A 121,896-nucleotide genomic window follows, 5' to 3' on the forward strand; every position below is an offset into this window, starting at 1 on the left:
TTTGTAATATAAACTAACCTTTTTATTTATCTAGACTGACATTTTATGAATAAGATGCATTCCAAGCGCGGATCCAGCTTCGTGCCCAGGGGGGGGTCACGTAGTAAAGGCCCAGGCCCCAGAGGGGGGGTCACGTGGTCTATTTGTATGGCCAACCTAGGCTCCAGGGGGGGGTCATGACCCCCATGACCCCCCCCCTGGATCCGCGCATGATGCATTCTGACATGTTACCTGTCACAATAATCAACACCTTCATAACTGATAAACACCAACGCGTACCCTATCTATTAAATTCCTTACCGGCGAACATTGTTCTTGAACGGAAAAAAACAGTGTTCAAGAATAAACTCAAAAAACATCTCTTGGATATCCTATAGGAATGGCGATGGCCATTACTTCCTACCGGATTGTCCAATAGATAATTTTGATTAATATAGCGATATTTTTGTTTTGTTGTATTAGCGAGCTCTGACTCCACAGTCAAACTATATAAATAGTTTTGTGGAGCAATATATTTAAAATAATGTTTTTGTATCCACATGTATATTAATTGAATAAATAAATAAAAATATAACTGATGTCTTGCCATGACGTCACAATGACTGACCACACTTCAAGATTTGTATTTTTTTTTTGTTAAATAATTAGCAAAATTTAATTACGTAGAATTTTAGTATCTGGATAGGTGTATTATATAAGTGCTGGATAGGTTCTTCGTAGTTAACAGAGCCGGAATCACTTATTACATTTTTTGTATTACGTTCATTGAAACACCCTGTATGAAGTGACCTGAAAATCCGGTATTGGAATTCCGAATAAAGTTTTAATACAAATGTAGCCCCGAGTTTATCTGATACGAGCTTTAAAGCGAATGAAAATAAAATAAACTAATTTATCAACAAATAAATCTCTTTGAATTTGGAACTGAAATTGATGAATACAATCTGTGAATAATTTACTACAAAAGCCTGTAAAAGCGATAAAAATAAACTAGAATATAGTTTATTCCGTTGATTAAAATTGAATATGGGGGGAGGAGGTTATCCAGGACCGGAATCAATGTAGGAATATTAAATTTGCAGAGCCTACACCACAGTATAATAAAGAGTACTATTGTACGTACAGTATGGCCAGTTGCCACTCCCGCTCCTCGCTGAAAGTGCCGCCCACCCGCTCACGGTTACCTCACAGTTACCGCCTGTCAAAAACGCGAACAGTCGACCTGCCATATCTCACTCATAACAAGCATGGTACGCGTTCACCTACACGAGCTTAGAATGTGTGCTAGAACGCGCTCTTTTATATACCTTAGCACTCTTAGCAGAGATGTTAACATGATTAGAAGGAGAAGCATGATACTTTATATAAATATATATTTATTTACTATATATATTGTTATATATTCTTTATATTTGATGTACCTTTTATTCCAATTTTACTTTATTATTTTTGTTTTCGTCTCTCTTATATGTTATGGGCTTTCCTATAAACTCTTGTACTAAGTGCTATATTTGTCTACCATTCTTCATCACATTTCACCTACTCAAAGGTTAGCTGGAAGAAATCCCTTAAAGGGATAAGTTCGCCTTTGTACTGTCTATCCTGTGTCATATTAGTGTTTTGTGTTTTGTACAATAAAGAGTTTATACATACATACATACTTTAAACTGAAATAAATGTCATATATACAGTAAAAATGACCGAGGCCTCTACAAAGTGACCAAAGCTGAATTCGAACCAGCGTCCTCCGTTTAAGTGACGGATGCCAGAACCGCTCGGCCATTCGGTCACGGTGGCAATGGTCGAAATTTTCAAGCCTAAAAAGTCAATTCTAGTCCAGTGGGAGGGTCATTTTTTTCAAAGTTGACCCCCCCCCCCCTTTTTTTTTGGACTCGGAATTTTTATGTGGTTTCCACTCAGAATCGCGAGCTCTATCAATCCTGATAGAAGAAAAAAGTGTTCGAAGGTTTTTTTCCATTCCGTTACCATTTTTCATACATTCTGTATGGCGGTAACGGAATGGAAGATTTGAAAAATGTATGGAAATCTTGGGACATTTTTCTTCTATCAGGACCGAAAGAGCTCGCGATTCTGAGTATGAATCGGGTAAAAAATACCCATGATACAAAAAAGTGGGGTGGACAACTTAAAAAAAAATGGCCGTTGGCAGACAAAACAAAAGAGTTTCATTGCGCACTGTTGAGGTTACAATGATTACATACAATGAGAGGAGGCACACTGACATTTTATCCCACCAGGCGGCGCCTGTGCAAGTGCATGGGCATGTCACTGTCATTCATATGTGAGAGAGAGAAAAAACTTATCATCTTCTCGCTCTCACGTATGAAATTCTTCACCTGTGCAATGGACTAATAGGGTGGCGCCATCTGTCATAACCTTTGAGTGTGCCTCCTCATTCAGTGCACCATCATATACTGCAATGTTACGAAACTAACTTACACTGAAACGCAACTTTGTAACAAAACTCCAATTTGTCTTAATTCCAACTACTAAGTAAGACTGTGTTAAACCGCTAATACAAGTGAAGTCCTAACAAGTTGTAAAATATTAATTGGGCTGAAAACGCAATACTTTGTTATAAGTGGCGACTGTTGTTATAGTACTGTCCCTGTCTATCGCACTGAGTCTCCATTAGCATGAACGAGATAGCAATATGACCGTCAGTATTGCGGTACAGGTTTTATGAAAGGATCCAGAAGTTATGGACGCCCGTAAACCGAGTACAGTCGAGTTCATAAGTATGTGTACATTTCTTCACCTTAACTCGTTGCAATAGGATGAAAAAAACCGGCCAAGAGCGTGTCGGGTCACGCTCAGTGTAGGGTTCCGTAGTTTTCCGTATTTTTCTCAAAAACTACTGAATCTATCAAGTTCAAAATAATTTTTCTAGAAAGTCTTTATAAAGTTCTACATTTGTGATTTTTTTCATATTTTTTAAACATTATGGTTCAAAAGTTAGACGGGGGACGCACTTTTTTTTCCTTTAGGAGCGATTATTTCCGAAAATATTAATATTATCAAAAAACAATCTTAATATACTCTTATTCATTTTTAAATACCTATCCAACAATATATCACACGTTGGGGTTGGAATGATAAAAAATATCAGCCCCCACTTTACATGTTGGGGGGTACCCTAATTTTTTTTTTTTGCACTTTGTTGGCGTGATTGATATACATATTGGTACCAAATTTCAGCTTTCTAGTGCTAACGGTTACTGAGATTATCCGCGGACGGACGGACGGACAGACATCAGACATGGCGAAACTATAAGGGTTCCTAGTTGACTACGGAACCCTAAAAATGCACATATATTTATGAACTCGACTGTACCTACACTACAAAGTTGATAAGCGACGTACAGAGACAAATAATGAGTGAGAACGTTGAAACTTGATGCATTTATTGCCAAAGTTACTGAGACGGGACTTAATAGTAATTAAGTTTTAAATTAATTTTGGAATTTTCTTGGCTGTAATAGTTTTGAATCATTCGTTGTTAGTTGTTGGGCTGAGCTTACTAGACTTATGCTGAGCGGGATGTAGACGATGATTACATATTTTATTGTTTTAGAGATGCTGATATTTTAATTCATAATTCATAATTTATTGCATAATAATCATGTGGTACAAGCAGGTGTTACAATAAGGTAAGTTCACACATGAACCCTGTTAGGGCACAGCAAGTATTCCTTAAAACTAAATTACAGCTAGGAAGTGCAGGTACATTCATAAAAATTATAATTATTATTCGTATTTTACCACTTATGTTTAAAGCATAAGGCTAAGCTGGTTTTATATGGTTTTAGTACATTTTATAATTGCATTTTATAATTTGATAATTATTTATTAAACGACTTCAAAAACCGGCCAAGAGCGTGTCGGGCCACGCTCAGTGTAGGGTTCCGTAGTTTTCCGTATTTTTCTCAAAAACTACTGAACCTATCAAGTTCAAAACAATTTTCCTAGAAAGTCTTTATAAAGTTCTACTTTTGTGATTTTTTTCATATTTTTTAAACATACGGTTCAAAAGTTAGAGGGGGGACGCACTTTTTTTCCTTTAGGAGCGATTATTTCCGAAAATACTAATATTATCAAAAAACCATCTTAGTAAACCCTTATTCATTTTTAAATACCTATCCAACAATATATCACACGTTGGGGTTGGAATGAAAAAAAATATCAGCCCCCACTTTACATGTAGGGGGGGTACCCTAATAAAACATTTTTTCCATTTTTTATTTTTGCACTTTGTCGGCGTGATTGAAATACATATTGGTACCAAATTTCAGCTTTCTAGTGCTTACGGTTACTGAGATTATCCGCGGACGGACGGACGGACAGACAGACATGGCGAAACTATAAGGGTTCCTAGTTGACTACGAAACCCTAAAAAGGAGGAGGTTCTCAATTCAACTGATTTTTTATTTTATTTTTATCTACATTTATTATTGGTAATATTTTAAACTATTTATATTTAATTTCTCATGTACAGAGCAACTTTAATAGATTCGCAAGCCTTAAGTAGGTATGTAATTATATTGAATATAAATTAAATTATTAATTATTTATTTGGGTAAAGATTCGTCCTCTAGATACTCGTCTATAGAGTAATAGCATTTTTTGATGAGTAAGTCCTTTAGTTTGCTTTTAAATACTTTGTCTTTTTTTTATTAATTATAATTTGGCGCAGTTTATTTGCTGCTATAAGTATACATCGGTAGTACGGGCCTTTTTTAAACATTTCTAATTTTGATGGGGGTAGTTCTAATTGTGGTTTATCATTTTTCCTTCGTTCTGAGTTAATCATTTTTGTAGTAAAGAGATGAGAGTTATTCCTAACAAAGAGTGCTGCTTCCAATATGTACGAGTATATCGAGGGCAAAGTGAGGATACGTAGTTCAGAAAAGTGAGGTCTACAACTATTTGGTATCTGGGTGTTGGTAAGTATACGAATGCACTTTTTTTGCATTAGGAATAGGTGATGAGCATCCGTGCTGGCCCCCCACAAAATAATACCGTACTGAAGTCTTGCATGTCCGAACACGAAATATGCTGACAGGGCGGTTTCCAGGTTAGTATTGATCTTTAGTACACTTAACGCAAATAAGCAAGGTACAGCGGGGCAAATCTCAACTGGTGGACAATTACACGCCTACCATATATAACCGGTGGTAGACACTTTATTTAATAATGCAAACGTTGTAAAACATGGAAAAAATGGACCAGTTACATTTGCCCACCAGTCGAGATTTGGCCCGCTGTACCTTATGTATTTAGTTACATACATCATGATCACGGCGTTCCGATGAAATTTTAATTATCTTTACTGTTCTTTCATAATAACGGCCTCATCCATATAAAACATTCGATAACCTTGTTTAGGCCTGATTTAGACGGCGTGCGAACTCGCATGCGATTTTAGTTACATTGCGGGCTGTTGAGGTTGCATACAATTTTGCACAGCCATCAAATACCGCAATGTAATAAAACTCGTATGCGAGTTCTCGTACCGTCTAAATAGGCCCTTATTCTCAAAGACATCCCAGTGAAACTCAAAGATCCAAAAAATCATAAGGAAAGGAAATACCTGATGATCAGATATGTAAAAACAAATTCGGAAAGAAGCCCTGAGGGCGCAGATAAGCCGGAATAAAGCATTCTGTACCCTGGAGCAGTACAGGTGGGCCATTTTATTTAAAGTTGTCCACCCCACTTTTTTGGATTTGGAATTTTTTATGTGGTTTCCACTCAGAATCGCGAGCTCTTTCAATTCTAATAGGAGAAAAAAAGTGTCCCAAGTTTTTTTCCCATTCCTTTTCCATTTTTTCATACATTTTGTATGGCGGTAACGGAATGTAAGGTTCGAAAAAATGTATGGAAATCTTGGAACATTTTTTTTTCCTAACAGGATCGAAAGACCTCACGATTCTGAGTATGAATCGCGTAAAAAATACCCATGTTACAAAAAAAGTGGGGTGGACAACTTTGAAAAAAATGGCCCAGGTATCACACAACTTGCGCTCTCGCGCGCGATTCCATACTTAGAAGTCGCACTAGATCGGCTAGATGTATGGATCACTGAGAGAAATTTGCATTGTGAATTTAACAAGTTCGACTTGTTGTGGTTTATCCGTTTGAATCAGCCAAACGTATGTTTAAAACAATATGTGTTAGGTTGTTTTTATAAAATCGACTTGTTGATTTAAATATATTGCCGATTCAAATGACAAGTAGCTTGTTGTTTGAACCAAAGAGCACGTAGGCGCTATTTTAACCAAAAAACTTGTTGAACGAACATGAAAACTGGTTGTATTTTCTTTCAGTGATACCGCCAGATATCAGATTCAAAAAAACTAAACCATGGAGACCGGCATCGCAGCGTTCTCTCCTCCACACTTTACTCAGTATATTATCCACCCCTCAAACTTACAGAAGGTCCTCTGTTTCCTGGTATATCTCACCGCTCCTAAACGCTTCAACGCCATACTTTGTAAACGAAATTAAACAAAGTTTTAAGTGTCTTCTTGTCATGAACGCGTTTATTGCATGTGGCTGAGACGAAATTGGATTTACCCGTCTAATTTTAATGTCAAGAATAGTATAAAAAAATATATAAATAAAAATATATTTAAGACACCTTATGACCTTACACATAACTACACTGAGGGTGCTGAGCGACGATATGCATACTTAAATAGATAAATACATACTTATTTACATGGAAAACATCCATGAATCAGGAAGCTGTGCTCATCACACAAATAAATGCCCTTTACCGGGATTCGAACAGGACCGCGGCTTAGCAGGGTCACTATGCGCTAGGCCAGACCAGTCGTCATTTGGCGTAGGCACTAGTTTTACGAGAGCGATTGCCATCTGACCTTCCAACCCGAAGGGTAACTAAGGCCTTATTGGAATTGTTATTTGTTATTTAATGCATGTTAATTACAAGATGTAATGTTTTGAAAAGGGTGGATACCCCCCTCCTAACCGAGGGGGGACTGACATCTTCTCGAGGCTGAGGCGTAGGGTTAGAGCCGGCGTAGCTTTATTTGACGTTCATATGCGCATTGTAATATGCCTACTTGAAAAATAAATATTTCATTTTCATTTTCAATCCTTGCTTGTTACATTTAACACTCCCCGTTTTTTTTTTTTTTTTTAATTTATTTAGATTTGTAATTTCATGTTCGTTCACGTATTTAGATGTGTAAGGTCATAAGGTGTTTTAGGTCGGTTAGGATAAAGATATTTGCTCTGCAAGTGTATAGAAATAATACCTCCATCTATAACCCGATTATACGAATATGCCGTCAGTACAACGACCTAGTATCAAAACATAGTCATATATATTGATATTTTCAACTCTAAGCTTGTAGTATTCCGGAAACAAGTTATGGAAATTCTCAGCCAAAAATCGCCATCACCATTATGTTAAGTTTGGTTTCTATTTTATTTTATTATATGTGTCTCATTTGTTCTCTAATGTTTTTTTTTAATTATTTATTAATTTATTGTGTTTTATTGTGTAATTCAGTGTAGCTTTAGTATAAGCTGTAAATAGTTATAGTTTTCGTTCCTTACATGTGTTTATTTCATGCTGCGCATACATGTTTTGGGTGGCATTCTAACTTAAAACCTATGTGTATACTATTTTATATCATGTTGTAAATGTCAGCTGTTTTGTGTGCCTAATAAATAAAATAAAATAAAATAAAATAATATCCGATTTCCTCACGATGTTTTCCAAAGTAATCTCACGTTATTACCGCTAGGCCACCAGGCCCCGTAGCCGAATAGCATTTCTCCGACGCCAAACGAAAGCGATACGCCGCTGGCTCTGTCGCGCCAATACGCAAGCGCGATAGAGATAGATATCTACTAGCGCTTCGTTTCGTGAGCGTTTCGTGAGCGATTGTGCCATTCGGCTAGCCACCCAGCGCTCTCAGAAAAGTTTCCCAGACTCAAAATTTCATAATTTTGTAAGTTCTAATGAGATTACATTACCTATGCGTTCGTTTACGTTAGTACCATGAACAATGCTTTAATTTTATATAAAAAATGAGAAATTAAAAATAAAATGGGCCATCTTAGGTACTTTAGGCGAGGCGGCATTTCGTCGTAGCTTTATATAAATAAATAAATAAAACAATTTTATTTCGGATAAAAATCCATATATAAGGTCCTAATTTATTAGATGCAGATATTTTTACAGCTGATAGTACTCGGTCTCTGGAGTATATTAAACCGTGAAACATTATAGCTTTTACGATGTTTTTTTGGAGAAAACGGAAAAACAAATTTGCTACGTAAAAACACCCTGTTTATGTGATTATTAAATGAAAACTCATTGAACAGATTCTAGTACCTCTTTTACGTACCACTTAACTGTAACTGGCCACTTCAATGACATGTGCAGTTTTCCCGCCGAACCTTTACGACATTTACAACAAACAATTGTTGACATGATAGACAGTGTTATTGTGACATGTGATAATGCACATGATGATTTTTTTTAGACGAAATTATAATTAATTTTTTTGTTAGGAAAATGAAATCAAAAAAATTACATGAAAAGATTTCTTAATTTATATTTAAAGTTAATTATTTTAATGTAAAGTATGTGTTAAAATATCTGCAACTAATAAATTAGGACCTTATATAGCTGTTAGTAACATGTACATTTAACTTATAAAATAGTGTTAGTGGAATTACCGACTAATTATTACACCTAGATATTTATTTATTTTTCTACAACGTGGAGTTTTGTCCAGTGCTGTAGCAGAGGGGAGTCCCACCTATCCAACAACGCCACCATGATGCTGTTAGTACTGCCTCGCCAGCGGCTTAGTAAAGAGGCAACCCTATATAAGTATGTAGTACCCAAGTAATGCTGATATGTTTAGTGAGGAAGTCGCCAGCTCTTCGGTCACCAGGCCCCGTAGCCGAATGTAATTTCTCCGACGCGAAACGTAACGCCGCGAAAGGTAGGGACCGGCTCTATCGTGCCAATACGCAAGAGCGATAGAGATAGACATCTACTTGCGTTTCGTTTCGTGAGCGTTTCGTGAGCGTTTGTGCCATTCGGCTACGCACCCATGACAGCCAGACGCTTCGAGATTTCCGTACAAAACTTGTGTGCGCTGGAACCTAGAGTTTCAAAGCCAAACTGTAAAATGAACTAAGATTTTCCTTTTTAAAATCTGTCAAATGTACGTAAAAGGACCCATCACATTACATTAGTGTCAGAAAGACCACGGACCGAACTAGAACCGTCTATAAAGTGACACTAAACTAATTGAAATCTGGTTTTACGAGCGACTGACGCTACTACGGGCTCGGACAAATGCTACCAGTGTCCCATTTCTCAAAGCGGAAGTCTCTTTCCAACTTGTCATATTATGATAATAATATTAGACATTGACAACCACTTGTAAATTGTCACTTGTAGCTTCGAGAAATGATCGACCTTTAAAAATCGGCCCCCGAGCGAATTTTTATTTTGTTTTCAATTTGACTACTTTTTTCTTTTGTTTTTTTTTTTACTTAGAATATGAGCTCTTTTGGTTTGATCCTGATAAGCGACGAAATATGTCCCAAAACATTCATTTAATGTTTCACCTGAGCTACGGCCCCATACAAGTTCTATGAAAAATTGTAACGATGGAAAAAATTTAGACTTTATACAGCAATTTTCGTGACCTAGTCAATATACCTATTTACTTACAATAGACGGCGATGTTTTAATTTTGAGGCCCATATCGGGCCTTATTACTTAGATTTATAACGCTCCTGCCTGTTATTCTGGGTTACATTAATTATTAGACGCATAATGAATTAAATTTGACTAACAATCAATTTCGAGTTAAGATAATTAATATTACGTTTATTACAGTGACTGCTTCGAGATCAATTGTTAAATAATATGCAAAGGTTTGATTCTTCCTATTTATTTCGAAAAAATATACATACAGTCAACCAATTGGAACCATAGGCCACTCTACAACCATGTCATAATTACAAGCAGTAAAATAAATAAATAAAATAAATATTAAATAAATATTTAAATATTATAGGACATTTTTTTACACAGATTGACTGAGGCCCACGGTAAGCTCAAGAAGGCTTGTGTTGTGTTGTAGGTACTCAGACAACGATATATATAATATAATAAATACTTATATACGTAGAAAACATCCATGACTCAGGAACAAATATCTGTGCTCATCACACAAATAAATGCCCTTACCGGGATTTGAACCCGGGACCGCGGCGTAGCAGGCAGGGTCAGGGGTAGTTCTACAGTGGCTTAAGGTTCCAATGGTTGACTGTACGTAGACAATTAGGAATATGTAAGTAACACTTTTCTCCCCAAATTGTAATTCAACAGGTTCGATAATAATTTATCAAACACACAATTTTTAGAAACAAAAAATCCAACTAATATTATAAATGAGAAAGTGGCAAAACGGAGCGACGAATTGACGTGATTTTTTAAGTGGAGATAGTTGAAGGTATGGAGAGTGACATAGGCTACTTTTTGTCTCTTTCTAACGCGAGCAAAGCCGCGGGCAAAAGCTAGTTAATAATACCACCACGTCGTTTTTATAGTAGTTTATTTTCATAGTAGTTTATTATTTTTAATATGACACAAATATTGATAATCTAACCCTACGAAATATGAAACTTCGTTCATCATTTTTAATTTTAAATTATGACTAAAAAACAGACGTTAAAAGCAAACTTGGTACGGGCGCACGTGGCCTATAAAGAGCTCTTCATCATAAAGTTGTGCATTTTTATGCACCGCTCACGCTCAGCGCGGACAAGATTTGTTAAATTTATGACCCAACTCTCTAGCTCAATATACATAGATACGTTTATTTTATAGGTTGAGGAAAGTGAATGAAATGGCGGAAAATGGTGGGCTTTATTTTGGTGTATCGATTTTGGGCCTTATATTTTACAGAATTTGTTCATCCACCAAAAATTGTCGAACACAAAAAGAGGCTATTTCAAACAACTAAGCCTGACTAGGTACTGATTTATGGAACTGGTGTCGGGAGCTTTGATAGTTTACTTCTGTACTAATAAATAGTTAAAGCTACGACCAAATTATTACTTGTTGCACTAAATTTATAATTTACCGTAGGGACGAAATACAAGTAATAAGTGTTCTTATGAGTAAGCGACAATGTGGCCTTTGCTTGAAAACTCCTCACATAAAGTTAACATAGTTCAAGTTGCCTTCAGTAATCCGTTTATCTATATTATACAATATAGCCAGTAACCGTAAGATCCAACCATTAAAAGAACGTCAACAAACTAAGTTACCGCCAATGGCGTCTTCAAAAGCAGACTTCTAAGCTAATTCTAACGAACGTCCATACTTACATTATATGTGTGTCGGAGACAGACCGGATATTGAACAAACTTCGTCAGCTGGACAGCTACGTCACAACCAACCAGTTGTCCACCCAACCAGCCACTTCGTGCGCTAGGCGTCTTCAAACCTGAGCAGACTTCTGGCGGACCACGCTAAGACAAGAAGTCTTAGAGCCTCTCGGAACGTACACGTTATTTGTTCTAAACTTGTTTACCTACATACCAAGATCCATGACTTCTGAAAATGGTGCATTATATGTGTGTGTTGTATGTGTCTGTTTGTCCGTCTTTTACGGCAAAACGGAGCGACAAATTAACGTAAAATTTTAAGTGGAGATAGTTGAAGGCATGAATAGTGAACAGTAGTTTTTGTCTAGGTATTTCTAACCCCCCACTTCCCTAAAATGGGGAGTGGAAGTTTATATGGAGCATTCCGCAATTATCGAATTTAACGCGAGCGAAGCCGCGGGAAAAACAAGTACAGACATGAAGACGAACCAAATATAGCTTAAAACGCTACAGTAGCGAAAATGCAAAAATGGAAAGGAGCCCCCCTTTCAATTTGGGAATTTTAGTTAAATATACTAGTGTTATAAACTAGACTTATTGAAAAAAAATGTCCATTCAGAACAACTCAGTTAATATATTCCTTTTTCTCCTTCAAAATTTAATCCTTCGAAATTTGAGAATCCGAATAACAATGAAATAATCTGTGTCGGACCAATTTTTTTGGCTAATTGTTACCAATTTTGAATACCACGCCTTTTTTTGGAAATTTTTGATGGGATCTAGAAAATAAAATAATAATAATAATCTGTGTTGGTAAGTAATAAGCTTGGGCCCTGCCCCGCTGCTGGCGGCACCCTAGGTTAGGTTTTTTTATAATGTGTTTATATATTTTGTATTGTTTTGTATGTGGTTTTGTATTTTACTTTTATAATCATATTATAAAATAGCCTAATCTAAGAGAAAAGATAAATAAAGGAAATAATCTGTGTTGAAAAAATCATTGCTCTATCTTCAAAAACCAGGGAGGAAATAGTCGAGAGCGTTTGTATGGAGAATTGACCCTTCCTGTATCGTCTTAACATAGGTACATTATGAATCTTTTATGGGGCTAGCGAAGAAGGCAACTTATTTTGTTTTTTTTTTTTTGTTAAAGGGAAGCCCGTTGCAAAGACGGGTGGCCTGAACGGTAATCAAATATAACATCAATGGTATTACGGTGAAGGTGAACATTCAATAGGTATATAAATGTAATTTAATAACATTGACGAGTCCTTTGCAACACGGAGTTCCATTCCGTTGCAGCAACCCAAGACGTCTAGACTTTCCTTTGACCAGAGACATGTCAATAATAAAGATAAATAAATACACATTTTGTGGGGGAATCTTATTGGTCTACTGGGAGTCACTGTCAACCGAAATTAAAATAGGTATCCTTTTTATTGCCTAATGGGACCCCCGGTTTTTTATCACATACCTCAGTATTCAGGCCATCACTTTCATACTCGTACAATAGCCCAGTTCATTTAAGATTCTATCATCTCCCTCCCAGTAGTGACAATTGTCGTCCGACAGTGACACTTCGCCGTTCCAAGACTCTGAGTAAAATACGTATGTTAGTTATCATTGATGAACCCCCCCCCCCCCCCTGGAGCCTAGGTTGGCCACACGAATAGACCACGTGACTCCCCCTCTAGGGCCTGGGCCTTTACCACGTGACCCCCCCTCTGGGGCCAGGGCCTTTACCACGTGACCCCCCCTCTGGGGCCAGGGCCTTTACTACGTGACCTCCCCCCCCCTGGGCACGAAGCTGGATCCGCGCTTGTGTCACTGTGGTGACATAGCCCACTGTAGGGTGTTGCCTCTGCGTGTGTGCGACGTGTGTTTTCCAGTATAATTACGCTATAATAAAACGTCAAAACTCATGGTATAATATCGGTTCTCCATAAGACAGAGAAGAGGAAAAATGCTGAGAAAGCCATCTCGAAACATAACATCTTCGAACGATTACATTTTTGTTAAAACAACTTTTCAAATCCTCCTCCTATTTTTTTAAATAACTTTATATGAAGATGATAGGTCTCTATTAGTTACACTTCTCTCCTTTGACCTACAAATAGGACAATTTCGAACCTTTGCTACACGAAGAGAAGCTGTGCGATTAGGGATTGCAATCCGGTCCGGAAAATCCGGGATTCAGCATTTGATATTACTGGATTCGGTTAGAATTATTGCCTCCGGACAGGATTCAGTTAAAATGGTGTTCATTATTTGAAAAATTGTGCCATGATGACGTCACAAATATTCGCTCTAGGAGTCTCTACAATTTATAGGCGAATTAAAGGTCAAAAGATACAAAGAACGATTAAAAAAGTTACCTATATTTCAGTTATTTATAATGCACATAACAAACGACTTTTTGTCACATATAACCATAATCAGTCGCCGTTCCTACGCAAATCCTCCTATTTTGTGTACACACAGGTCTTCGGGTCTCAATGCTTAGTCGCAGTACGGTCGACGTTTAGTCGCGGCGACCCAAATGGGGACGATTGGTAACAGGCACAAATGGTCACAGAAGTGACAGAAGTGTGCACTACGCGTGCACACATTGTTACCGTTTGGCGACTACTTTCCCAAAATCATTCGTTCATTTCATTCTAATTTGTTAAAGATAAATATTGTTTGCATTTGTCATATAATGTGGGCTAATTACCATGGCCAATTAAATTGCTCGAGTGATTTCATAAAATAAGTCTAAATTTATCAACGCGCCATCAATTTACCTCAGTTTAACCAGTAATAATATTATTGACTACTCGGTGTTTGCGTGTTATGTATATTGATTGGTGAAGTTTTAGTGCTCTGGTGCATATACTATACTGAAATAATAAAAATAATGCCTAGAAAACCAATAAAGTTGTTAAAATATGGATTAAGACGGTAATATTCCATGTAAAAAACAGTCGCCAAACGGTCACCAAACGGTCGCAAAATGGTCGCAGCGTACACGCGTGACCGAAAGCAGAATGGTTTCAGGTATCCTCAAACTTTATAAACAATTAAATATGCCGTCGTACTCAGTTGCCCTCACTAAAGAAGATTAAAAAAAAATTGTAACGTGCGTACCGAGCTGCTGGGTTGTAAAGGATCGGGGATCATATTATTATGGTCTTCTATAGAGCAACTAGTATTGTGCGGCATTTCACAATTGACACTTGTTGAAGTAGTCTTCATTAATATTACTATCAACATTCATTTCAGCGATCTGTACTTTTTTTGTCAAGATTTTTGTAGAGATAAGTGTCCACAAATTTGTAATGTTAAAGAGACATAAATAAAACGTAGTAGAGTAAATAATGTGTTTTTTTTGTAACCCAAACAAAATACTTGTAGATACGAGTGCGGAAAAGAGGAAAATCGATACGAGTAGCAATAAATTAATACACGAACGAAGGGAGTGTTTTAAATCGACACGAGTTGTGAATGTCCTTTTCGCACGTGTATCGTACGACGATTTTCAGTACCTAAATCTAAGCTAAGAGTTTCGACCAGACAAGAAATGAATCATTGCTTGATTTGCTCGCACTACTGCGTTAAAAAAAGCAGCATCTGTACTGAAAAAAACTATCATTGCGCAACAGAAATTCTATTAATATCACAGTAAATACTCTATTTCATTTGATTCCTACTTTTATTGTGTAAAGCAACACTACACTTCATTTTTATCAATAAGAATTAAAAATTATATATTTAATACATTAAGTAACTATAAAGTGCTTATCTATTTGTATTATCATTCAGCCGGCGTATCATGCTGCCAATGTTATCACTTATCCACGTGGATAAAGCATCCGTCACGCTTTAGCAAGTATGTCAGTGTGAGAGTGACAGATGTCTTATCCACGTGGATAAGTGATAAAATTGGCAGCATGATACGCCGACTGCACTTTTCTTAACTTTCCCACATTTCTATAAAATGTCGAAGAGTGCTTAAATGGTCGTCGTCGTTTATTATTATTTAATTCGCTCATATTTAAATGATTCAAAGCAACCAGTCCACAACTTCACAAGACAGTTTGAGAAACCTTCGTATTTCAGATTGTCATTTGCGGATACAGTGGTTTAGGAGCAGTTCGGTAATCAGTTACTGATTTGTTTTGCGACTGAAATGGTTGTATGGGGTAGGTATACAAGATTCAGTCAGATTGATCTCTGTTTAATAATCTTTAAAAATATGTCATTGATAATCCATACAGAAAACCGGATCCGGATATTGGCCGTAATCCGGACGGATCCGGCCGAGTTGAAAATGAATCCGGCTTTCAATCCCTACGTGCGATGCAACTCGATTTGTATTCTGACGTGCTATTGTACGTGTGTGTATGTGTCTATTGGTTACATGATATTTCATGTAACAACCGTGTCTGCAATAATATTGAGTATTATTATGACAAATAATATTTTTTTACATCGTTTTGTTAAACTCAGTGTAATATCATGTTGGGAGAATGTGGTGATCAGGGCTCGAACAAATCATGCGGATGACGTAAAAATGACGTAGTTTTCCACAGATAATGGTAACTAACCTGGTAAATAAAATGAGGTACAGGTAATAGGGCCTTTATTATAAATAAGGCCTACCTCAAAAATAATGTACTATTAACAAAGTATTAATAATATTAATTAACATTATTGTTGCAAGACTTGCAAGTTCTTGCACTATTTTTGGGTAGGCCTTATTATTCTATGGGCCTTATTATCTCCAAGTACCTTATTAGGTATATTTACTAGACCTGTGTGCAAAATGGCGTCATCCGCATTAAATATAGGAACACTTTGGTAATAAAGACGTGTTAGATTTGTGTACCCGATAGCGACTGTAACATCCAGTGCAATGAATAGGAAATTCGATGACGACTACGTATGGCATTTAGATCGTTCAAAAATACTGAACACATATTTTTCGCTTCATATATTTAATGAAAACATACTAAGATACAAAGCATCAAAATTCCGGAGTGGGGGCTTGTGACGTCAGTGTTAAGTAAAAACGGTACCTAGGGATGACGTCACTCGAAACTTCAACGCACTGTAACGTCGTATTTTTTCGTTTACGAGAAAAAAATACTAATATGTGTCCAAATTGTTTTGATAACTCGTAACTGACGGACTAAATTGTTTTTTCACCACACCAACTGGTATAGACTTACTTTGCTATTCCAAAACAGATAGCAAAATTGCATTTTATCCACAAGAGAGCAAAAGTACAAATACAAATACAAATTTTAACTTGATGTCTTAAGCTGGCGGGTAGAATTTAACTATAAATGTTGATTTTGAATCATAAATATTGAATAAATTGATGGATTTGATTTAATTTGATGTTTTATAGCCTAGTATTTTGTTCGTGTTGGTGTGGTGAAAAATTTTGTGTTTCACTATGTGGCATAGTTTGTAGAATAGAATCCTGAGCTTGCGAGTTTTTCAACACACGAGAAGTAAAATACATTTGCACTCGTGTGTAACACAACATATTTCCCCTCACTATAGCGAGGAGAGTAGGTACATCACTGCTTCTAGGTAGTTCTACAGGTGGTAAAACATCTTCATCACTAGACTATATTACCTAACCCACTTTTATCAATTTTAAAGCAGAAAATTTGCTATTCAAGGTCAAATTACTTAATTCACTAGTGAATAAAATACGTTTTTACTCGCTGGTATTAAAGGACAAAACACGTGTTTCCGCGCTGGTGAGAGGAAATAGTACATTGTGCAACAAGGGGAGGAAGTTGAATATTATATTACTAACAGAGTAAGTTAAATCGCAACGGCTTGCCGGAGCGATTTAAAGACTCGAGTTAGTAATATTCATACTCCCCGAGTTACACACAATGTTTTTCATCACACTTGCAATGTAAAAAATATGTAAATAGATGTAAAAAAGTTAAGTACGGTAGCAGAAATTTAACTATTCCCTTGGGAGAACCATTTTTCTATAACTCACGCTCCGCCTGCGTGCAATAGCATATTTAAAGTGCGGGTGTGATGAAAAATATAATTCAGGGCATTCATGGCAGGGCAGGGTGATGTTTCTATTATTAAACACGCCAAAAAGTAGCACTGTTTATGAAAAAGTAAAATAATACAAGAATGGCAAAATTTGCAAAACACGATATTGTACAACATACGCCAGAATATATTGAAAAAGGGCAGCGACTTCAAAAAGCATTTTCAATAAATATGAAGAAAGTTTTCTTCTCAATAAGATGTTTAAATTCCAAACAACAAACAAAATCATTTTCTATATTTTTGAACTGTGAGGACACAAGTCATTGTTTTGATTTTATTTATTTTATTAATCCATATTCATTCATTTATTTATTGATAAAATAATATATTTTACATGTCAATGTTCTTACTTAACTTAATTTTAATTAAGTTTAAATTAGGCACTTATTATTATTATTAGTGTTTTACATAAATAAGTAGGTAGATACATTGTAATATTCTAGTTTTAGGTCATCGACTGCTATCAACAAATTCATCTACGTCGTAGCACGCAAGGTTTGTTAAAAAAGATTTAAGTTTGTTTGCGAACAGTCTATCGCTCTGTATTTCTAATATTTCGGGTGGAATTGAGTCGTATAATTTGGCCCCAATCACACTGAAATACTTCCGAGACTTGGCGAGTTTACATTTTGGAATCAATAAACGATCACGCCTACGAGTACTTCTGGTGTGAGCGCGCGACGCGGTATAGTTATGTAAATTGGCGCGGACGTATTTACAAGCAGATAAGATGTATACTCCCGGCAGTGTAAGTATCTTTGAATCTCTAAACAAGTCTTTCGCGGGGTGGTCGTAGGGTTTTCGGGTAATTATTCTTATGGCACGTTTTTGCATTTTGAATGCTTTTTCACGGTCAGCCGCTGTTCCCCACAGATCAATCACTTGGATGAGCAAGGCATGAAAATAACCATAATATGCCTTTTCCAGGTTTTCAAATGATAATGTTTTTGCAAGTCTTCAAAGTGCAAAGCACGCAGATGCCAACTTATCACACAGTGACTGGATATGAGGGGTCCATGTTAAGCCAGAGTCTATTATACAACCCAAATACTGAACCTGATCTACTTGTGTAACGTTGATTCCGTTTGTTGATATATTCAGAGTATTTGTATTTGCTCTTAACTTGAAATGCATGATGTTTGTCTTGTCTATGTTTAATTTACTACTAATATTATAAATGGGAAAGTGTGTGTCTGTTTGTTTGTCCGTCTTTCACGGCCAAACGGAGCGACGAATTGACGTGATTTTTTAAGTGGAGATAGTTGAAGGGATGGAGAGTGACATAGGCTACTTTTTGTCTTTTTCTAACGCGTGCGAAGCCGCGGGCAAAAGCAAGTAAATAGTACATTACGATACAAGTGCGTAAAAAAGGAAGTTCCTTTTCGCACGTGTATCGTAGGACGTTTTTCAGTACAGGTGAGCCTCCGAAGTTTCGACCTGGCATATAATGAACCACTTCTCGAACTAGTGCGTAAAAAAATAATATATTTCAACTTCTGATACAGATGGTGCAATCGATGCCACTTTTGCCTTGAACTCACGCCTCCGGATAAATATTCCAGTGCCAACTGAGCCAAAACCTCAACCAAGTTCATTTCAAGAGACCGTGAGTTCAAGTCTCAGGTTGAAACCTCGCAAAGGGTTGAAACCTCAGAGGGCGATCTTTAATGAAAAACGTCGTAAGATACACGTACGAAAAGGAAATTCGTAACTTGTGCCGATTTACAACACTCCCTTCGATCGTGTTGTAATCTATCGCCCCTCCTTTCAAAAGTCTCAAAGTTCTTTCTTGCACTTTTATCGTAATGTATCTTATACTTTTAAACGAGCAATTCTTGTATATTTATTTATTTATTTATTTATTTATTTATATATACCGACGATCTCGTAAACCGCTCTAACGATTTCGCTGAAATTTGTTATGTGGGGGTTTTCGGGGGTGAAAAATCGATCTAGCGTAGCCTTAGATCCCGGTAAACGCGAATTTTCGAGTTTTTCTTTCGCGTTAGTAAACGTAAAATATGGTCATTAATTTCGCCGCGCGCGCATCGATTCCGCTTAGCTCAGTCGTACGAGGTCGGTCTAATGTACGCAGATAGATCGTAGCCATCGTAGGTGTCAGGGTTTCGAATCCCGGCCAGAAATTAAGTTTTTGTTTTTTGTCTTTTTTTTGTTTTTGTCTTTATAAGAGTTTTTTTTCATCTAAAAACGTGATATATTAAAATAGAACCGAGCGAAGCTCGGTCGCCCAGATATTTTACTAAAATGTGAAGTATTATCGTTCTAAATTCTATAGGTCTGTAGGTACCAAATTTAAATAAACATGAAGGAAATATAATTTAGCAAAAACATCAAATCATATTTATCTAGTTTTCATAAATGCACCATAAAATAGTCGATAAAGTACAATTTTCTTTTTTAATTAAGTCTTTTCATGTGAGATTTTTAATCCCTTTGACAAATTGGAAATAAGAGCGCCGTTAGTTCAGGCAAGGGAATGAAACATTTAATTTACTTTATCTCTGTACTGTATTTACAACGTTTGTAAACATTAATAACACAATAGTGTTTTAACACTTTCATCATCATCCTCCTTGCGTTACCCCGGCATTTGCCACGGCTCATGGGAGCCTGGGGTCCGCTTTGACAACTAACCCATAGTTTTACAAAAGCGACTGCCACCTGACCTTCCAACCCGAAGGGTAACTATACCTTATTGCAATTAGTCCGGTTTTCTCACGATGTTTTCCTTCGCCGAAAAGCGACTGGCAAATATCAAATGACATTTTCCACATAAGTTCCTACAAACTCATTGGTACGAGCCGGGGTTCGAACCCGCGACCTCGAAAGTCGCACGCTAATAAAACACTTACATTAAAACTTATAAATAAAAAATTTGCCCCAGGTCCTAATCATTGGCTAAGGTGTCCAGAAGGCTGACCGCGTTGCCTCGCTGGATAGCAATGCTGATTCGTTGAGCATAGTATTGGCCAGCCCTCGTGTCACCAGAAGCATCTATGGCCTCTATGAGTACTGTTAAACTTGAAAAAAACAACACTTTTTGATATAAATGTTGGACTCTTACACAAACCTTTGATAACTTAACTCAAGATTTAGCTTTTGCACTAGTTTTGACGAAACCCAGTGCCATCTGGCCTTCCACACTGAGAGAAATTTGCATTGTGAATTTAACAAGTTCGACTTGTTGCGGTTTATCCGTTTGAATCAGCCAAACGTATGTTTAAAACAATATGTGTCAGGTTGTTTTTATAAAATCGACTTGTTGATTCAAATATATTGCCGATTCAAATGACAAGTAGCTTGTTGTTTAAACCAAAGAGCACGTAGGCGCTATTTTAACCAAAAAACTTGTTGAACGAACATGAAAACTGGTTGTATTTTCTCTCAGTGCAACCCAAAGGATAACTAGGCCTTATCTTATATGTCTAGCCTGGTTTTATCACAATTTTTTCTTCACCAAAAAGCAACAGGAAAATATCAAACGACATTTCTGACATGACTTCCGAAAAACTTATTGATATGAGCTGAGGTTTGAACCAGCGACCTCCGGATTGAAAGTCGCATTTTCTCTCTTACTGCCAGGCCACCAGCGCTTCTTTATCGATATCGTTATTCGATCATCGTCCTTCTTGCGTTATTTTGGCATACGCCATGGCTAATCAGAGCCTGGGGTCCGCTTTAACAACGTATCCCAAGATTTGATATAGTATAGACATTCGTTTTACGAAAGTGATTGCCATCTGATCTGACCTTCCAAACCAAAGGGTAACTATAATCCTATCGTTATCGATATCATTTCAATATTATTATGAAAAAATATTTCTAGGTACCTTTTATTTGTAAGATTTTTCTTCCCTTCTCATTCAAGGATAGAAAGATAGATAACTTCATAAAACATTTCCATACAAAAGGAACTGCAGTCAAACTCGAGTCATAAATAAAAGTACAAAAAGCTGTCAGAAACATGGCCAAAACTCCCTCCCTTAGGTAAACTTATACTTGCAGATATGGCGCTTAATAAATAACATTTCTTATAATGCTATGCGGCGTCAGATCATTTTGCGTGTTCCGGAGGTATTTCAGCTACGTAGGCTGAGAGACGATAGGAAAAAAGGCTGCTGTGAAAGACTACTGATAATCTCCTCATAATATTATATTTGGGCATTTTCGCGAAAAAAGATTCAAAAACTTATTTTTATGTTTTTTCTACTCAGAATCACTAGCCCTGTCCATCCTACTAGACAGAAAAGGCGTCCCAAATTTAATTTTTCCATTTTGTTACTATTTTTCAAATTTGTACAGTGGTTACAAAGTGGAAAGTATGCAAAATAATACAAAATCTTTGGACCGTTTTTTGTCTCTTGATTTTTATCCTAGATCGATAGTGCTCGTAATTCTGAGTAGGAAAAACTTAAAATACATACTTTAGAAAAACACTGTGATTGTTCTCGCGAAAATGCCCATTTTCCTCTTAAAATATTTTCCGGGTGCCAACGTCATAGTGGTATTATTTGTATTTTTGGGATTATAATTTTTGATAAAACAAATATCTCCACTACTGGCGATTTAAATTCTACTATCAGAATCGAAAACTAGTAGTCATTGCCACTAAATATAAAATGACTAGCTGTCCTTTTTCAAAAATAGTGTTACGTCGTTTTCCACAGACTTTCAAACGGCGAATACGTGCGAAATACAATAATCAGTCCCCAGGACGCATAATACGCGTTACTACGCGACTTATTAGTCACTTATTTTTAAGTAGGTAACTACATTGACATTTTCATATCAATAGTGTTTTATGGTCAACTGACTAGAATGTCGTTTTGACCGAAAATTACACATATAAAAATATAATAGACGTCCTTTACTTTTTCTCACTGGCTCTCGTACTATTAGGCATTCCCAAGGCCGCCGGCAATGAGGATTTATGCTCGCCAGAGTTCCGACCGGCGACACGCTTTCAGCCACTGCCATATTTATGTCTGACGTTTTTATTCTCGTGTAATAGATAGCCTAGGAGCCGACGAGACTGCTGGGAAGTCATCTTCACCAATGGATGTCAAGAACAAATGAGCCACAGCGTTGTTGAACTTTAAATATATAAATAAATATTGGGGACACCTTACACAGATCAAATTAGCCCCAAACTAAGCAAAGCTTGTACTATGGTTGCTAAGCGACGAAATACATACTTAAATAGATAAATACATACTTATATACATAGAAAACATCCATTGACTCGGGAACAAATATCTATGCTCATCACACAAATAAATGCCCTTGCCAGGATTCGAACCCAGGACCGCGGCTCAGCAGGCAGGGTCACTACCGACTGAGCCAAAACCGGTCGTTAACTTGAATGACTTCTTACAAAATCTCACCTCAATCTTAGTTACCTACAATTTTATATACAGTCAACCAATTGGAACCCTAGGCCACTCTACAACTATGTCAAAATGACAAGCAGTAAGAGATTTCTTACAATTTGATTTATGACATAGTCCTACAGTGGTCCAAGAAATCAAGCAAAAAGAATTGGTATTACTCACGTAAATTTTATTCACTCTTACCTGAGATTCCTCATGGAAGTATTTTTATAATTAAATGCAAATCTCTTAAGAAATATTTTAGATAGGGAAATTTAAGGTGATGTTATGATACACCACATATTTACCTAGTTTTACACACTGATTTAAATATTCACGATTATTACACATAATTATTTTAAAATCGGGGCTTAATCGCGTTTAGTCTCCTATCGGGGTTTAGTCTCCTATCCAATAAAAAACTAACATTATAAACATATGTCTATTAACCAATTGTATGAGTCCATCGTTTAAAGAAATAAATATTTTCATTCATTCATAGCTTCAAGACAATATTTAATTTGAGAACCTGTCGCAAAACAATGTAGCCTTTTATCAACATAATTTTTGCTCAATTTGCTCCAATTTTTAATAATTAATTTCCACACTAATTATGCATGCTATATGATAATAATTCAAAGTGATCCATAATCACAATCGCGCACAAAGGCGCGACCTCGACAAAAATACCCATTCTCCAACAAAAAATAACCATTCTTCACCAAATAGCGCGATTGCGTGCACCTGATGAAGCGGTTTAGAACGATTTGGACCTTTGAGCAACAACAACGTGTGTGTGCGTGGAGGAGGGAACAGTGGCTAAGATTTTTTCAATAGGCTGTTTTATAAAAAAAAAAAAATTGGGGACACCTTACAGTCCTTACACAGATCAACTTAGCCCCAAACTAAGCAAAGCTTGTACTATGGGTGCTAAGCGACGATATACATACTTAAATAGATAAATACATATATACATAGAAAACATCCATGACTCTGGAACAAATATCTATGCTCATCACACAAATAAATGCCCTTACCGGGATTCGAACCCAGGACCGCGCCTTAGCAGGCAGGGTCACTACCGACAGCCAGACCAGTTGTCAAAAATATAAAATAAAAATATTCCTGAATTAGCTGTAGAAAGCGTAAAGCACAGTGCAATAGTGCTTTCCATACTTTTTTTATGAATTTTGAGCCACTGTGTACTGCGACTTGTACAATGTACACAGTGACCCCTAGAAAACAGTGGTTCTAATAGTACTCGTACACAGCGCTTCAGAAGGATTCGAGCCACTGTGTACCTGATACAAGTAGTTACGCCTGATTTTCAGTCAGATCTATTTCTTGTGTAGGTACGAACTTGTTTGGACATATTTATTGAATCTACAGTTGTACTCACGTTATTATATCGCTACTGCTGCGACATGTTTCGGGCCATGCTATCTTTGGACAAAGGGGATTTACGAATGCCGACTCCCTTCCCTGTGTTGCTCAAAGATTTGGGTGCGCGCATTATGAGCACTTTAGGTAAGTAACTCTTTCAAAGATAAATAGGCAGTATTACGCAAACTCTGTGTAGGGGGCGCCATTAGCAACAGTAACAAACAGTAAACAAGCCACGAGGTGTTATGTCACGTTAAAAGCTGTCAAAAACTTTTTATATTACAACATGGCACAGTAGCGTTCACTTATCCATACTAATATTATAAATAGGAAAGTGTGTGTTAAGATGTTTCATTTTTCCAAAATTTTGATTTATCTTTGACTTCGCTTTTCTTCTTGGTTCTTCACCTATACATAGTCCATATTATACCAAAGATCAGGGAAATCGGACAATATTTTATAGGTCACGCTCTGTGGCTTTTGTCTGAAGAAGTTAGTATGGGCGCAGGAGAGGCTAGGAACAAAACTTCTGTAACTTTTTGTAGTGGGTGATTTAAAAGTGATTTTAATGAGTAGTTTTTATATTGAAGCAAATTATTTTTTTGAAATGACTAGTAGACACGGCATACAGTTTCTAGTTAAGAGGCCTTATTCCTAAAGACGAGCGTTTTTTGCAAAATAGAACCTTTTTCATTCAAAATTATAAAGAAACTATAAATGATTATTAAAAAAATTATAATGTTCCTAAAAGTACATATCTTAAGCTAGAAAGTCAATTGGTACTACTTTAAAATATGTCTTTTTATACTTCCGAAAAATCAGTTTTTTCGGAAGGCGTTTTCAATTTTCATAGTGGGATAGCTCGTTTAGAATCGTGATTGTGCTGTTAAAAATGTTATTTGGGGTAATAAATGATCACAATCCTATTTGTTATATCCTGTACGAGTTAGCTAATACTTTGACATTTTAAGATTTACTTGAAATGGTGGATAAATAACCTTCCGTATCCTCCCCATTTTTTCGATAAAAAGAGGTTTACATTATGTATTTTTCCTGCGATTCCTGCATTTTTTGTAACTCTTAAATAATATTATCCTAAACTAGAACTTCTTATTGACCTATAAGAAAAAAATCATACATATAAGACATACCTTTCTGTCGATAGATATGTTTTTAAAACACCCAAAATTCGAATAAAAGACACTGTGCTAACGCGAGCCCGCTCAGTCTGCGCCGAGCGCTCGAAGACAACGGACCTGCGTTTGATCGTCCGGCGCACCTAGCTTTCGTAAGCAGCTCGATAGTTCCGAGAAGTGCCGTAAACTGCGACTAAACAAATCTTGATCCTTTTTACACCTTATGCAATTTTAGCATTCGACATGCTTTTCATATGATTTTGGATTTTAAGTTATACGTGAAGTTTGTTGAGAGTTTGAATTATTATTATATTTTGGGACCAGGATGAGGTTCTGGTTCTCATGATGATGGAGTCAGGCAGGAGATGTTCAACAGAACTGCTATTCTACTTATCATAACTCCACCATGTTTGGGCTCATTAGATTTGGGCTGATGAGCACCATCGATCTAGATGAGGTCCAAGGTCTCATGATGGAGTCAGGAGGTGGTCAACAGAACTGCTATTCTCCTCATCATAACCCCATCATGTTTGGGCTCATTAGATTTGGGCTGACGAGCACCATCGAACTAGATGAGGTCCAAGGTCTCATGACGGGGTCAGGAGGTGGCCAACAGAACTGCTATTCTCCTCATCATAACCCCATCATGTTCGGGCTCATTAGATTTGGGCTCACGAGCACCATCGAACTAGATGAGGTCCAAGGTCTCATGATGGAGTCAGGAGGTGGTCAACAGAACTGCTATTCTCCTCATCATAACCCCATCATGTTTGGGCTCATTAGATTTGGGCTGACGAGCACCACCGAACTAGATGAGGTCCAAGGTCTTATGACGGGGTCAGGAGGTGGCCAACAGAACTGCTATTCTCCTCATCATAACCCCATCATGTTCGGGCTCATTAGATTTGGGCTCACGAGCACCATCGAACTAGATGAGGTCCAAGGTCTCATGATGGAGTCAGGAGGTGGTCAACAGAACTGCTATTCTCCTCATCATAACCCCATCATGTTTGGGCTCATTAGATTTGGGCTGACGAGCACCATCGAACTAGATTAGGTCCAGGGTCTCATGATGGAGTCAGGAGGTGGCCAACAGAACTGCTAGTCTCCTCATCATAATCCCATCATGTTCGGGCTCATTAGATTTGGGCTGACGAGCACCATCGAACTAGACGAGGTCCAAGTTCTCATGATGGAGTCAGGAGGTGGTCAACAGAACTGCTATCTCCTCATCATAACCCCATCATGTTTGGGCTCATTATAAATATGTGGAAGGTCATTAATAATAATAAATGTTTTATTAGGGTACCCCTACATGTAAAGAGGGGGCAGATATTTTTTTTTCATTTCAACCCCAACGTGTGATATATTGTTAGATAGGTATTTAAAAATGAATTAGGTTTTACTAAGATCGATTTTTGATAATGTTCATATTTTCGGAAATAATCGCTATAACTTTTGAACGATATGTTTAAAAATATGAAAAAAATCACAAAAGTAGAACTTTACAAAGACTTTCTTTGAAAATTTGTTTTGAACTTTATAGGTTAGTTTTTGAGAAAAATACGGAAAACTACGGAACCCTACACTGAGCGTGGCCCGACACGCTTTTGGCCGGTTTTTATTTTATTTTAATACTTTTCTGTGCTATTCATACATAGCCACCCTAGGGGATTCAGTATTGACAGCTTCTTTTTTTTCTTTCTGCATATATTTGTTTCCGCTTTTAAGTTTATTGTAAATAAGACTGCTTGCACTTACATTGAGATTATAATTACATAATGCTATTAAATTAAATCTAATGAAGCGTTGTTTTATTTCCTAAATGTCAAAACCCTTTAAATCGAATATGTATAGTAATGACACAGTTTCGTTTTCTTTCAACCCCTTATTTGCCAAGAGTGGCACTGAAGCTTTAGTAGTTTCATGTGTTCTGCCTACCCCTTTATGGGATACAGGCGTGATTGTATGTATGTATGTATGTATAGTAATGAGCAAAAATTTTACAGCAGGCTTTCCAAACCGACGATGCTTGATCAGCTACTTTTAGAACGAACATCTACACCGTGTCCAATAAGTCCGAATACTCACATTTTACCTCAGTTCTAAAGGTATAGGGATCACATATGTTATTAGCAATTTAATTCAAAACTATCAAGATTATTCGTGTCTGCGTTGAAACGCGCGTTGAGTTGCCGGTGCTCGCGTACCGAGCGCCAACGCCATCTATCGATGGCCGTTTCGTGAAATTGATGAGCGCTCTAAGGAGTAAGGGGTCTTAAGGTTCCTTATGGTCATTTTTTGGACGCTTGACTTCCTTCTGAGGAACAAGTTTTGTTGGTTTTTTGTCACATTGGCTATCACCAGGTCGTCCATGGACCGGCTCAGGAAAATATGGAGAATCAGAAACATCACAAATGCCACTAAAATGCGTCTTGCGAATTGACGACAGATTTTTTAAGTGGAGATAGTTGAAGGGATGGAGAGTGACATAGGCTACTTTTTGTCTCTTTCTAACGCGAGCGAAGCCGCGGGCAAAAACTAGTGTAAATTAAACAACTATCGTTTTGACCCTAATAAATAAAGTTTTTTTTCTATCGTTTTTAACTCCCGACGAATAACGACGGGGTGTTCTAAATTTGACGTGTCTGTCTGTTTGTCTATTTGTCTGTCTGTCTGTGTGTGTGTGTGTGTGTGTGTATGTGTGTGTGTGGTCTTTTTTTCAAAATTTTAATTTTGAGGTTAAGTTATTAATGTAAAACTTAAGGTTATTTAAGTTTACGACAGATAAATGGAAAGTACTATCGTAATGTAAATTCGTTCGTCGAATTGATCGTCTTATATGTACATGCTACAAAGGAAACCCTTGCAAATATTGAAATATATCTCTTTTACAGCACGATATTAATTCAGAATCCCTACCAAATTGCCCGAATACGAATCTAAACTACCACTTACACTGTTCTCGAACTATTCGTATCAAAACATAACCTTAAAGAGTTTGTTCTTTACGTCCTTTTCGGTTTTTGACGCAAAAACGACGGGGTGTTATAAGTTTGACGTGTCTATCTGACTGTCTGTCTGTCTGTCTGTCTGTCTGCCTGTCTGTCTGTCTGTCTGTCTGTCTGTTTGTCTGTTTGTCTGTCTGTCTTTAAGTGTCTATCTGTGGCATCGTAGCTCCCGAACGGATGAACCGATTTAGATTTAGTTTTTTTCTGAAAGCTGAATTAGTCGGGAGTCTTCTTAGCCATGTTTCATGACAATCGGTCTACTATGTCGCGGTCGGGGTTTTTTTCAAAATTTTAATTTTAGTGGTTAGGTTATTGACGACGGGGTGTTATAAGTTTGACATGTTTGGCTATGAGAGGGCGTACTACGAACGATTAACATGTTCGTTCATATCACACTCAATGCTACAACTGGCAACATATTTGACGTAATTTCCATCAGATACATCTGTAGAGACAAACAGCTCAAATTATCTGCTTAAAATTGGTCAAAATTTCGGATTCAGATGGAGAATATATTAATTGTCCTTCTCCAATATAATCGTAAACTAGAACTTTCCTTTGCTAATCCGCGAATAGATAACGTGCAAGTCAATCAGTGCTAACCTGTTATAATTACTTGCGTATTTTTTACATGCAATTAATTTTCCCACCCTCCCACCGCAAATGTAAAAAATACGCAAGTAATTATAACATTAGCACTGATTGACTTGCACGTTATCTATTCGCGGATTAGACTTGCACGTTATCTATTCGCGGATTAGCAAAGGAAAGTTCTAGTTTACGATTAACATGGATTTCCGCAAAGTAACGCCTGATTCCATCGATTACTTCTCCAATATTGCAGATTTCGACCGTTCAGATACCCAAAGGTTGTAAGTGGCAAAAGCTTCAGTTCCAGAGCTGGAAGGTAATATTTTTGAAGGATAATATAATAAATTTCCATCAAGGTGGTTACTCTGACCGTCATTTATCATAACTCGGATTGCACGGCGAAATCGGATCTGAGACCGAGGTATTATAGGTGCTTTAATTTATGAAGGGTAGAATATGCTGGTGGCTTAGCGGTAAGAGCGTGCGGATTTCAATTCAGTGGTGGCAGATTCTAGTTTCGAATCGCGGCTCTACCAATGAGTTCTTGTGAAACGTTTTTGGCACAAGCTTTTATCGCCGACTGTACCTTTCTTTCAACAGTCATCTCCGAGACGTTTCTAAAAACCCCTTACTCGATGGGGATACGACGTTCCATAACAGAGTTCCTATGACCACCTTTCTGCTCCATCATCAGACCAGCTCCGTGATACCGTAATATTGCATAATCACGTGATTTACATATGTGTGTAAAATTTCAGCTCAATCGGAAACCGGGAAGTGGGTCAAATTTAGCTTCTACGTTTTGACGCACAAACTAACGGCAAGTTGAATAAAAGCTTGTAATTAATTGATGATTTCCAATCGACTTTTGATGAAAACATCGTTAGCGCCCAATATAATATTATAAGTGAAAAAAAAAATAACACTTTCTGTATGTATGGCGAAATACCGAAATTTAATAGAGCTGTATCTATTTAAGTATACAGTAGCGAAAAAAAATCTATCATACTGGTTATATCGAAAATAATAACTGTGCTCATCACACAAAATGCCCTTACCGGGATTCGAACCCGGGACCGCGGCTTAGCAGGCAGGGTCGCTACCCGCTAGGCCAGCCAGGTCCCTTAAGATGTAATGTTCCTATAAAAACTTATTCAAAGTATCGCGAAGGAATGAGAGGGATGTGGAAAGTTCCCGAAGACGTAATAAATAAGGGCCGTTAGACCCTTAACTGACTTCGGTTAAGGGTTCTTCAATTAACTGTCCTTTAATAGCCCTTTAAGGCGACTGGCGACGTGAAAGACCTTGAGTAATAGTACATTACGCTACAAGTGCGGAAAAGAACGAATTCGAAACGAGTGGCGATATTTTAAAACTCGACCGACGGGAGTGTTTTAAATAATCACACCAAATTTTTTTTTTAAAGTACTTTATTCTTTATTTTATTTTAATAATTCTATTCTAGTATTCTAGTGTATATAATAAATATAGTTTAAAGCTAAATCAGCTAAATGTTTACTAACAAAAATATGGGAATACCTGAAATAAAGAATTTCAATTTAAATCGACACGCGTTACGGATTTCCTCTTCGCACGTGTATCGTAAAGTAAGTTTTTCAGCACCTATAGGCCCTTTGAAGTTTCGATCTGAAGAAATGTACTAGTTTGCAAACTAGTGCGAAAAAAATACCATGTATTATGTACTGGAAACAATATTTTCATATGTAGGTACCTAGTTGGAAATCTAAACTAAAGTAGCCGTCAATGGAGTTTAAAACAACGTAAACAAATGGCACATTGTTTTGTCACTTTTAGTTAGAAAATTTGTCAGTAAATAATTTTTAAGAAAAAAAACCGCCTTCCTTTGGGGTTCTGGTGATAAATACTTTCAAATGTTGGATTATGTTATCAATTCGTCTGTATATTTTTTAATGTTTGTTATTCGATATCTCTGTCATTTCTGAACCAATTTTGAAATTTGGATGATTCTGAAGTACTTACAGGTGAGAATGATTATCAGAACGGAACTCTAACTAGGGGCGGCTCACTCTTCATCAGCAGTTCCACTGCACTTCTGGACGTAAGTGCATGCTGTTCTTATAAAAATACCAAAGTCACTATAAGTGTGCCGTTCAGATTTGAGGAATTCCATTCTGACCATCATCAGGAGTTCCACTGCACCAAATGTCACTGTTCCGTACGTAAATGCATGCTGTTCCTTTAAAAACACAAAAATCACCATATATATGCCTTTCAGATTTGAGGAGTTCCCTCGATTTCTCCAGGATCCCATCATCAGAACTGGGTTCTGAGAAAAATGGGACCAATCTGTATGCATATACATTCAATCAAAACAAAATTTTCAAAATTGGTCCAGTAACGACGGAGATATCGAGGAACAAACATTAAAAAAAAAATACGGACGAATTGAGAACCCCTTCCCTTGAGATTTGGAAGGCGGTTAAAAATACCGAGAGAATTTTTTTTTAGTACAGATGTTTTTGTAGTGTGGCAAAGTGGTACATTTCTTCGTCAGGTCGAAACTTCGGCGTCATCAATATATTTTAATCTCACCTGTATAACTAATTTTCTTAGATGTTTAGTCTAGATTTAAGTTTTTTACTTTATCACATCCATAATGTAACACTTCTTCATTGTTTGTAACATTTTCATGTGATGTTGAATAAAGATTTTCTATGTCTATGTCTATCAGCACCTCTAGCACATCTTATAACCGCGACTTAGACCGCGACTCGAGTCAACATTCCCGCGGCTGTCAAATCTGTCCTTTTTGGCAGCATAACTTGCACCCGCGACAGGGAAGATTGCGTAGAGAACTCAAAGTCGCGGCGAAACTTGACAGTGTTGCCCAATGTATTCAAAGTCTAAAAATTATTGCAATTTACATGTGACATCCCTGAATCGGAAACAGTGTTGTACTATTTCATTCGTTCTTTGATAGCAAAAAATCCATTTTTCGTCGATGGTTAAGTTTTTCCTGTCAAAGTGAAGGACATGTCAAGGAGATTTCAAATTTTGTCAACATTTCATTATAAGAAAATATAGGAGAAAATGTGAGTAAACGAGCTTTATAATACTGAATATATATAATATTTAAGACAACAAATAATCAATATTTATTAGTGTTTCATAGAACTTTTATCTACATAATCTTTATAGGACCTTAATTAATACCGGAATTGGTATTATTGATTTCGTTTTCATACTCATATCGTTAATTTTAATTGCATGTTTCAGATGATTCCAGCGCTTTCTCAAACATGACTGAAATGTGATCTATACACAGATGTCATATATACTCGTACCATAGATCAAGCAAACGTATCTACTTAGCGTGTCAAATGAACTCAGTGAAATCCACTGAGTTGTCCGTCTTTACTCGCAGCTTGCAGCTTTCGGGCGTCAATTTTTGTAAGTTGAAGTCAACCAAAACATAAAAAATGCCTCGTTACGTGATATTCAATTGCAACAACACAAAAATTATGAACAATTAAGAGCCTGAGACATATTTAAAATTACAGGCAAGAATCAACTTCAGTACAAAATTTGACACGCTCGGCCCCTATACAAATATATGAATTTGTTTCTTCTATCTAAATTAAGTTCTGTGGATCTATACCTACAATCCAAGAGGCATTCAAGTACCCGATAGGAATACCTATATTAAATTGCTCACACAAACGGCACAAACCTAAAGGCACAGTATAATAAAGAGTAGGTAACTATCATTTGCTAAAGGTAATGTGTCAAACGCTGAGTTGTCCCACCGCTTTATAGCTGTATGTTCTATTTCTTGACTGAATTATAAGGAAATATTATCGAATACGTACGATAATTGTAACCTCCTGCCTACGCGTATTTTTAGTTTGAACTATGTATCCCATACGTACCGCCGGTTTATGTCCTATGGGTAGGACAAATTTAGGCCCAAGATGATTTTTTCCTTAGATATTGTAATTTGTCACATCTTATTTAATTCAGTATACATCTTAAGGCTTTAAGAACTCTATATACATACTAATGCCGTGTTTATAGGCTTTGCCATTGAACTATTATAATACCTACCTAATTCACGTACTATGGCCTATCGTAGCTGTCTTAAAGTCAAAAATAATGATGATACCTATATAAATGAGACACAATTAAATCGAAACTTTTAGGTATAGGTATTTCGTAGTGTTTGATGAAGTCACTGTCATCATTTCTATGTTAACAAAGCGAATTTCTTTCCAGACTGATACCTAATCATCCTGCATTGCAGCTGAAGGAAAGGAACAAGAAAATAATTTTAAAGTGAATATAGAAGATTTGTTAACTAATATTGCTTCTTGATGTTATTAATATTATAGGGTTTTAAATGTAATAATAAGGAGACAAATGATGCAATAATATAATTATAATCTGAATTTAAAATATCGTTTCTTTGCTGAATAACTGTAGTTTTCCTTCCTTTTCTTTTTTTTTGTACATTAGAGAATAAGTAAAATATAAATAGAATAAAAAAATATTATTATTAAGTAAGTAATAATAATAAGTGTGTAATGTAGGTGTGAATTGGCACATAGAGGGTTGATACAGCACATTTACAAAATGTTAAATATAAAAATAAGTTATCATACACATAATATTGTTACATGTGGACTTCTTTGTGAGTGGTTTATGAAATTTTCCAAAATCCACAAGTAAAACACCCGCGACAGAGCTTGTCGCGCCTATAAAGCCGCGTAGACATCGTCTCGCAGGTTGACGTAAAGCCGCGAGTACATTTTGTATCAAATTTAGGCAGTTATGCTACGGATTCTAGTTCAAAGTCGCGATCGGTTGTCATTTATTGACAGTGATATTTCACCGCGACATTGTCGCGGCTCTCACGCGTAAGTTGTGCTGCAATCCCGCCACAAGGCATGAAATCACGCCGATCTGTCACTTCTCGCGGCTGTCGCGGCAAGTTATGCTAGAGGTGCTGTACTGAAAAAACTTCGTACGATACACGTACGAAAAGAAAATTCGTAACACGTGGTCGTGTTTCAGTTTATCGCCACTCGTTTCGAACGTTTTTCCGCACTTGCATCGTAATATACTAGGTATTTCATAATTTGCTACTGATATGTAAGTAAATAAGTACCAAATACATATATCTGATAAGTAAAAAATATTCTAAGCAACATAATCATACGAATGCTACATTCGTAGAATATATGGGACCGCGTTTGTTCTGCTGAATCCGAGTACCGTCGGTTATTTATTGAAGTTACCAGCTGTAGAATTGCTTTTCTTGGTTTATATAATGCTAGCTTTGTTCATCCAGCTTTGTTTACAATCATGTCAAATAGTACATTGTGCAACGCAGGGCGTAAGTTGAATATTTAAGCGGCTTACAGGGCGAATGCGATTAAATATCATTATTTTACCTTTTTTCCGCTATTCAAAAATGATTCTGGGGTCAATCAAAGAGGGAGATGGAACCTGCAGGCGTAGGAAAAATAGAGAGCTGGAAGAGCTAATGACGGTGCCTAAGGGACTATCCACACTCGGGCGGCGCGGCGCTGACGTCCGTTCCGCGTCTTACGACGTGTGGCCTGTCACCCACTAAATATAATTGGCGAGATCAAAGCCACACGACTCCTCTGGCTCGGCCACCTGGAAAGGATGGGAGATGGTGTGAGAAGAGCATATGTGGGACACCCGGGTGGAAAACGTCCGCTTGGGCGTCCTAGATATCGCTGGTGCGAGGAAGCCCTGAAAAACCTGTCGGTGTACCCAACTGGCATGAAGTGTGGCGATCTCTTGTGTCGGAGGCCAAGATCCTTATTGGGTCGCTGAGCCAGTGAAGTAAGTAAGTACGAGTAAGTACCTTTTTCCATCGTTTCGATTAGGTTGCACTGGCCATGGTCACGGATGAGATTTAATCGCGATAATGATATTTCTCGTTCTAACTGTTAGTAACTTTAAATATGTGTACAAAATGCGACCACTTAAAGTGTTGACTATTGCTAACGAGCGATTTAAAAGGGCCATTTTTTTTCAAAGTTTTCCACCCCATTTTTTAACATGGGTATTTTTTACTTCACACTGAGAATCGCGAGGTCTCTCGATCCTGATAGGAGAAAAAAAATGTCCCAACACATTTTTCAAATCTTCTATTCCGTTACCGCCATACAAAATGTAACGGAATACCTATGAAAAAATGGTAACGGAATGGGAAAAAAATGGGACGCTTTTTTTCTCCTATTAGGATTGAAAAATCTCGCGATTCTGAGTGGAAACATAAAAATTTCCAAATTTCGAATAAAAGTGTAGTGGACAATTTAAAAAAATGGCCCAATAACTCGAGAACTTTAAGTTATCGGCTACGACGTAATGCAACGACCGTAGCTCAACGGTGAATGAGCCAAACAAGCCAGCAAATTCTGTTGTAGGTAACTTGAGTACAACACAATACATCCATCTACATTCTACATACTAATAGATATAGCCTGTCAACCAAATTTTGGCAGTAGCAATGTACATCAAACTAAAGTATGGTATCCCTATGAAACGAACAAAAACCAGCAATGTACGTCGAACAGCCACAGATATTTTTTTTTCAAGGGGCTCGCTCCTTCCTTACGAATTAGATAATGTATTAAAAAGGGACGGATATGTGCTAGTTATTTCTCTTTTTGGTAGGGTGGAGATTTCCACAGATAAGATACAAATGACACGCGAATTTCCACCAATTTTCAAAACTAGTGTTGCTAGCCCGCGATTTTTCAAATTTGCCGCCTTTTTCTAGTGACAAGATTTGGTTGACGGTCTATATATACATATGTATAGTATACAGATATAGCCCCTTATTCATAAACGTACTCTAAAGCAGTAAAGCTATCTAGCCGATAAAGTTCATTTGTCCCTTTCTATCACACCAATACGTCGGAAAGGGACAAGCGAACTTTATCGGCTTGATAACTTTAGAGTACGTTTATGAATAAGGGGGATAGTATGTAGATATTATCAGGAACATGTTCACAATACGCAACCTTACCTCCCAACTCGCAAGGATCCCAGGCCCCGCAGCCGAATGGCATTTCTCCGACGCCAAACGAAAGCGATACGCCGCTGGCTCTGTCGCGCCAATACGCAAGCGCGATAGAGATAGATATCTACTAGCGCTTCGTTTCGTGAACGTTTCGTGAGCGATTGTGCCATTCGGCTAGCCACCCTGGATAAGATAGGACTAGACAATTACCGATAAACATCGATTGGCTCAATTATCGACGGCGACGTAATAGCCGCCGGTCCGTGAGATTTCATTACCGTGATGATGGGGGGCTATCAGGACAATAGAGAAGGGTTTAACGAGCGATTTGGGTTTTAGGGCTTTGAAAGGTGTTGACGTTTATACGAAGTGAAATCTGTACTGGTTTCAGACTGATCTTAATCAATTACTAACGGCCCGTCCCAGCTACGTACGGAGATTAATCCACAAAAAATGTTATTGTACGATATCCTTAAAAGATAGATATATTATTAAGTATGTATTTATATATTTAAGTATGTATATCGTCGCTTAGCACCCATAGTACAAGCTTTGCTTAGTTTGGGGCTAAGTTGATCTGTGTAAGGTGTCCCCAATATTTATATATTTATTACTAGCTTTTGCCCGCGGCTTCGCTCGCGTTAGAAAGAGACAAAAAGTAGCCTATGTCACTCTCCATCCCTTCAACTATCTCCATTTAAAAAATCGCGTCAATTAATCGCTCCGTTTTTTCGTGAAAGACGGACAAACAAACAGACACACTTTCCCATTTATAATATTAGTATGGATTATTTACTTATGCCATCGGACCATTTTGTAGGCCTACACTGTGTTACCAACAAGTGGGTTTTTTTAAAGGAACGTAATCTTACATAGTTGTTTAACTTAACCATGCCCTTAATTTAATTAATAATTAAAAATATTGATTTTATCAATTATATCTAACAAAAAAAATATTTCCAGCAATGCACACACACACACACTTGTCAAGTGAGGGCAATGACAGCTCGTTATGAGCGATGTGAGTGATGACAATTAAGAAGTACACGCGTTACATTAAATGTTGGGATTTCGGTTTTTTTTTAGTTAATTTGTACATACACTCACATGGACACAGGCAGACGGTACAACGTATAATGAAAATATTGGATATGTAACTTTTATCAATATCTAAAAAATGATAATGTAAATTTGTTTTTTTTTTAAATGTGACCAAACAATTTCAACGAATCGCACGAACGCTCAAAAAATATCTCATACCTACTCTAAGAATACACCCCGTTTTTTTTTACATACTTAGAAAAGTAGAAGCTAGAAATAGTGCCGGTAAGTCTATTTACCAAGGTTTCTATGTTCCCCGTCCGATATTAGATTATCTGGGTATTCTGGATCCAGGCATAACTGGATTTATCTGTGATCTAGGAATAAAAGTGTGAGTAGGTGTGACTGAGTTATTCAATTGTAGCCTTTAAATGTCGAGACAAAAATATTTCTCTGTAGTTTAGGCTACGTTCATATAGGGCATTTTATCCGTATATCGTGTACGAGATTTTATCACATATTAGCCTTTGCCCGCGGCTTCGCTCGCGTTAGAAAGAGACAAAAAGTAGCCTATGTCACTCTCCATCCCTTCAACTATCTCCACTTAAAAAATCACGTCAATTCGTGGCTCCGCTTTGCCGTCAAGGACGGACAATCAAACAGACACACACACTTTCCCATGTATAATATTAGTATGGAAGTATGGATTAGTATGGATTGTAGTTACAGTAAAACTTATACGGCAACTCTGTAAATCGATCACACGACGTCCATGCGAGAAAATCTCATATTCGAGACATATTTTTTTGATCAATGGCGCTCATGTTTTTTTTTTATGAAATAGGCAGCAAACGAGCAGACGAGCCGCCTGATGGGAAGCAGTCATCGCCGCCCATGGACGCCGACCTTTGAGAACCCTAAATACCTGCTTCTTGAAGAACCCCATGTGATGGCGCAAGGGGAACACCTCAGAAGGTAGCTCATTCCATAACTTGCATGTTCTGGGCAAAAACGAGCGAGAGGCCCGTTTGTTCTTGGTTTGCCACGTGTCCAGAAAGTGAGGATGAACTTTGTTTCTTTGGCGGGAGGTGAGGTGTTTACGTTGATTCGTTCACACGGACACACTGGTTTCTCGTATATGTTGTGTTTGTGACGTTGTTAGCGAAGGTCATGTTGGAGGATGGATTTGCCGATTGCATACGGGAAAAATCCGAATGGACCCAGCACTAGGGCTTCCAATACCGGTATCCCGCCTTTTTTGGGGCAGATTTCAATACCCGGTATTTAATTTATTAATACCGGGATCCCGGTATTTTTAGTAACTAATAAATTATGCCAAATTAAGGTACCTAAACTACTCATCAAAAACGTTAATTATCCGCGTAAATCTTGCATCTTGCTTTCGTTTTTCGATTCGACACATTCTCTGTTTGGTGTTTTTACAATATTTGTATGAAAATGATAGTTCTTTCTATGATTACTACGTGTCAAAAGCATTAATTGAGGAGGGTCTGCCGCGAACCTTTTTCGACACATTTGTCGCATTTGTGAATTCGCACGTTAAGGCCTGATTTAGACGGCGTGCGAATTTGTATGCGATTTTAGTTACATTGCGGGCTGTTGAGGTTACATACAATTTTGCACAGCCGTCAAATACCGAAATGTAATAAAACTCGTATGCGAGCTCTCGTACCATCTAAATGGACCCTAATGCCGTGTCTTGCGTGGGCGACGGTCGCGCGACCGTCGCGCGACCGTCGCCGTCGCGTCTCATACTTCCATATCGATAAGGTTTGATTTCGTATGCGTCGCATCGCCGTCGCGCGATCATCGCGCGATCGTCGCCCACGCAAGCCACGGCGTAAGTGTGGTGTGAGTGTGATAGGGAAGCATGTCCCAGCACCGTGTAAACGGTCATCACGTATAAGTACGGTAAAATCGTATACGAGAAAATATCGAATCGAACAGTCGCCGTGTGAACGTAGCCTTACAGTGATTTTTGTAGCGATTTTGAGAGTGCCATAAATACCACCTATGGCAACACTCAAAATCGCTACAAATGCGAATACATATCGTCACTACTTTTAAAAAAACTTGTATCTTCGTCTCTCAATGAAAAGAAAATTGTAGTAAGTATGTATGGAATGCATATAGACTTACTGCGTTTTAACTTTGAGGAACAGCGTGAGATACGAGATTTTTTAAAAGTAGTGACGATATATTTTGAATAAATGAATATGAATATGAATATTACATGGTGGTAACAAGAAAGATTTAATACTGGACTGGAATGTATGGGCCTTTTGGCTTAAAACTAGATGGCGCTGTTCGCAGCCTGGAAATGGCCAAAATCATACTTTCCCCAAATATTTTTGCGTGCTTTTATGGTTTATAAGAACAAATGACATGTTTCTTTATTTTAAAATCATGTTATCACCACAGAATATATAAAAGTACAAGTAATATCACGCCAATGGGCATTTTCAGAATTTGGGACCCCCCAATTAGCGTAAGTTGTTAACAAAAATTAACTCACTGTTTTGTGACGATAATTATCCTGGGGTCCGCTGTGACAACTAATCCCAAGATTTGGCGCAGGCACTAGTTTTACGAAAGCGATTGCCATCTGACCTTCCAACCCAAAGGGTCAGGGGTTCGAACCCGCGACCTCCGGATTGAAAGTCGCACGCTCTTACCGCTAGGCCACCAGCGCTTAGTATTTTTACATACATACATACATACAATCACGCCTGTTTCCCAGAGGGGTAGGCAGAGATCACGGATTTCCATTTACTACGATCCTGACAAACCACTTTCGCTTCACACACTTTCATAACGTTTCTCATACACGCTCGTCGGTTTCGAGTACTTCTGACCTGGCCTTTTTGCAATATTTCCCCGATTTGATCAAGAAAAGTTCGCCTAGGTCTATTAGTATTTTTATATTATGTATTTTTCTGTTCGACGGAGCCGGGAAGCGCTAATTTCGTTTACCGCAGCGTCCTGAAATTTGACGCTTTCCGGCCGGAAGACTGAAAATGTTATTTTAAACGTCAAAACCTCGATGAAAATGTGACGTTTAATTAACAGACAGTGTTTGAGTTGCAGGCGTCCATAGGTTACGGTGACCGCTTTACATCAGGCGGGCCGTATATTTGTTTGCCACCGACGTAGTATAAAAAAAAAAAATAAAAAAAAAACAGACGTTCACAGTGTGCGTAGCCGAATGGACAAACGCTCACGAAACGCTCACGATAATATCTCTTTCGTAGCTATCTATCTCTATCGCTCTTGCGTATTAGCGCGACATAGCCAGACTAGGTGAGCATTTCTTTTTTTTGGCATTTTTTTTATTTTGATTTTTTTAGGGAATTAGGTCAATTGTACTCAGAATCACGAGTACTTTCTGGGAGGCAAAAAGTATCCTAGAACTTCCATACATTTTTGTTACTTTCCTCTTTTGTTGCCCCACACAACATGTACGGAAAATGGTAACAAAATAAGAAAAAATCGTATGGGACAATTTTTTTAACTACTAGGATTGAAGAAGCTAGTGATTCTGAGTAGAAATACCATTTTTTTTTTTCAAAAATATCACGTTTCATAAAAGTGGCGAAAAAAAAAGAAATGCTCAGGTACCTTTCGCGGCATTTCGTCTTCGTTTCGCATCGCAGAAATGGCATTCGGCTACGGGACTTGGAGAGTGGAGGGGTATCAAAATCTGTTGGCGTTATACCTTTGGGGAACGCTCGGCTAGATATGTAGCTAAGAATATCGGTCAAATTATCAAAACTGAGGTTCAAAAGTTCTAAGCTTGTGTCGAGAGATGGCAGTCTATGCACTGTGATGCCACATTTTACTTTAACAGTAACTCTCTATAATACTCGATCCTCTTTGCTTTCATTAAAAAAAACCTTTTTCCAACAGAGTTCTAAATTGGATAGGTATCTGTTTCAACTTTCAACGGCAGGAAATTACACCGCCCGCTCACAGATGGCGCTAACCTCGTCACGGGAACTTTCACGGCCTTTGATAAAAATAAGTTACACTTCAAAGTGGAAAGTTTAATATAAATTATTTTTAACTGAGTTTAGTAGAGGCGCTGTAGCTTACAAAATGTACGCGTTTTTACATGCAGAATGCAACTTTTAGAGCAAAGGACAGCTTTTGCATACAAATTAAGTTCCATTTACCTGTATGTCGTAATAGTGTTCGTAATAGTAATATTATGTGATAACCGCCATGTGGGATGTTGATTCAACGATCATTGTTCCGATAGTCGTTTCAGCGAACGGTCTTATAGCGAAGAGTCTCGACCAACATCTTAAGAGACTCTCGCTAGGTGGATGGATCAAGGGCCAGATGCAGAAGGCGGTGATCTTGGACACGGCGCGGATAGTCCGACGGTTCCTCTCTCTGCAGCCCTAACCACCGGCAGCTTGGGACCTGCCCCGCTGCTGGCGGCACCCTAGGTTAGGTTTTTTATAATGTGTTTATATATTTTGTATTGTTTTGTATGTGGTTTTGTATTTTACTTTTATAATCATATTATAAAAAAGCCTAGCCTGAGAATTGAAATGAATAAAGAGAATATTATGTGATACAAAAAGGAAAACCTCTCAATATTGAGTATAATTAATTACAAATAAAGTTTATTCAACAGCACTTAACTCTAGTTTCCACTTAATTATTCGTTCTTTTATATTTTTAATCAATCGTTTCATTTGGACATTATTGTAGCTATTGCTGCTAATAAAGAATTTTTAATTTAAATTAATCTATTTATCGTATTGTCATACAGAAATATATCTTTATTGTCAAGAGGGCGCTGTTATTCTAATGTATGGGGTGACAGGTCAGTAAAAATATCCATGTGTGTGTCTGTTTGTTTGTCCGTCTTTCACGGCAAAACGGAGCGCCGAACTTACGTGATTTTTTTAAGTGGAGATAGTTGAAGGGATGGAGAGTGATATAGACTACTTTTTGTCTCTTTCTAACGCGAGCGAAGCCGCGGGCAAAAGCTAGTAATTATATAGTTCTGATGAAATTCCGCAAAAATAAATAAATAAATATGGCGGGTAGTCATATATTTCTGGTCAGGGGGCCGATTTTTGAGTTTCACGCGTTCGAATTCAGAAAATTGTCACTGAAAATAATTCACCGTTTTCAACCGGTATTTTGGTGACAGTGAGACTCAAAAATCGGCCCCCAGGATTTATGTACATTACACTACATTTAGGTACCTTGCCCTTAAGAGCGTTGAATTTCATTTTAATCCTTAGAAATATACAGTCAACTCCGGTAACGATGCTATAAATCTTAACGTCAGTCTGACGTGGTACAGTTGGCCAGCGGCCAGCGATGAAGTGATAAAATTCAGGAAACTTTATTGTAATTCCTAGGCTGTAAATGGTTAAAATTATATTATGAAGTAGGTAAGGAACGACGAAACACTAAGTGTTTAAATGTAGCTACCTCTTTAAAGTAACGGCTCAAATTTAACTTGAAGATCACGTCAAATCGATGACCGGTCTGGCTCAGTCGGTAGTGACCCTGCCTCGAATCCCGGTATGGCTCTAATGCCTGCCTGTTCGAATCCCGGTATGGGCATTTATTTGTGTGCTGAGCACAGATATTTGTTCCTGAGTCATAGATGTTTTCTATGTATGTATTTATCTGTTTAAGTATGTGCATCGATCGTCGCTTAGCACCCATGGTACAAGCTTTGCTTAGTTTGGGGCTAAGTTAATCTGTGTAAGGTGTCCCCAATAAAAAAATAAAATAAAAAAAAATACTTATTGGCTCTAGGTTCGATATGACAAAAGTGTGCAAGTAGTTTTTTTTAAAGAAACATTTTTTTCATTATAGCAAATTTTTTGGACGTTGGTATCTTTACGGTCCAATTTTTGATAGTATAAGGAATGCAATAAAATTTGCCTCTAGCCAAGAGTACCATTATTGAAGGTCCATGGCGTATACTCTAGCACAGGGGTTCCCAAACTTTAACCCCCCCCCCCCTCCACACCAATATTTAGGTACTGTGTGATTTGAGCACTTGTTCCACAGTCCAGTCCCGCGCCCCCTTTCTAATGTTAAAAACATATTATCCGCGACTACTACCTCTACAATTTGAAAAACGCACTAGTACGGAAGAGCAACAAAGATATAACTACGCCATAAGAAACCTTAACGATTATACTCTTGGCTAATAACAGTCCCATGGAACCCTGGGCCTTTACATCATATCAGAAGAGTCGATTTCAACCTACAGGTTTATTATAATAAATATATAATACTTAACCTAGGTTTATTAGTTTATTTTTTGAATTTTGAACCTTAGAGATTTGTTATTAACGCCATCTATATGTTAGACTCGGCATGTGTTATAAAAGCGCACTGCGGCAGTGAACTACAGTCTTGCCAAGTTTCGCTACTCGCCCTGAGATGGCGCTGTACACAAAAGCTCATAAATATCTTGTCTAATACATGTACGAGTACTTTTTCCTGCCCCGCTGCTGGCGGCACCCTAGGTTAGGTTTTTTATAATGTGTTTATATATTTTGTATTGTTTTGTATGTGGTTTTGTATTTTACTTTTATAATCATATTATAAAAAAAAAAAGGAAAACCTCTCAATATTGAGTATAATTAATTACAAATAAAGTTTATTCAACAGCACTTAACTCTAGTTTCCACTTAATTATTCGTTCTTTTATATTTTTAATCAATCGTTTCATTTGGACATTATTGTAGCTATTGCTGCTAATAAAGAATTTTTAATTTAAATTAATCTATTTATCGTATTGTCTTACAGAAATATATCGTCACTACGTTTAAAAAAACTTGTATCTTCGTCTGTCAATGAAAAGAAATTGTAGTAAGTATGTAATGAATGCATATAGACTTACTGCGTTTTAACTTTGAGGAACAGCGTGATATACGAGATTTTTTAAAAGTAGTGACGATATGATTATTGTCAAGAGGGCGCTGTTATTCTGATGTATGGGGTGACAGGTCAGTATAATATGAAGAATATCCATACTAATATTATAAATGGGAAAGAGTGTGTCTGTTAGTTTGTCCGTCTTTCACGGCAAAACGGAGCGACGAATTTACGTGTTTTTTTAAGTGGAGATAGTTGAAGGGATGGAGAGTGATATAGACTACTTTTTGTCTCTTTCTAACGCGAGCGAAGCCGCGGGCAAAAGCTAGTCATTATATAGTTCTGATGAAATTCCGCAATAAATAAATAAATAAATAAATATGGCGGGTAGTCATATATTTCTGGTCAGGGGGTCGATTTTTGAGTTTCACGCGTTCGAATTCAGAAAATTGTCACTGAAAATAATATAATTCACCGTTTTCAACCGGTATTTTAGTGACAGTGAGACTCAAAAATCGGCCCCCAGGATTTATGTACATTACACTACATTTAAGGTACCTTGCCCTTAAGAGCGTTGAATTTCATTTTAATCCTTAGAAATATACAGTCAACTCCGGTAACGATGCTATAAATCTTAACGTCAGTCTGACGTGGTACAGTTGGCCAGCGGCCAGCGATGAAGTGATAAAATTCAGGAAACTTTATTCTAATTCCTAGGGTGTAAACACTAAGGTTTTTTAAATGTTAAAAGTAACGGCTCAATTTTAACTTGAAGATCACGTCAAATCGACGACCGGTCTGGCTCAGTCGGTAGTGACACTGCCTCGAATCCCGGTATGGCTCTATTGCCTGCCTGTTCGAATCCCGGTATGGGCATTTATTTGTGTGCTGAGCACAGATATTTGTTCCTGAGTCATAGATGTTTTCTATGTATGTATTTATCTGTTTAAGTATGTGCATCGATCGTCGCTTAGCACCCATGGTACAAGCTTTGCTTAGTTTGGGGCTAAGTTAATCTGTGTAAGGTGTCCCCAATAAAAAAAAAAATTAAAAAAAAAAACTTATTGGCTCTAGGTTCGATATGAAAATGTGCAAAAAAAAGACATTTTTTTTCATTTTTTTTGGCTCTAGGTTCGATCTGACAAAAAGTGGCGTGCTCTTGTGTTTTTTGGGTCGTCGCGCCAAAAAGAAAAGTATTTTTTTTTTCATTATAGCTAATTTTTTCGACGTTGGTATCTTTACGGTCCAATTTTTGATAGTATAAGGAATGCAATAAAATTTGCCTCTAGCCAAGAGTACCATTATTGAAGGTCCATGGCGTATACTCTAGCACAGGGGTTCCCAAACTTTTACCCCCCACACCAATATTTAGGTACTGTGTGATTTGAGCACTTGTTCCACAGTCCAGTCCCGCGCCCCCTTTCTAATGTTAAAAACATATTATCCGCGACTACTACCTCTACAATTTGAAAAACGCACTAGTACGGAAGAGCAACAAAGATATAACTACGCCATAAGAAACCTTAACGATTATACTCTTGGCTAATAACAGTCCCATGGAACCCTGGGCCTTTACATCATATCAGAAGAGTCGATTTCAACCTACAGGTTTATTATAATAAATATATAATACTTAACCTAGGTTTATTAGTTTATTTTTTGAATTTTGAACCTTAGAGATTTGTTATTAACGCCATCTATATCATATAGATTGCGTTAATAACAGTCGGCATGTGTTATATAAGCGCACTGCGGCAGTGAACGACAGTCTTGCCAAGTTTCGCTACTCGCCCTGAGATGGCGCTGTACACGAAAGCTCATTATAAATATCTTGTACGAGTACTTTTACATTGAAATCCGTCATGTAACGCAAGTTTACATACACGTATACTTACGTATTTATGTTTATCGCGCATGTTCAATCGAATGTTTACAGTCTGGTGGAATATGGAATGAGTTTCTTTGTTCTTTATCAGTATTATACTTAGTGTTTCAAATATATGAATGTAGAATATTGGTGGTACACTAAACTAAACATCCCGAGTTAGTAGGTACCTGTGGTGTCTTGCGTGTGACATTATAGAATTCATTGATTTTTTTTAATATGGCATTGTAGAATTCATTGTAGTATTTCAATTGGTGGTAAATCGTGTCAATATTAATACGCAATCATTCGCGTATTAATATAAAATAATCCCAAACATACGATCAAATAATCGCAAAATTAAATTTAATCTAGCAAATTGATCATTACAAGGGTAGCGGGGGATTAAGTAAACTGTGCAACCGATTGAAACATAACATTTTAAATGTCGTGTAAAATAGAGGTTACGCAAAGTTAGCGAATATTGAAGTGTTGTCAACTATATTGAGCTTCTCTGGTCGCTTCGAACATATTACGCGGACGTCTGCCGTCGCGCGACCGCGGACGCGGATCTAGACAATGAATATACACTTAACCGTGCAAACTATCGGTCGTCGGTCGTGGAACTCGTGGACGTGGCCTTGAGAGCACGGACGACCGATCGAAATCTGGCTCGCTGGATGTTTTGGTCAGGCGAAACCACGCCCCAAAGACCGTGCACACTGATCGGTCGCGGTCCCGCGACCGCGGACGTCCGCGTATGTTCCTAGGTTTAGTTTTTCGATATATGAACTTGTTCTCGTATAAGATACCTACAGGTCAAGTATGGAATAAAACAACAATGTCCATGAACAGATTTATTCGTTGACCTTCCATCAGGCAAACTTGATTGGTCCACCTTTATTGCTTCTAACTAAAGGGTCATGCGCGGTGCGCCGGGGGGGACCACTTGTGACATGACGTATTCGTCATAGGGACGTCAAATCATGACGAATTATGTGGGTGACGACTTGACGTCGTGACGTCATACCGACTATCATGTGTTCCGTTCTCACGCGAGAATATACTCACTTGAAATTATGGTAGATGTGTAGGCCAAAACCGATGATAGCAAGTCATGACGTCATTAGGCAGTGTAGGTTTGTGATTGTTATGTTTGAGAAAATTTAAGGAACTTGACATGTTTTGCTACGTAGACGATGCTTAGAGCCTTTTGCACCTAAGCCATAAATATTTAATTCTAGCCAAGATTGTGTGCATTGACTCGTCAGTTACATAGACAAAAATTCATGACCAAATCGGGAACTTAATAGTTTTGCCTCGTCTGTCTGTTACTCTCAGAAAATTAAATGATCAAGGGTAGTTTTTTTTTGTAAACAGGTGACGAAATTACCCGCTACGTAAATAAAAAATCTTTTTAGTCATTGTTTGTGTGACAAGAAATACAATTTCATCCCAAATTGGTTGTATACTTATTTGTATGAAATGGATTTAAGATTATATTGAAATGACGCTAATGGAGATGTATTGTTTAAGATATACTATGATTATTATTGCTCTAACATATAAGGCCTAGGACTGCTAAACATTATGGTACCTATTAAAGGATCCATTTTGTACTTTAAGGTTATCTTTTGTGCATTACTAATGAGAATATGGAAGCCAGATTTTAATAATTAGAATATTCGGAATGTATAATGCGAGGGATGGTGATGACATGAATTAAATAAGGATATAATATTCACTCCATAAAGTATCTAGGAACCTACCTACATCAGTTGAATTACCAAAACACTTTTATTTTCATGGTCTACATTTAGAATCAAAAGTAACGCTCAAATACTTTCACAAAAGTTCCAGTTAATTCGTTTATAGTATTATCCGAAAATTGTTGATCATTACTTTTCGTGGGTCATGACATCTATTGTCAGATAGCAGTACTGTCTTAATTCGAGCTAGATATGTCAACGCGAAACCTTTGGTAATAAAATTGATGTATGAAGTGGGCACTCTCTTATTTGCTTCTCTATGGTAATGACTTAAATATGTCATGTTATACCCGCGTTCAAGTGTGTCATGTGTGTAGGGTCATTAATCATGACGTGCGTTGTAGTGACTGAGTGTAGTGACTACCGTCACAGTGACAGTTTGGAGAGCGGTGGACCAGTGAAGTTGCCACGGCGCACCTACTTACCTTAACCTAACTATATACAAAATTAGTACCCGTTTAAATTAGTTTAATATTATATTGAGACTATGTACAGGTAGGGTCGTTATTGCAACCCATTGGCGGTTTGATCCCGGCCTGGGCACGACTATACATCAAGACTGAAACATATAGCTAGCTGAGTCTATGCTGGCTCAATATAGTCATCGTCTTACACAGTTGGGAAACTGTGTTGTGACTAGATGCCCTTATAATGTACATATATTAAGTATGTGTAATTTACTAATTTAAAATATTAAGTAACAATGCTCAGATTTTATATTTTGTTACACTTTGTGAGAAATATATATTTAGGACGTGATACCTAAGTATTTTTTTCTTCAAGCAGTAGTAGGGGAGATCTAGGTCAGTTGTGACACACCTCGGTCTCCCCTATAGTTCGAGTTACTCACGAAAACTAGCCTCATTCTCTTGCTAATCGCTTATAGTACGGTCGAGGAAATTGATTCTTTAGCAGTTGACGGTTCATTTTACATTTGACGCCTCTTAGCATAAGTATGTGTCAACCAAATGTACTTCAACCGCAAATTGCTAAAGAATCAATTTCCTCCTATATACGTTCAAGTGTGCAATATTTTATCACTGTAAGTTAGCGCACATTGCTGTATGTTGTGTATAGATGATACTCTAAAAAGTTGCAGACTTGTAACATAAATGATTAGGATGAAAATCGAGGTGAGTTTTCCTGAATTATACGAACCCAAAAATGATACATGGTCACATTTTTTTACCATTACTTTGAATATAACTTTAAGAATATCTAAGCACTGTTAAACAATATGGATTATGTACAAGGGCTTCGACGAGACTTAGTACTTTGCTGTGTTAGACCCGATGTCAGTTGCATCTCGCCGTTACTTTACATAAAATGATTCATTTTACAATTAACACTTAAACTAAAATGCTTATAACTAAACAAATCAAAAAATGGCGTTGACTCCTGCCGGCCTAGCCGAATGACAACCGTCACCAATCGAAACGCAGTCTGTCTCTGTCACGCCAATACGGAAGAGCGATTGAAATAGATAGCTACGTTAACGATATTATCGTGAGCATTTGTTTATTCGAATACGGACCCTGACATGATCGGTGAGATAGCAATATAAATCGTGCGCGTACGACAGAGACAAGGAATGCGGGTCAACGTACGACATTCTCCGCGCTTAGCGTCCTTATTTTACCAGTTTGTGCACATCGTTTTTCTTTGTACTTTTTTACTTATGTCAAAGTTTTTAACAGGACATTAGTTTACACTTTCATGTTACTTCCCTATTCTTTGGTTTAGATTTGAACTATAAACTAGGTATAGTTTACTTACAATGACTAGATTACACATTTTGTGACATTGCAAATAACGGCGAGCCTTCAAGAGACATCTTATTTTAAGGTTACATTTCGTACCCATGAAAAACCTTACAGTCTTGAAAATAGTGCATTATAATTACATTACGTTAGGCCTATTACTATGTGCTATACTACCGAGGCCTAAATAGGATTGGCCGGAACCAGGATAAGTCTTAAAAAAAATTACATATAAAAGTACAAGATTACAACATTTAAAAAGGTTCACTAAAACTTGTGCACTATTCGTTTGTGCTGAAAAATTAAATCTCACCTGGTGCCGCAGAGATAACAGACATTGAGCCTTTTATGATTTGGATACCTGAGTCTAACACAGCCGCGGCAGGTAACTGAGCAGAGCACAGAGTGGTGGGTCGGGCGCAGTGGGTGTTTAGACCCAGTGGGCCAGACCCACCCCGTCCCGGACGATCCAAGACATCCGAAAAATTACTCTTAAATATCGAGCGATTTGAGCTAGGCGTCCACATTGCCCGCATCGTAAGCATCGAACTGTCCACTGAGATTGCTGTACGTTCAGCGATGATCGGTGGACGCACTTGTGTGACTATCTATACCATGATGAATAAACGCGATTAATTAACATTATTTTTACCTTTTTTCCCAACGTTGACGACTGTGTGTCGTGCAGTGGGAAATAAACATTAACTAAAAGCGGGTAGATTATATTTATTTGTCTACCCCGAACATTTATATAAATTAATATCGGGTAGTTTTGTGTTGTTTACATCTCCGGTGACACTTTGCTGGGACGTCAGTCTTCCGCGACCACGGCCAGTGCAACCTGGCCGAAACGTTGGAAAAAAAAGGTAAAAATAATGTTAATTAATCGCGTTTGACCTGTATGTAACTTTAAATATGTGTACAAAGCACGAGAACTTAAAGTGTAGTAAGGAAAGAGTTGTAATTCCATACATCAGTAAATGCGAGTTATTTGTAGTGACATCTAGCGTCAATCACGAGTCAAATAGCGTAAATTATCAGTACCACTACACGACACTAGGTGTCACAGTATCTCGTCTGTCAAAAATTGAATATTGTAACGGTTTACAACGTATACACACAACGCAACAACAACAACGGTTTACAAACAGAAGGAATTGAAAATAGAATACTGATTAATACTAGCTAATATTAAGCTAAAAAATTTGAGCATTAGACTTTTCATTTGCGCGACATCTATTGACAGGTAACAGTTCTGATAATTCACGCTATTTGACGCTAGATGTCACTTCAAATAACTCGCATAGACTGATGTATAGAGTTAAAACTCTTTCCTTCTTATTCCTGGATCTATACGAAGAATACGCAATGTGATGCGTCCAATGCGGGTCTGTGTACGCTTACCTTTATATACACTGACTGCTCGAAACGACGCGCTGTCAAGTGCCGGGAGTCCAACTGGTGACCTAAGACTGATAGACGAAAGGTGTAGGGGCGTGTACTTTTAGACCCTTGTTCCTCGTAGATAACCAAGTTTGATAACTGGTTTTGTATGAGGAAAAATAATTCTTCTTAGCTAACTGGGTTATGAAATTGGATTTTTGTTTTCTTCGTAGAAAACCATTATTTTCTTCTTACCCGTTATGAAATGGGATTTTTTTCCCATTATTATTTTTGCAGTTTTCATACGGGTTAAGAAGAAGAAAAAAGTCTTCATAGAAAACTGCATACAATAATGGTTTTCTTTGAGGAAAAAAAATTTAGGAAGAAGAAAAGTTCTTCATAGAAAACTGCATTTGGTTTTCTCAGGAAAGAAAATCCCATTTCATTTTATTCTGCAGTCAAAACTGCAAAAAAAGAAGGTTTTCTACGAAAAAAAAAATCCTATTTTATAACCCAGTTAAGTAGCTAAGAAAAATATTTTTCCTCATACAAAACCAGTTATCAAACTTGGTTATCCACGAGGAACAAGGGTTTTTAGCATTCCTAATTTGAATGAATAGTGACTAGAATAGGTTTTATTTGGTAAATATAAACACAGACCTCCATTATCTTTTTCAGAAAATAAATTAGTGACTGTGACTTTTATCAAGCCGTTTAGTTTTACTATTTATTTTGTGCTTATTTAGATGCTATAGTAAGTTTGAAGTTTAAGTACTAGAATAGTCGCAAAACAAAATCTATTTAGATTTAGAGGCCTTTCTGTACTTTGGTCGATTTGAAAGTAAACTAAGGTTATATACAAAAATCAGGTCCCATATTAAGCTCAATCACTGCAAGCCATGTCAGAGACTATGCTATGACGGCCCCTACACCCATTTCATTTGCATCTACTAATGTAACGGGTTTAAAAAGACTTTTTTTTAACGCTGTCCTGTGCTAATATCCTCTTTACCATACTTTACTATTGTATAATTTATTATTGCCGTTTATAATGGGGTCATAAAATAGGACTCTAATTGCAAAACGTATGACTTATTACAATATAAGTAAACCCGACACATTATGCTCAGTTGTGTCCAGTTGGACGCCAAATCTTATTGTAAATTGTTCGTTGAATCAGTCTGGGTGCCACAAATGTGACATCTCACTGGCCAAAGTCATGGGTTACAAGCAGAGGGCGGAATTACTCATGGCAAAAATCAAACGTCAATAGAGTTGGAACGTAAAATTTTATCGACTATCGATTAAACTGAAATTATCAGTATATATTGTTGAGTTGTTTTCGACGTAAGTAAGACGAGGATACTTCTTTATCCATTTGTTGACTGTTTTTCGTTTTGGATTAACCATTTTTTTCAAACGTGAATTAGTTGCAAAAGGACTAGTGACAGAAATGGTAATTTAATGTCATTCAATTTACTTTTAATCTAATCAAAGAGGTCAAAATCAAATGGTCGACTAGCTAATCAAAGAGGTTAATGTTAAAGTCAGAAATATAAAAGGTGACTGAATTTATCGATAGCTGAATATGTCGATAAAATTTAACATTCCAACTCTATTGTCGTTTGATTTTTGCCATGAGCAATTCCGCCCTCTGGTTACAAGTTAATGTCAAACCCGGTTTCGGAGCTGAAACCTAGTCAATAATGATACCCCTTTATTTATGTTCTGAAAGAAATATGCGACACATTAATATTCCTTAAATACAGGAATACACTAAGCGACAAATGTCATTACTCGTGTCGCTATTTTGTCTCATATGTATCCTCAGTGTGTGTCACACGTGTCACCCGTGTGTCGCCAGTCTGATCAAAAATAGTATAACCCGTTTCAAATCAATATGTGCGAGAAAACGGGACCACACTACAATGTTGCCACTTTTAAATTTTTACTCTATTTGGTCAGACTGTACATCAGGCGAAGTTTCGCGAATTTGTACAGTGAGCTGCAAAATTGCATGGAGACATTATGAATGAATTCAATCAATCAATCAATTATTTTGATTGATTGATTAAAAAATATGGGTCACATTAATATTCCTTAAATACAGGAATACACTAAGCGACAAATGTCATTACTCGTGTCGCTATTTTGTCTCATATGTATCCTCAGTGTGTGTCACACGTGTCACCCGTGTGTCGCCAGTCTGATCAAAAATAGTATAATCCGTTTCAAATCAATACGTGCGAGAAAACGGGACCACACTACAATGTTGCCACTTTTTAATTTTTACTCTTTTTGGTCAGACTGTACATCAGGCGAAGTTTCGCGAATTTGTACAGTGAGCTGCAAATGCATTGCATGGAGACATTATGAATGAATTTTGTAACTCACTGTACTTAGCTTAACATAATTATGGTCAACATCACAGGACATTTGTCACCTAGTGTAGCCCTTTATTAACACAAAAATATCAAAAAACAATAAAAAAGGAGATGTATCAGTTTGGCTAGCTTCAAAGTGGCCACCCATATACGAACTAGCAAAATTACAGATTAGCATAAATGTTTATCAATTATAATGTTTGTATTTATTATATGAGAGCCACTTTACAAAACATAGCTCCTTGTCCATATAATTTAAGACCATAAACTTCTTCGCTTTTTGTGCCTCACCCCACATACATACACGTTTACTTTAGTTTGTCTTTAGTTGCGAATGGAACCAGTTCTATGAAAGAACCTTGGGTAGATCAAGATTGAAAAGTTATCAGCTTGGGAATTTCACAATGAAGATGAAGAATGAAGATAGCAACCATGTAAGGCCTGAGTGGCCGCTCATATTGGGCGTACAGCGGGCGGAGCGTGTGGCGTGCATATCAAACAATTGAAGTTCATACAAGTGTCCTGAGTCGCCCAATCTAACGCTCCGCTCTAAGCGTTCACTCAAGCCCTACACTAATAGATCTCAATTCCTCCACATTTCTGTGACTGGTCCTAGCTAGAACTCATAAAGAAAGTTCAAGACTCGAATGGTTTAGGGACGGATAACCTAACCATGGTCTCAAAACCAAATGCTTTAACTGCGTAGACAAGAAGGCACTGTACAAGTTACGCTCCTTGGCAAATCTCTATCTCAACAAAGTGTAGCTATACACTACCTCTTGTCTACGTATCCTCACCAGAAAGGCCGGCTCAAGTAGGTCCAAAACAGAATCAAACCAAATACGGATACCCTAATCCAAATTGCCATTGTATTTATGATCCAAATTGTCCCCGAAAGTAAAAGAAGACTTGATATTCAGTTCTTTTTTACAAAACAGTGCCCATAACGCTCGCGGCATTACCGCGCTGGATCGCTATGGCCAACCTTTGCACCATTTTTTTTTTGGATTAATCAATTTACTATGTCTCGAGTTTTTAACAAAAAAAAGTACCTGACCCATTTAGAACTACGAGACGCGCGGCTTATTTTAACAGCTCTCCCGCTTAGAAAAATATGGAACATCACCTGCATCGCATTCTTTAATCACAGGGTTATTTTATTTGGCGTAAAATAAATCTTAAAATAGTAAAATCTGTTGAACCAGTTTTCCCTTCCAACGCTTTTCTTGCATGCTTGCTTCTACAAGGGATTACCTACGGAACTAGCTTACGGATCGTCTGAATTAAGTAATAAAATAAATAAATATTATGCTTATGAAATATTTCACTAAAGGTCTTACGTATGCACCACCGTCCTCCAATAACTCATACGTGATTTATATAATACGTGATTATTTGAGGTTTCAGATTTTTTTCTGGGCATAATTTCTAAAATAAATAATATTCATGACTTTTCCTGTTAAAAACATGAGCTACGAGTACCTATATCTCTGATGGTGTACGGGTATTTACTAAAACCTGCCATCGTCCATGTCACTAGAAAACACGGCTGTTGACGTTCGCAAATGTTTTCTCGTGTCTTTGAACGCATCTTAGACAAACGTATCCTCAATATGCCAAATGTGAGCAAGTCAGCATCATGCTCACATGTGTTTTCTTTTGTCCGCGCTCCACTGTTGAATGACGTCATACTAGTGCGACAAGTGATTTCAGTTTTTAAACGATGAATTTTTAAAATCCGATGGATATGTTCATGACCATGCCTGACTTCATCGTCGAAAAACTAGAAAATCCTAATGTCCAATCACAAACCAAAGTCCAGTCAATAACGCTTCACTGTGGCGATGCAGCCGGGGAGCTAGTCAAATGCGCAAGCGTCTTGTACAGCGGAGAGTTGACGAAGCGAGGGTAGGAGTCTCGGTGCATCAGCGTGTAGATCTGCAGTTGCGCTTCGTCGAACGTGTGGGGGGTGGGTTCCACCATGTTGCGGTTTACCACCTCGCGCACTCGAGAGTCCAGGGATACCTGGAATTTAAATTTGATTTTTAAGAAAAGGATGGTAGAGCAATGGTAGAAGAAAGCCGCTAAGGTCAGCATATCTTGTGGACTGTAGGTATTGGCTACACCTTCGCCAACTCATCCCAAATCCTTAGAATATCGATTACTACTCAATATTTGGAGAAGAATAACTGGGGTCTTCTCTACGATTGGACATGGCACCTGTTTTTTAACATTGAAAGGAGGAGGTAGGTTCAATTGATTTCAATATGGAGGAGAGTTGTCCTCATATCCAAACGCCAACTTGATTAGATAGATTGAATGAAAGTTTCTCTTGATACTGACCTCTTTAGGTGAAAGTATGGAGATGTACCTATTCCTCGTATATGAAGCGGGCCTTCTGTCTGTCTCCATCAACTCCTCACAGGTCAGCCAGAACAGAACCATTATGCTGAGTGGATCTCTCACTTTTGTCACCTAACCTTGAATTTCAGGGGAAGGGAGAAACGACCTCTTCTGGTGAAAGTATGGAGATGTAGTCCTTGTATATGAAGCGGGCCTTCTCCTCGACAGGATCAGGGGCTGTCTCCATCTTCAACTCCTCACGGGTCAGCCAGAACAAAACCATTATGCCCAGTGGATCTCTCGCTGTTGTCACCTAACCTCGAACTTCAGGGGAAAGGAGAAACTGACCTTTTTCGGTGAAAGTATGGAGATGTAGTCCTCGTATATCCTTGTATATGAAGCCGGCCTTCTCCTCCACAGCATTAGGGTAGGGTAGGGCATATTTTAGCTAGAAACTGGGTTCTCCTTCGAGCACCTCCTGAATGAGAGAATGGTCAGTGATGAGAAGTTTCTCGTGACACTGACCTCTTTTGGTGAAAGTATGGAGATGTAGTCCTCGTATATGAAGCGGGCCTTCTCCTCCACAGCATCAGGGTCCGTTTCTCGCTTCAGCTCCTCGCAGGCCAGCCAGAACATGATGTTCTCCTCCGAGTACTCGCCGCGCAGAAAGTCGCGGAACACCTTGCGCCCGGCTGGAATCCAGAAAATTTATAAATTTACGTGGTGACACTGTGAGATGGTTGGTCAGACCAACGAGTGTGGGTGGGCATTTTCAGAATTTGGGACAGGTTTTTGTTAATTACATAAACTTTAAGCGATAATCTACATTCAGAATGTGAAGAAAGTAAATTTTTAGACAGATTTAATGCTTAATTGTCGTCACAAAACTGAGAACGAGTTAAATAATTTTTGTTAACATCTTTTGCTAATTGGGGGGACCCAAATCCTGAAAATGCCCGGATACGATCAGTGGTAATGTTGAAAATGAACCCAGCGGACGCGCACGTGTTGTTTACACAACTTTGGCATCCACTCTCTGTCTTGAGCTTGAGCGGATACAAACCGTGGTGTTGACCACAGTCAACCTGTAAACTATATTTGAGTTATCTATTGTTTATGTAAGTAGACTACTAAAATGTGTCTTGTATAGTTTTATGAAACATAAACAAATCTTCATAGGTGATTTTATAGGAACGCAAATGACACAACAAATTTAATTACACTAGAAATGACGAATTATCGTGAACTGTATTTATCTACACCAAGAAGAATATTAGCCCATTTCCTTTTAATATTACTTGATATTACTAAGGACATGTGCCACTGATTTGAAATGACACGTATCAAAGACATATGTAACTCCGTATAGACAGCTAAAGTCTAAGAAAAAAACGTACCTCAAAACCATACAGAAAAATGTACGGTAACCTAGATGGCGATACACCTTTGGGGGACGCTCGGCTAGATGGTCCTAATATTAATATTTGACATTTTAACACATATCAAGCAAAGAATATGGGCCAAATACTTAGTCAAAACTTAGGTCCAAAAGTTTTAAGCTTGTGTCGAGAGATGGCTGTCTATGCACTGTGATTACACATTTTACTTTGACAGTATAGTCCATTTCAAATACGATGGCCCGATGGCACTCGAAACTTAACAATAGGGCTCATAATGTTTGCCTTTTGTTATCTAATTAGGCCCACTTCAAATTGGCACGCGTCGGTGCAATCTGCATGCAACTAAAGCGTGATTGAGACATTTTGAGACTTGAAAATAAAAATACATAATATTTGATATTTACAGTATTTTTAATTATAATTGTATGCCTTTTTTATATTAATTGAACAGGTAACATCTAATAATTTAAAACGAAAAATTTTATACAACATGTAACATCTAATAATTTAAAACTAAAATACTAAAATAAAATATCATGTTTAAGGTCATTCGCTTTCTTTAAATATTACAAACAAATATTACATATTTACACTAATAAAGACTACTAGGTTAAACGATCAAGATCATTAGGTTGCGAGAAAAACACCACGCCGCCAAAAGGGTCTGGCCAGGTATCTTTTGTTATCACTAATCCTATTGTTAACGCTAATTGACCGTCTCAAGTGCCATCGGGCCATCGTATTTGAAATGGACTATAACTCTCTATAATACTCGATCCTCTTTGCACGTATGGAGTGAACTATTTTATAACTGTGTACAGTAGTTTACAGCGATGTTGACAAAGATATTATTAGAACCAGCAGTTTACAGAACTTCCAAGAAACTTATTGGCGAGAGCAATGGTTTAGGACGCCTGACTTCCGTTTGAAAATAGCTATATTTTTTCAATTTAAAAAAAAACTTTATCATACAAAATGTTATTCACCATGGTGGTTAGATTTATCAAATGTAATCAAAATAAAAATAAATATTATAAATGGGAAAATGTAATCAAAGTCTTTCACGGCAAAACGGAGCGACGAATCGACGTGATTTTTTAGGTGGAGATAGTTGAAGGGATGGAGAGTGACATAGGCTACTTTATGTCTCTTTCTAACGCGAGCGAACCCGCGGGAAAAAGCTAGTAATAAGTAATATAAATTGCCCACCTGTCCGTTTAACCACCGTAGCCGCCCGTTTTATTAACCCCCGACGCAAAAACGACGGGGTGTTGTAAGTTTGACGTGTATGTCTGTCTGTCTGTCTGTCTCTTTGTGTGTGTCTCTGTTTGTGGCATCGTAGCTCCCGAACGGATGAACCGATTTAGATTTTGTTTTTTTGTTTGAAAGCTGAATTATTCGGGAGTGTTCTTAGACTTCTTAGCCATGTTTCATGAAAATCGGTCCACTATGTCGCGTTGCGGTCGGGGTTTTTTTTTTCAAAATTCTAATTTTGTGGTTAGGTGTTATTGATGCCGTAATTTTATTATTTACAAAACGGACGGTTGTTTTATACTTATACGATAGAACGATAGAGCGTTAATCGCATGCGATCACGGATTTTTTAAGCGCTAGGAGGCAAAGCAACATTGACCGTATAAAATAATGGCGCGCTCCGGTTCATAAGCAAGTTGCAAACAAGAGAATAGACGCTTCGGCAAAGTTCAAATTATGGAAGTTGTTAGTTACATGAGCTACTAAAGTTGAATAAAGGTTTTGGTCCTTCGAGCCGGATACAAACTAAAGCCTCCGCCACACATAAAGCGTTTTGATAGCGTAGCGTTAGCGGAGCGTCAGCGGAGCGCAATGATAGCGGTACGCCGGTGAAACGCTGGCAATCGCAATCCGCGCGCATTCCGCTCGCAAGCCGAGCTTTAAGTTAGTCGGCATCCTGGCGAACCACTCAGAAATGAAGGACCCCTGTATCCTGTAACTTCCTCAATATTTAGATCAACCGTCCAATTTCTCCACTTCGTGCACTTCACGAGGCCTTGGTTCGAACTCATATTGTCAGGCCATTTAAAGATGTACTTAACTCCAAAGATAACATACTTTGCTGACCCTTTTAAAACCTAAGAAAATACTAAAGTTGTTCCTAGTGCGCATGGGTATTGTAGCGGGAGTCCGGGAGAGTTCACCAGACCCTTTAACACAACTTGCCTTGTCGCGCGCGAGTCTATACTTGAAGTCGCGCCTGATGTATGGACTCGCGCGCGACAAGGCAAGTTGTGCTAAAGGGGCAGGTGGGAAAGATGGACATTGGAGAATTAGATTAGATTAAATTTGTTAAATTCGTGCGTCGATGACATAATCTAACATAAGTAGTAGTAAATAAGTATATTTGGATAGATATAACGACGTGAACAAATGGAGCTGGTGAGCGTTTTCCAAAATAAATCTCGAATATCGAATTTCACCAGATTCTTCTCAAAAGCACGAGCTGATTCGATCCTGACTATAAAAAACGTATCCTAATTTTTTTTTTCTTTTTACGTCACGATTTTAGTATGAACTTACTACGTTCGTGAAGTATTGGAAACGCGAATTTTGTGTGCAATATTTGGGACACATTTTTTATCGTCGGGATCGAAACAGCTCGTGATTCCGAGAAAAATGAGCCCAAACACGTCCAGATGTGGTGAAATTCGATATTCGAGATTTATTTTAGAAAATGCCCTGGTATATTTTATGGATAGTAACTATTTTAAAGTAATTTCGTGTAACCTACAAATTGAACCTTTACCATTTGACTTGTTAATAACAAAGTCCAACTGCACCTCAGACAATCGCGATCAAAATAAATATATATAATTTTTAAGAAAAAAAAAAACCGTCGCCTTTCGGGTTCTGGTGAAAGCTACTTGCGAATGTTGGATTATGTAGAAATGTGTAAGTATTTTTTAAAACTGCTTTTAATGCTTTAATTATTAGATGGCAACACAAATGAATATACGTATAACGTTAAGGTTTGAGGAGTTTCCTCAATTCCTCATGAATCCGATTATGTTATAAGAAATCGAAGCTTGACAAACTTTGACTTGAAAACTCAATAATATTATGCTTAACAAACATAACTAAATAAATGTCACTGTTCTGAACTTAAATGCATGCTTTTCTTACAAAAATACCAAAGTCACTATGAGTGTGCCGTTCAGATTTGAGGAGTTCGGTTCTGACTATCATCAGCAGTTCCACTGCACCAAATGTCACTGTTCTGGACGTAAGTGCATGCTGTTCTTATAAAAATACCAAAGTCACTATAAGCGTGCCGTTCAGATTTGAGGAGTTCGGTTCTGACCATCATCAGCAGTTCCACTGTACCAAATGTCACTGTTCTAGACGTAAGCGCATGCTGTTCTTATAAAAATGGCAAAGTCACTATAAGCGTGCTGTTCAGATTTGAGGAGTTTGGTTCTGGCCATCATCAGCAGTTCCACTGCACCAAATGTCACTGTTCTGGACGAAAGTGCAGGCTGTTCTTATAAAAATACCAAAGTCACTATAAGCGTGCCGTTCAGATTTGAGGAGTTCGGTTCTGACCATCATCAGCAATTCCACTGCAACAAATGTCACTGTTCTGGACGAAAGTGCATGCTGTTCTTATAAAAATACCAAAGTCACTATAAGCGTGCCGTTCAGATTTGAAGAGTTCCGTCCTGGCCATCATCACCAGTTCCACTGCACCAAATGTCACTGTTCCGTACCTAAATGCATGCTGTTCCTTTAAAAACACAAAAATCACCATATGTATGCCTTTCAGATTCGAGGAGTTCCCTCGATTTCTCTAGGATCCCATCATCGGAACTGGGTTCTGAGAAAAATGGGACCAATCTGTATGCATATACATTCAATCAAAAAAAAAAAATTCAAAATCGGTCCAGTAACGACGGAGATATCGAGGAACAAACATAAAAAATAAAAATAAAAACAAAACATACAGACGACTTGATAACCGTCCTTCTTGAGTATGAGGCGACGGTTAATAAAAAGAAACGCATTCCTGTCAGATGTGACAGGTCGACCGGTCGCGCGGCGTTCTTGACAGGCGACTGTTAGGCCGTTTTCACATTATCGGAAGGATGTCGGAAGGATTTCTACCGAAAAAATCGAAGAGGGCGCCTGTAATGTATGATATATCGGTCCTACATCCGATATCGGGTCGGATAATGTGAAAACGCACTTAGGTAACCGAGAGCGGGTGGGCGGCACTTTCAGCGGTGAGCGGGAGTGGCCATACTGTACGATAGTACTCTTTATTATACTGCGGTCTAACTAAATAAGTATACAAACCTGCGCTGCGCATGAGTCGGTCAAACGACTGCCCCCAGCTCTGGATCTCCTCCAGCGACGGCCTGAAATGAAAACATACACATAAGTGAAAAAAGAAGAATAAATAAATAAAGAAATAAATATTGGGGACACCTTACACAGATCAATTTAGCCCCAAACTAAGCAAAGCTTGTACTATGGGTGCTAGGCGACGATATACATACTTAAATAGATAAATACATACTTGTATACATAGAAAACATGCATGACTCAAGAACAAATATCTGTGCTCATCACACAAATAAATGCCCTTACCGGGATTCGAACCCAGGACCGCGGCTCAGCAGGCAGGGTCACTACAGACTGAGCCAGACCGGTCGTTGTCATAGAAGAGGAACATCATATTAAATTAAAATACGAAGTTATTTATGAAGATTTCCGATGGCTAATTTATCAATAAATTCATTCATAATTTCTCCAAACAGCTGCAAATCCCTGTGCCTAAAACATCATGTCTTAGTTTAATCAATTTCTCAAATATGTATAGTGTGACAAACCGTCTCTTTAAGGAAAAAAATAGGCGCAGTAAATTTGGCTCTCTTTTGAAGGTAACAAAAGTTTGAAGAGTATTTTCATCATTCTAATTTTACAGCGCATTTGTTAGCAATGTAAAGTAGGTAGGTTGTAAAGCTATATAGCTAAAATAAATGTTAACAATAATAACAATAGAGTGGCACTGAAACGTATAAGTAATGCCTGAAAAAATAAGAAATTCTCATGTAATTAAAGCCTCCGCCACACATAAAGTGTTTTGATAGCTTGGCGTTAGCGGAGCGCAACGATAGCGCCGGCGTCCGCTAGACGCAACGCCACCATTCGTCCGGCGCTGCTACCGTTGCGCTCCGCTGACGTTCCGCTACCGCTCCGCCTACGCTATCAAAACGCGCATGTGTGGCCGGACTTTGAGTGAATATTATGTACTCTTATGGGAAATAAAAATCTTTAAACATAAACATGAGTAGGTCATGTGCTCTGTTTACCCCTTTATGAGCGTGATTATACTCATACTCATACTTATACTCATATTCATTTATTCATAATATTCTTAAAATATTACATGTCAACAACAGGGAATAAATTATTTTGTATCATCAATTCAAAACATATTTGTAACATCTATAAAATTAAGAGTCAATATTACAATAAGATATATTATGTAGGTTACATTTAAATAAAATTACAATTCGAATAGAATATTTTGAGAATGAAATTGATATGATAGTACAAGGATTATTAATAAATTATTGCTTAGTGGATATGTCAATGTCGAATAATTGCGTTACAGTATAAAAACATTTTTTGGTTAGCCAATTTTTAAGTTTGTTTGAAAACATATTGTTACTTTCTAACATTTTATGTCATTAGGCAGCGCATTGTAAATTTTAGGTCTTGGCAGATTTGCTTAGTCTGTGGGAGGCTGGTAGCAGTCGTTCTCGGCTTCATATGTATAAAAATAACAAGAACTCACGGCGCATCGTCGTTGAGCAGCGGGTCCTGGGGGCCAGGCTCTCGGGGTTTCTTGCCGGGGCCTCCTTCCGACCCGCGCGCCGCCAGGCTGCAAAACAATAGTATATTAAGACGATACGATACAGGTCAATTCTCTATACAAACGCTCTCGACTATTTCCTCCCTGGTTTTTGAAGATAGAGCAATGATTTTTTCAACACAGATTATTATTATTTTAATCTGTGTCGGACCGTTTTGATTTTTTTTTGCTATTTTTATTTTAAAAGACGCTAGAGCCAATCAAAGATTTCTAAAAACGGCCTTTTTCAATATGTCTCAAAAATAGGTGTGATACTCAAGATCGGTAACAATTAGCCAAAAAATCTAAACGGTCCGACACAGATTATTTCATTGTTATTCAGATTCTCAAATTTCGTTCCGTTTAAATAAGTTTTGAAGGAGGAAACAGTCGAGAGCGGAACCTCGATTTTAAAGGTTTTTTCGCAATATCTTTTAACTGAGTTGTTCTTAATGGACATATTTTTGTCGATAAATCTAGTTAATAACACTAGTATATTTAACTGAAATTCCCAAATTGAAAGGGGGGGATTGTTCCTTTCCATTTTAGCATTTTCGCTCCCGTAGCGTCTTGAGGGCGGAAAGTGAAGTCGTGTCGAGTTTGTAATCCTTTAGCCGCCCGTGATATACACAATGTTTTTCATCACACTCATGAAGTATTCCAAATTTTAAACTAAATGTATTGAAATACCTACTACGCTGACATTTCGAACATTCGTCCGTTACCTATCTTATAATGTAATTTTTGACAGGTCATGGAAGGCCCCACTCAGGTATTCACTTCGTGGTTAAATAAATTTATTTTCTCAAAAAAAATACATTTCACTTATAAAGAGAAAATACAAGATAAAACAAAGTATGAGTGAGCATGCAAACAGTAATCTAACAGATTAAAATACTTAACGAATAAAAGAATACAAACTATAACATGCCATTTACGAGCATTACACGTAATAACAAAAATTGTACACTTAATACTTAACATAATGTAGGTTTTTCTTTGGCCCTGGGGCGGTAAAATAGCTCATTACGTATCAGTTTGCAGGCATGTAACAACACCGTTTACGAACGAGTGTGATAAAAAATATTAAAACCTTGGCGTTTCATTTAGGGTAACATGCGCCCACGGGTGACTTTGTCACCGCAACTTTTTTGTCTCTCATACCATCGGACTATGGGCTAGTATGAAAGTGCGCACACGCTGCGTCACAACTTTTCATGGAAACACACCCAAGAGACAAAAAAGCCGCTCATTAGGCTTGTGCCGTTTCGTTCGTTGGTCGGAGCGCTCCGATCTCTTTCAATCGCTCCCACGAACTAGTTCGCTCTTTTAGGTCTTTTGCTCATTTAGTTCAGCCAGACCAGCGACCACTGCGGTCGGAAAGATCAGAACGAATGGGACCGAATAGTGTCAAAATGATACGAATAGTCCACAGATAGTAACATTCTGGGCCCAAAGGTTGTAAGTAACCGAACTTTAATATGAAAACTTGACGTTTTTAGGGTTCCGTAGTCAACTAGGAACCCTTATAGTTTCGCCATGTCTGTCTGTCCGTCCGTCCGTCCGTCCGTCCGTCCGTCCGTCCGTCCGTCCGTCCGTCCGCGGATAATCTCAGTAACCGTTAGCACTAGAAAGCTGAAATTTGGTACCAATATGTATATCAATCACGCCAACAAAGTGCAAAAATAAAAAATGGAAAAAAATGTTTTATTAGGGTACCCCCCCTACATGTAAAGTGGGGGCTGTTTTTTTTTTTCATTCCAATCCCAACGTGTGATATATCATTGGATAGGTATTTAAAAATGAATAAGGGTTTACTAAGATCGTTTTATGATAATATTAATATTTTCGGAAATAATCGCTCCTAAATGAAAAAAAAGTGCGTCCCCCCCCCCCTAACTTTTGAACCATATGTTTAAAAAATATGAAAAAAATCACAAAAGTAGAACTTTATGAATACTTTCTAGGAAAATTGTTTTGAACTTGATAGGTTCAGTAGTTTTTGAGAAAAATACGGAAAACTACGGAACCCTACACTGAGCGTGGCCCGACACGCTCTTGGCCGGTTTTTTTTGTTGCTCTGCTAAGTAGCTCTCGCTCTCAGTCGGCGCAGTCACACATTCGTTCTCGATCCAAACCGCTCGCGCTCGCCGATCCTATACTGAACTAAATGAGCAAAGACCGAATCTTGGAGCCTGGAAAGATTCAGTTCATTTCGGTCATTGATGGGATTTTATTCCTAACAGTTCATAGTTCGTGAACGACACAAGCCTACCGCTCATACTCTTACTCCGCAGCATAATAAATTGACACGACTGACCGAATTTATTTCATGAGTTTATAAGGACGTCAGTTTATTGTGATTTATTTTAAAACAGGGACTTAAGACCAACCTTGTGAAAAGTGATTTAGACATCCCTGGTGGGCCGGGTGTGCCAAGTCCCAATGTCATCCTGAGAATGATAGCGGACAAGCCTGATTGTGCGGTATTTCTACACTGTGCGGGACTACATTCCTCTTTGACCACCATACAGTGGTAGCTCTTTAGGTTAAGTTTATATGTCAATTTTTAGATTTAGGCTCCTATTAACCCTTAGTTAATTGTCATTTTCAGCCATGTATGTACTAACAAAATTGTTCCGGGCCCAGGCAGTGCCAGTAACAGAGTGTGCACTGTGGTAGGTTATTCTACATTCTAATACATGCAAACTAACAAGTTTATTCTTTTTTTATTAGAAGCGTATTTTCAGTCCACTGTTTCCAAACCCTAATTTCTGTCGAAGATTTCTGCACTCACCACTTTGCCCTGTAACAAAAGAAATTGATGTCAAAATTTGATAATGGTATTTAATTTTTTTTTTATTCTTTAAGAAAAACATCCAACACGTAAAGGTTGAAAAGATCTTATTTTGTACCTGTTATTTTAGTAATACAATTATTCTCGACTGAAATTAGAGTTGGGATTTCAATTTTTTTCAAAAATTGTTTAAGAGGCTCATGAATAGGTACTGCCTTTTTTTTTTGTCGGAGTGGGGAATGCGTTACGCACCGTCCCCCCAGCCGCGGGAAGGCCTTAGAGGGGGGGGGGGGTTGTGTGGGACGTGGGACGTGGCGCAAGAATGCTCGTCGCCTTCGACCCTGCCGTCTTCGACGGAGAGGCAGCGCGTCAACCGCAGCTTCGCGCTCTCTCTCCGCCGCCTCCTTCTGTGACATGACGTCTTCACAGAAGGAGGCCACCGCATCCCATCTTCTTGAATAGGTACTGCCTAGTCTATGTTTAAGATGCTCATAAATACTGGCTAGTCTATCGCCACCGCTCGAAGCTGCCGCCTTACGGCTCAGCCACGACATTGGTCTAAGCGCAACAGCGGTGAGCGGCGGCCATACAGAGTGAGACACAGCGATGGGACTTTTCATTCGCACGTATGGCTGCCGCTCACCGCTGTCGCGCTTAGACCAATGGCGTGGCTGAGCCGTTAGTATATGGCCTGAGTGGACGCTCGGTTTCAGCGGGGCGTACTGCGGGGCGGGTGAGCGTGCGTACATTTTAAGCAGCGTCGACTTAGGACACTTGTATGAGCTTCAATTGTTTGACATGCACGCCGCACGCCCCGCCACGCTGCACGCCCAACATGAGCTTGCACTCAGCATTACACTGACTAACGATATAACTGCATAAGCTGTTCAGGTGCCGTAGCAGAATGGCATTTCTGCGACGCGAAACGAAAACGAAACGCCGCGAAAGGTAGTCTGGCTCGTCACGCCAATACGCAAGAGCGATAGAGATAGATATCTACGAGCGTTTCGTTTTGCCATTCGGCTACGCACACAGGAGATGGCAGCTAAGAAGAGCGGTATCTTCTGCCACGGCGTATCCGCAGTTGGTCAGATACTGAAGTTGAAAAGATCTACGTCTAATTCTTTCTCTTCTCCGAAAAACTTTTAGACAGTCCGTAAACTGATTTTTATTAATTGTGAAACCGGCCCGTAACTACAAAATTAATGAAACCCTGCGATAGAATATACAACAGTCTGAAGTACAGTTCGGCTGGAAACCACAAAATGCAAGACCCCGGGCGCCATATTCACTTATGGTACTTATTAGTGGTCCGTCAAGAATGAGCTACGACGACGAACGGCCGGGTTGAGATGAAGCGAGGCCAGCACGAGGATGACTGAAGATAGGAAGGCGTGACGCAAGCTCGTGAAGGCCCTTTGCATCTCTGGGGTGCATTAAGGGTACGACAAACAGTCTGAAGTGCTCACCAGGAACAAGAGCAGCAGCAGCACCAGCAGAGGCAGCACGGCTTGGCGGCGGGCCGGCAGCCGCGCGCAAGCGCTGCCAGGCTGCACATCTGAAACACACACAACACCTTATGCCACTTATTTACAGGGTTAAATAAAAACCGTTCGAACTCTGCAGTGACTTTTGAGGTCATAATGAACAACTGTTATTATGGCATTCATGGCGAAAACAAATTTTTGCTGTTCCATAGAATGAGCGGCATCGGCATCATAATTGAGCATTTCTTTTTTTTTTTTTTGCCAATAAAAAATTTTTGATTGTTTTAGGGAATTTTAGGTCAATTATACTCAGAATCACGAGTACTTTCAATCTCACTGGGAGGAAAAAAGTGTCCCAGAATTTCCATACATTTTTGTTACTTTCTTTTGTTACCCCATACAACATGTACGGAAAATGGTAACAAAATAAGGAATAATCGTATGGGGCCTTTTTTTAACTACTAGGATTGAAAAAGCTGGTAATCCTGAGTAGAAATTGCATATTTTTTTTCAAAAATATCACACTTCATAAAAGTGGCAAAAAAAAAGAATTGCTCAATTCATGACAGTCGAAATCTATGAAACAGACAAATTTTTTTGCGATTTTTGGTCTCAATATAAATATTTTTCATTATGACCTCAAAATCACTAGGTATGCAAACATTGAACGGTTTTTTTATTTATCCGTGTATAAGACAGATATCAACCAATATGTTTAATATACTTGATTCGCAAGTCTCAGGGGAACCCGAGGTAAGTTGACATAATAATTGATTCATTATTAGGATTCTACGTTTGTTGTAGGCACCCTTGCACCCTCTCGCTCGCCTTGGCTCAACAAGTCATCATCACTCACCAACATCACTGAGAGCGAGCGAGACAGCCGTTGCCGCCCAGCGGGCCGATTTTTGAGTCTCATGCGTTCGAATTCAGAAAATTGTCACTGAAAATAATAAGCAAGTCATCGTTTTCAACCGGTATTTTAGTAACAAAATCCCGTAAGCGAGATTCAAAAATCGCCCTCCAGGCGACAAAATACCGCAAACATTTAGCCCTCACTGACCAGCATATATTTGCGTAGAAGATCGTAACTTTAGGTTAAAATTTATTCTAAATTTTGTTTTGGACTATAAAAATTATAAATTCATTATAATGCGCTCAGCACTTAAAAATATTCTTAGACGATTACAGTAGTGAATATAATAGGCATTAACTACTGTTCGTACGTTTGTTGGTTACTTCACAAGTAATAGAAATAAACGAAACGATGACTTATTTAATTAAGTAGGTACCCTATGTGTGTTTTTTTGTTTTTAATAAATTAAATAAATTAAATAAATAAATATTATAGGACATTCTTACACAGATTGACTGAGGCCCACGGTAAGCTCTAGCAGTAGCAACTGATACATACATATCTTTACTAAATTCAGGACCTAGCCGAGCTACAAATCTGCTGCGCCGTAGTGAACGAAACAGTTGCCTCTTTTTATCACTTTTCCTTATTACTGCGACAGTGAGACAGAACAAGCTTAACGTTCACTACGACACAAACGATTTGCAACATAACACTTTAAGTTCTCGCGCTTTGTACACATATTTAAAGTCACACACAGGTCGAACGCGATTAATTACCATTATTTATGTGTCATCTCCGGTGACACTTTGCTGGGACGTCAGTCTTCCGCGACCACGGCCAGTGCAACCTGGCCGAAACGTTGGGAAAAAAGGTAAAAATAATGTTAATTAATCGCGTTCGACCTGTGTGTGACTTTAAATATGGTTTGCAACATGGCTAGAACCATCTGTACCAAAATTATCACACAGTGAAGGGCTAAAAAGTAGTCCTAAAAGATTTGAAGTAAGTCCACAATATAATCATCTTACCCCTTCTACAACTTACCTCGGCCTCCCCTCCCATGAGTATCTAGATAAACGTCAGCATTGACATTTAGGTCATTTCGGAACTAATTTACAAATCGATAGTCGACCGATTCCTGAAATAAAATACACTACTTATTTCAACACAAATCGCTTACACTGAGAATAATAAAATGCTCAGTCTGTGTTCATTAAAAATGTAAGAATCATTGAGTGTTCTGTTTTAAGAGGAAGTCAGGGTAAGGGTTAATATTTCGAAGCCTGAAAAGACTTTTCATACCATATCGGTTTCAATTTAGCATAGGTATGGTACGGCCCTCCTGGTGGTAAGTAATAGAGATGTTACGTGTGCGTTTGCCGACTTCTTCAAGTCACTTAATTTTTTTCTGAAGACGTTAAATATTTCAGCGAAAAAAATTGATTGCATTATTATTAGTTATTTAATTTAACAGTAATAACCGATGACATTGATTGGTTAGGTAATTTTCACACGAGAGCTTTAAATAATATCCAAGAGCTATCTAGTTGAGAATCAACTAAAGACCGTACAGTCAAACCAATCAGCTATGAATACCTACAGACAAATTGCCAAAAGTATCCATACAGAACTTTATTGCCTGTATATTAAGGTGTTCATACATATTTTTGGCAGTTTGTATACACAGCTGTGTTGTTGACTCAAAATCAAAATCAAAATAATTTATTCAGCAAATAGGCCACAGGGGCACTTTTACACGTCACATGTACATATTTAGAAAATATTTAAAATTGAGTTGAAATTACAATTGATACTATTATATAAGGTCCTAATTTATTAGATGCAGATATTTTTACAGCTGATAGTACTCGGTCTCTGGAGTATATTAAACCGTGAAACATTATAGCTTTTACGATGTTTTTTGGAGAAAACGGAAAAACAAATTTGCTACGTAAAAACACCCTGTTTATGTGATTATTAAATGAAAACTCATTGAACAGATTCAGTACCTCTTTTACGTACCACTTAACTGTAACTGGCCACTTCAATGACATGTGCAGTTTTCCCGCGAACCTTTACGACATTTACAACAAACAATTGTTGACATGACAGACAGTGTTATTGTGACATGTGATAATGCACATGATGATTTTTTTTAGACGAAATTATAATTAATTTTTTTTGTTAGGAAAATGAAATCAAAAAAGTTACATGAAAAGATTTCTTAATTTATATTTAAAGTTAATTATTTTAATGTAAAGTATCATGTGTTAAAATATCTGCAACTAATAAATTAGGACCTTATATACTAATTCTAAGTTCTAACTAAAGTTAACTCTATACACTGTACGTTTCTCTTGGTAGTTCCGATGTACGTGTTTTTATTCTAAGACATTATCTGTCTACACGGGGTTATTATGTATATCAAAGAGGATAGAGTATTATAGAGAGTTACTGTCGAAGTAAAATGTGTAATCACAGTGCATACACTGCCATCTCTTGGGCTTAAAACTTTTGAATTTCAGTTTTGACAATTTTGGTCTATATTCTTAGCTTGATATGTGTGAAAATGTCAAATATGAATATTAGCGCCATCTATTGTAGCAGAGCGTACCCCAGAGGTGTAATTACCATCTAGCCCACCGTACTTTTTCTGTATGGTAGTGAGGTACGTTTTTTTCTTAGACTTTATCTGTCAATACGGAGTTATATATATATCTTTGATGTACATATGTACGTCTTTGGCTACAGTTACAAAACCCATGCCAAAGAGATACAATAAAATCTATAAACATTTAAACCAAAACACAACCCATGACCCGACACACATCGGAGCCATTTGACCCACATCACGAGTTTCAACACCACGTTTGTATCTCACTGCCATAAGTACATATTCGCTTGAAACATGCCGATTCTGCCGGCGTGTTAATGCTCCCAAATTTAATATTTAATCACTTATCCACGTAGATAAGACATCTGTCACTCTCACACTGACATACTTGCTAGAACGTGACGGATACTATCCATATAGATAAATAAGTGATAAAAATAAATTTTGTAGCTTGACACGCCGGCTGCTTTCAAGATTTTGTAATGATTTTCGATTTTGATTACAGACTGGGACTCGCGAAATACCATAGCCGGTGCAGGCCGTATATGATCATCCTATAAGAGTAAAAGAGGCAGGCAGCGGCCGCTAGCGGCCTACTCCATTTAAGTTAACGGATTAATCGGACCTTTCAGTACAAATAGTTGTATTTAAAGGATACAGTGGGTGATTTCCGTTTCGATTAAACAGTAAGAAAAGCAAATTATTCATGTTATCATACATAGTTTCTGAATTTAATACGCACAGTGACACTTGACATTGGTCCAGTTTTGGTCTCACTTTTGATATTCGACAGTTCTTTGTCATCCTACTTCTATGATGGTACCTACGTGTTTCAGTATAGAATTTATTTGTTTGTCATCCTTTATGTCCCATGTAATTTATTTATTTATTAGTCGTATGGCATCAATTTAAAAAAACCGGCCAAGAGCGTGTCGGGCCACGCTCAGTGTAGGGTTCCGTAGTTTTCCGTATTTTTCTCAAAAACTACTGAACCTATCAAGTTCAAAACAATTTTCCTAGAAAGTATTTATAAAGTTCTACTTTTGTGATTTTTTCATATTTTTTAAACATATGGTTCAAAAGTTAGAGGGGAGGGGACACACTTTTTTTTCCTTTAGGAGCGATTATTTCCGAAAATATGAATATTATCAAAAAACGATTGTAGTAAACCCTTATTCATTTTTAAATACCTATCCAACAATATATCATCACACGTTGGGGTTGGAATGAAAAAAAAATCAACCCCCACTTTACATGTAGGGGGGGTGCCCCAATAAAACATTTTTTTATTTTTTATTTTTGCACTTTGTTGGCGTGATTGATATAAATATTGGTACCAAATTTCAGCTTTCTAGTGCTTACGGTTACTGAGATTATCCGCGGACGGACGGACGGACAGACAGACATGGCGAAACTATAAGGGTTCCTAGTTGACTACGGAACCCTAAAAACGATTATCAAAAATTGACTTCCTATTTATTTTAAAGCTTTTGCGGTTTTTGTTGTGTGGCCACTCATATTAGGCGAGCAGCGGGGCGGGGCGCGGGGCGTGCGGCGTGCGTATCAAACAATTGAAGCTCATGCAAGTGTCCTGAGTAGTTGTAAATATAAAAAAAACAAATGTTTTTTTTTAGAATTATGAAAAAAAAAACATGAAAAAAACCAAGCACCATGGTTTTTTTTTCTAAATATGATTTTTATTTTTAGATAAACAAATAATACGACAATAACGGTTTTTCGTGATTTGTAACGTTTCAATAACAATAAGGTACATTTTAATTCGATAAACACTCAGTATGCAAACGTTTATTGGGGAACCCCCGATGCGGCGTGGAGCGTGGAGAGGATGGTGTTGCCAACAGTAAATAGCGACAACTAACTACAGATTGTGTAAATGTTAGTTTTATAAAACCAGAAATTTAAGTTATTACATTAAAATAGTTAACATAAAGTCTAAAAAACCATATAAAAGTATTAACTGTTTTGCAAATTTTCAGATTTCGTCATTTGGAAAAAAAAAACATACTCAAAAAAAAATTTTTTTTTTCAAGGTTTTTTTTTTAATTTTTATGCCAGAAAAAACCGTTTTTGCAACCCTAGTCCTGAGTCGAAGCTGCATAAGGAGGACGCACGCTCGCCTGCCCCATTGCACGCCCCGCCGAAAGCTTCGCTCCAAGCGTCCACTCAGGCCTTAGACAAGTGAAATGAAAAGAATTAAAAGTTACCGTTAATAGCTGTAGTTACCTGGCTCCGTAGCCGAATGGCATTTCTCCGACGCCAAACGAAAGCGATACGCCGCTGGCTCTGTCGCGCCAATACGCAAGCGCGATAGAGATAGATATCTACTAGCGCTTCGTTTCGTGAGCGTTTCGTGAGCGATTGTGCCATTCGGCCAGCCACCCTGTACTTACACCAAAAAGAAAGAAAGAAAGAAGAAGGAAAATACATTTATTGCCACAACACCGAGTACAAGGAAAACATTAAACAAGTTACTTAACCTATAAACTTAATACCTAATACCTAATCTAAATCTTAGACTACTGTAACTTAACATTCTAAACATTAGTTGTTGTGACAAATGGTTTGAGCGTCAGCATGATGCTGAACAGCGTCGACACAACGTGAGTGACACTGCAGCGCTGTTTTTCAAACCATAATAAAAACAAACCATAATAAAACACTTCACATATTTCCGTGAGACGACAGACGTCGTCCCGTGAGACGAAAGATGTCGTCCCGTAAGACGATAGACGTTGTCCTGTGTGTGAGACGACAGACGTCGTCCTGTGAGACGACAGATGTCGTCCCGTGAGACAACAGACGTCGTCCCGTGAGACGAAAGACGTCGTCCCGTGAGACGACAGGCGTCGTCCCGTGAGACGACAGGCGTCGTCCCGTGAGACGACATGACGTCGTCCAGTGAGATGACATGGCGTAGTCCCGTGAGACGACAAGCGTCGTCAAGTGAGACGACAGGTGTCGTCCCGTTAGACGACATGGCGTCGTGCCGTGACACGACAGGCGTCGTCCAATGAGACGACATTGCATTGTCCCGCGAGACTACAGGGTTGTTCCTGTGTGGTGACATGGAGACGATGAAGAAAATTGACAGCGATGGGACGCAGTGTAATCCTATGCACCGTCATAAAGAATATTAGGGACAAATGCCACGCTCACGTAAGAGGAGACAGAGCGACGTCCCGTGAGACGACATAGGTTCGTCACAAGAGATGTCTTGAAACGACAGATGAGGTCCCATTAGATAACCTGGCCTATGAAAAGATAGGGTCCACGATCCGATAGAGCATCGCCTCGTGATATGACAAAGGAGATCATTCATTATGCTGACATGATTCGTCATTAGAGACAACATGAGTAAAGTTGTGCTGTGCGAAAAAGTACACTGTCATATAAATTGACAAGCGTCGCCCCGTAAAAGATTAAACTTTGCAGCGACTTGGAATTTGGATTTCGTTGCCCTATGCGATGATTTACGACATCCTGTGAGAACCCATTGGGTTATTACATGCTATGCACTAATTCACTTTTCCTGTCATGAGACGAGCGTTATGATCACGAGGCAAAATGTTGTATTTGTATTCGAATCTCAATGAGATTATGTCGCTTTAACATCTACTTTGCGGTAATTAGCACAACGCTTAACTAAACATACTTTGTATAAGGTATTTCTAAACATATGTACTTCGTAGAAGGTCTTTCGAATCAGAACCACAGCGTACGTGTTAACCTGAGACATACACAATTACACAGTTTAGTCATTGTCTTATTAGACAAAAATCATCACGTGATGGGTTCCCATAAATGGGTTCGTTTTAGACAGGTAAAGTGAATGACATCGGCGTCGTCTCAATTGCCTAATTAGCTAATACATAATCAGCGTGGTCACCTGACCAACAGATGAATGATTGTGAGGAATGTCCAAATTTCTCTCACTCGTGAATATCTGAACGGCCATAATGATGACGAATGTGTGATCCAATTACTGTAAAGCAACGCTCCGTTATTGCCAACCTAATTTGTCATGTCAACTTTTAGAATGCTCGTCATGATAGAGGTTTATTAGCAGGTTTGACGTTGTAAAAATCCACTTCCACATCTAAAAACGTGTGGGTGGAGCTTCGGTAGCAATTAACTAGCACTTTGTTGCCAGATACTAAGCGAATTAAGAAATATACATAATAGTGATGCTAAACAGAATGAAAAACCACTTTATATTACAAAGCCCTTCTTGCCCAATCAGAAAGGGAGAGGGGGCGGCGATGATACCAACGGGAAAAAAAAAAAAATCCATTAATTTATGCCACTGTTTTACGCTGTTCCTAGAGTGCAGATTCTTTTAAATGAACGATTAGAGCTCTAGTCTCATCAACTCACGGGCGTCAATAATTGACGCATGGTCTTGGGTCTTGATACGGCCTTTAGAAATGCAGAAGAACCACTCAGGTACTTAGCAAATGTTGACTATTAGCTACAAAATAACTTACCGTAAAGGAAAATTCTTGTACTAGGCTCATTACTCTGTGAAACCTGGATATTCGTCTGTATTTCAGCAAACTTATAGCTGTCCGGCTGAAACATCCAGTCGGATTAATGGCGGATAATGTTCCAGATCAAAATCAAAATCAAAAAATCAAAAACCAATTCATTTAGAAATAAAAAGCTACAGCTCGGAAAGTTTTCTAAGTACGATATATACATATATGTACTACAAATTGACCTCAAACTGCCGTTAATCGACCAACGGTTAGAATACTCAATCATGCATTATTACTAACGTTAGCTAGACCAGGGTTACAGACAATCCTTGAAGAGGTTAATTACAAAGACAACAAACTCGTACCGGAAATCGGACTCCCAAATATGTACGATATTTTGTGGATAGTTTGGCAAAATGACTTAAAGGATATGTTATTTAGTACAGTAGCATTTTAGTATGCCTTGTTGCATTGTTACTCAGGACGGACTCTCGTCGTAAAAGGATTTGTCGGTTGCCCAGTTCGATGGCGTAATGTTACGAATCCTATGTTTCTATAAATAACTAACGAATTAGATTAAAGAGACGACCGAACAATAATCTCAAACTATTTACAGCGAAGAACTATGGTTTACATCTCTTGACCGAAGTAAATGAAGTTGGTCCTAAACTTAAACAACTACACAAAACAAAGCAAGAAACCATGTAGGTAAATTGTATTCAAAGTGCTTATTTGTTGTATGTGTATGATATATCGAAAACACTTTAAGCTCATTAAAACCAATAGGGCAATACATTTTCCGAGAGAAGCCGATTTTCACAATTTGCTAAGGCACTCTTATGGATAAAATGTTGAAAAGTAGTCACTGAATGTGGAGGCCTGTTTCTGAAATAATAAATTAAACGGAAATTGAAGGATGAATCTCTTTCGATTTTAGACCACAGTTTCCTCTTACAAATAAAGAGGCGCTCGCATCCTAAAATGATCGCCCGCTACTGCGGTATTACTAACAGAAAATTCCCGTTTATTTCATTTGACAAATGTTTTGTGAATAGGTTTCTGGGGCCTAGAGAGATTAACAGAAGTTGTATATTTACAATTAACTTTTGGAACTCAATTAGCGCGTTGTAGGATCGATACACATTTCCGCAGTTGCTTACTAAGCGCCATTTATATATTTGTCAGTAACAGAGGAGACGCCACAACTTATTCAAAAACGGTTCGTAAGGTCAGAGTATAAGAGAGTATAAGGAACTAGAAATATGATGTTTATAACATTACTGTGCTTATGACTTAATTTAGAAGACTTCGGACTCCTAATATACCTGACATAGAAGAATGTTAGGACACTCATAAAAGGGAGCGCAGATTCTAGGCAAAATGGGTTTCTAGTGGTATTCAATTCAATTCAATTCAAAATATCTTTATTCATGTAGGCCTAGTTACAAGCTCTTATGAATAGTTCATTACATATATATTATGATCTTAATCTAACCTAATTATCAGAGCAATTTATTGTTGTAAATTATTGTTCATAATAATATTGAGTCTATAATATACAATTTCATATAAAAATAATCGTTAAACAAAAAATATATAATTAGGTATATGTATATATAAAAATACATGTCTAGAATATTTCTAGGAAAAATCCAATGTCCAATAAAATACAATATTAATTTCATCAACAATAATAATAATAATAAACGTAAAAATAAGAAACCATTTCGAATAACAATTAATCCCACGTTGTTTTATCATTCATGTAGTCTTGTGTTGTATAATAAGCTTTGGAAATGAGTACACGCTTTACATGATTCTTAAATTTATTAATTGACAAGTCAGTAATATGATTCGGAAGTTTATTATAAAATCGAACACAATTACCCATGAATGATTTTTTAATTTTACAGAGCCGTGTGAAGGGCACCGCGAGTTTATGTTTATTTCTAGTATTTATATTATGTACATCACAGTTTTTCTTAAAATTACAAATGTTTTTATGTACATACATAATATTCTCATAAATATATTGACAATGCACTGTCATTATATTAATGTCCTTAAATTTATCTCTAAGTGAGTCTCTATGGTTCATTTTATATATTGCTCGAATAGCCCTCTTCTGCAGAATAAATATGGTATTTATCTCTGAAGCACTGCCCCAAAGTAAAATACCATATGACATAATGCTGTGAAAGTAACTAAAATAAACTAATCGAGCTGTTTTCACGTCTGTTAACTGACGGATCTTGCTCACTGCAAAAGCTGCAGAACTAAGTCTATTCGAGAGGTTAACAATATGGGGACCCCACTGAAGTTTAGAATCTAAAGTTATACCAAGAAAAACTGTACTATCTACCAGTTCTAATTCCTCATCCTTCACAACGACACTTGTTTGCTCATTCCTTACGTTACTATTAGTGACAAACTTAATACATTTAGTCTTTTTTTCATTTAATAATAAATTATTAGCATTGAACCAGTTCACTACTTTAGAGATAGCATTGTTTACATCACTGTGAGCTTGTTGCTGTCGTTTGAGTTTGAAAATAAGTGAGGTGTCGTCTGCAAACAATACTATATCATGGTGGGTCTTTACAAGGAATGGCAAGTCATTTATGTAGATAAGGAACAGGAAAGGCCCCAATATTGATCCCTGTGGTACACCCATAGAGACCAATGATCCAGTTGATCTCTGTCCATTGACATCTACCCTTTGTATTCTACCATTTAAGTAGGACTTGAGTAAATCTAATGCTGATCCTCTGACTCCATAATAATGTAGTTTCCTGATCAATGTTTCATGACAAACACAGTCGAAGGCCTTAGATAAATCACAAAAGATACCTAAAGCATCTTGTGACTCCTCCCAGGCATCGAAAATATGCTTAATTAGCTCAACACCAGCATCGGTTGTCGAGCGACCCCGTGTGAAGCCAAATTGCTTATTATGCATTAAATTATTAACGTTAAAATGTCGTACTAATTGAGAAAGAACTAATTTTTCAAATATTTTACTGAAAGTTGGCAGCACAGATATTGGTCTAAAGTTAGTGGGGTCAGAGTGGCTGCCGGATTTAAATAAAGGAGTTATTTTGCTATGTTTCATTAGATCAGGAAACTCGCCGCAGTCAACACTGTTGTTGAATATAACTGCTAAGTCAGGCGCTACAACCTCAACTAAGGATTTTACGGCATGGACGGAGACCCCCAGAGGTCACTAGTTTTTTTGACATTAATTGATTTAAATGCCTTTACTATATCTGAGGTACAAACATGTTCAAAATAAAGGTCTCTACAACACTCAGGAACGTTTTCCTCTAATAATGTGACGGCAGATAAGGGTGATGAATTTAAATCCTTAGTTGTGAATGCTGGTATCTCGGTGAAAAATTTTTCGAACTCTGTTGCTACTTCAAAATTGGAATCTATAATTTTGTTATCAATATTCAGTTTAATATCTTTTACTGCGTGTTTCGAGCGACCAGTTTCCACATTAATTACTTTCCACGTTGCTTTAATAATGTCAGAGCTATTTTTTATTTTATTACTAAGATAATTTCGCTTAGCGATATGACAATCTATCTTGAACTTCTTCGAATATTGCTTAACATGTTCTTTAAATTCATCACTCGTATTAAACCGCCGTTCTTCATACAAGGCATACAATGCACGTCTTCGTTGATGTAACTCTGCAGTAGCCCACTCACTAAAAACTGATGCACCACTAACTACGACCGATTTTGAAGTAAATATTGCATTATAATGTTGCAGAAAAGTGTGAAAGAATGAATTATACATACTATTAGGACTCATATCGGAAGACAGGGAGGGTAGCGCCTGAACCAAACTTTGCTTCATTCGTTCCACGCGGTCGGAGGTTACTGGTACAAAAGTTATTTGTTTTCTCAAAGTATTTTTCCTTAATGTCTCAAATACTATCAATTGGCCTAAATGGTCTGATTCTAAGTTGCTAATTACATCTTTAGTAGTAGGAAAAATATCAGTGAAAATATTATCTATACAGGTGGCACTAGTGGCAGTCACTCTAGTAGGCTCCATAAAAATATGATTGAGATTACATGATTTGAAAAGATTCAACAATCTGATACTTATTGTTGAATTTTCCAAGATATTTACATTAAAGTCGCCGCATATAAGTATTTTTTTACTAGAAGATGATATTTTAAGTAGCACAGATTCCATAATTTTTTCAAAAGTTTCAAAATTACTTAATGGCGGCCTATACACACAGACAACAATAAATTGCTCCAATTCTACAGCACTTAGTTCTATAGTCCGTTCAACAGACATGGAAACAATATCCTTACGTTCCTTAAATTTTAACTGGCTATTTATTATAATTAACGACCCACCATGTATGGAACTATGTCTGGTGAACGAACTTGCCACCTGGTGATTATTAAATTGAGGCATTAATTCATTGTTTTTTAACCAGTGTTCAGTAATGCATAAAATGTCTACATAAAATTCGTTCATGAATAGTTCAATTTGTAAATCTTTTCCTCTAATATATTGAATATTTTGATGCACCAGGTGGATATACTTTCCTTGCTCACAGTATTGATTCTTATAGTTACTTAAAATTAAATTGCCAGAGACAGAATCTTTTGTCTTAGAAGCTAGTTTAAATCATTGGTTATGACTGGAACCAATTCCAAGTTCATACTTTGCTGCTCAATAGGAGCAGAGTTGTCTGCCAAATTCTTGGCAGAAATGTCAAATAAATAGGATAGCGATAAAGCTATTTGTCTTTTATAATAATTTGAAAGGTAACATTTACCTTTAGTCAAAAACACCATAGGTATATGGTATTTACTAACAAATTTGTTAGTGTCAATTATGCTAACCTTACTACTATATGTACAAAGATTATATAAAGCTACATTCAACTTATGTCTAGTGTTATTTTCTTTTTTTCTGCCTCTGACATCTGGTTACAATAGGGGAATGTAAAGAAAATAATTTCATGCACTGCCAATGAGTTTAATTGTTCATAATATTTTACTAAATTATTTTTGTTTACATTACCCCTATTCCCCATAAAGATAAGCAGTGTTGTCTTACTATTGATATTACTGTCGTTTAAAATTTGTTTAATGATATTTTCAAAGCTGCTATGAGGCAGACAGTTATTGATTGTACTAAGTCCCTTTAAGTAAAAATTTAAAAATGAGCTCATATTGCTCCCAATCTCATCACAGTACATAACAACATTAGGTTTAGGTGTGCTTTGTTGTGAAGTGTGGAAGGGGCCATTATCATTCATTTGCCCCTGCGGTAAACTGTCACACAGGCTTGGGTCAAGCGCACTGGTCGACAAATCTCCAGTCACTTGCTTACATGCACATGCCTGGGCATTTGTCAACGACTCAAACCGCTCTGAATTATGCTTAATCTGGGATATTAAATCATCCATGGCTAAAGAATATTCACTAATAACTTTTTTTGAACTCTCATTTATCACATCTAAAGATTTTATTGAATCCTCTAGGCTTTGAATTTTTAACTTTAATGCCTGTGTGTCAGTTTCATACTGTAATCTACTGTGTTCTAACTGAGCTGTATACAAATCTAACTTATCTACTAAACTTATATTAACTTTACAAAATCTCAATTTTTTAAAAAACAATTTATTAATTTTTGACATCTTTTGATTTTTTTGATCAGTTTATTTAATTTTATATACTTCTTTAGTTTGTTTCCGCTGCAATTTACTAACCTTGGTGTAGTGGCATCATTGGTTAAGTCTGTAGTTACTGAAGGGTTTTCAATTGCTGCGGTAACCAACTGAGATGCAGGCCGGACCAGTTCCTCGAACAAGGTCTGAGTGTGTGCCGCAGCTGCTTGGTTTTGGGCCTCCCGTAGCTCGTAGATGTGTTCGTGGGCGTCGTGCAGTGCTCTCTCCAATGAGTCGATGTCTTTCAGGGCCTGTTCATATGCAGCATTACACTCCATAAACCTGTCAACCGTCTCCTGAAGCCGGGCCCGCTCCGAGTTTACATTATTAAAATCACTCTCTAGTGTACACAGTTCCTTTTTTAACTTATCGTTTTTATCAATTATCAATAATAGCTCCTTCTCACTGTCTTCTCTTTCACTGAGCAATTGAGCACTAAACTCCTTGGATTGTTTTAATTCCAGCAAGGTAAGTTGGAGCTTATCACACTTCTCAGGCTCCTGCTGGAGAGCCGCTGCTGCAGCAGCGGCAGCTGCTCTGCGTGTTTGCATTGTAAATGGGTTTTTAAAAGAATTAAAAACAAAACAAAGCAAGGAATTGCCTACTCAAGCTCAGCGGTTACTTACATGAAATAGTGACGTTTCACTATGCCTACACTTGTTCTAGCCTTGTACAATGATTAACACTGAAAAAGAAACACAATCGGTACTAACTAGTGATAATAAGACTCAGAAAGTGTACAAAGGCGAACAGATATTTCAAATTTATAACCTATAACGGCTACAAACCTGAGACATCAAAGACACTTGTAAACGTCACTAAAGCACTTCACTACTTATATTTATACAAAACTTAATGTTAAATATACTAATTTCACGCTTTAAATACTAATTAATACTTAAAATATGCTTAAAAAATAATTATTTCAAAGGGACCTAGCAAAATCAGCTGCTTATCGTTTGACAGCCAGGGTTGCCATCAGTAACAGAAAACTTAAAATTATTGCCGTTTAAATAGATATTGATGAACTATATTTATCAGAAGTAAGGTCTTGAAACCTAAATGAAAAATAAAAGCTCAGCGCTTAAGGTACGCAGTACTTATAGCTACGATATTTTGACCTATTGGTCTCTAATGATAGGCAAGTGTAAATACCATCATCGTCCGTGGCGCTACATGCTTCAGCCGTGCGCACGTACGACTTTTAAGAAAATTCTAAATATATGCCATACGATAAATAAATAATTGTCATCTCGGTATAATTGTACAATCAGGTATTACCCTACATAACAGTTGCATCTTGTTTATGGGAAGTCCCGCTGCATATGGAGTTAGGGAAATAAGCAAGAATACAGTAAATATTAACCCGTATATTTATGTGTATACATCAGTTTATAAAGAACGTGAGACATTTATATTATTCGCACAAAAGAACAATATAGAGTATATTGATTTGCAATTTGGTGATAAATTACGAAAGTTCCGAAAAGAAAACTATTTACTATCTTAAGCTGATGACTGAATTTTAATTATAAATGGGTAATCGTACATCATTAACGACATTAACCCTTATTTGAAGATTTATCTGTCGTCTTACATTCTTATTAGAATATCGAAATGGACTAAAGAGCCATAAGTCGTAATGTTTTAGAATTACTAGCTCACGAATCGTACAATTTTGCCTTTATAAATTCGGCTAGTCAGCACATAAGTCATAAAAATGATAAGCCTAAAAATATATGCGTCACATATAATTATTCAAACACAAATTAAATATTTCAAATATCGAAAAAAGCATACTAGCTAGACATAGTAAAAGACTAAATAAAGTTGACGCGTACAGTGTAGAGAGGATTCCCGCATTAACATTCATGTATATTCATGGAAGTATCAAAGTCAATTTAATTAGAAATGATTGCCTTCATTTGATCTTCGCCTAAGTATGTGTGACTCATTAGATCATTGATTCGTTTCAATCGCTTGTATCCCAAAGCTTTTTGCTCAGTTGACCCATTTTAATTTAATAGGAAAAATTTGCATAGTTTCCGTTCTCGTTAAGACTTTGAGTAGGAGTTTACCTTTTATTATATGGATCGTTAGCTAATCATGGCCATGGTATTTTCAACTCAGTCAGAAGCCGAAAATGTATTATCATCTTATTTGCAGTTTTGCTACCAGTCCAGCAGTAACGCATACATTATCGTGATGTGGGTATACATTACAAATTAACATATGATAGCGTGCAATTTCTTCCAACTCAAGCGTCCATTTCAATTGTTTTGGCAAATGTATATTTCATATACAGAATTCATAATACATTATGCAATGGGAAATGTTGACATTTGGCAGTGGGCTATGTAAGACAATGTTTAAGCTATGTCAATATTGCTTATTACTCAGTATGCTAACAATAATATGTGCGTATTCGGAGATACATATAGGCGCATTACTTATGGTACAGTAATCAATTTACATTAAAAATAAAAATTTCAACATAATGTCATAATGCTCATGGCAGTGCTATGATATAATTGTGTATTATAGTTACATGATATAATTATAGTTATCTTAAGCAGAAGAAGACTAGTATCTTGGTGAATTTATAAGACAAAAAACATGTATATGAACTTGTTCTGACTAGGGACTGTTGTAAGGGAAACGTGAGACAAATTTTGCCGACGTTGATGTAACACCCATTGATGAAGGGGAAGTTCTTCAGAATTTGGGTTGCTACAGATATTTTCTCACAAAAATGTTATTGAAATAACAGGTTTTATTTCCGTAAGTATTGTAATACCGATCTATTAACTACTGGCTTCCTGTCGGTTTTATGTTATACATAAATTAAGTGATTCACCACCATCATAGAGTCATAATGGATAACTGTGCTGTGCTGTGTGGAGTTAGTTTCAACTCATGAAACCTTAGTGGCTAAATTTTGAAACATCCCTTTGTATACCTTCCTATTTCTTATTATGACATTTCTGTATATATTTTCGAGTTAAATGAAATTAAAAATTAGCTCCAAAAAAAAACATTTTAAGCACCAATGAAAAGAAATAAAAACGATTTATACAATAAAAACATAAAGTTCTGTGTTTAGCCATTTTTCATACCTCTAGGTACGTACATTTGCCATTTCCTTTTGTTTATTAAATATGAAATGCTTGCAGTGCTTTTAAACGTAATCAAAGACCACACTAATCACCACACCACCACACTAATTATTACCTAGAGGGCAGTTTGGTATGAACTGTCCAAAACTTGGAATTCATCGCGACAATCCTTCGGGTGAAGGTCACATATAAGTAAATCAATACTTATTTGAAGAAATTATACCTAATTTCGTTTTATAGTTGTATAAAAAGGACAACCGGTCTGGCCAAGCGGGTAGTGACCTTGTCTACATACACCGTGTTTTTTTTGTTTTCCGTTAAATTCTACATGTCGTTAGGTTAGTTATCAGGAACCACCCTGTATAACACTTTTAGAAAAATACGCAAAAAAACATTTTTCATAGTTTTCATACATAAAAAAATGAATTAATTTGTGTGAGAGACCCTTAAGAATAATATTCAAGTTAGTGTCAAGTAATTGACGGCACATGTTAAAACAAATAACATTGGGAAGTGGTAAAGGCTGTCACACACGTGTTCAGTAATTATTTTTATTTTTTTAATAACTCAATAACCGTAAGAGTTAAGACGAGTTTCTTAGAGAAACTAATTGTATTTGATCTAAAGAACCATCCCTCCTTAAAAACCGTTAACGTAGAATTCAATAAAACAATTTTCCTAGAAAGTCTTTATAAAGTTCTACTTTTGTGATTTTTTTCATATTTTTTAAACATATGGTTCAAAAGTTAGAGGGGGGGGACGCACTTTTTTTCCTTTAGGAGCGATTATTTCAAAACATTAATCTTATCAAAAAACGATCTTAGTAAACCCTTATTCATTTTTAAATACCTATCCAACAATATATCACACATTGGGGTTGGAATGAAAAAAAATATCAGCCCCCACTTTACATGTAGGGAGGGTACAAAAAACATGAAGGCAGCTTTCTAGTGCCTTACTGAGCGTAAACAGCCTAGTTAACTACGCCTAAAAACAGCCATACTTAGAAAATGAATGACAATCGTTGATGCCAGACGCCGATCGAAACGCATTCTGGCTCTGTCGCGCCAATACGGAGCGACAGAGATAGCTAGCTATGATAACAATATTATCGTAAGCGTTTGTACATTTGGCTAGCAGAAATAGAGTTATTACAAGCCATCGATATAGCTTTTTTTATTACGCCCCCACACATTAAACCAAACGTCCCTGAAAGACTCATTAGAACGGCGATGACGCATACTTGGTGCCTGTTCCATCATCGAAATTTAACGGGCTACATAATATTAGGACCTTAAAAGAAAAGAGGATGATCGAGTCTTCATACAAACGTAGTTCTTATTTTTTCTCAGATATTTGACATAGTAAACAAATACCCTACTCATAGTATTGTGTTCCTGCCGGTGAGTAAGGCTGCCAGAGCTCAACGAGGGTGCGGTGTGCTGATGACGGGAGGACTTACGGAACTAACTTGTTCCGTCTATTGTCCTTTGAGTCGTCGGCAACCCGAACCCTCCTTAGAACTTGTACATTCCTTTTTGCTGTGTACTTAACACAGCAAAAGGTAGTGTACAAGTTTCTAATAGAGTGGCAACGCTTGTGACACTGTTTGAGTTGCAGGCGTCCATAGGTTACGCCGTAACCGTAACCGTTACGGTGACCGCTTTACATCAGGCGGGCCGTATGCTTGTTTGCCACCGACGTAGTATAAAAAAATCCTTGATTATTTTTGAAATGGAAATTATTATAATACTCGTACCAGCATATTTGAGAAAATTGCTTACGAGTAAGTTCGTTTTCACATTATCTGATCCGCTATCCCATACATTAGAAACGCCATCTTGGATTTTTTCCATTGAAATCCTTCCGGTATCCGATATCGGATTAGATAATGTGTAAACGGACTTATACTGGCAGGCGTCCGGTTTTTTATCCATAGCCCAGTATTTAGTCCATCACTTTCATCAAAATAGACCAGTTCATTTTAGATTCCATTAACTCTCAAATAGTCCTTACACCCTGGCGGGTGTTGCCTCTGCGTGTGTCCCATGATACGGGCAAGAGCAACATCCGCTCGGTGTACCCCTTACATTTCATTAAAGTGTCGAAAGGGCCTCTACGTGTTGGCTTCGGTCCCGCGCACGCCTCCCAAAGGTCCGGAATACCATTGTTCCGTGATGGGAAAGACATACAAATAATAATAATAAATACTGCAAACATTAAAAAACAACTTGACCGGCTATTCTAGTTTCCCTCCTGATATTTTTTATTTATTTGTTTGGCATGAATACATGTAAGTAGTAATTGGTAGTAATAACTAAAATATGTATTACAAATCTTCTATGCCGCACTTACTGCAATCCATTTGTCTTTAAAAATATAACATATTTATTAATTTACGTAAAATGATATTATTCAACCTGCATGTAATAGAGTACCATGTTAAAATAGCACATTACGATACGAGTGTGAAAAAAGGAAGTTTGACACGAGTGGCAATAAATTGAAACACGACCGAAGGGAGGGAGTGTGTTACAAGTTACGAATTCCCTTTTCGCACGAGAATCGTACCGTACGACATTTTTCAGCACAGATGGCCGTCCGAAGTTTCGACCTGACATATAATGAACCACTTCTCGCACTTGTGCGTAAAAAAACACCATCTGTACTGTGCTAGGTGACGTATTTTTTTTGACATATGACCTATATGGAACACTGACTTACTAAACGTAAATTGTACACGAAGCTACTCATGTGTTGCACTTTCAAGGAACATGTAATAAGGTAAAAGACCTTTCACACCATTATTGGATCACCCACCCCACCTCTAGTGGCACGGGGTGGCAACCCCTTAGGTGGGTAGGTAGTCGTGTGACCCAGTGGGCCAATATGCCACGTTGGCTGTATTCAAATGACATCACAGACCACCTTAATTATTAGTAGACGGAGCATTCAAGCTAGAGATGGGCCGAATGTTCGGTAAATATTCGGTATTCGGCAAGTTTTTCAATGTTCGTATTCGGCTGAATAATTCGGTTGCTTTTTTTTTTAATACTACGTCGGTGGCAAACAAGTATACGGCCCGCCTGATGTAAAGCGGTCACCGTAACCTATGGACGCCTGCAACTCAAACAGTGTCACATGCGCGTTGCCACCCCATTAGAAACTTGTACATTCCCTTTTGCTTTTGCTTTTGCCGAATATTTATCAAATAAACAAAGTAAAAAAATAATGAAGATCTTACGTATTCCTTTGGATAATAAGCTCCTATTTTAGTAGCTTTCTAAGGAACTACTAGAAAGAGATAATTGCCTATGCGTCAAAATACAAATACAAAGTTGGAAAACCGTAGTTTAAGAGTTGAGAAGAGTTTAGAGTTGTTTTAACTAAGTTTTAGTTAAATTCACTAAATCGTAATAACATAATTATGTAGTTCGAGTAACATATGTAACCATTATCAATCATTTAATAGTTTTTTCTTAACATTCGCTTTCTAAGTAAATATGGCGTAACCGAATATTCGGCCGAATGTTCGGTTCCGTAAGAGCTGAACCGAATGTTCGGCCGAATATTCGTATTCGGCAAAGTCCATATTCGTCCCATCTCTAATTCAAGCCGACTCAAAGTCACCACAGATTTCGCCAAGTCACAACTCAAGTTGGTAAAGCCTGACCAAGTGACCAGAAATATATGACTACGCCCCATGCTGCGGAATTTCATTACAACTATTTTCTTCATACTAAACTGAACTGTTACCGCATACATGAAAATAACAGCGCCCTCTTGACAATAGTCAATATATAAAAATATAATATATATTGGGGACACCTTACACAGATCAACTTAGCCCCAAACTAAGCAAAGCTTGTACTATGGGTGCTAAGCGACGATATACATACTTAAACAGATAAATACATAGGCCCTCCGCTCACGAGGCTACTCTCAAGCGACGCGATTGCAATGCAATTCATGGTTGCATACTGGTATGCTACTCGTTTCCGCACACAGTGCTACGCAACTGAGACGATTTTTATCAAATTATCTTGCTAACTATCTAATAACCCCACATGCTTCACTTCCTTGGCAGTCAAATTATTGTGTATAAATGTAGTTTAGGGTTTATATAAAAATAAATAACGCTTCGATTCTCTCGCAGTTTAATTATTGTGCAACCTTCTATCACTAAAACCGAAAGTACCAAAAATCACTAATAACTTCTAAACCGATTACCTTAGTTACAAAAATTATATTGTTCCATTCGTTTTAGACCTAAACCTACCAAATTACACTAAAAACAGCAAAATATCTACACAAACAAAAAAACATGTTTTCAAGTTACGTAATATTTGGTTGGTATACCTACCTACTACTATTAGCTAGGTAGTACTATTTAGAAGGCGAAACACGATGAATTTTGAATCGTGACGTTATTTATCACTCACCCCTTCATAGTTTGTAGTAGGTTAATGTAATAATAGTAGGTAAATAAACCCTTCATTTCATAAAAACAAAATATAATACCTATACTGACCTGTCATATTCATTTTTTTGCCAATATCATTCCACGCCTTTTCCACCACATCTTTTCTCATATATTCTGGCAGCTTATAATTATACAAACACGGATAATTTTCCACTTCTTGGACAAATCGAATATTAAACTTTTGATCCACCGCCATTTTTGTTTGCAACGTGCATGCGACTCGAGTAGCGTGCGACCAGCAATGACAGTCGCGTGCGACTGGTAGCATACGGGTCGTAGACGCGTCTCGTCGTGTGCGGAGCGACGTTAATTTGTATGCAGGCTACTCACGAGCGACGCGTATCATACGCGTATGAGACGAAAGTCGCTTGAGAGTAGCCTCGTGAGCGGAGGGCCATACTTATGTACATAGAAAACATCCATGACTCAGAAACAAATATCTGTGCTCATGACACAAATAAATCGTCACTACTTTGAAAAAATCTCGTATCTCACACTGCTCCTCAAAGTTAAAACGCCGTAAGTCTTATATGCATTCCATACATACTTATTAAATTTTTCTTTTCATTGACAGAAGAAGATACAAGTTTTTTTTCAAAGTAGTGACGAATGCTCTTACCGGGATTCGAACCCAGGACCGCGGCTTAGCAGACAGGGTCACTACCGACTGAGCCAGACCGGTCGTCAATATAGACAAAAAATAATATCGTATAAATCTCTGATAGTTTTGTTCGGCTGTACCACTCAAACCAGTATAATAATCGGTGTGCACATTATAGGGCACCGGTCTCAAAAAAGAATACCGTGTAAGATTTTCCTGTTGTATTTTTTAGGGTTCCGTAGTCAACTAGGAACCCTTATAGTTTCGCCATGTCTGTCTGTCCGTCCGTCCGTCCGCGGATAATCTCAGTAACCGTTAGCACTAGAAAGCTGAAATTTGGTATCAATATGTATATCAATCACGCCGACAAAGTGCAAAAATAAAAAGTAGAAAAAAATGTTTTATTAGGGTACCCCCCCTACACGGAAAGTGGCAAGTGATTTTTTTTTTCATTGCAATCCTATTCATATTTATACTATTCTATTATCCTATTTATATGAATAAGGGTTTAATAATATCATTTTTTGATATATTTATTTTCGGAAATAATCGCTCCTAAAGGAAAAAAAGTGTGTCCCCCCCCCCCCCCCTCTAACTTTTGAACCATATGTTTAAAAAATATGAAAAAATCACAAATGTAGAACTTTATAAAGACTTTCTAGGAAAATTGTTTTGAACTTGATAGGTTCATTAGTTTTTTGAGAAAAATACGGAAAACTACGGAACCCTACACTGAGCGTGGCCCGACACGCTCTTGGCCGGTTTTTTTTTTTTATTGTTTTGGACTAAGTAGAGGATATGGAAATGAGCCTTGCATCAGTAGCGGGTAAAATCTATCATACTGGTTAAGTATCGAAAAAAATAGGTCCAAAATTCTTAAAATTAGACTTTTATATCAAGTAAACAACTATTGTATCCTCATGATACATATTTATTTGAATATTTACGAGTCTTACGGCCCACTGCCCGTGGGCAGCCACGAGAACCTGATGCGGATTAGAGACTACACACACCAATCGTGTATGTTACTAATATTGAAATTCTTATTATGAAAAACACAAAATAATAGCAAATCCTACTAACAATATAATATAGATGGATTGATTTATCAATCTCAGAAGTCGTTGGTTTGCAAATTACACCACATCATTATTTTACTATTTGAGGCCCACAGGGCTGCCCTGCCGGCGTATCATGCTTCCAATTTTATCACTTGTCCACGTGAATAAGACAACTGTCACTCTCACACTGACATACTTGCCAAAGCGTGACGGATGCTTTATCCACGTGGATAAATGATAAAATTGGAATCATAATACGCCGGCTGCATAACTCGGGCATACGAATTGTTTCAAAAATGAATCCTAAGTCACAGTATAATGCTTAAATGGGCCATTTTTTTTTTTCAAAGTTGTCAACCCCACTTTTTTTGTAACATGGGTATTTTTTTCGCGATTCATACTCAGAATCGCGAAACCTTTCGATCCTGATAGGGAAAAAAAATGTCCCAAGATTTTCATACATTTTTCAAACCTTCCATTCCGTTACCGCCATACTAAATGTATGAAAAATGGTAATGGAATTGGAAAAAACCCTGGGACACTTTTTTCTCCTATTAGGATTGAAAGTGCTCGCGATTCGAAGTGGAAACCACATTAAAAAATCCAAATCTAAAAAAAAGTGGGGTGGACAACTTTGAAAAAAAAATGGCCCAAGTGGCCCAAATTCTCATTTTCATACGCACATAATTATATTTTAAATTTCATCGACATCGCAATAGCTGTTTTCTAAAAATGTATGAAATTATGAATGCAAATGTGTCCGAAAAAATAATATGATAGATTTATTTTTAACAAGCAGAAACGTCTGCTAACGATTCTAAACATTTTTATATTAAAGGTAAAAATGGCAAAATGTAAAAGCGTAAATTTTTCCATTTTTACCTTTAATATAAAAATATGATAGATTATTTTCCGCAGCTGTATGTCGGTGATCAAGCGCTCTTTTCGGAAACGCTTCCTAATGCGGTATCTAATCTAGTCTGTGGATGACACTCTATGTGGTGGTTTGAGACCCTTGAGATCTTTTCAACTAGGTTCTATAGCGGCGTTCCAGATATGGAACAAACATCAAAGTTACTACCTGTAATGAATCTTTAGTGGTTGCGTTTGGATCTTTCTGTATGATTAGTATGATTACACGAATGAAAGGTATTTCGATATACGGTGAATTTTGAAAGGGCTTATCAGTATTAAGTAATTTGAACCCTCCAATGGACGAAAATGATATGAAATGGTCCGTTTCATATTAGCTACGCTATGGAAGTTATATACCATGAATTACATACAGGTTGTAATTTTTATAGCCAAATATTTAAGGAGATGTACAATGGCTGATACTAGAATAGAACACAGTACAATAAAAAAGTGTAAAATTCGCCCAAATCGCCCGATCAACTCGCGTGACGTCACACACTTTACAAACAATTTGAGAAATAATTAATAGAGACAAGTCTAACATTGTATGAAATGTGAATGATGATGATATATTGATGTTTTTTTTATTCTACCTAGCCCTCATAATCTATAAAATATTGACGATTATAAAAATTACATCCTGTATGTGACGTAAATGTAAACTAAAGTACATGTTTCGTGAGAATTCTGCCTAACCCTCTGGGAATCAGGCGTGAATATATGTAAAAGTACGAATGTATAAGCTAATTCCATGAAATATTTCTATAAAAAGCTCCAAAGTACAACAAATTCATCACAAAAAAGCGACAAGCAAGATTTTATTCCTAAACGTTTGAAATGCTCCAAAATACATCACGAAAAAACGGGACAAACAAGATTTTATTTCTACACGCTCCAGTAGTAAAATCTTCAACAGGATCTATTTATATACGTATCTATTTAATTACAATATCAAGGCCTCTACTATCAATCGAATTTATTGCCTCAAATCCCACTACTTATATCGATTTAACCCAGTTTATGTCTATCTGTCCCTTTCTACGTGGTTAGTCTCTCTCTCTTTCTCTCCAGTTTTCTCATCATCCTCCGTGCGTTATCCCGGCATTCGCCACGGCTCATGAGAGCCTGGGGTTGCGGACAACTAATCCAGAGATTTGGCGTAGACACTAGTACGACCTTCCAACCCGGAACCCGGTAACTAGGCATTATTGGACATAGTCCGGTTTCCTGACTATGTTTTCCTTCACCGGAAAGCGACTGGCAAATATCAAGCAACATTTCACATATAAGTTCCAAAAACTCATTGGTACGAACCCCCGACATGTCTCGGACAAAGGCGATCAAATATATAAAGAGGCGCGTTCCTACGCACACACACAAGCACACAAGCTCGTGTTGGTAAACGCGTACCATGCTAGCTTGTATGAGTGAGATATGACCGGTCGACGGATCGCGTTTTTGACAGGCGGTAACTGTAAGGCAACCGAGAGCATGTCGGCGGCACTTTCAGTGGGACTGGTTATACTGTACTATAGTACCTACTCTTTATACTGTACCCACGATCTCCTGATTGAAAGTCGCATACTCTTACCGCTAGGCCACCAGCACTCTCTCTCCGGCTCAGTGATTTTTCGTAATTAGATCTTGGTCGCATATAAAGGCGTCTTGAACATCAAAAGATGCATGCTTGAGCGTGTGTTCAGTGGTTTAGCTAGTAATCTGTGTGAAGGAGTTCAATAGTAATGTGTATAATGTAAAATGTCTGCTAATATTTTTGAGAGAATTTTTAAATTCCACGGATGAATAGAGTATCTATCATGTTTAAGTGCGTTTTCACATTATCCGATCCGATATCGGATGTAGGACGGTATCAAACACATCGTTAGTGTGGTAGTGCATGAGGGTCGGGTATTTTAGTGAAATACTTAGTTACCGTAACAAAATAGGCTACAAGTATCAGACTCGGTTTCTGCATTTACCGTTTTCGACTAAGAATTTGGCGTGTAACATTACTACAATATGTTCATGAGTCCATGACCAAACTGAAAGCATTTAAAACATTACATTATTTTGGTTATAAAACTTAAGTTTTATGTTAAAACGATGCATCGTGGCGATAGCGGAACATCAAACATCTAACTTAAAACTACCATAAAAAGTCCCCCAAGTGACTAAATTAGATCCCCACGAAAGAGTGACCTAATTGCAAGCAGTTATAACATTAGATATCTTTGTTTATATGTTTTGTTTATTCCATTAGTGTGGTACTAGGTGAGGCTGAGGAGGGTAAAATACTTAGTTACCAAAACGAAACAGGCTATAAGTATCAAACTTGGTTCCTATATTTACCGTTTTTGACTAAAAATTTGGCGTGTAAACATTCTTGCAATATATTCATGAGTCTACCGCAGAGTCTATAGAGTCTACAGAGACCAAACCGCAAGCACTTAAAACATTAGACTACATATAAGATTCTCTCTTCAAACGTTTATGACACCTTTAAACATTATATTGCATAGGTTATATTATAAGGTGTTGTTTATCTCCAAACGATGTACCGTGAAACATAGTTAGTGTGGTACTGGGTGAGGGTCGCTTATTTGGTAAAATCAAAAGGAAATAGGTACAAAACTGCAAAACGTACTTAAAACTATATCCGTTTTCATAGTTTTTAACTATCAATTCGACCTGTTAATCATTCATGCACCAAAATCTCGGAATATGCTGTATGAATTCATGGCCAAATTGTGAGCATTTAAAACATTGGACTTCAGTGTATGACACTTAGAAATCCTGACACATCTGGAATACACGGCAAGAGATGAATATATTTTTGTCATTTTAGTAAAATAAGACAAGATACATTTATAGATAAAAAAAATTACGACCGATCTGGACTAGCGTGTAGTGACCTGCTAAGCCGCGATCCCGGGTCCGAATCCCGATAAGGGCATTTATTTGTGTGATGAGCACAGAGATTTCGTTCCTGAGTCATGGATGTTTTCTATGTATATAAGTATTTGTATATTATATAAATCGTTGTCTGAGTACCCACAACAGAAGCCTTCTTGAGCTTACCGTGGGAGTCGGTCAATCTGTGTAAGAACGTCCTATTTTTTTTTTTTTTTACATGTCATATTCTATTATGATAATAGATTATTTAAGTGTATTTGAGGCATAGTTTTGTTTAACGCCAAACGATGCATCATGCACCGGTCGGCATCGTCATGGCGGAAGATCAAACATCGTTAGTGTGGTACTGGGTGAGGGTCGGGTATTTATAGGTTACATCTAAACAGCGACCGCCGCGTGTGATTATAACTCTACCAAATCTTATGGGCGGTCATTTAGTCGCAGAAATACCGTTTCAAAGGATTTGTACCGGTTGTCATTTTTTATTAATCCCCGACGCAAAAACGACGGGGTGTTATAAGTTTCACGTGTCTGTCTGTCTGTTTGTTTGTCTGTCTGTGTGTGTGTCTGTCTGTGGCATCGTAGCTCCCGAACGGATGAACCGATTTAGATTTAATTTTTTTGTTTGAAAGCTGAATTAGTCGGGAGTGTTCTTAGCCATGTTTCATGAAAATCGGTCCACTATGTCGCGGTCGGGGGTTTTTCAAATTTTTAATTTTGTGATTAGGTTATTAATTTGAAAACGTGAAAACAAACAGGACATTTTGGAAACACGGCTCATCTAAACAAAATATCGGCCTAACTTCGCATTTGACTTTAACAGTATGAAAAGTTATGGGACTTATAGGCGATCGATTGAAATTGAAATCTAAAGTAAACAAAAATTTCTAAAGATCTGATTTGTGTTGTGAATAAATTTAATACAGTCTAGTCTTTTTAACCCCCGACGCAAAAACGACGGGGTGTTATAAGTTTGACGTGTCTGTCTGTCTGTCTGTCTTGTCTGTTTGTCTGTGTGTGTCTGTCTGTGGCATCGTAGCTCCCGAACGGATGAACCGATTTCGATTTAGTTTTTTTATTTGAAAGCTGTGTTAGTCGGGAGTGTTCTTAGCCATGTTACATGAAAATCGGTCCACTAGGTCGCGGTCGGGGGTTTTTCAAAATTTTAATTTTTCTTGAAGAAATGTAGGAAAATCCAAAAATACTTGTTAGATAGTTAACTATTTGTCTTATTTATCTTTTAGAATTTTTCTAGTACTTATTTACAATTGAATGTTAATAATATACGAGTACCTAAACATACTCGTGTCTAGACTGTCAGAATTATGGGAGAAACTTAGTGCTTAACTACATAGCATGTCATGATCAATATACTATCAATTGCCGTCGAGTCTCATGCCGTATTCAAACAAATTTAATGTGACCAAAGCATAGACTGCCATCTCTTGCCTTGAAACTGAACCTCAGTTTTGACAATTTGGCCCATATTCAGCTTGATATGCTATTAATATTAGCGCCATCTAGCGTATAGGTGTACTACCACCGTACCTTTTTCAGTATGGTACTGTATTTTTTTCAATCTGTCTGTACAAATTATAATGTGACTAAGATATGATACCCGTCAGTGTCATATGTCAATATTTTTTTTTATCATCCGGGCCTCACAACAGAGAAACCAGAAACAAACAAAAATATGGCGCCAATTAAATAAGCAAAATATGTCTGTCACATTGGTAAATAGCTCGAAAACTACTTATTTTGTCTTGATGTTTCCTAGTTTAAATTATCTTATACGCATCATCCTCCTTGCGTTATCCCGGCATTTGCCACGGCTCATGGGAGCCTGGGGTCCGCTTTGACAACTAATCCCAAGATTTGGCGTAGGCACAAGTCTTACAAAAGCGACTGCCATCTGACCTTCCAACCCGAAGGGTGACTAAGGCCTTATTGGGATTAGTCCGGTTTCCTCACGATGTTTTCCTGCGCCGAAAAGTGACTGGCAAATATCAAATGATATTTCGCACATAAGTCCCGAAAAACTCATTGGTACGAACCGGGGATCGAACCCGCGACCTCCGGATTGAAAATCGCACGCTCTTACTGATAGGCGCTAGGCCACCAGCTATCTTATACGTATTATCATTGATAATATATAATAAATAAATAAAATAAGCTCTTTTTCCTGTGTGTTGTATTATTTTCTGGTACAATAAAGTGTTTTACTACTACTACTACTATAAATAAATAAAAATTGGGGACACCTTATACTGATCAACTTAGCCCTAAACTAAGCAAAGCTTGTACTATGGGTGCTAAGCGACGATATAACTACATACTTAAATAGATAAATACATATATAGAAAACATCTATGACTCAGGAACAAATACCTGTGCTCATCACATAAATAAATGTCCTTACCGGGATTCGAACCCAGGCCCGCGTCTTATCAATCAGGGTCACTACCGACTGAGCCAGACCGGTCGTCAATAATACGTTAGTGTCATGTCAGTGTCAATCTCATGGTAAGAGTACATTCCTAGCTACGATTACGAAATAAAGCCATGACTCCACGGGCTGTTCAAAACAAAGCGATGTTAACATGTTACGTTATGATACAGTGGCGTGGTACAGGGTTACAATTATACTATCATAGTATAGTATGCATTTCTGGGTACGTAGCCAAATACACAAACGCTTACTATAATAACGTTTTCAATACAGAGGGTGCTTTTTTACCCCCGACGCAAAAACGACGGGGTGTTATAAGTTTGACTTGTCTGTCTGTCTGTCTGTTTGTCTGTCTGTCTGTCTGTCTGTCTGTCTGTCAGCGACGCAAATCTCGACAGGGGGGCAATTGTAACTACTCCATTTTTTCCAGTATTACACTATTATGTTGAGTTCTACGTGTATCCACTGAACACGCCTACCAGCATATAACCGGTGGACACTCTATTTTAACAATGCAAACATTTTAAAACATGGAAAAAATGGACCAGTTAGATTTGCCCCCAGTTGAGATTTGCCCCGCTGTACCTTATACTATTTCCTTTAAAACACTAATGAAAAAAAAAACTAAACTAACAGTCATACTAAATCATAATACACAGAACTATGAACAGTAACTCACAGCAATGCGTTAATTACCCGACTCATTATTTATAGTATCTCTTATTTTCAGGCATCTAAATATAATCCTTCATTAATTGGGCCAACTCTTAGTGTGGTTACATAATTCATCGCCGTATGTCTGCTTAAGAGGATACGGTAGCGAAAATGCTAAAATGGAAAGGGCCCTTTCAACTTGGGAATTTTAGTTAAATATACAAGTGTTATTAACTAGATTTATCGAAAAAAAATTGTCCATTAAGAACAACTCAGTCAAAAGATATTTCAAAAAAATCTTTAATATCGAGGTTCCGCTCTCGACTCTTTCCTCCTTCAAAACTTAATCAATCGGAACGAAATTTGAGAATCTGAATAACAATGAAATAATCTATGTCGGACTGTTTAGCTTTTTTGGTTAATTGTTACGAATCTTGAGTATCACACCTTTTTTTGTGCCATTGAAAAAGGCCGTTTTTGGAAATTTTTGATTGGCTCTAGAGTCTTTAACAAGCAGAATATCAAAAAAATCAAAACGGTCGGACACAGATAAAAATAATAACAATCTGTGTTGAAAAAATCATTGCTCTATCTTCAAAAACCAGGGAGGAAATAGTCGAGAGCGTTTGTATGGAGAATTTACCCCTACAGTATCGTCTTAAGATTTACAGGGAACCTAGCCAACGTCACGAACGCTTACGTTTCGTAAGCAAATCGTAGATCATAGCTATAGACGCTCATATGTACGGTACACGTACAGATGTGATATAAAGGTACAAACGATTTTGATCGGCTTTTGTAAACTTTAGTGAACGTTTACAAGCCGATAGAATCGTTTGTCCCTTTCTATCACATCAGTACGTCGGAAAGAGACAAACGATTTTTATCGGTTTAATAACTTTAGTGAACGTTTGTGAATAAGGGAGTGAGAAAAAGCGCGAAGTTTATTTTTTCTATGGGAATTAAACCTTTGCCCGTCACGTTTTCAATCATTTTCTTAGTGTTATGGCTCGTCGATGATTCCGTCAACGCCAAGGTTTAGGAAGACACGCGATTTATACAGACAACTGGCCGGTGAAGCCTACATTTTTTTTGTGCCATGATTTGGTTGACCGGGTTCACTATTATCTGGCAGAAACTTTTTACGCATATATTTGATTAGTATAATAGTTCTTGGCAGAAGTCAAGTTTGGCAGAAACACCTTACGCAGAATATGCTTTGGCACAAATCATTTCGCAGATTTTTGTAATACCGAATCGTCTGTTGTCATAATGTTGATGAGCATAATAGTCTTCTAGTCGAACAATACATTTCCAGATAATATTTGTGCATAATTTTAGGCGGCATAAAGTTGTAATTTGCTATTTATTAGCGAGTTGGATGTGTTGGGGATGCAAGATACCTAACACTCCTCCTCGCTTCGCTCGTCGTCGTACCTAACGGTGACTCTGGGGCAGTTTTTCTTTTCTGATAGCGAGCAATAATTCTGCTAATGTAATATTATGCTATAAGATTATTATGGTACATACAATTATGCTAAACCAAAGTCGACCAAAGTAATGTTCTGTAAAACAATATTCTGCCAAATGTATCTTATGCGTGGTAGTAATAATGCCAACTAAGTTTTCTGCAAATTACCATTCGACTGAAAGTGTTTCTGCGAAACATGTTATGCGAAGTGTGTTTCGGACTAAAAATATTCTGCCAGATGAGGGTAACCCGGTTGACCGTCTATAAATGTCCCTAAGTGCGTTTTCACATTATCCGATCCGATATCGGATGTCGGACCGATATCCCATACATTACGGGCGCCATCTTGGATTTTTTCCATTGAAATCCTTCCGACATGCGATATCGGATCGGATAATGTGAAAAAGCTATAACGCTCTTCTGTACAGTCAACTAATTTGAATCATAGGCCACTGTAGAACCTTTGCACAGTAAACATCAATGTGTCTTCTTATGGCAAACAGAACGCGGTTTAAATAAGACAGGCAAACATGATTGAACGCGCGAGACAGATGACACGTCTTCTTCTAACTGTATAAGACAGGATTCTAGAGTGACCTAGGTCGCTTTAGATAGGCCGGTTAGGCGACTTGATCGGACCGCATTTCTCTGATAAAGGATTTTCAATTTATCCATTCTAGTACTAGTACTAGTTATATTATAAATGGGAAAGTATGTGTGTCTGTTTGTTTGTCCGTCTTTCACGGCAAAACGGAGAGACGCATTGACGTGATTTTTTAGGTGGAGATAGTTGAAGGGATGGAGAGTGACATAGGCTAATTTTACTTTTCCTAACGCGAGCGAAGCCGCGGGCAAAAGCTAGTACTACATGTAACTAACGCCATCTCTTGCGGGGCGACGGTCGCGCGACCGTCGCGCAACCGTCGCCGTCGCGTCTCATACTTCCATTAGGGTGGAGCGAAAAAACACTTTTCTGGAATTAGCAAACCTAATAGTTATCAATCAATGCCCCTTAGTCTATGAAGCCTTTGTGCAAATTTTCAGCTTTTTAAATCAACATCTTCTGCCTCCGCATTAGGTTTGAAATTTTGAAAATCTCATACAAACCTGAAAATTCAACTTTTAGATAAAAAATGTTTTTCGGCAGTATTATGTTCAGTATACATTATTGATACATATTATTACAAGAAACTACCAAAAATTGCGAAAATAGCGTTAAAAATCGCCAATTTTCAGTATTTTAGCGGCTATTTTGGCGAATGTACTGAAACTAGACAAACTTTGGCGATTCTTGACGCTATTTTCGCAACTTTTTGTAGTTTCTCATAATGATATGTATCAATAACATATACTAAACATAATACTGCCGAATTTTTTTTTTTATCGGAAAGTTGAATTTTTAGGTTTGTATGAGACTTTCAAAATTTCAACCCTAATGCGGAGGCAGAAGATGTTGATTTAAAAAGCTGAAAATTTGCACAAAGGCTTCATAGACTAAGGGTGATTGATAACTATTAGGTTTGCTAATTCCAGAAAAGTGTTTTTTCGCTCCACCCTAACTTCCATATCGATAAGGTTTGATTTCGTATGCGTCGCATCGCCGTCGCGCGACCATCGCGCGACCGTCGCCCACGCAAGCCACGGCGTGACATGATTGTCTCCATATTTAATTGGCCGCTGAAATGTCGCAGAGTGGAATCGCACTTTACCAGTTAAAATATTTTGTATTTTATATATAAACAGTTAAGTTCCATACTTGATTGGAGGCTTAAATCGTCGCGATCGAGCCCTAGTTTTGCATATCCCTTTAGATATGAAACATAAGTACTGTACAACAAGGTTGATTTTCCTTTGACTGCGGAAAATGCAAACTCGGTACTCTGTACTTTTAAAGGTTCTCACGGTCAATTTTTTTAGCGGATGGTTAATAAATTCTTGCGACATATTTTAGAGACGATTTCAGATTTGAATTATGAAGGAAGGTACAAATGAGATATAAATGAAAAAGTAAACTAAAATAGACACAGTTGTCAGTGTCAAGTATTAATGTCACTGTGAGTGAAACAGGCCACTACACTGTCACAGTATAATAAAGAGTACTATCGTAAATTATGGCCACTCCCGCTCCCCGCTGAAAGTGCCGCTCCCCCCTCCCCTCTCAGTTACCTCATAGTTACCGCCTGTCAAAAATGCGAACAGTCGACCTGTCATATTTCACTCTTGCAAGCATGGTACGCGTTCACCTGCACGAGCTTAGAATGTGTTTATTTATTTTCCCCTCACTAGCTCAGAAACACGTGTTTTGTCCTTTAATACCAGCGGGTAAAAACGCATTTTATCCACTAATGGGTAAAGTAATTTGACCTTGAATAAAGTCAAATTAACTGCTTTAAAATTGATAAAAGTAGGTGAATCTAGTAATAAAGATGATTTACCACCTGTGGAACTACTGGAAGCAGTGATAAAAGCATTTTTGCGTTGTACTTTCCTCGCTATAGTGAGGGGAAAAATTTTGTGTTATACTCGGGTGCAAATGTATTTTACTCCTCGTGTGTTAAAAAACTCGCAAGTTCAGGATTCTATTCTCGAACCACTCGCTTCGCTCGTGGTTCAACTATAGAATCCTTTCACTTGCTCGTTTTTCAATTCCACACTCGGCGTTAAAATACAACTTTGCCCCCTTGTATAACAAATAACTATTATTTCAGGGGTACGCATTTTTGTATGGGCTTTGTCAGTACAGTATTCGAATCGTTCTTGCTCAAAACGTACTGTCTCTACTGACAAAGCCAGTAATGGGAAGCCAATAACGTCCAAATCGGAAACCTGTTGCGGGCCCTAATTCCCCAATTTCCGGGCCTGTCCTCCCCTCGTTCCCTGAGGCAGAGCTATTCGAATTTAGAACAACTCGCTGACTATTTGACAATGCCGTAGCATGTTAGTTGATTTTGGCCAAAGTTAGTTACACATCGGGTACACGTGCAAAGTTACTTCTAAAAAACCGGCCAAGAGCGTGTCGGGCCACGCTCAGTGTAGGGTTCCGTAGTTTTCCGTATTTTTATAAAAAACTACTAAACCTATCAAGTTCAAAACAATTTTCCTAGAAAGTATTTATAAAGTTCTACTTTTGTGATTTTTTTCATATTTTTTAAACATATGGTTCAAAAGTTAGAGGGGGGGGACGCACTTTTTTTTCCTTTAGGAGCGATTATTTCCGAAAATATTAATATTATCAAAAAACGATCTTAGTAAACCCTTATTCATTTTTAAATACCTATCCAACAATATATCACACGTTGGGGTTGGATTGAAAAAAAATATCAGCCCCCACTTTACATGTAGGGGGGTACCCTAATAAAACATTTTTTTCCATTTTTTTATTTTTGCACTTTGTTGGCGTGATTGATTTACATATTGGTACCAAATTTCAGCTTTCTAGTGCTAACGGTTACTGAGATTATCCGCGGACGGACGGACGGACGGACAGACAGACATGGCGAAACTATAAGGGTTCCTAGTTGACTACGGAACCCTAAAAACGTTACTTTTAAAAGCATCTTACATGACTTCTTGACGTTTCAGAATACCAAAGACATATATAACTCCGTATAGACAGATAAACTCTAAGAAAAAAACGTAGGTACCTCAGTACCATACAGAAAAAGGTACGGTGACCTAGATGGCATTACACCTTTGGGGTATGCTCAGCTAGATGGCGCTAATATTAATATTTGACATTTTAAAACATATCAAGCTAAGAATATGGGCCAAATTGTCAAAACAGAGGTTCAAAAGTTTTAAGTCTGTGTCAAGAGATGGCAGTATATGCACTGTGATTACACATTTTACTTCGACAGTAACTCTCTGTAATACTTGATCCTCTTTGAGAATACGTAACTCGACAGAGTTCAGAGATGTCATGGAAAATGTATGGCATTTTTGGTTCAAGTAAACCTCATGGTGAAATAAAAAGTTCAAACTTTGCATAGCGACTTTTGAGGTCATAATTAACAACTTTTTCCCCTCACTATAGCTTGGAAATACGTGTTTTGTCCTTTAATGCCAGCGGGTAAAAACGCATTTTATCCACTAGTGGGTAAAGTAATTTGACTTTGAATGACGTCAAATTAACTGCTTTAAAATTGATAAAAGTAGGTGAATCTATAGTAATAATCATGATTTACCACCTGTGGAACTACTGGAAACAGTGATAAACGCATTTTTTGCGTTGTAGTTTCCTCGCTGTAGTGAGCGGAAAAGTTTTGTGTTACACTCGGGTGCAAATGTATTTTACTTCTCGTGTGTTAAAAAACTCGCAAGTTCAGTATTCTATTCTCAAACCACTCGCTTCGCTCGTGGTTCAACTATAAAATCCTTTTACTTGCTCGTTTTTCAATTCACACTCGGCGTTAAAATACAACTTTGCCCCCTTGTTTAACAAATAACTATTATTATGGAACCAATGCTGAAATCGCGAAAAAAAACTTGGCTGTTCCATAGTTGTTCATTATGACTTCAAAAGTCTCTATGAAAAGTTTCAACGGTCCTTTTTAAATCACCGTGTATAATAAAGAATATCGCCACTACTTTTAATAAAAAAACTTGTATCTTCGTCAGTCAATGAAAAGAAAATTGTAGTAAGTATGTATGAAATGCATATAGACTTACTGCGTTTTAACTTTGAGGAGCAGCGTGAGATACGAGATTTTTTCAAAGTAGTGACGATATGAATATTATACAGTGACAAGCAAAAGTCATTATAAGAAGGTAGTATATAACATAAGTTCAGAGCCGTTGTGATCGGAAGTCATAATGCTAGATTTCTCTTTGTAAAATCGGCGAATTGTGCTTGTCATTCGATGATATATTTTAGAGCGTTACGGCCCAGCCACGACATTGGTCTAAGCGCGACAGCGGTGAGCGGCAGCGTGCGAATGAAAAGTCCCATCGCTGTGTCTCGCTCCAATGTATGGCCGTCGCTCACCGCTGGCGCGCTTAGACCAATATCGTGGCTGAGCCGTTAAAGACTCATAGGCTCTGTGACCGTAAAATTGATGGGGATACTGACAGGGAAGTTAGATACTTCTAATGATAGAGGAATAAGTATGGGAAGATTTGTAACTCCATACATCAGTAAATGCTGGTTATTTGTATAGGCATAGTTAAGTGACATCTAGCGACAATCACGCATCAATCACACGTCAACTGCCGTAAATTATCAGTACTGATACTTGTCAATAGATGTCGCGTCGAACGAAGTCTAATGCTCACCAATTTTTAGCTAATATTACAATAGTATTAATAGATGATTAAACGAACTTTCCTAAAGTGAAGTTCGATCACTATTATATGAGTCGCTTCATTCTCGATATAATGTTTTAACAGGTAGTCCCTTAAACCTACAGGCAACTGGCACGCTTTTAGAGTACTTCATTTGATTGAAAACTGGTATTAGTACATCCGGCTGCCGCCACCTAAGGGTGGGGCGCTGCCGTAGACTTCATTTTTTAGAGTCACAACAAAACTTTCTTATTTGGGTCACCTAGGGATGGGTGGGTGATTATGCTTATATCTTCGAATGAAGCGACTCATATAATAGTGATCGAACTTCACTTTAGGAAAGTTCGTTTAATCATCTATTATATTTCATCGCTTCATTCTCGATATAATGTTTTAACAGGTAGATGTTTAGAGATGTTAGAAAGTTTTGTAAAAAAAAATAAAACTGCTTTTATTATTCATTGTTTTATTTTCTTCATTTAGTATTTAGCATGCCTAATCATCACAAAACAATATATTAAATCATATGAGGTCTACGGCAGCGCCCCACCCTTAGGTGGCGGCAGCCGGATGTACTAATACCAGTTTTCAATCAAATGAAGTACTCTAAAAGCGTGCCAGTTGCCTGTAGGTTTAAGGGACTACCTGTTAAAACATTATATCGAGAATGAAGCGATGAAATATAATCAGTATTCTGTTTTCAATTCCTTCTGCTTGTAATATAAGTTGTAAATTGTTATGAATTATCAGTACCACTACTCGATACTAGATGGCAGCAGTATCTCGTCTGCCAAAAAATAATATTAGAACAATTTGCATGCATAGTTAAGTGACATCTAGCGACAATCACGCGTCAAATTTCATGAATTATCAGTACCACTACTCGATACTAGATGGCAGCAGTATCTCGTCTGCCAAAAAATTAATATTAGGAAATTTGACGCGTGATTGTCGCTAGATGTCACTTAACTATGCATATACAAATAACCCGCATTTACTGATGTATGGGGTTACAACTCGGCCCTTACTCATTCCTCTATGCTTCTAATATAAACGTGACTTTTGAAATGGACAGATCTAATCCAAATTTTATTTGTGACCTTTTCCAAAATCAGAATACGGGTGTCTTTTACTAAACTTGAGTAGTGGAAATGACTTGTCTGTTACAAGTTTACCTTCAGCGGAAGGAAGTGATTCCTCTGAAGAAGGCCTAAATGTAACTGGGTTAAACTCGATGTAAGTGCGGATGGCGAATTACGTACAAACTGCTGCTGGCTGAATAGGATCTCCAAAATGGCCAGAATATTTTTATTTTTAATATTTATTGTTAAAAAATATACATTTACAAAATACTTTTGAAATTTATCGTAATTTAATATCAATTGAAATTTATTTTCAAAAAGTGGCATTTATAAATTCCCGCACAAATTCTCAAACCGCAATGTGACGATATTTTACGTAAGTTTGTCGAAAAAAACTAGAAATAGTATAACTGTAACCTTTGTTTTCAATAAATAAATAAATAAATAAAACTCTTTACGTCTGTAAATGGGAGCGAGAAAGAGTAATTCTTTTCTCACATACATACACAGTGTTTTTTATCACACTCGCGAAGTAATAACCTAATTTTAAACTAAATGTATTGAAATACCTACGCTGACATTTAGAACATTCGTCCACCATCTTGTAATTTTTGACAGGTCGTGGAAGACCCCACCCAGATATTCACTTTGCCGCCCTAGGGCGATAAAATATTACTAAAGATCGTTATCAGCGTGCTGTATTGGTGGCAGAGTATGGTTGGCAAAAAAACAAATACACAAGTATTTAAAACATTATATACTTAACAAATTATGAAATATATACATATTTATAATTACTTATCTAAATTACATTGAATAAATAACTAAAATTTGTTCAACAGATTTGGCTTCGTGCAGTACTTTTGACTTGAACTACTTGAGTAACAATTCTAGATATTCGTATCTAGAGTGCATTTGATTATTTGGATTAAAATAATATACACTTCGCGTAACAAATCGCGATGTTTGGGTTAACGAACTTGTAAAAAATAAGCGAAATAAATTACGCAGACTAAAAACTAATCTTGCACATAACCTTGATGATCACGAGTCACTTTCAGAACTTTTAAAAACAGAACCATTGTACTGGGCACTATTGAAAGAACTACGTAAGGATTATATAAATAGGCAAATTTCAAATAGTAGTGACAATATGTGTCGTAGTGTTTGGCGAGTAATTGCTGACGAAACATGCAGGAAAAACAAGACTGGGAACCGCGCAATAGACATACTGATAAGCCGGTCGGAGGGCGAGTGCGAGAGTGCGCGCGCATCTGCCGCTGCATCGCTACTGAACCAGTATTACGTTAACGCCAACGTAAACAATTTTAAACCATGCAGTGCAACTGCTTGCGAATATTTGAGTGATTATCTGGACAAAACACCTCCTACACTTGTTTTTACTGAATTCACCTTAAGTGAAATGATTGAGTCTATAAATAAAATAAAACGAAAATCTTCGAAAGACATTAACGATATGTCAACTCAAATTCTTGATTGTTTATCGCCTGTGGTTGTATCGCTCATTCTATCTTTGTTTAATGAGTGCGCAACCGCTGGTGTATACCCTGATGTTTTAAAGCTAATAAAAATACAACCGATTTACAAGGGGAAAGGTGAACAAGACGCACCCAAATCATATCGCCCGATATCCCTAGTGCCTATCATCTCAAAAGTTTTTGAACACCTAATTAGCGTGAGACTGATGAAACACATACATTCAAATAGCTTGTTAAATAGTCAACAATATGCATACCAGCCGGGAAGGTCAACGACGGACGCTGCGCGGGACGTCGTGTCGCGAGTGCTGCGTCACCTCGAGGACGCCCGACAGGTCGCTGCCATCTTCTGCGATCTGTCGCGCGCCTTCGAGATGATTGACCACTCTCTCCTCCTAACTAAATTATCTCGGTATGGTGTAAGCGGCGTTTTTCATCAGACAATTGCATCTTTTTTAAATAACCGACAACAATGCACGTTTGTCCACAATTCCAGGTCCAACCTAGAGTCAGTAGGTGATTGTGCGGTTCCACAGGGATCAATTGCTGGTAACAACCTATTTTTGATCCTTGTTAACGACATCACGAGCGCCTGCCCTGGCTCAGAATATATAATGTTCGCTGACGATACGTGCGTCATTGTCCATGCTGATGATTTCGAAACTTTAAAAATAAAACTTAATTATGTAATGAATCAACTAGTCAAATGGTTTAAAGCTAATGGAATGATATTAAATTTGGATAAAACGAACATCGTTCACTTTCAGTTAAGAAACACAATTAAAACAAAATTAAACATAGTTCTCAATGACACCCTTATTCCTCAGGTTGATACAGTTAAATATCTCGGTTTTGAAATCGATGCCGGGCTGACATGGGGCCCCCACATCCAGTCGACTTGCGATAGACTGGCCTCTGCCTGCTATGCGCTGTCCAGGTTAGCGCCCAGTCTGACTACTGAAAATCTCAAAATGGCGTATTACGGTTATTTCCATTCGATCCTTACACAGGGTGTTGATCTCTGGGGCACTGCTGCAGACCGGGATAGGGCGTTCAGGATGCAAAAACGCGCCCTCCGTATAATCGATGGTAAACCAACTGACCACCCTGCAAAATTGTTATTTAAAAAACATAACATACTAACTTTACCTAGTATATTTGTTTTGTCGGCTTGTATGTACGTCAGAACAAATATAAATATGTATAAAACTAGTGCACCTATACATACTCACGACCTGCCCCCCCGCAGACCTCCCCTTCTACTTGTTCCGATGCGCCGGCTTGCTAAATCACGACGGTCACTTGGTGTAATCGGACCAAGGCTTTATAATTCACTTCCGTCTAAATTAAAGGACTCGAAAAGTGACTCAATTTTTAAAAAAGACCTTAAACTATTACTCATTAGTCATGCTTGCTACTCGATTGAAGAATTTATGTGTATAATAACAACCAAGGATCGTTGACCCAAAATTGCACTAAAAAAAAAAGAGCAAATAATTGTGTTATATTAATGATATTTAAATTTTAATTGTGTAAATTATTGTAAATTTTGTATATTATTTTTGACTTGTAAAATGTACTTTTATTTTATCAATAAATTCTGTATTCTGTATTCTGTATTCTGTATTCTGTATTCTGTAAAGTTTTTTATGACATAATTAATGTCATTTGACGTATATTGTTTTAAAAATATATAGTTAGTTGGAAAAGGCTTTGTACCGTAGAGGTGTAATCCTAAGAAGGTAAGTATTTATTTTGTAGTTAAGAACAAAGTGAATATTTAAATGTAAGTATTTGTTTTTTTTTTTTTGCCAACCGTACCATTTGCCACGAAAAGTGCACCTTGATAACGATCTCTAAATATTACGTATCAGTAGATCAGTACGCCGGCATGTAATAACACTTTTTACGTGTAAATAATTAGTTAATAAATGATCATCATAACAACTCAAGACGATCAGCCCAAGTGCAATTATTATTTTCCATTCACAATTATAATCAGTAATTACTATCATCGCGAGCTGTCATGGCGATTACCAATACTTATTAAACCATTAAGGATGACACAATAATAGCAATAGACATTGTCTTGGTAATTGCGAAATTGTTACATTTTGCATTATGCCAATACATAAATAGTAACTGAGGCTTGAAGCCCGTGAGATTGTTTTTTTACATACATACAATCACGCCTGTATCCCACAAAGGGGTAGGCGGAGCACATGAAACTACTAAAACTTCAGGGCCACTCTTGGCAAATAAGGGGTTAAAAGAAAACGAAACTGTGGCATTGCAGTGACAGGTTGCCGGCCTCTCGCCTACACCACAATTTAACCCATATCCCATAGTCGCCTTCTACGACACCCACGGGAAGAAAGGGGGTGGTGAAATTCTTAACCCCTCATCACACAGGCAACACACAGGCAGGGTTGTTTTTTTATCGGATGATTTTACATGCAATGTAGGGTATAACTAGGCACACCTCTGACACTGGCGATCAAATATATGAAAGAGGTGCGTTCCTAGCACATACTCTAAACTCGTGTTGGTGAACGCGTACCATGCTTGTGTGAGTGAGATATGACAGGTCGACTGTTCACGTTTTTGATAGACGGTAACTGTGAGGTAACCGAGAGCGGGTGGGCGGCAGTTTCAGTGGGGAACGAGAGTGACCATACTGTACTGTACGATAGTACTCTTTTTAACCCCTGACGCAAAAACGACGGGGTGTTATAAGTTTGACGTGTCTGTCTGTCTGTCTGTCTGTCTGTTTGTCTGTCTCTGTGTTCTGTCTGTGGCATCGTAGCTCCCGAACGGATAAACTGATTTGGATTTAGTTTTTGTCTTGAAAGCTGAGTTAGTCGGGAGTGTTCTTAGCCATGTTTCATGAAAATCGGTCTACTATATCGCGGTCGGGGTTTTTTTCAAAATTTTAATTTTGCTGTTAGGTTATACTTAGGTTAGGTTATATTATACTAGGTAGGTTAGGTAGGTTATATTATACTAGGTAGGTTAGGTAGGTTATATTATACTAGGTAGGTTAGGTAGGTTATATTATACTAGGTAGGTTAGGTAGGTTATATTATACTAGGTAGGTTATATTATACTAGGTAGGTTAGGTAGGTTATATTATACTAGGTAGCTTAGGTAGGTTATATTATACTAGGTAGGTTAGGTAGGTTATATTATACTAGGTAGGTTAGGTAGACAGTTATATTACTAGGTAGGTTAGGTAGGTTATATTATACTAGGTAGGTTAGGTGGGCGGCATTATACTAGGTAGGTTAGGTAGGTTATGTTAGGTAGGTAGGTTAGGTTATATTATACTGTGGTCATACTGTGGTGTAGGCCTTATACGGGCGGTAAATCAAACCAGACGTCGAATTCATTAGATTTATCATTAATTAACACTATTAACAGATGTTTTACGACGAGCGTGTATGAGAAACGTTATGAAAGTGTGTGAAGCGAAAGTGGTTTGTCAGGATCGTAGTAAATGGAAATCCGTGATCTCTGCCTACCCCTCTGGGAAACAGGCGTGATTGTATGTATGTTGTATGTATGTGTAACAGATGTTTTAAGTTACGCTTAATTTCCAACTCATGATTTTTTTTTTAATGTTCTTAGCAGCAATGTAAACATGGTTGCGATGACAGTTAATGTCAACGAGCGTTGCGAGTGTGTTTACATTACATTGCGGGTCAAATTATTTTTTATGGATATTGTTTTTTATTTCAATAATTACATACATAAGTCCTATACTAACCACCGTTCAATGATTCACACGTTACAACGCTGAATACAAAGACAGACACTCGTTGTATTAAATATTTCTAATTTATATGACTGAAAAAAGTCATAAGGTCTTTCGTCATCAAGTTTAAGACGATACAGGAGCAATTCTCCATACAAACGATCTCGACTATTTCCTCCCTGGTTTTTGAAGATAGAGTTATCTGTATCGGACCGTTTTTAGGGTTCCGTAGTTAACTAGGAACCCTTATAGTTTCGCCATGTCTGTCTGTCCGTCCGTCCGTCCGTCCGTCCGTCCGTCCGTCCGTCCGTCCGTCCGTCCGTCCGCGGATAATCTCAGTAACCGTAATCACTAGAAAGCTGAAATTTGATACCAATATGTATATCAATCACGCCAACAAAGTGCAAAAATAAAAAATGGAAAAAAATGTTTTATTAGGGTACCCTCCCTACATGTAAAGTGGGGGCTGATATTTTTTTTCATTCCAACCCCAACGTGTGATATATTGTTGGATAGGTATTTAAAAATGAATAAGGGCTTACTAAGATCGTTTTTTGATAATATTAATATTTTCGGAAATAATCGCTCCTAAAGGAAAAAAAAAGTGCGTCCCCCCCCTCTAACTTTTGAACCATATGTTTAAAAAATATGAAAAAAATCACAAAAGTAGAACTTTATAAAGACTTTCTAGGAAAATTATTTTGAACTAGATAGGTTCAGTAGTTTTTGAGAAAAATACGAAAAACTACGGAACCCTACACTGAGCGTGGCCCGACACGCTCTTGGCCGGTTTTTTTTTAATTCTTAACTATTTTTAAAAACCTAGCGTCCCATCAAAAAATTCCAAAGACGGCCTTATTATTGACTACGGCGCAAAAAAGGGTGTGGTATTCAAAATTGGTAACAATTTGCCAAAAAACGAACACCAACACAGATAATTTCATTGTTATTCAGATTCTCAAATTTCATTACGATTGTTTATGTTTTGAAGGAGGAAATAGTCGAGAGCGGAACCTCGATTTTAAAGAATTTTTCGCGATAGGTATCTTTTAACTCAGTTGTTCTGAATGGACATGTTTTTCGATAAATCTACTTAATAACCTATATTTAACTAAAATTCCCAAATCCATTTTAGCATTTTCGCTCCGGTAGCGTCTCAATTAATTTCCCAGTCCAACTAAAATCAGTCTGGCCACAAGGAAGACTAACATCATGCTCACAGCGTCACAAACGCCACTGTGTTTATGAATGAGAGATTGTATCAAGTGCCAAATATATGACGTCAGCGAGTATCAATGAAACGCGGATCGGATGAGATGTTTAGATGTACTGAGTGTTTAATTTTTTGCCATTTTTTGTGTCCCTTTTTGGCACATTTTAGTTCACAAACAGAGGATCACAAAGTTAACGGAATTCAATAAAAACACTGTATAGGTATCCTATACACCGTTTTTTTTTTATTGAATTCCGTTAACTTTAAGGGTAGGTGACGGGTTAAGAATTTCACCACCCCCTTTCTTCCCGTGGGTGTCGTAGAAGTCGACTGTGGGATATGGGTTAAATTGTGGCGTAGGCGACAGGCTGGCAACCTGTCACTGCAATGTCACAATTTGTATTTCTTTCAACCTTTTTTTGCCAAAAGTGGCACTGAAACTTAGTAGTTCATGTGCTCTGCCTATCCCTTTGCGGGATACAGGCGTGATTATATGTATGTATGTGTTTAAGGGTAGGTTAAGGTCAAATACAATTAATTTCATTAAGAAACTAACGTCTTAAATCTTACGGTTATCGAATTATTAAAATAGTTATTTGTTTTACAAGGGGGCAAAGTTGTTGTTTAACCGCACGTGCCAATATTGATACCCGAGCAAGCGAAAGATTCCAATATTGAACCGTGAGCGTAGCGAGTGGTTCAAAAAGTGGAATCTTTCGCTTGCTCGGGTATCAAGGCACGAAGGTTAAACAAACTTTGCCACCGAGTGAAACACAAAATTTTTTACCACACCAACACTATGAAAATATGAACTGTAAAACATCAAAATAAATAAAATACTTCAATTTATTTAACGTTTATGATTCAAAATCATCATTTATACGTGAATTCCAACACCCAGGTTTAGACATCAAGTTAAAATTTGTATGAAATTACTTTGCACTCTTGTGAATAAAATGCAATTTTGCTATCTGTTTTCGAATAGCAAAGAAAGCATTTAACAGTTGGTGTGGTGAAAAAAAAATTAAGTACTGTAGCCTATGTAACCTCCATCCCTTCAACTGTGTCCACTTAAAAAATCACGTCAATTCGTCGCTCCGTTTTGCCGTTAAAATCGGACAAACAGACACATACACTTTCCCATTTGTAATGTTAGTATGGATTAGCGCCATCTAACTGAGAATCAAGAAAAAGTATCGTCATTATATGAACGTACTTTTTTCTTGATGGTCCCGTCCCCGAGGTCTGTTTTGTTTTTAGAATTCATCTGTCTAAACGGAGTTACATGTCTTTGGTTATAGTTAACACAAAATTAATGAAAATATACAAGAAAAATGGCTACACGGAGGGATTAGTATCAAGTGCCAAATAAATGACGTCAGAGAGTATCAATGAAAAGCGAATCGGCCGCAGACAGATGTTTAGATGTGCTAAGTATTCTGTCATAGCATAAGCTTAGTATAAGCTTAGTATAACCAATACCAAAGACATATGTAACTCCGTATAGACGGATAAAGTCTAAGAAGAAAACGAACCTCAAAACCATAATGAAAAAGGTACGGTGGCCAAGATGGCGTTACACCTTTGGGGAACACTCGGCTAGATGGCGCTAATAAAAATATTTGACGTTTTAACACATCAAGCTAAGAATATGGGTCAAATTGTCAAAACTGAGGTTCAAAAGTTTTAAGCCTATGTCGAGAGATTGTACTTAATAAGTAAGTACAAGGTCAGTTGTAAGTACCTAGGGGCTGGCAACAGCTTTGAGACGGTATTTCATCTCCTATTTGGGTTTATCGAGGCCAAATCCATACGAGAATGGAGAAGGGATCTAAGCACCACACCAGGAAAGTGTCATCGACTAGGCTTAAGGGTTTGCAATAGCTTTGAGACGGTATCCCATCTCCTAGGGCCTCAATTTGGGGCATAGTTTGCGCAGTTGAGACGGAGGAGGGGACTCTCTTAAGTACCATACCTAAGGGCTGTCAACAGGTTTGAGACGGTATGCCATCTCCTAGGGTCTAAACTTGGGGCACACTCCACGCGAGCAAGTCCCATCGCTTAGGGGCTAGCAATGCCTTTGAGGCGGTATCATATGATGTTATGAGGCCCTAGAACATCTCCTAGGGCCTCAATCTGGGGCATAGTCCGCACACATACATGAGATGAGATGGAGAATGGATCCAAGTAGGTACTATATCAAGCAAGTCCACCACTACACTAAATCCAGGACACAGCACATTGCTAAGTACCAAACCTAGGGGCTGGCAACAGCTTTGAGTCAGTATCCTAGGGACTATATCTAGGGGCACAATCCGCACGAAAATGGAGAAAGGATCTACATAAGTAGGTACCATATCAAGCAAGTCCCATCAGCTCTAGGCTGCGTACAAACTGCGTGTTTGTACCTGCGGACTTCTAAATTTTAAGTTTAAATGTAAATAATTTAATATTATGTGTGTATTGTATCGCCATACGATAAATAAATAGGCTTTGAGACGGTATCATACCATCTCCTAGGGCCTCAATCTGGGGCATAGTCCGCACACATACATGAGATGAGATTGAGAAGGGATCTGTACTATACAAGTCCTATCACCAAGGGTGAGCAATAGCTCTGCTTTGAGACGGTATTCCATCCATCTCCTAGGGTCTAAATCTTTGGACATAATCCGCACAAGAATGGAGAAGGGATCCAAGTACCATACCAAGCAAGTCCCATCGCCTCCGATACGAAATCCAGGGCACAAAATTTGGGGCAAAATCCGCTTGCTAATGGAGAGCTCTAAGTACCATACCAAGTAAGTCCCATCCTTTGACAATCCAGGGCACAACACAGACTGAGCACTTCACTTCACGGACCTACCTGCCCGCTAGGCGCCGGCGTGGGCCATGCCGACGCTAGCGGCGCGTCATTCGGAGCAGCGGACGGTTCGGGCGCGGCCACGGCTGGGGCGCGACTGAGCCCGCGATCGACCGAATACGACGCGCACGCGTCAGGGTTGGCAGTGGGATATTTGGTTTAAATGTTAGTTGTGTTATGATGATTATACTTATTTGTTACTAATGGATGTTTTCTATGTATATACGTATTTGTATATTCTATGTAAGAAATGTAATAGATATCTATCAAATTGTTTTATTCCTTACATAACTATTTGGCTCGAGACAGATACAACATATACATAAAGTATTTTCTGAAAGAGAAGAATCGTTAAATGGAATCTAATACTTTCTACGACTCTTCTATGTATTTTTGCAGACTACATCATTTATGTTATTGTACAAAGTACGTTCGGATTGAACATTCTTCGCTTTTCTTCACTGGCCCACTGGATGAGCTGTCGGCGATAGAAATAAACAAATAACCTAACCACAAAATTAAAATTTTGAAAACCCCCGACCGCGACATAGTAGACCGATTTTCATGAAACATGGCTAAGAACACTCCCGACTAACTCAGCTTTCAGACAAAAAAAATTAAATCGGTTCATCCGTTCGGGAGCTACTATGCCACAGACACACACAGACAGACAGACAAACAATCAGACAGACATGTCAAACTTACAACATCCCTTTGTTTTTGCGTCGGGACGCTCCAGTTTTTTTTTCCGACTTTTAAACGCTCCCGTGTACATAATAGAACGAGCGAGCGATTAGTTCATGACCATGACCATGACATAAACTTCATATAACCTCTCGCGCTATCATCGACCATCTTTTGTTTATTTCTATTTATTATTATTTATTTCTATTGCCGTATCTACTCGCTTTTGGTGGGACCAAAGCCTAATCATATTTTACATCTTCTTCTTTTCAATCCCCGACGCAAAAACGACGGGGTGTTATAAGTTTGACGTGTCTGTCTGTGTGTCTGTCTGTGGCATCGTAGCTCCTGAAGGGATGAACCGATTTCAATTTAGTTTTTTTTATTTGAAAGCTGTGTTAGTCGGGAGTGTTCTTAGCAATGTTTCATGAAAATCGGTCCACTAGGTCGCGGTCGGGGGTTTTTTCAATATTTTAATTTTGTGGTTAGGTTATGTTTATTTCTATTGCCGGTAGCTCATCGCTTAGAGACTCACCACGATAAGTTTGCAACGATTTTCACAGCCTCGCCAGTGCAGATGTTATTTTAAACGTCAAACTTTGATGAAATTATGACGTTTACTTAACCCTTGCAGAGGCGGGGCTATTAAAATCTATGCAGACTTATCGTGGGACGATTCTATGTAATATTTTTAAGTTTTAAGTAAGAATAATTATATTAATTAAATACGGAGCTTAGAATCGACATTATTTTATTGGTCACCATTACACACTGACCAACTCCGTACATAACAGCTTAGGTAACTACTCTTTTTGGCGGGACCAGTGACTAAATTATATTTTACATCTTCTTTTTCAACCTAGCGTTTTCCCGGCCTAACGCAATTTTATTATCTGAGAAAAAACCCTTCTATTTCTTTTTATCTAAGCAGTTTCGAAAATCAGAAATAAGTTACAAATACATAGCGGGAATAATTTTATCATTTATTAGTTTATCCGCATATTTCCATCCCATAACTACCCGTCAAAAGCACTAATCTCAAGAACCCGAGTTGGCAGCCCTACGGGCCGCGCAACGATCTTTGCCGAGGGCGCGCGAAGTTTCGCGCACGCGCGCTGGCGCCGAGGATCGCCGGCCGCTAGTGAATGGGCGAGCGGGGATATGCGACCTAGATTAGTGAAGTGGCGGATGAGGCTTAAAAAATAATAATTTAAATAAATATAAAGTGGTACAGAACTTTTTACAGATGCAATTTTTTAAGACTTTCTAATATTTTGTATTGTATGCAACTGTATAGCAAGAATACTGTACTAATGTTCAGTATTCTTGTTATAAAGTTGCATGATTTGTCTTAGGTTCAATAAGAAATGTTTTCCTGATGCAGAAAAAAATCAGGATAAAACAGTCACAAAACAAAAATAAAAGGGATATTTCCATAGAAAAATCACTGAAAGAGCCTTTATCTTAAATCCAAGGATTTAGCATCATAAAATACAATTTTCGAACACATCTTTAGCGCGCTCTAACTCGGAGGTGGCGCCATCTCTTGACGCTTTCGCCAATACCACCCCCTGAATGCCGGCGCAAGCCCTCTCTCTCACACAGTCACGCTATCTCGCTCTCGCCTAGCGATCCGATTGTAAACCGTGGCGGGGCATGAATGAAACGCCAGGCCCGTACCGATCGCGGTACGACGTCATCCTGCATTGCGTAGAACTGTCATACTTACAATTAATACAGTTCGAGGAATTTGGGGCTGGTGGCTTAGCGGTAGTGGGAGGTCACGGGTTCGAAGCTTGGCTAGGGTGCGTATCGATCGGTATAACTTTTTTTGATATATTTTTAGTCGTTATAACGATCATTTGATATAATTATTGAATCATATAACAACAAATAATATACTGACAAATTGTATAATTGTTATTTAATATAATGATCATTTTTTCGAATAACATTTATTATAACATACTTTGAATATAATGCTTATTTCCGATAATAAATAAATTGTATAACACAAATTCTTTCTAAAGCACAGTTAGAATTGCAATAGTGCAAATAATGTAATAGTGTAAATGATGGATCTAATTTATAGAAATTAGATCCATCATTTACCAGAAAAGTAGATTAGGTTAGAATTGTGACCCTTACACACAACGCGCTGCTACCAGACAAACAGGTTAGGTTAGGTTAGAACTGTGACCCTTAAACAAATGTACTGCTATCAGAAAAGTAGGTTAGGTTAGGTTAGAACTGTGATCCCTTCAAAAAAGAATAAAATTAATTCATGAAATGTTTTATACTGTTTGCTAGTTATATTATACTAGTCGTATATCAGTAGATAGTTATACCATACCAAGATTATTATAAATAAGTGTTATACGAAATAATGATTATACAAAATAAAAGTAGATATTTTGTGGTTATACCAAATGTTAATTATGTCAAATGAGTGATTATACCCTCTAAATATATACCAAATGTTGTTATATCAAATGTTACTATACCAAAAAAAGTTATACCAATCATTACACACCCGCTTGGCTATAGGTACCATTTTTTCTGAAACTGTACAAAATCGGTGCGACTTCATCCTGCATTGCGTAAGACTTATCATACATACAATAAAGTTCGGGGAATTTGGGGCTGGAGGCTTAGCGGTAGCGGGAGGTCACGGGTTCGAAGCTTGGCTCATGCCAATATTTTTGCAACTGTACAAAATCGGTGCGACGTTTCCTGCATTGAGAAAGACTATATCATACATACAATTAATACAGTTCGAGGGATTTGGGGCTGGTGGCTTAGCGGTAGCGGGAGGTCACGGGTTCGAAGCTTGGCTATACCATTTTTTCTGAAACTGTACAAAATCGGTGCGACGTTATCCTGCATACTGATGTGCCGACGGAAAGTTTCCAAAATTCTGAAATTTTCACACAGGAAAACTTCGGAAACTTGCCATACTTTTTATGGACAATTGTATGGATGGAAACTTTCCATTTCATAAATTTAAATTCCCTTTATTTTTCGTGAAAGTTTCGTGAATTTTTCAAGAAATTAAAGATTTTTTTGGAAAGTTTCCGCAACTTGCACATCACTAATCCTGCATTGCGCAGGATTATCAGACATACAATTAATACAGTTCGGGAAATTTGGGGCTGGTGGCTTAGCGGTAGCGGGAGGTCACGGGTTCGAAGCTTGGCTCATGCCAATATTTTTGCAACTGTACAAAATCGGTGCGACGTTATCCTGCCCTGCATTGCGCAGGATTATCAGACATACAATTAATACAATTCGAGGAATTTGGGGCTGATGGCTTAGCGGTAGTGGCTTTCCGGAGGTCACGGGTACGAAACTTGGCTCATACCATTTTTAACCCCAGACGCAAAAACGTGTCTGTCTGTCTGTATGTGTGTCTGTCTGTGGCATCGTAGCTCCCGTAAGGATGAACCGATTTAGATTTAGTATCTTTTGTTTGAAAGCTGAATTATTCGAGTTTTCTTAGCCATGTTTACATGTTATGACTACCGTGTCGGGGTTTTTTTTTTTTTTCAATTGGTTCACTATGTCGGAGTTTTTTTTTCCGTTTTCACTTTTTTTTCTCAAACATACTATGAAATTTAAAAAAAATGCAAAATTTTATTTTTTGCGCAACTGTAAAAAATATTACTATTTCATTCATACAGTGCCTTAACTGCAAAGTATTGAAAGATAATTTTTTTGCCCTTTTAGGAATACAGACTTGCGTTTATGTAGTTATGGTAGCATGATTTTTAAATAAAAAGTATAATTATAATTTACCTGTGTGGTGACGGGTTAAGAATTTCACCACCCCCTTTCTTCCCGTGGGTGTCGTAGAAGGCGACTATGGGATATAGGTTAAATTGTGGCGTAGGCGAGAGGCTGGCAACCTGTCACTGCAATGTCACAGTTTCGTTTTCTTTCAACCCCTTATTTGCCAAGAGTGGCACTGAAGCTTTAGTAGTTTCATGTGTTCTGCCTACCCCTTTATGGGATACAGGCGTGATTGTATGTATGTATGTATAATTTACTTGTAATGTATAATTGTAAGTTTAGTTAATTAAAAACTGTTAATTACTTTGTAAACAATTATAAACTGTAGTACTTACCAATAGTGGAAGATCGGTATACTCTTAATACAAGTATTTCAAATACTTAAAAATTAAAATTTTGAAAAAACCCCCGACCGCGACCTAGTGGACCGATTTTCATGAAACATGGCTAAGAACACTCCCGACTAACTCAGCTTTCAGACAAAAAAACTAAATCAAAATCGGTTCATCCGTTCGTGAGCTACGATGCCACAGACAGACACACACACAGACAGACAGACAAACAGACAGACAGACAGACATACACACAGACAGAGACGTCAAACAGGGGTTAAAAAAAGAGATACTAGCCCAATTATGTAAATATTGTATAGGTATTGTTACCAAATAAATATATTTTTTTTAATACAATACAAATTCGGTGATGATAGAAAACACGAAGGAACGAACGAGGGAACGAAACGGAGTACAGCGGGGCAAATCTCGACTGGGGGGCAATTGTAACTAATCCATTTCTTCCATTATTACACTATGATGTTGAGTTCTACATGTATCCACTGAACACGCCTACCATGTATAACCGGTGGACACTCTATTTAATAATGCAAACATTGTAAAACATGGAAAAAATGGACCAGTTAGATTTGCCCCCCAGTTGAGATTTGCCCCGCTGTACCTTAGGTACGTTGGTTCGATTCCAGCTCGGGATACTTGGAGGCCTTGGTCACTTTTTCCTTGTATATGACATTTATTTCATGTTTATGAAGTATGATAGTAGTGTTATATTGACCGGGATATAGACCGTGATTACCTTTGAAAGTGATCAAAGGAGTGAGTGAGTGGTCTGAAAGTGAACGCAGCCGACGCGCGCGAAGGAGGGTAGATCGCGCGCTGTCTATACAACTTTAACATCCACCCGCCTTCGTCAGTTTTTCCGTGATCATGATGCATGCAACTGCGTCGAAATATCGGGAGCTCGACAAAAATCAAAAAGGTAATCACGGTCTATATCCCGGTCAATATAAGTCTAATGAAAATAACCGTGAATTATTCAAAACTCTTATGATAGTAGTGTGACTACTTAAAATACAAATTAAAATATTTTCTATGAAATTCTGATGAAATTCTGAAAAAAATGATTTCATCCATAATAGGAATAACTAAAGAAACCAATAGCTAATCTTCACCGGGTCGCCTTTTGTACATTAAGTTTGTCTTTTGTGCAATAAAGTTTAAATAAATAAATAAATAGTACGAGCGTTAAGCAGAATTAAAAGGAATGTAAAAGTATTAACGAAGAAAGTATATGAAAAAGGAGTGAAAGGGTCAGTTGGTAGTGGAAGACCTAGGCGAACTTTTCTTGATCAAATCGGGGAAATATTGCAAAAAGGCCAGGTCAGAAGTACTCGAAACCGACGAGCGTGTATGAGAAACGTTATGAAAGTGTGTGAAGCGAAAGTGGTTTGTCAGGATCGTAGTAAATGGAAATCCGTGAGCTCTGCCTACCCCTCTGGGAAACAGGCGTGATTGTATGTATGTATGTAAAAGTAAATCCATTAAGACAATCCAATTTTCTTCAAACGACGCTAATCTGTACTTACCACTCATCGAAGTCTTATAATGTAAACGGAGAAATTGCTCAGAAATATCGCTACACTTTGTTAATAGAGGCAACGACGATTTCATACGGGACTGACAATACCCATACAAAAAAGTGTCCCCTGAAATGTATGGGCCTTTTAGGCTTAAAACTAGATGGCGCTGTTTCGTAGCCTGGAAGTAGCCAAAATAATATTTTCCCCAAATATTTTTGAGTGTTTTTATTTTTTATAAGAACAAATTACGTATTTCTTTATTTTAATTTGATGACACATTTAAAAAAAAAATTGTATGCATCATCAGTGTAGTTATGATAGTATTTAATAGGTGGCGCAAAAAAATTGAGGTACGATTCTTAGTATAAATTGAATATAAATCATCCTTGATAGAGGCGTGTTCCGATCTTTATGTGCACTTTGCCCGTTTACACAATTATGAGATGGCGACTGCGTCACGCATTTGACGAACACAATCCAGTTTCGTCTCTATTTCTATAGAAAGTCGAGTCAAAATGTATTGTAACTACATGATATATGACAGCTAATTCTCAAACAATGAAATCCCGACCGCCTTCTGATACTTTCGTATTTAAGAACAAACTTTATATATTAAATACAAAGTCTAAATTCGTTTGATACTAAAGGAAGGGTAAAAACGGTCGATGAAGGCAATCTTTAAATATGGTTGGATTGGAAATTAAAAGCTCATCAGATCTTGCATCTCGCTCGCACTGATTGTGTAGACAGAGATGCACTGAGATTATCAGTTTCCCTGTTTTAAGAGAATATAAAGTTATGTGCGGAGGAAATTGATTCTTTAGCAGTTCACCGCAAATTAATTTGTACCATTTGAGATAGCAATTCATGTGGGTGTCGTAGAAGGCGACTATGGGATATGGGTTAAATTGTGGCGTAGGCGAGAGGCTGGCAACCTGTCACTGCAATGTCACAGTTTCGTTTTCTTTCAACCCCTTATTTGCCAAGAGTGGCACTGAAGCTGTAGTAGTTTCATGTGTTCTGCCTACCCCTTTATGGGATACAGGCGTGATTGTATGATTGATTGGATACACCGTGTTTTTCTGTGATGTTTATAAACATTTTACGTTATTTCTACTCAGAACCACTAACTTTTACAATCCTAACAGGTAAAAATGTCCCATATTTTTCCTATTGTGTTACTATTTCCCATATAATATAGTTTTTATGTAATTTGTAATTGTAATTACTATTTTAAGACACCTTCACACATTTGCATGCTGTTTGTACACGGCTAAAAAAGGTAAACCCAACGACTGATTACTTCTTTAAGATCTGTAAACCATACCCTTTTTTGCAAATAAATTATTGTTTGTTTTATGGTGCAGCAAAAATTTATGAAATATATTTTTTTTAATTTTGAGAAAAAAAAAATTCTCTTATTTTTATTTATTTTTGTCTGTCTGTCTGTGTGTGGCATCGTAGCTCCCGAACGGATGAA

At 37.6% G+C, this 121,896-nt stretch overlaps 1 protein-coding gene across 4 annotated transcripts; it reads right to left on the reverse strand.

Annotated features, from left to right (window-relative positions):
• Positions 1–52,422: 52,422 nt before the first annotated feature.
• On the reverse strand, positions 52,423–114,151 carry LOC125235263 (regulator of G-protein signaling 20). 4 transcript variants are annotated; one of them, XM_048141761.1, is made up of 8 exons: positions 114,074–114,132; positions 68,947–69,040; positions 67,026–67,114; positions 65,557–65,565; positions 62,703–62,789; positions 61,196–61,257; positions 55,992–56,158; positions 52,423–55,148 (listed from the first exon to the last, which is right to left on the reverse strand). In XM_048141761.1, exons 2-8 carry the CDS (start codon positions 68,962–68,964, stop codon positions 54,957–54,959), a joined length of 624 nt encoding a protein of 207 aa, XP_047997718.1. In that variant the 5' UTR covers positions 68,965–69,040; positions 114,074–114,132; the 3' UTR covers positions 52,423–54,956. The 4 variants fall into 4 exon arrangements, with proteins under 4 accessions (XP_047997718.1, XP_047997720.1, XP_047997719.1 ...); XM_048141763.1 differs by lacking the exon at positions 68,947–69,040 and having other exon boundaries at positions 114,074–114,151; XM_048141762.1 differs by lacking the exon at positions 65,557–65,565.
• Positions 114,152–121,896: the final 7,745 nt, after the last annotated feature.

This window comes from Leguminivora glycinivorella, chromosome 17 (assembly GCF_023078275.1).
Source record: "Leguminivora glycinivorella isolate SPB_JAAS2020 chromosome 17, LegGlyc_1.1, whole genome shotgun sequence".
Taxonomy (NCBI): domain Eukaryota; kingdom Metazoa; phylum Arthropoda; class Insecta; order Lepidoptera; family Tortricidae; genus Leguminivora; species Leguminivora glycinivorella.

Coding starts and splice junctions, on each gene's coding strand:
- LOC125235263 (XM_048141761.1), bottom strand. Junction 56,159..61,195: donor CCGACTCATGCGCAGCGCAG/GTTTGTATACTT, acceptor TCTGGATTCCAG/CCGGGCGCAAGGTGTTCCGC. Junction 55,149..55,991: donor CCATACTTTCACCAAAAGAG/GTCAGTGTCACG, acceptor TTTAAATTCCAG/GTATCCCTGGACTCTCGAGT.